Raw genomic sequence first — 140,403 nt, forward strand, 5'->3', positions numbered from 1 at the left:
TGGCGCCTTGGTTCTCAAACTTAATCCCTTCTGGAAATTCCGTTCGAAAACCAAAGCGTTCCAAAACCAAGGCGCACTGCTTTCCCCATAGAAAGTCACGCAAAACGGATTAATCCGTTCCGGGCTTTTAAAAACAACCCCTAAAACAGCAACTGAACATGAATTTTACTATCTAACCAGACCATTGATCCATAAAACGAAAGCAATAATCAATGTGCTGCGGTCGCACAATCGATCCGTCAGCAGCTGGACTGGGTTCCGCACAGTCACGAGAACAAAACGAAAAAGAGCCGCAGAAACAGAAATGCAAAATAAATAGCAAAAATAGACAGTGTAACACTCAATTCAGAAGACCTGCTCGCCTGCTCCCTAAAATATCACTGCTTTGCTCCTTTCTATATATAGGGTGCCTACATTCTGCTTTTTGTAATTATTACTAGTTTGCATCATATACTTACACCTCTTATTATTTCATGTTATAGCAAGTTTCTAGAGACCAGATGACGAGTCTTTGCAAATTGTGTTTCTAAAGGAACGTTTGTCGTTGCCAAATGCCTTTGCGTTATTCAGTTTGTTATAGGTAAAAAAAACCATTTTAAGTTAGAGCTTAATTATTTCACTATTAACATACTTCTTAATTGTATTTCACTATTAATATAAGGTAAAGGTAAAGGGACCCCTGACCATTAAGTCCAGTCATGGCCGACTCTGGGGTTGCGGCGCTCATCTCACTTTACTGGCCGAGGGAGCCGGCGTACAGCTTCTGGGTCATGTGACCAGCAGGACTAAGCCGCTTCTGGCGAAGCAGAGCAGCGCACGGAAACGCCGTTTACCTTCCCGCCAGAGCGGTACCTATTTATCTACTTGAACTTTGATGTGCTTTCAAACTGCTAGGTTGGCAGGAGCAGGGACTGAGCAACGGGAGCTCAACCTGTCGCAGGGATTCGAACCGCCGACCTTCTGATCAGCAAGTCTTAGGCTCTGTGGTTTAATCCACAGCGCCACATCTTAATTGTATTTCACTATTAATATACTTCATCTTAATTGTATTTCACTATTGATATACTTCTTGATTGTATTTCAGTTCAACAAAGACTTTGATAAACTGCATCTTTTGTGATGTGCAAATGGCTTTAGATGCCTATGAGGTCCATCAATGACCATCTCGCGTAAATTCAACACAAAACAACGACAATTTGTTGTTGGCAAAGGACAGCTGGACATAGAAAGGGCCCCATTACCTTCAGGAGCCGAGGACCGCATCAAACCTAAATCCGGCCCTGGTTGGGGAATCGCATCGCAGAATCGTAAAGGGACCGCAAAGGTTGGCTATAAATTGTAATATTTATTGTTGCTGTTGTTCATTAACAGCACACTGATTTCTTTTTCCAGGTCTCCTGCATTAACATCGACCCAATGTGCCGCCCGCGATAGAGCATGTTTGGGGACCATAGACCTCTCTGCGCATAATGGGGTTCGGCATCCAACTGGCGCTGTTGCTCTGGAAGAATTTCACCTACCGGCGCAGGCAGACGGTGAGTCGTAGCGCCACGGGCGCTTTGAGTTCCGTTTTAATATTTTGCTGGAAGCCGCCCAGAGTGGCTGGGGAAACCCAGCCAGATGGGTGGGGTATAAATAATAAATTACCGTATTTTTTGCTCCATAACACTCACTTTTTTCCTCCTAGAAAGTAAGGGGAAATGTCTGTGCGTGTTATGGAGGGAATGCCTACGGGTGGCGGGGGGGGGGGGATCTGCTGCAGTCGTGAGCAGAGGATCCATGGTTCCCCTTCCTTCCCTCCTCCGTGGCTCGCTTTGAAACAGCAAAGCGGGAGAAGAGCCGCTGAGTGGGGAAAAGAGAGGGACAGAGAGCCTGGTTACAAAGCACGACTCCACATGGATCCTCAGGATTTTTGCACGGGGTCACCCCAAATTCACCATCAGATCACATAGCATGTCCATGGCTACAGCTTGCACCAAAAAAATCATGCACCCACTGTTGCCTGGGGCCGCAGTGGTGCAAAAACATGGTTACAAAGCATGGATCCACATGGATCCTCAGGATTTTTGCATTGGGCTACCCCAAACTCACCGTCAGATCACATGTCTGTGGCCACAGCATGAACCACAAAAATCATACACCCACTGTTTTGTTTAGAATATTTTTTTTCTTGTTTTCCTCCTCTAAAAACTATGTTCGTGCTATGGTCGGGTGCGTGTTATAGAGCGAAAAATACGGTATTATTATTAGTTTGCTGGGATGGCCGTATTTGGGGTTTCTCCCCTCTCAGAGCACCCTGGGAAACGTAGTTTAAGGCCCGAGGGCACCATAGCTCTGTGGCGATTATGTTTTACAGTCCCCAGAATTTTCAGGGGGAAGCTTGCGATTTCTATGCACAACATGGAGGTGACTAGAGAAAATAATATTCGCAGCATCATTTCCCCCGAGGCTTCCTGCGAACTGTAGTTTAAGGCCGCAGGGTGCCATAGCTCTGTGATGATTGTTTTATAGTTCCTGGGATTTTCCGCGGGAAGTTTGCAATTTTATACACTGCACGGAGGCAACTAGAGAAGAAAGTCGTGTTCACACCAAAACTTTCCCTGAGAAAATCTGGGAACTGTAGTTTAAGGCCGCAGGGCGCCATAGCTCTGTGACGATTATGTTTTACATAGTCCCTGGGATTTTCTGCGGGGAGCTTGTAATTTCTGTGCACTGCATGGAGGTGACTGGGGGGGGGGCGAATCATGTTTGCTTCCCCCAAGGCATCTTGGGAACTGTAGTTTAAGGGTGCAGGGAGTCACAGCCGTTCTCAGGTTTCTCTTGGGGTGAGCAGGGGGAAAGCTGTTCTTTCCACTAGAGAAAAATGTGTAGGTCGCGTTTGCAACTTGAAGCCCACGGGAGTTGTAGTTCAAGGGTGCAGGGAATCATAGCAGCTTCCTATTTAAATTACCCAAACGGCTGACCCTGCTATAGCTTGCTTCTTTGATTAAAAACTTGGCTAATTATTTCCCCCCTATTACTTATAATTCCTTTCCAACGTTTTTTAACATACGCAATCCAAACACAATTTTGTCTTTTATTTTTGTCGATTTTCCACCCTGTTTTCCACGACTTTCTCATTTCTCTCCTCCTGCAGTCTTATCTATCTATCCTATCATAATCGCAATATTATAATCTAAGCGCCTCTGTTGGTCATAGCTCAAATCCGGCTTGCGAGTTCACCATCCCGTGATATTTCCTTAAATAGTCCAGAAAGGGCATCCGTCCTTCCGTAAAACGCTCACCGCTGGATTCTCTTAATTTCGCCGTCAAATTTTGCTGTTAGCGTCACTGCCCTTGTGCTTGCTGTTGAAAAGGCCGTGGCACGAAAGGAAAGAGGATTGCGGGGGGATGAGGAAAAATAGGGACGCAATTTTTTTTTTTTTTTTGCAAAAATAAGGTCCTTATTCCTGCCCTTTTCGTCTCCCCAGTTGCAACTGGTCATCGAGGTCCTCTGGCCCCTGTTCTTGTTTTTCATCCTCATCTCCGTGAGACAATCCCATCCGCCGTTCGAACAGCATGAATGTAAGTGTGAAAGGAACGCCCCCTGCTGGACTTCTAGCCCTTTGCAGCCAGAGGTCTTTCCTTATGGAAAACCTTGGTGAAAGTAGAAGGGACCCTTTTTGCATTCCGAACGAGCCGGGGATGGCGAGAGTCGTGGTTCCGTGATAAGACACAGAAAACAGAAATCGGACACCTCTTCTAGACTGTTGCTTCGTTTTTTTAAGAAAAATTAAAACCTGTTAATTAACAGTTGCAGGCAAAAAATCGTATACTGAAGTCTGGTGTTAGCTTCTCATTGGTTCATCTACGATGCCCTAAGCCTAGAACGCAGGGTGTCGTCCCCCCCCCCAAAATTATCCCCAGTTAGGACATTTTGCTCTACTGGTTTTTAAAGTGAAAGAAATATTATATGCAATACTATGCATATAATTTGCATAGTATGTGCAGTTGCCAAATGCAATGCAGCGGTCCCTTGGTTCTCCAACTTAATTCCGTTCCAAAACCAAAGCGTTCCAAAACCGAGGGGCGCTTTCCCATAGAAAGTCGTGCAAAACGGATTAATCCGTGCCAGACTTTTAACAACTACCCCTAAAACAGCAATTGAACGTGATTTTTACTATCTGACGAGATCGTTGATCCATAAAACAACAGCAATAGACAACACACTGTGCTATAAGATAAATAAGACCGTACTGGAGATGATAAAAATTAAAATTATTATTATTTTCTTACTTGCACTGCTATAAAATAAGACCGCCTGCAAGTCCGTTGTCCCAAGGAAGCTAGGATTGTCGGGAAGGGTCACCCAGGCCCATCTAAAACCGACATGCAGCAACCGTGTTTTGTGTTGTGTAGGCTCCTATGATGTAAATAATGGTTTATTTAGCAATTAGCTCCAACCAGGCATCCTCAACCTTCGGCCCTCCAGATGTATTGGACTACAACTCCCATCATCCCTGTCCGCTGGTCCTGTTAGCTAGGGATCATAGGAGTTGTAGGCTAAAACATCTGGAGCAGGCATCCCCAAACAATTTCCGAATGACGGGGATGATGGGAATCGTGGTTTTGCAATACTCTCCGCCGTTGAAAAAGGCCACGGCACAAAAGGAAAAAGGGATGTGGGCGGATGAGGAAGAAAGAGCGAGCTCAGGGACCAGCTGGGAGGGAGAAATATTCTGAGAAAGGGGGGGGGGGGACCCTGATTTTAATAAATGAATACAGAATATTTGTCACTCAAGAGAAGTGTCGAAGCCACAAAGAGACAGAGGGAAGTCAACTCATATAGCAGGGATTCAAACCAGATTCCCGGAACAGAAAGAAAGCGACTTTAAGGAAAGAAAGAAAAGAAGGTTTGCAAATGTGATTTCTTTCTGAGAACCCGGCGTGTAGAATATTCAAATTACTCTTTGAACGGCTTTGTGTACCTGACTAATTCTTTTTCGTTTCTTTTCCCCCTTTTCTTTTTATATTTTTACCTTTTTGTGTTTCCCCCCTTTTTTCCTTTTGAATATTTGGATGTCAGGTGTTTTTTTTTTTTTTAAAAAATAATTTTTATTGAATGATTAAACAATACAGCCATACTACCACTAAATATAATTAAGAAATAAAAATTGCATACATCGATATTTAGTTTGTTATTTGTTATTTATCGTCATTGTATACAACAACACACCTATGTGCAGACACCCACACACCCACACCCGCACACAAAATGATTATAATGAAAGTAAATTATTCCCCCCCTTTATCTTCCAAAATCTTTTCTTCAACTTTGACTTCCTGTCAAGTCCCTTTGCACGTATTTTATCTTACCTTTGAATGTACAAAAACAATAAACCTTTCTATATAATTTTCCTAATACATTCTGAAAACATAATAAATCCTTAATTGTTGTCCACCTCCTTTTAGTTCCTTTATCACTCGAATGCTAGCGCGGAGTCAAAACTATTATTGTATTTTTGAACATATCTTCGGATGTCAGGTTTGGATGTCATGTTTGGATGTCAGGTTTAATTCATGCTTTCTCTCTCATTTTGTAAAAAATGTAATAAAGCAGGCATTGACAAACTCCGGCCCTCCAGCTGTTTTGGGACTACAACTCCCATCATCCCTAGCTAACAGGACCAGCGGTCAGGGATGATGGGAACTGTAGTCCCCAAACAGCTAGAGGGTCAAGTCTGGTCACCACTGCTCTAGATTAGGAAGAGCTAAACTCGGCCTTCCAGATGTTTTGGGCTACAACTCCCATCATCCCTAGCTAAGAGGACCAGCGGTCAGGAATGATGGGAATTGTAGTCCCGAAGCACCTGGAGGGCCGGAGTTTATACATATAAAATTTTCTGAGAAGGAGAGGAGCCCAGAGTTGGCGCCAACAGAGAGGCTATGACGGAAGCATAGAATTGTTGCGAAGGGACAGCCAGAGGAATCTAGTCCACCCCCTGCAATGTAGGGAAAGATGGCTCTGAGGCTTGGGTTCGAGACACGCTCGGTTTCTGTGTCTCTTTCCACGCAGGTCATTTTCCAAACAAGGCACTGCCGTCCGCCGGGACTTTGCCCTGGCTTCAGGGCATCGTCTGCAACATCAACAACCCCTGTTTCCGAAATCTGACGACCGGCGAGACTCCCGGCTTGGTGGATAACTTCAACCGTTCCATGTGAGTTTGTGACAGGGTGGATTTAAAAATCGATTACTTTTTAAACGAAAAATGAAAAAAAAAATCGGATTTTAAAATATTTAAATGGGATTTTTTTTCATTTAAATAGGATTTCCCCCCATTTAAATAGGATTTTTTTTTCATTTAAATAGGATTTTTTCCCCATTTAAATAGGGTTTTTTTTTTCCATTTCAATCGGATTTTTTTAAAATAAAATGCTTTTGGAGAAAAAATCTTCCTAAAGGTTTTCTATTTAAGTTACATTTATAGTCCAAATAATAAGGGTTTGTTTTAAGTTTGTCATGTGTTCCAAAACTCAGTCTAAGTTGTTGTTTCCCCCCATTGTTTAACTACATCAGTTAACAAACATGGATACATATACCACAATGCTATTGTTTTAGTTAAATCAATTGTTTAAATTGTTGCAAAGGAAACGATTATTTTTCTCCTTCCGATAAAGCGCGGCAGAAAAGTTGAGCCGATATAAACAGCCAACTTATTAAGCCTCACGATAATTCCACAATTACCTGTCTAATAGGGTAATCAAATCAGTAATTTTGGAGATAGCTGTAAAGAAATACTCTGGAAATTTATTATTCCGAAAAGGAATCCTTCGTCTGGTTGTAAATATTAAGGTGATACCAGCGAGAATGAGTCTTTCTGTAAAAAGAAAGATTTAAATCAAGTCTTACGTACTAGTGACTTCAATCAAATACACCCTGGTTTATGGTCCCTGTAAGAGTTGTAAGGTTGGAAAAAGGGACCTCCAAAGGTTCTCTAGTCTAACCCCCTGCAATTTTCAGCATGTGTTTTTAATCTAGGTTTTACACGCATTATCATGTAACAGATTGAAGTTGAATCCTGACAAGACAGTTACAGATGGGTAGCCGTGTTGGTCTGCCATAGTCAAAACAAAACAAATTCCTTCCAGTAGCACCTTAAAGACCAACTAAGTTAGTTCTTGGTATGAGCTTTCGTGTGCATGCACACTTCTTCAGATACTGTTCTTCTGTTATCTGAAGTGTGCATGCACACGAAAGCTCCTGACAAGACAGAAGGACTGTTTTTGGGGGACAGGGGGCGGGCAGGTGTGGGGGACTCCCTGGTCCTGAATGGGGTCACTGTGCCCCAGAAGGACTAGGTGCACAGCCTGGGAGTCATTTTGGACTCACAGCTGTCCATGGAGGCGCAGGTCAATTCTGTGTCCAGGGCAGCTCCATCTGGTACGCAGGATGAGACCCTCCCTGCCCATGGACTGTCTGGCCAGAGTGGTGAATGCTCTGGTTATCTCCTGCTTGGACTACTGCAATGCACTCTCCGTGGGGCTGCCTTTGAAGGTGACCCGGAAACTGCAATTAATCCAGAATGCGGCAGCCAGACTGGGGACTGGGAGCGGCCACCGAGACCATATAACACCGGTCTTGAAAGACCTACATTGGCTCCCAGGATGTTTCCGAGCACAATTCAAAGTGTTGGTGCTGACCTTGAAAGCTCTAAATAGCCCAGTATTCCTGAAGGAGCGTCTCCACCTCCATCGTCCAGCCCAGACACCGGGGTCCATCTCCTGAGGGCCTTCTGGCGGTTCCCTCATTGCGAGAAGCGAGGTTACAGGGAACCAGGCAGAGGGCCTTCTCGGTGTTGGCGCCCTCCCATCAGATGTCAAGGAAATAAACCACTATCTGACTTTTAGAAGACATCTGAAGGCAGCCCTGTTTAGGGGAGCTTTTAATGTTTAACAGGTTATTGTATTTTAGTGTTTTGTTGGAAGTGGCTGGGGGAACCCAGCCAGATGGGCGGGGTATAAAGAATAAATTATTATTATATCAAAGGAAAGGAAGGAAACCTTCACCGGAATAAAAATAAAGCCTGCTTCCGTCTTCTCCCTCGCCTCCCCAAACAGTATTTCTCGCCTCTTCGCTGATGTCCAGAAAGTCGTCCATCGAATGAACAACCCAGAAGCGCAAAGCGGTTTTTCCCAGCTCCTGTCCGCCTTGCGTCAGATAAGCAGAAATGTTAGCTCGCGAACGGGTAAGGGCTTGTGAGAGCTTGCGATGATTTTGGATGGATACACACCCGTATTTTTCGCTCTATAAGAAGCACCAGACCACGAGACGCGCCTAGTTTTTGGAGGAGGAAAACGAGAGAAAAAATATTCTGAATCTCAGAAGCCAGAACAGCAAGAGGGATCGCTGCACAGCGAAAGCAGCAATTCCTCTTGCTGTTCTGGCTTCTGGGATAGCTGCGCAGCCTGCATTCGCTCCATAAAACGCACACACATTTCCCCTTACAGTGGTACCTCGCAAGACGAAAAACCCGCAAGACGAAAGGGTTTTTTGTTTTTTGAGCTGCTTCGCAAGACGATTTTCCCTATGGGCTTGCTTCGCAAGACGGAAACGTCTTGCAAGTTTGTTTCCTTTTTCTTAACACTGTTAATACAGTTGCGACTTGACTTCGAGGAGCAACTCATAGCACGCGGTGTGGTAGCCTTTTTTGAGGTTTTTGAAGACTTTGGTGATTTTTGAAGCTTTTCCAAAACTTTCCCGACACCGTGCTTCGCAAGACGAAAAAAATCGCAAGGCGACAAAACTCGCGGAACGAATTAATTTCGTCTTGCGAGGCACCACTGTACTTTTTAGGAGGGGAAAAGTGAGTCTTTTAGAGAAAAAAATACGGTAGATAGTGTGATGGCCTGGGACTCGGACTCGGAACCAGAGGAGTCTCAGTCTGCACTGGATCCTTTGCCTCAGACATTATCTGAACTATCCTGAAGAGTCCCAGACTGTACAGGTTCCCCTGCAACAAGCCCCAGCTGGGCTGAGTCAGGGGCCTGATCCTGCCCTAGCTCCAGATTCGGGGATGACCTCGTTGCCGTCAGCTGGGCCATCGTTACAGCTGCTCCACTTCCGGTTGGGTCAGGGGAAACTGAGGCAGCCCCTTGGTCTAGTAACCCACCGACGTCTCCCGAGCTGCAGAGACTCAGGTCTGAGAGAAGGAGAGACCTGAGTACTCGCAGGATGAGTGCTCGCCTCCGGGCGAAACTGGGAGGCGAGTCGCCCGGGGATCAGGACCGGCCATTACCCCGACAAAGTTAAAAGGGTGTCGGACCCCGCCCCAGGTTGCGGGAGCAACATTGCTGTATGCTAGATCCTACCTGAGATCCTGTACCTGTCCTTCCCTGTTTCCTGCCTTGGCCCTGTCCGATTCTGGACCGGACCTGGACCGCGTTTCATGGGTTACCCCCGGACCCAGCACAGATAGATAGATGGATGGATCATCTATCAATCAGTTTTTAAAAGCAAGGCAGTCGTCGTCCCCCAACCAGGTTGCAATATGGGGAAACGGCGACAGCATACGAGGTGAGAGGGATGGGCAGGGCAGAGGAAAAAGGCAAGCTCGGCCACCGATTCTTAAGGAGTGATTTGGGAGCGCTTTCCAGGATACGAAAAAAAGGCTCCTGTTTAAAAAGCGAGATTTGTCCCTGCCTGCACGACACGCGAGGTGAAAGGGACCAGGAGGGCAGAGGAAAAACACAAGTTCTTCAATAGGACGACCGGGTCCGGGTTCAAGATTTCCCCCTTGCAGCTATTTACACGTGTCTTCCTGGTTTCAGCTGCTTCCTATTTCGGTTTTGTCAGCGTTCAGGCACCCTGTTTCTCTGGAAGTAATCCGAACTCGCTCCCCTTTACCAGATTTGCAGGTGAGGACCTACCTGAAAGAAAACGAGACCTTTTCCCATTTCCTCCGGACCGACGCCTCCCTGCCACCCGCCGCCGTGGAGGAACTGCTTGGGTCCAGGCTTGACCCACGGGTGGTAAGTAAAAAAGAGAGAGAGAGAGAAATGAGCCCGCCTCCTTTTTGAGGACTAGCGCCTTGATGCGTTTAACCTGGGCTTGAAAGTGGGGAGAGTCTCAGGTTCCAGCTATAGGGGAATGGCTGTGGCAATGTCTTGGAAATGGGCCAATGAAATCGAGGAACTGGTATGGCTTATAACAAATAATTTGTGTTTCTGTTTTTAAAATTATTGGGGTGCGGATTTTGGAAGCGTTAGGCCTGAAAGTCATGTATTTACGCAAAGGCGTGAGTTGCGTGCATGCCTTGAAGCTGGAACAAATAGCATTATTATTATTATTTACTTAAAAGAAGAGAAGCCTCCTTCTGGGGGACTAGAAACTTGAGGCCGACAAAACATTGGGATGCGGATTTTGGAACCGTTGCGGGGGTTATTGTGTGGTTGTTTTTATTTTTATTATAGAAATTCCTGTTTTGATTTATTCTTTATTTTTTCCCGATAAACCATCTAATTCGGCATATTCTGTCAGCTTTTTATTATTATTTTAAGAAAAGGAGAGCAGCCTCCTTCTGGAGGACTGGAAACTTGAGGCTGAAAAAACAGCCGGAGGAAGGATGAGGCGGGAACGTGGGCGGCAGCTTTCGGCCACAAAAGTGGCAGAAATTTTCCATTGTCTGTTTTTAAAAAAATAATATTTTTTATTAATTTTTAGCATACAAATTTTTTTAAGACATACCACAGAAATTATTATACATATGTCCTTGTTTGGACTTTCTTCAGCATCTCTGATAGTCTTCCGTCTTGATTATTTCTCCTGCAATTCTTAACTTCATATTGCCTCTACCATTTCTAACAAATCAGTTCTCCCTTTCCGTTTTTACAATATTTCTTAAATTCCTCCTCGCAGAACTTCTTGTAGTCCTACAAACGTCATCTGACCATCACAAATACTTTTCAAATACTCAGTAAATTTAGTCCAGTCTTCGGTAAACCTCTGGTCTTGCCGGTCTCGGATCCTTCCTCTTTTTGTTGTTGTTGTTTAGTCATTTAGTGGTGTCCGCCTCTTCGTGACCCCCTGGACCAGAGCACGCCAGGCCCTCCTGTCTTCCACTGCCTCCCGCAGTTTGGTCAAACTCATCTTGGCCTCTTCGAGAACACTGTCCCACCATCTCGTCCTCCGTCGTCCCCTTCTCCTTGCGCCCTCCATCTTTCCCAACATCAGGGTCTTTTCCAGGGAGTCTTCTCTTCTCCTGAGGTGGCCAAAGTCTTGGAGCCTCAGCTTCAGGATCTGTCCTTCCAGGGAGCACTCAGGGCTGATTTCCTTCAGAAAGGAGAGGTTTGATCTTCTTGCAGTCCATGGGACTCTCAAGAGTCTTATCCAGCACCAGAATCCAAAAGCATCCATTCTTCGGCCATCAGCCTTCTTGATGGTCCAGCTCTCACTTCCATACATCACTACTGGGAAAACCATGGCTTTAACTATACGGACCTTTGTTGGCAAGGTGATGTCTCTACTTCTCAAGATGCTGTCTAGGCCTGTCATTGCCCTTCTCCCAAGAAGCAGGCATTAAGATTGCCGGAAGAAATATCAACAACCTCAGATATGCAGATGACACAACCTTGATGGCAGAAAGTGAGGAGGAATTAAAGAACCTTTTAATGAGGGTGAAAGAGGAGAGCGCAAAATATGGGCTGAAGGTGAACATCAAAAAAACGAAGATCATGGCCACTGGTCCCATCACCTCCTGGCAAATGGAAGGGGAAGAAATGGAGGCAGTGAGAGATTTGACTTTCTTGGGCTCCATGATCACTGCAGATGGTGACAGCAGCCACGAAATTAAAAGACGCCTGCTTCTTGGGTGAAGGGCAATGACAGGCCTAGTCAAGCATATTAGCTTGTCCAATTCTGCGTAGTCCATCAATTTCATCTTCCATTCTTCTAATGTTGGTAATTCTTCTTGCTTCCATTTTTGGGCCAAGAAGTCGGCTGTTCTCATGGCGCCAATTCCTTTCTCTCATTTTTCCAGTTCTCCCTCGCCAGGACGCCTTTGAAACAGATAGTTTGCAATGCTTCCATCTTCTCCAAATTTTTGGTTTCCGAAGACGCGGAGGCGGCCGAGGGGCTTCGGGAAAACCTTTGCGCTTTGCCAGACGGCATCCTCCGATCCCTGGAACGCAGCTTCCTCTCCCAAGTGGACTGGGCCAAAATTTTCGCGGTAGGTGTGGAGTGGTAATTCCGTTCTGAAACCAAAGCGTTCCAAAACTAATGCGTTCTTTCTCACAGAACGTAATGCAAAACGGGTTAATCCATTCCAGGCTTTTAAAAACAACCCCTAAAACAGCAATTTAACATGAATTTTGCTACCTAACGAGACCATTGATCAATGAAATGAAAGCAATCATCCATGTACTGTACTATAAAATAAATAAGACAGTATTGGAGATGATAAAAATTAAAATTATTATAATTTTGTTACTTGCACTGATGATAGTTCATGGTTTGGATGGGGGGCTTTTATCCATTTCCGCAGTCGCACAACCAGTCAATCAGTAGCTGAACCGGGTTCCGCACAGTCACCAAAACAAATGAACCGAAAAAGCCTCAAAAACAAAAATGCAAAATAAATGGCAAAAACAAAAGCGCTAAACTTAATCCCTTCCGGAAGTCCGTTTGACTTCCGAAATGTTCGGAAACCAAGGCACGGCTTCTGATTGGCACAGGCGCCACGGAAACAATAGCCGACAGCCACGTTGGACGTTCGGCTTCCGAAAAACGTTCGAAAACCGGAACACTTCTGGAGTTTTCGGAGTTTGGGAACCAAGGAGTTTGAGAACCAAGGTAGCACTGTAATGATTTTGGTTACCATTAGGAGGAATCTGTGTCAGGGCAGAGAGGGAGAGCGAGAGAGATTTGACGAAGCTCACTTTAAAATGTGGATCTACCACGTCTGCCCTTTCGGAAACCTCCGAAACAACGGGAGATGGTTGCGAGCGAAGGCTGCCTGCCCCCAAACAAGGAATAAACCTGTCTTCTTCCCAACAGGAGCGCATGAGTGCTGCGTCGGCCGAGGTTGCAAACACGGTGGATTCCCTCCGTACCGTTCTTCAAGGGACCTCGTCTTTAGCCGAGGAGGTAATTCGTGGCATGGAGTTGAGCTTCTCCCTTTATATATACAGTGGTACCTCTGGTTAAGAACTTAATTCGTTCCGGAGGTCCGTTCTTAACCTGAAACTGTTCTTAACCTGAAGCACCACTTTAGCTAATGGCGCCTCCGGCTATTGCCGCATGATTTCTGTTCTCATCCTGAAGCAAAGTGCTTAACCTGAAGCACTATTTCTGGGTTAGCGGAGTCTGTAACCTGAAGCTGTAGCCTTATTAGACTTTTCCGATGGTAGGGTGAGTGTTGCTCCCAGAACAGGGAGGAAGGAGTCAAATGACACCGAGGTTGATTCAGAGAAAGAGTTTATTCTGCTCTCCGGATAGCAGAAGGCACGTGCGTGGTCAGTCCACAGCAAGTCCAAAGAAATGAGAAAATTCATGCAGTATATATATCCTCCAGGCACCCTCTCCCCCCTTCCCCAGGAATCCAACCACGTCAGCTTATACACGTAAGTTGACATCCATGCCCATAAACAGATATTCCTGTTCCGGTACTCTTGGCCATAAAAGGTTGTTCCTGTTCCTATACTCTTATCTTGGGGCAGGATGTCACCAACTCTGAGAACACTCCTGGCGCCGTTCCCGGTTCTCTTGTCAGACCTGACAAGGTCTGTGCGTCTTTTGTGGCCAGGAAGTAAGATAAGACCCAGACGTGCCATCCCTGCTCCACTCGGAACTGGCAAGGCCATCCATTGCCGTCACGGACTGATAAAGGAGAGGGCTTTGAGCACTTGTTTATACAGCTGGGTTTCTGTTTATACATTGGCTCAAGAGCTCAAGTTAACACATTTTAGAGATGTTCCCTTGGAGAAGGGAAAATGTGGATTTTGGGTCCCGTTTCAGACTGACTGCACAGAAACCCATTCCTTCCCCCTTCAAAGCGTCTGTAACCCGAGGTACCACTCTGTGTGTGTGTGTGTGTGTGTGTGTGTGTAATTTATTTTTCCATAATACATTATACATTCACATCGTTATTACCCATTCCACCTCCCTGCGACCCAGATCTCCGCCGCGACCAGCTTTGTGGAGTTCCGCGAGGCTCTCCGCGTTCTCTCCGGCCAGGACCCTGCGTCTTCCGCCCGACAAACCTTCGAAGTCTTCTCCCGCCTAGTCTGCGGCCACCCCGAAGGGGGAGGCCTCAAGGTGCCCTCCTTGAACTGGTACGAAGACCACGACGTCAAGTCCTTCCTCGGCCGCAACGAATCGGAGCAAAAGATCACTTTGGACAACGGCACAAGTGAGAGAGAGTGTGTGTGTGTGTGTGTGTGAGAGAGAGAGAGAGAGAGAGAGAAACTTGTCTTTTCATTTGGTTTATAATGCACAGCAAGAATTGTGGCGGGGAAGCGGATCTTCGCAGAATTGCCGAGTTGAAGGTAAAGGTAAAGGTACCCCTGCCCGTACGGGCCAGTCTTGACAGACTCTAGGGTTGTGCGCTCATCTCACTCTAGAGGCCGGGAGCCAGCGCTGTCCGGAGACACTTCCGGGTCACGTGGCCAGTGTGACAAGCTGCATCTGGCGAGCCAGCGCAGCACACGGAAACGCCGTTTACCTTCCCGCTGGTAAGCGGTCCCTATTTATCTACTTGCACCCGGGGGTGCTTTCGAACTGCTAGGTTGGCAGGCGCTGGGACCGAGCAACGGGAGCGCACCCCGCCGCGGGGATTCAAACCGCCGACCATGCGATCGGCAAGTCCTAGGCGCTGAGGTTTTACCCACAGCGCCACCCGCGTCCCCGCCGAGTTGAAAGGGACCCCCAAAGTCATCTAGTCTGACCCCCGCAATGAAGATGTCTCGGCTGAAGGGAATGCAAAGAGAATGAAGGTTCCTTTTATCCAATGTGGTGGTCTTGTAGTAAGGTCAAAGCTCACTGGGAGATGATAGATAATGAATTGGAAAGGATGTTCAAAATAACCTTTGTAAACAAAAACCCAGAAGTTTTTCTTTGGGGAATTATAGGGACAGAACTACCTAAATTGTATAGAAATTGATACAGTGGTACCTCGGGTTAAGTACTTAATTCGTTCCGGAGGTCCGTTCTTAACCTGAAACTGTTCTTAACCTGAAGCACCACTTTAGCTAATGGGGCCTCCTGCTGCTGCCGCGCCGCCGGAGCACGATTTCTGTTCTCATCCTGAAGCAAAGTTCCTAAGCCGAGGTAATATTTCTGGGTTAGCGGAGTCTGTAACCTGAAGCGTATGTAACCCGAGGTACCACTGTATATGTATGCTACTACAGCAGCAAGAATGTTACTCGCCTGAAAATGGAATGAAGCTTATGGCAAATTCAATGTTCTTTAAAAAAAGCGATTACATATTGCGTTTTCCGCAGGCCCCTACTGCAAAGATTTGATCCGGACTTTGGAGAGCAACCCGTTCTCTCGCATCTTGTGGAGGGGGATCAAGCCCCTTTTCGTCGGGAAGATCTTGTACGCCCCTCCAACGCCAGCCACGCAGAAGGTCATGGCGGAGGTAGGATAATATCCAACTCTTAGCTCTCTTTCAAATCGGAACCAGTGAAGGCGGTGAAGGTCCTTTGTGAGTGTCTGGAGGCGGTTGGAGGATGGATGGGGGCTAACGGATTGAGGTTGAATCCTGACAAGACAAAAGGACTGTTTTGGGGGACAGGGGGTGGGCAGGTGTGGGGGACTCCCTGGTCCTGAATGGGGTCACTGTGCCCCCAAAGGACCAGGTGCGCAGCTTGGCTCATAGGGCTGTTGTGAAAATAACATTGGGGGGGGGGTGTTAGCCGTTCTAATTCAAGGGAACCTTCTTTCCAGGTGAACCGGACTTTCCAGAACTTGGCCGTCTTGCGAGAAGTGAGGGGTGCGTGGGACGATTTGGGACCTCAACTCTACACGTTCATGAACTCGAGTCCGGAAGTGAGAGCTGTTCAGGTTTGTCCCTTGAACTTTCAAGCGGGGATGGAGGAAGGGTCTGTGCCGGGAAGAAGTATTTATCAATTGAAATATTTACAGTGGTACCTTGGGTTAAGAACTAAGAAGGTTAAAATGTGTTAAGATAATTACAGGACAGAAAACAGGGGAAGATGGAAAGGAATTGCTGAAATAATTAATAGATGTGGAATACAAAAAGGGAGGTGTGAGGAGGTCGTGGAAATATGTGAATGAAAGATAAGATATTGAAATTTCTTTTTCTTCTTCTTTCTTTTTTGATGTGTTTTTAAATTGTTTTTGTTTTGTCTTGTTAGTTTAATGTTTTTAGTGTTATGTAGTGTCTTTGTATTGTAATGTATTGTTTTTTCTTTGTTTTTTTTTGTAAGTGTTTAAATTGTTGTAAAAGTAATAAATATTATTTAAAAAAAAAAAGAACTTAATTCGTTCCGGAGGTCCGTTCTTAACCTGAAACTGTCCTTAACCTGAAGCACCACTTTAGCTAATGGGGCCTCCCACTGCCACGATTTCTGTTCTCATCCTGAAGCAAAGTTCTTAACCCGAGGTACTATTTCTGGGTTAGCGGAGTCTGTAACCTGAAGCGTCTGTAACCTGAGGTACCACTGTATGTGCCATTATATCATACAGAACATACAGTCGTACCTTGTATCTCAAATGCCTTGTGACTCAAATGTTTGGCTCTCAAACGCTGCAGCCCCGGAAGTGAGTGTTCCGGTTTGCGAATGATTTTTGGAAGACGAACGTCCGACGTGGCTGCCGATTGAGTGCAGGAACCTCCTGCAGCCAATCGGAAGCCGCACCTTGGTTTCCGAACGTTTCCCGAAGTCTAATGGTCAGCTGGGATATAAGGGTCGGGGAGAGAAATGGGATTTATCCATTCTGTGTCTGGAGAGGTGTTTTCTCAGGCCCCCGCAAAATCCCGTTTGCCATCTCTCCCCACGATTGGTAAAAATGTAAAGGACCCCATGACGGTTAAGTCCAGTCAAAGGCGACTATGGGGTTGCGGCGCTCATCTCGCTTTCAGGCCGAGGGAGCCAGCATTTGTCCGCAGACAGCTTTCCGGGTCATGTGGCCAGCAGGACTAAACCGCTTCTGGCGCATGACGCAAACCAAAACGCACAGAAACGCCATTTACCTTCCCGCCGCAGCGGTACCTATTTATCTACTTGCGCCGGCGTGCTTTTGAACTGCTAGGTTGGCAGGAGCAGGGACCGAGCAACGGGAGCTCACCCCGTCATTGCGGGATTTCAAACCACCGACCTTCCGATCGGCAAGCCCAAGAGGCTCTGTGGTTTAGACCACAGCGCCACCCACGTCCCTTTCCCTCACGATGGATGCCTTTGTTTAGGGAAGCTTTTAATGTTGAATAGATTATTTTGTTGGAAGCCGCCCAGAGTGGCTGGGGAAACCCAGCCAGGTGGGCAGGGTATAAATAATAAATTATTATTATTATTTATTATGATCCCTTGCAGAACCTGCTGGAGACCCCTGGTGTGGTCCAGTTCCTGGAACAGCAGCTGGAAGGAATGTTTTGGAACATGTCGGCCTTGAGAGAGTTCCTGTCGCCGGACACGGCCGGCAGTGCCTACACTTGGCGCCAGGCCTATGGCGAAGTGGACGCCGCGATCGGAACCTTCTCCCAGTTTATCGAGGTGCGTTGCCACTCGCAGGAGCGGGAGAGGCCGCCTGCGCACCGAGCTCAGCACTGCCCGCCCGGACTGGTAGCAACTCTGCACGGTTTTGGGCAGGGGGTTCTTACCCGGAGGGATCGGGCCCGGGATTAACTACCGTATTTTTCGCTCTAAAAGACGCACCAGACCACGAGACGCACCTAGTTTTTGGCGGAGGAAAACAAGAAAAAAAATATTCTGAATCTCAGAAGCCAGAACAGCAAGAGGGATCGCTGCGCAGCGAAAGCAGCAATCCCTCTTGCTGTTCTGGCTCCTGGGATAGCTGCACAGCCTGCATTCGCTCCATAAGACGCACACACATTTCCCCTTACTTTTTAGGAGGGGAAAAGTGAGTCTTATAGAGCAAAAAATGCGGTAAATACAAACCTGAAGGTGTCAGGAATTGAACCTGCAACCTTCTGCCTAAGGTGCAACTGCCCTCCTCTCTGATCCACCCCATGACGATGGGACTGTTTCTTTCCTAGTGCATTTCCCTGAACAAAATCGAGGCGGTGGACTCGGAGGACCAGCTGGTTTTGCGGGCCATGAAGCTGCTGGAGGACCGCCAGTTTTGGGCCGGGGTGGTGTTCCTCCCCCCGGACAACCAGAGCGGTTTCGGCGAGGTCCTCCCTCCGCACGTCCGCTTCAAAATCCGAATGGACATCGACGACGTCACCCGCACCAACAAGATCAAAGACAGGTGAGTCGTCGCCGTCCGGCCCGGTTTGAGAAAGATTCGTAGAAAGGGACCCAAGGGTCATCTAGTCCAACCCCCCTTCTGGGCGTAAATATCGCGCATGCACTTTCCTTCCTCTTGTTCAGAAGGGAACAGAGGATCCCGCCCCGTAGGGTTGCAGCCTGAAAAGGCACGGCACGAAAGGAAAGCGGATTGCGGGGGGAGGAGGAAAGAGAGAAACCTCAGACGGGCGTGCGTTTGAAGCGCGTGGCGTTATAAGCTGTGGGTTAATGAAAGAGCCCACGATTCTGGGGTTTAGATGGCGAAACAGCTAATAAAATGGAGCAAAGAAACATCGGGAAATGGTAAGTCAAGAATAGGGTTGCCATATCTCATAAGGTGAAAATCCGGACACAAAAGTTCTTGAGCTTTTCTTGGCAAAGCTGTTGAGCTTTCCTTTTTTTTGACCAAAGTTGAGCTCTTTTTTTCCTTTTTTTGTAAAATCCACCCCCCCACCCAACCCAGAAGTTGTTGAGCTATTAAGGAAATTCACACAAAAAAATCAACGCTTCCAACATGGGTTGCCAAATGTTTTCCCAGACATTTTTACCAATTTCGGGAAATTCTGCCAATTCTAAGCCCTAGTCAATAAGAAAGTTTAGGGTTTGGGGTTTGTTTAATTATATAACATTCTGGAGTATTTTTGGAGATTTAATAGAAACGATTGTGTGTTTTTTGGGGGGAAGAGAATCTTTTGAAGAGCAGCTAAGAAATATAATAAAAAGTTCTCCTGACCGCAAAACAAACAAAAACAGATTGTGCACTCAAAGATTTGCCCAAAGGGACTCTCAACCCCTGTCCCTCCTCCTCCTGCGAATGTTGCCCAGGTTTTGGGACCCGGGGCCAGCGGCCGACCCCTTTGATGACCTGCTGTATGTCTGGGGCGGCTTTGCCTACGTGCAAGACCTCGTGGAGCAAGCCGTGGTTCGGGTCCAAGGCGAGGAGCCGTCTCCGCAGGGCCGCGTGGGGATCTACATTCAACAGATGCCTTATCCCTGCTACGTCGACGACATGTAAGTCAGAAATGTGCAAAAGAAGAAGCGTCCTAAAGCACCAAAATTGCAAAACACGCTCTTTCCACACAAAAGATGGTAAACGTATACCCTCAGTCCTGGAAAGTGTTCCAAGGTAGACCCCTAGAACAGTTATTCTATGGAGCTACAGAAGCTGTCCAGTCAAAGTTCTTCAGGCAAATTTCCTCTGCCCTGCCCTGTGTCCCAAACGCATCATTGTGCATAGAGGCTAATCTTCCCTTGGTAGAATGACGGATCTGGTGCAGGACAGTTAACTATTGGCTTCCCCATAACTCAAATCATAACTCACTAATAGCCCTAGTGCTGCAAGATCCCAAAGGTGCCTGGACTAAAATTGTCCATCATAAACCTTCCTCTTGTGGTTTATCACCATAACAGCTACTCACTTTGGGTTTTAGTAAAGCAAACAGTCTAATTTGTCAGCGCCTAAATGATAGCAATGGGATTATATTACTAAATGATATTGGTGGGACGCGGGTGGCGCTGTGGGTAAAACCTCAGCGCCTAGGACTTGCCGATCGTCAGGTCGGCGGTTCGAATCCCCGCGGCGGGGTGCGCTCCTGCTGCTCGGTCCCAGCGCCTGCCAACTTAGCAGTTCGAAAGCACCCCCGGGTGCAAGTAGATAAATAGGGACCGCTTACTGGCGGGAAGGTAAACGGCGTTTCCGTGTGCTGCGCTGGCTCGCCAGATGCAGCTTGTCACGCTGGCCACGTGACCCGGAAGTGTCTGCGGACAGCGCTGGCCCCCGGCCTCTTGAGTGAGATGGGCGCACAACCCTAGAGTCGGACACGACTGGCCCGTATGGGCAGGGGTACCTTTACCTTTACCTTTTAAATGATATCGAGCGTAGGAACAGCTTGGCCACAATAAGGAAATTTTGCCCGTGGCATGACTCTTTTCCACCTTCCCATTTTGACTCTCCGGCACCCTATCTACATAAAGCAGCAATGCCAAAATACAGATGCGTTTTTACTTTCGTAAGATTGAATGCCTTGCCCTCGGCTGGACTTGAGGGATGATTCCAACAGTTTCCACATGAAAAACAGCCTGGACAATGGGGGTGGAGACGCTCCTTCAGGTCTACTGGGCTGTTTAGGCTTTCAAGGTCAGCACCAACATTTTGAATTGTGCTTGGAAACATCCTGGGAGCCAATGTAGGTCTTTCAGGACCGGTGTTATGTGGTCTTGGCAGCTGCTCCCAGTCCCCAGTCTGGCTGCCGCACTCTGGATTAGTTGCAGTTTCTGGGTCACCTTCCAAGGCAGCCCCACAAAGAGCGCAATGCAGTAGTCCAAGCAGGAGATAACCAGAGCATGCACCACTCTGGCCAGACAGTCCGCAGGCAGGGAGGGTCTCATCCTGTGTACCAGATGGAGCTGCCCTGGACACAGAATTGACCTGCGCCTCCATGGACAGCGCTGAGTCCAAAATGATTCCCAGGCTGCACACCTGGTCCTTCGGGGGCACAGTCACCCCATTCAGGACCAGGGAGTCCTGAGAGAGAAGATAACATTTCTCACCCTATAAGAGGAGAGAACCTATTGCGATCCTTATTTCTTTGAGGTCCCCCCCCCCATTTTTTAAAATTAATTTTCCGTAAAAAAAATTTAAACAGACAAACAAACGAACATATATCTCAACCGTAATTAAACCAAACTTCATAACATTCTTAAGTGACTTCCTCATATCCCCGGGTTGAATTTCAGTGTAGAGTGGTACCTCGGGTTAAGTACTTAATTCGTTCCGGAGGTCTGTTCTTAACCTGAAACTGTTCTTAACCTGAAGCACCACTTTAGCTAATGGGGCCACCTGCTGCTGCACAATTTCTGTTCTCATCCTGAAGCAAAGTTCTTAACCCGAGGTACTATTTCTGGGTTAGCGGAGTCTGTAACCTGAAGCATATGTAACCTGAAGCGTATGTCATCCGAGGTACCACTGTATATCATTTTAACGGTTTTCCAAAACCTAAATTCCTAAAAAATTTAACTTAATCACTTAACATCTTTCTTTCTTTACAATTCAACTTCGAACGTGTTAGTTCATCGCATTACGTATTTAAATCCTAAGCTTTCCAGTTAAGTTAATTTAACACATTTAAATAAATAGCCTTTAAATCTTTTTTCTTTGAGTTTAAAGGGGATCGCGGGGAAAATATTACAGGTAGGTACTGGTCCGTTTCTGTCGCTCCACCAATTGACGCGGATTCCCCATCTTTTTTCCAGATTCCTGCGCGTCCTCAACCGCTCCCTGCCGCTGTTCATGACGTTGGCGTGGATCTACTCAGTCGCGATGATCATAAAAGGGGTGGTCCACGAGAAAGAAGCCCGTTTGAAGGAGACGATGAAGATAATGGGGCTCAGCAGCGGTACCCTGTGGTTCAGCTGGTTCCTGAGTAGTTTCATCCCTTTTCTGGCCAGCGCCGCCTTGCTGGTCCTCATCCTCAAAGTAAGCTCCTTCCTGTGGGAATGTCCAGGGATGCAGGACAGGATATATTGTCTGATTATATCCTTATCCAACTTGTGCTAACAAGTCCCCCAATTTCAGCAGAGTAATGCACTCCCCTTTATTTTAAGTTTGCAACGGCAGCGTTTGCTCAGGCTCGCTAAAGCCTCTATAATAACTATTCTGGTAATTTCCCCTTATTCCCTCATAAAACAGGAGACGACACAGTCTTTTACAAAAGTATAAAAAGAGTTTGCTCACATTCTGTTCACAATCAGATCCCAGAAGGCAGACTTAAGCTTAATGAAGTAACGTACATTTGGAGTCTGTCTTATAGGAATCATAGTTCTTTATAACACCTGTATTGAAGCTGCTAGGGACGCGGGTGGCGCTGTGGGTTAAACCACAGAGCCTAGGACTTGCCGATCAGAAGGTCGGCGGTTCGAATCCCTCGACGGGGTGAGCTCCGTTGCTCGGTCCCTGTTCCTGCCAACCTAGCAGTTCGAAAGCACAAAGTACAAGTAGATAAATAGGTACCGCTCCGGCGGGAAGGTAAACGGCGTTTCCGTGCGCTGCTCTTGTTCGCCAGAAGCGGCTTAGTCCTGCTGGCCACATGACCCGGAAGCTGTACGCCGGCTCCCTCGGCCAATAAAGCGAGATGTGCGCCGCAACCCCAGAGTCAGCCACCACTGGACCGAATGGTCAGGGGTCCCTTTATTGAAGCTGCTGCATGGAACTGTACTAAAAGCTGGTAGTCTTTTTAAATTAATAAAAATTGTGCTCTAATGGGGAAAAAAAACACAACAACAGCACAACAACAACGAAAAGTGATTTCCTGTATCGTAAAGTGAGGAGCTTTTGCTACTGACACGACTGTGGGGCGATTTCTGGGCGCCGGGTTGGCGGCTGAGGTTTCCCATCGAGCCAGCTGAATCGCTGCAGTCCTCCTCGTTGTTAAAGGGATTGTTTTATTTCCTAGAGTTGAGAGGGTCCCCCAGGGGTCATCCAGCCCAACCCCGCTGCCATTTAGGAATCCCCGCTAAATCATCAGCATTCGAGCAAACGTTAGCCATTTTTGACAGGTTTCCCTTTCTGCTTTCTCTTTCTCCCTCTGTTCCAGGTGGGGGACATCCTTCCCTACAGCGACCCCGCCGTGGTCTTCCTCTTCCTCGCCACTTTCGCCGTGGCGACCATTTCCCAGTGTTTCCTCATCAGCACCTTGTTCTCCAGAGCCAACCTGGCCTCGGCTTGCGGAGGGATCATCTACTTTTCGTTTTACCTGCCCTACGTCCTCTGCGTGGCTTGGCGAGAGCGGATCACCTTCCCGTTGCGGATCTTTGTGGTGAGAGGATCTCTTCCCCGTCTGCTCACCTAAGAGCTGTTTCCGCTCCACCCCTCCAAAAAACCTCCTCACTTTCCTTCACTTCAAAACCACCCCTGATGTTGTTTAGTCGTTAGTCGTGTCCGCCTCTTGGTGACCCCCTGGACCAGAGCACGCCAGGTACGCCTGTCTTCCACTGCCTCCCCCAGTTTGGTCAGACTCATGTTTGTAGCTTCGAGATCTCGTCCTCCGTCGTCCCCTTCTCCTTGCGCCCTCCATCTTTCCCAACATCAGGGTCTTTTCCAGGGAGTCTTCTCTTCTCATGAGGTGGCCAAAGTCTTGGAGCCTCAGCTTCACGATCTGTCCTTCCAGTGAGCACTCAGGGCTGATTTCCTTCCGAATGGAGAGGTTTGATCTTCTTGCAGTCCATGGGACTCTCAAGAGTCTCCTCCAGCACCAGAATTCAAAAGCATCCATTCTTCGGCCATCAGCCTTCTTGACGGTCCAGCTCTCACTTCCGTACATCCCTACTGGGAAAAACAGAGCTTGAACTATATGGACCTTTGTTGGCAAGGTGATGTCTCTGCTTTTTAAGATGCCCTCTTGTTGTTTAAAGGATGTGGCGTCTCTCTATTTTTTTAAATTTCATTATCCTAAACAACATTGGATACAACCATATGTTCAAGCCTTGCTTCTCTGACATCCTAAAACCCAGGGTTAGACCCTGTCCCTGGAAATTAACAGACATGTGTTAGTCAAATTACTGTATTTTAATATTTTGCTGGAAGCTGCCCAGGGTGGCTGGGGAAACCCAGCCAGATGGGCAGGGTATAAAAAATGAATTACTACAGTGGTACCTCGGGTTAAGTACTTAATTCGTTGCGGAGGTCCGTACTTAACCTGAAACTGTTCTTAACCTGAAGCACCACTTTAGCTAATGGGGCCTCCTGCTGCTGCTGTGCAATTTCTGTTCTCATCCTGAAGCAAAGTTCTTAACCTGAAGCACTATTTCTGGGTTAGCGGAGTCTGTAAACTGAAGCGTATGTAACCCGTGGTACCACTGTATTATTATTATTGTTATTATTATTCATTCCAGTAGATCAGCGTGATTCGCACTGGGTACCAGTCCAGCTCTTTAAGCATCCTCTCCCCGCCCCATCTCTCCCTCACTACAGAGCCTCTTGTCCCCCGTCGCCTTTGGTTTCGGCTGCGAATATTTCTCCCTCTACGAGGAACAGGGCTTGGGCATCCAGTGGTATAACTTGAACGCGAGCCCCGTGGAAGGCGACCGGTACACCTTTGCCACGTCGGGCGGGTTGCTGCTCCTGGACGCCGTCCTCTACGGACTGGCCACGTGGTACATCGAAGGCGTATTCCCAGGTAAGCGACGCACCTCCGTTCTCGCAAGGCAGCGAGAATTTCAACCCAGTCAGGGCTATATCTGCGACCTCCGTGGTGTAGTTTTGCAGGCAGATCACGTAGATCAAGGGAAGTAATAGTGCCCCTGTATTCTGCTCTGGTCAGACCTCACCTGGAGTACTGTGTCCAGTTCTGGGCACCACAGTTCAAGAAGGACACTGACAAACTGGAACGTGTCCAGAGGAGGGCAACCAAAATGGTCAAAGGCCTGGAAACGATGCCTTATGAGGAACGGCTAAGGGAGCTGGGCATGTTTAGCCTGGAGAAGAGGAGGTTAAGGGGTGATATGATAGCCATGTTCAAATATATAAAAGGATGTCACATAGAGGAGGGAGAAAGGTTGTTTTCTGCTGCTCCAGAGAAGCGGACACGGAGCAATGGATCCAAACTACAAGAAAGAAGATTCCACCTAAACATTAGGAAGAACTTCCTGACAGTAAGAGCTGTTGGACAGTGGAATTTGATGCCAAGGAGTGTGGTGGAGTCTCCTTCTTTGGAGGTCTTTAAGCAGAGGCTTGACAACCATATGTCAGGAGTGCTCTGACGGTGTTTCCTGCTTGGCAGGGGGTTGGACTCGATGGCCCTTGTGGTCTATTCCAACTCTAGGATTCTATGATTCTACGTAGGGTTGCCATATGTCCTCTTTCCCCAGGAGATGCCCTCCTTTTCAGGATTAAAATTTCCGTACAAATTTGAAAAGTATAAAGTGTAGCCTTATTAGACTTTACCGATGGTAGGGTGAGCGTTGCTCCCAGAACAGGGAGAAAGGAGTCAAATGACACCGAGGTTGATTCAGAGAAAGAGTTTATTCTGCTCTCCGGATAGCAGAAGGCCCTTGCGTGGTCAGTCCACAGCAAGTCCAAAGAAATGAGAAAATTCATGCAGTATATATATCCTCCAGGCACCCTCTCCCCCCCCCCCCTTCCCCAGGAATCCAGCTACGTCAGCTTATACACGCAGGTTGACATCACAGATGTTCCTGCTCCGGTACTTTTAACCATGAAAGGGTTTCCTTTTCTTGTATTCTTGACCATGTAAGGGTATTCCTGTTCCGGCACTCTTATCTTGGGGTAAGAAGGTCACCAACTCTCCTGGCGCTGTTCCCGGACTAGGTCTGTGCGTCAGAGTGTGGTCAGGATGTAAGATAAGATCCAGACTTGCCATCCCTGCTCCACTGGAACAGTCAAGGCCACTCATTGCCGTCACGGACTGATAAAGGAGAGCGCTTTGTTTATACAGCTGGGTTCCTGTTATGCATTTACTCAACAGCTCAAGTTAATGCATTTTAGAAATGCTCCTTGGAGAACGAAAAATGCGGATTTCGGATCAGTTTCAAACTGACTGCACAGAAACCCATTCCTTAAAAAAAAAAAGAAAAAAAGAACATTGCTACTAGCAATGGCTCACGGCTTATAAAGCCTACATATAGGAAGGGTATTTAGAATGAGAGGCGATCTGTAGCTAAAAGCAGAAGTCGTGTCCTTGTTTTTCGCTCTTCAAAATATGGCAACCTTGATTTTTGTCGCCACCCCAGTTTACTGTTCCTGCTTGTGTTCCAGGCCAATATGGGATCCCCAAGCCGTGGAATTTTCCATTCCAAAAGAGTTACTGGTTCGGAGAGGCCTTGGCTGATCGCTCCCCTCGCCCCATCCCTACAAATTCTCTCAACTCGGCCGAAGGTAAAGCCTGCAGGGCCTTTTTGGAGTGGCCCCTTTGCCTATTTTCTCCTTTGGAGGGCAGCCTCCACCAGCCTGTGCGGCAACCGTATCTCTCGATGCTTTGTTGGAGCTCAGAAAACAATGGAACAAAACTTGAAAGCCCTTTTAGCCTCTTGTCTTTGTGGTCTCGGACGACAGAGAAGCAAAGGCTGTCTGGTCCCTTGAATCACAAAAACGCTGTGTCCTTTGAGACTAGTATCTATACTCTTAACATGCCACCCCAAACTTTTTTTATTGGGATTTATAAAGTGCTGTGGGTTAAACCACAGAGCCTAGGACTTGCCAATCAGAAGGTTGGCGGTTCGAATCCCCGCAATGACGGCGTGAGCTCCCGTTGCTCGGTCCCTGCTCCTGCCAACCTAGCAGTTCGAAAGCACCTCAAAGTGCAAGTAGATAAATAGGTACCGCTCCGGCGGGAAGGTAAACGGCGTTTCCGTGTGCTGCTCTGGTTCGCCAGAAGCGGCTTAGTCCTGCTGGCCACATGACCCGGAAGCTGTACGCCGGCTCCCTCGGCCAATAAAGCGAGATGAGCGCCGCAACCCCAGAGTCGGCCACGACTGGACTTAACCGTCCAGGGGTCCTTTACCTTTACCTGTGTTTTGAGGATGCGTCTCGTGAATGGAACGGAACAGAAGAAATGCACTTTTGCGCACAGCTTTCTGACCCGGCGTCTCGTTTCCCCGCAGTGATCATGGAGGACCCCCCTGCCCACCTAAGGGTAGGGGTCTCGATCCGTAACCTGGTGAAGATCTATCGCAGCGGCGGGAAGATTGCCGTCAACGGACTGAGCCTCGACTTCTACCAGGGCCAGATCACATCCTTTCTGGGGCACAATGGGGCCGGGAAGACGACCACAATGTAAGTTGAGCCGGGAATGTGTTGACCCGGAGGTTAGTTTTTGTGTATTTTCCAAGTTTGGGGAAATTTTAGTCCTCCAGATGTTGCCGAACGACATCAGTCGAGGAAGCACATTCCTGCTAAAAACGGTCTCTGCGTGAACACGTTTGTTCTCTTCTCATTATTTTTATTTACCGTATTTTTCGCTCTATAAGACGCACCAGACCACAAGACGCACCTAGTTTTTGGAGGAGGAAAACAAGAAAAAAAATATTCTGGATCTCAGAAGCCAGAACAGCAAGAGGGATCGCTGCGCAGTGAAAGCAGCAATCCCTCTTGCTGTTCTGGCTTCTGGGATAGCTGCGCAGCCTGCATTCGCTCCATAAGACGCACACACATTTCCCTTACTTTTTAGGAGGGGGAAAGTGAGTCTTATAAAGCAAAAAATACGGTATCTCATAACGATTATACACTGCTTTTTTAACAAACAAACATACCCGAAGCAGTTAACAAAAGAGAAAGCATTAACTTGTTCTGCAATTATTTCATTTCTTTATTTTCTTACATAATTTTTATATATTTTCTGTTTTGCAATTTGGAATAGTCATTTAAACATCCTTAAAGTATCAGGTGACTTCCCTTCTCTTTCCACCCTTCATTTTGTGTGTCATAAATCCCTACATATTTTACAAAAACGAAACCATTCGACATTCCCTTATTGCATCCATCAAAACTTACTTACACTGTTGAATTTATCTTAATGTTTTCAAGAGAAACGTTTTATTTCTTTAGCCAAATCGTTTTTTAATTGATATTCAGAATCGTAACGAATCAGCCGTAAATTAAAATGAAATCTAACGCAATCTTTCCAAAAATCGGCTTCCGTTTCTGTTCCCCTTGTCGCTGCATAGTTTTCCCGGTTATTTCTAATTCACATTCCGTTCCCTGTAATCAACCTTATTTTGCAATAATATAAAGGAAATGTTTTCAATTAAAAACGAAACATTTAGTAGATATAAACTGCTTTGAGACTTCCCTGCCCGCCCCCTTACAATCGAGCGGCATATAAATATTATGAAATAAATATGCAATAAATTCAGCAATGTACTGAACCATAATATAAAGGAAATGTTTTCAATTAAAAATGAAACATTTAGTAGATATAAACTGCTTTGAGACTTCCCTGCCCGCCCCCTTACAATCGAGCGGCATATAAATATTATGAAATAAATATGCAATAAATTCAGCAATGTACTGAACCATCTAAGTAACAGGATGGCCTTTTCTAAACAATGACGACTTTAGCAGGTGCACCTCTAACAATTCGTTTTCAAATGCACCCATTTCCTTGACCCGTGGGTAGGCAAACTAAGGCCCGGGGGCCGGATCCGGCCCAATCGCCTTCTCAATCCGGCCCGCGGACAGTCCGGGAATCAGCGTGTTTTTACATGAGTAGAATGTGTCCTTTTATTTAAAATGCATCTCTGGGTTATTTGTGGGGCATAGGAATTCGTTCGTATGTATTTTTTTTCCCAAAATATAGTCCGGCCCCCCACAAGGTCTGAGGGACAGGGGACCGGCCCCCTGCTGAAAAAGTTTGCTGACCTCTTAAGGACGACTTGTTGCACGGCAGCTGGGAGCTAAGCTTGGGTACCGAATCGATCCTTTCTCCTTGCCTCTTTGCGACACCCCAGGTCCATCCTGACTGGCTTGCTGCCCCCCAGTTCCGGGACGGCGTATGTGATGGGGAGGGACATCTGCTCCGACATGGACATCATCCGGAGAACGATGGGGGTCTGTCCTCAACACAACGTCCTCTTCGACATGTAACTTGCTTATTTTCTCGTCTGTTTGTCTCTTCGGGCGTAAAATCACACAAAAACAAACCCACCCAGCGGCCCCCAGTTTTAAGGATAGGGTGTTAATCTGCCTGGTTAGAGAAAAAACGTTTTCACCTGGTGCCTAAAATTGGCGATGCGGGTGGCGCTGTGGGTTAAACCACAGAGCCTAGGACTTGCCGATCAGAAGGTTGGTGGTTCGAATCCCCGCGATGGGGTGAGCTCCCGTTGCTCGGTCCCTGCTCCTGCCAACCTAGCAGTTTGAAAGCACGTCAAAGTGCAAAGTAGATAAGTAGATACCGCTCCGGTGGGAAGGTAAACGGCATTTCCGTGCGCTGCTCTGGTTCGCCAGAAGCGGCTTAGTCCTGCTGGCCACATGACCCGGAAGCTGTATGCTGGCTCCCTCGGCCAGTAAAACGAGATGAGCACCGCAACCCCAGAGTCGGCCACGACTGGACCCTAATGCTCAGGGGTCCCTTTACCTTTACCTTTAAAAGTTTGGTAGTTATTTTTCTCTTTGACAAATAATAATTTATTATTCAGAGGCATCCCTACGTAGAATGCATTGCCATAATCCAACACATTGCCATTTATCCTGGCAAATAGACAGGATACAGAAAAGCTGAAGCACTTCTCTCGTAAGGTCTTCTGTGCAGATCTCTTTTCCAGCGCAGAGGTTTGATCTAATGGCGTTTTTGCCTCAAAGTACTTAGCATCCTTGTGGTTTTGACGTCTTCTCTCTCTCTTTACCGCAACCTTCCCAAAAAACTCCCCGTCCCCCTCCAGCCTGACCGTGGAAGAGCATATCTGGTTCTACGGCCGCCTCAAGGGCCTCTCCGGAGAGCAAGTCCGGGAGGAGATGGAACAGATCATCCAGGATGTGGGTCTGCCCCACAAGAGGCGAGATCAGACCAAGAACCTGTCAGGTGAGTTATGGGGTCATAGGATATGGGGGAGAAAATAGGGACTATTCCATCCCCTCCAACGTTTCTCCCCTGAAAATAGGGACGTCCTATTCCATCCCCTCCAACGATTCTCCCCTGAAAGGAGGGACGTCCTATTCCATCCCCTCCAACGTTTCTCCCTTGAAAACAGGGACGTCCTATTCCATCCCCTCCAACGTTTCTCCCCTGAAAATAGGGACGTCCTATTCCATCCCCTCCAACGATTCTCCCCTGAAAGGAGGGACGTCCTATTCCATCCCCTCCAACGTTTCTCCCTTGAAAACAGGGACTTCCTATTCCATCCCCTCCAACGTTTCTCCCCTGAAAATAGGGACGTCCTATTCCATCCCCTCCAACGATTCTCCCCTGAAAGGAGGGACGTCCTATTCCATCCCCTCCAACGTTTCTCCCTTGAAAACAGGGACGTCCTATTCCATCCCCTCCAAACGTTTCTCCCCTGAAAATAGGGACGTCCTATTCCATCCCCTCCAACGATTCTCCCCTGAAAGGAGGGACGTCCTATTCCATCCCCTCCAACGTTTCTCCCCTGAAAATAGGGACGTCCTATTCCATCCCCTCCAACGATTCTCCCCTGAAAGGAGGGACGTCCTATTCCATCCCGTCCAACGTTTCTCTCCTGAAAATAGGGACGTCCTATTCCATCCCGTCTAACGTTTCTCTCCTGAAAATAGGGACGTCCTATTCCATCCCCTCCAACGTTTCTCCTCTGAAAATAGGGATGTCCTATTCCATCCCCTCCAACGTTTCTCCTCTGAAAATAGGGACATCCTATTCCATCCCCTCCAACGTTTCTCCTCTGAAAATTGGGACGTCCTATTCCATCCCCTCCAACGTTTTATCTTTCCAGGAGGCATGCAACGCAAACTGTCTGTGGCCATCGCTTTCGTGGGGGGCTCCAAGGTGGTGATTTTGGACGAGCCGACGGCCGGTGTCGACCCCTACTCTCGCCGTGGCATATGGGACCTCCTGCTCAAATACCGTACAGGTCTGAGTTGTGCGGGTTTTATTTGAAGGACCGGGGGGGGGGGGGCGGTTTTCTTTGTGCATTTCAACACCACTCTTAGATAATAATAATAATAATAATAATAATAATAATAATAATAAATTTATTATTTGTACCCCGCCCATCTGGCTGGGTTTCCCCAGCCACTCTGGGCGGCTTCCAACTAAAGCGACAAATCACACAACTACAGAACGAAAGACGTCACATGCAACAAAGACAAATCTACGTCGTCCAGATTGATTTATTTTTTAATCCACATTATTTCTCTCAATTTTAATTACTAAATTTTCTGTTTTACAGTTGAAAGCACTCATTTTTACACCCTTCAGATATCAACGACTTCCCTTCTTCTCTTCTTCTTACAATATCATAAATCCCTGCGTAAATTTTGCAAAAGCTATGCCATTCGGGATTCCATTATTGCATCTATCAAAACTGCTTTACCGTGTTGAATTTTTCTTAATGCCGCCAGCGTTTTCAGCTGTACACGGTTATTTCCCATACATTCGATAAACATTTTCCAATCTTTTGTAAACGTTTTTTTCTTCTTGTTCTCTTATTCTGTATGTTAACATATAGAATAAAATGCACTTGCATTATCCAAAACGTTAGTCTTCTTGCCGCTAGTGCATTTATTTAACTGATGCATTTGTCAACATCTGCCAGCAGCCATTTATGCTTAAAAAAAAAAAATCTAGTTGACTTTTCTAAGGCCGTCTGAAAAGAGGAGATGAATTTGGCTCTGGGTGAATCATATACAATGGGCAGTAGAGAATATAATCTGCAGCGGAGGCCACCTAAATGATATAATTTGGTGTTTGAATAATTGGTGATTGTATTACAATTTGGCGTTGTTATAATGGGGGTATTATTGGACTGCAATTGAAAATTAATAAAAGATATTATTTAAAATAGAGAATAGGCCCTGATCCACAGAAACAGAGGCACTCTGTTGCAGGTCCGCTGGTATAAAATGCTAAGCTGCATTTCAATGGTTTTAACGTTGTATTTTAATCTTGTTTTTACGTTGTATTCATTCAACTCCTTTTTATTATTGGTTGTTAGCCGCCCTGAGCCTGGCCTTGGCTGGGGAGGGCGGGGTATAAATACAAATTATTATTATTATTATTATTATTATTATTATTATTATTATTATTATTATTAATATTTCCTAGCCCAGGTGTTTTAGTGGGCAGCAGGCTCATCGAAACAGAACTGCTTTTTAGCCAGTGCAGAAAGGAGCAAGGAGATGGGAGCCTGCCTGGGGTCCAGTGGCAGGGAGTTCCGTAGGTTAGGTGCCTCCGAGTTAAACTGGGAAAGGTGCGCTTCTGCGAATCCGACCCGCCTCCCTCCTCTTTCCCCGCCGACTCCAGGCCGGACGGTCATCCTGTCGACTCATTACATGGACGAAGCCGACCTCCTGGGCGACCGGGTGGCCATCATCTCCCAGGGACGCCTCTGCTGCTGCGGGTCCTCGCTCTTCCTCAAGACCAAGTTGGGCACGGGTTACTACCTGACGCTGGTGAAGAGGGAGGCGGGCAGGGGGCGACACTCGGCGGGCGCCAACGGGGTGGCGGCCCCCGCTGGCAAAAAGGTAAACTTGTGCAAAAAAGGGCGTGGTTTTCTCTGAAAGGAGAGCTTTCAGTTTATTGGGGATATGTGGGGTGATCGGGGAGGGGGGGTCACTGGTGTGGGGGCACACGCCACGCTCCTTAATTGGGCTTTCTTTCTTTTTCTTTCTTTGAAATACAGTGGTGCCTCGCAAGACGAAATTAATTCGTTCCGCGAGTTTTGTCGCCTTGCGGTTTTTTTCGTCTTGCGAAGCACGGTGTCGGGAAAGTTTTGGGAAAGCTTCAAAAATCACCAAAGTCTTTAAAAACCTCAAAAAAGGCTACCACACCGCGTGCTATGAGTTGCTCCTCGAAGTCAAGTCGCAACTGTATTAACGGTGTTAAGAAAAAGGAAGCAAACTTGCAAGACGTTTCCGTGTTGCGAAGCAAGCCCATAGGGAAAATCGTCTTGCGAAGCAGCTCAAAAAACAAAAAAACCCCTTTCGTCTAGCGAGTTTTTTGTCTTGCGAGGCATTCGTCTTGCGAGGTACCACTGTACAATTTATTAATTTTATAATGACAACAAATTATTATTATTATTATTATTATTATTATTATTATTACTATTAATTTAGTTATACAAGCACAAAGTTGGAAAGGTACCGTGCTTACGTCTGACCCCTGCTCAAGGCAAGGATCCTGTCAAGGTGGCCGTCCATCCATAATAATAATAATAATAATAATAATAATAATAATAATAATAATATTTATACCCTGCCCATCTGGCTGGGTTTCCCCAGCCACTCCGCGCGGCTTCCCAAAAAAATATTAAAATGCAATAGTCTGTTAAACATTAAAAGCTTCCCTAAACAGGGCTGCCTTCGGATGTCTTCTAAATATTCTAAATATTTTAATATTCTGTTGGACGCTACCCAGAGTGGCTGGGGAAACCCAGCCAGATGCACGGGGTATAAATTATTATTATATTATTATAACCATCGCAAACAAAAATTCAAATAATAAATCTTAACTCAATTGGCTTCCTTCCACTCCCCCTCTTGGCTCCGTTTTTCTTTAATCATTCACGCCCATCCGTAAAGCCCCTTATATTCTTAACAATCCAAATTTAAAACCTTTTTATCCCTCTTAACACAAGGGGCTTTTAAACGTTCTACGGGCGTCAAAGTCAAACTCACCAAAGGCTGTTCCTTTCGACTCCTCCTCTCCAGGCGGACAGCGACTCGGAAAGAAGTTGCGACACCGGTCTGGGCAGCGAGCAGAACAGCGAGGGCACAGGTGCGAATCCTGACAAAGCGCCGTATTCGAATCCTGACAAAGCGCCGTATGCCGGCGACAGGCGCGGACGGGGGATCTGCCGGGCTCGGGGGGAATTGACTGCTGCGAAACCTTTCCACGTTGTGCGTTTTCCCTTTTTTGTGTGCAGATGTGCCCCAGCTGACGGCCGTCATCCAAAATTTGGTCCCTGGGTCTCGGCTGGTGGAGGACATCTGCCAGGAAGTCCTCTACGTCCTCCCATACAGCGGGGCGAAAGATGGCGCCTTCGTGGAGCTGTTCCGGGAGCTGGACGCCCGCCTTGCGGAACTGGGGATCTCGGGGTACGGGATTTCGGACACCAGCCTGGAAGAGGTTTGTAAACGAGAAAAAGGAAAACAGAACAATCAGAACGGCGGGCTAATAATGTAAAAAGGTAAAGGGACCCCTGACCATTAGGTCCAGTCGTGGACGACTCTGGGGTTGCGGCGCTCATCTCGCTTTACTGGCCGAGGGAGCCGGCGTACAGCTTCCGGGTCATGTGGCCAGCAGGACTAAGCCGCTTCTGGTGAACCAGAGCAGCGCACGGAAACGCCGTTTACCTTCCCACCGGAGTGGTACCTATTTATCTACTTGCACTTTGTGCTTTCGAACTGCTAGGTTGGCAGGAGCAGGGACCGAGCAACGGGAGCTCACCCCGTCATTGCGGGGATTCGAACCGCCGACCTTCTGATCGGCAAGTCCTAGGCTCTGTGGTTTAACCCACAGCGCCACCCGCGTCCTGCTAATAATATAATTTAATAATAATATAATAAACAGAACGGCAGGCTAATAATATAATTACAATACAGTGGAACCTCGGATTGCGGATGTAATCCGTGACGGAGGCACATCTGCAAACACCTGGGTATTTCTGTCTGGCTTATTCCCAGTAAAAAAGGACTCTGGTCTTTTTGGGAAGGTAAATTTCAAACCTTCCTTTTTCTTTAACTCATTGTAAATCATTTCCCAATATTCTTCTTCTTCTTCTTCTTTTTACATGTCCACCACATATGAAAAAAAACACGGTTCTCTGCATTTCTTTACATTTCCCACACATATCTTAGCAAAACTACCGTAATCAGATACCCTCTAGGAATCGTTTTCAGATAATTCTCCTTCTGTAAGTGGCATGCGGTCAGTTTTAAATCTCCCAAAGGTTTAAATCTGTATTGTTATCCAGTCCTCTTTTAAAGACATCATCGGTTTTCCTGTCTGTGATAATGGGTATTTTGTGGTGCCTGCAATAGCTCCTGTGATCCCATCGCAACTTTGCTTTTCCTTCCAGATCTTCTTGAAAGTGGCAGAAGACACCAATGTTGATGTCGCAGGTAAGGTGAAGGCCAGCTGTCTTGTCTATCTGTCAGTGCAACATCAACAACAAAAATCACAACTTTGCCCGAATTTTCAATTTGGAGAATATTCAGTTTTTCCAATTTTTCCCCAACTGGGTTATATTTTCTTTTTTCCCCGGGCAGGAGACATGGAGGCGGCCCCTGCCGACCTCAGGACGTCCACGCCGGCCTCTGGTTACACCCTGCGGACGCTAAGCGAGGATTCGGAAGTGGCGGATGCCGAGCCTGGTAAGTTCCAGAAGGTTCCGGAAAAAGTCGGAAAAGTGCCGGAAGGTTCTGGAGAAAGTCGGTTTTGTTCTGCCCTTGGCTTGGGCACTGGAGGATATCAGCCACGGTTCAGGTCCGCACCGCGACGGGATCGCTGCCCTCCGGTCAGGGTGGAAACTTGTCCGCAGCGCCAATGGATTTGTGTTTCTGGAACCGGTGCGCCGCTATGGCTTGGCCAACCGTTTTTGTGTCCGGAGCTTGTCCTACTCCCGAGTAGGACCCTGGCGGAGACACATGCCCGACTGGCATGTTCTCTCCCTCCTGGTTGAGCGTTCGGCAGCTTCGAAACCACTGGTTCCGCTCCTTCCTCCTGGACCGTGTCCAGAAAGTGGTGGTGGGGAATGAGTGTTCAGACCCCTGGGCTCTCGCTTGTGGGGTGCCTCAGGGTTCTGTCCTCTCCCCCATGCTTTTAATATCTACATTAAGCCACTGGGAGAGATCATCAGGGGGTTTGGGCTGGGTGTTCACCGGTATGCGGATGATACCCAGCTCTACCTCTCTTTTAAATTGGAACCAGTGAAGGTCCTTTGTGAGTGCCTGGAGGCGGCTGGAGGATGGATGGCGGCTAACAGATTGAGGTTGAATCCTGACAAGACAGAAGGACTGTTTTGGGGGGTCAGGAGGCGGGCAGGTGTGGAGGACTCTCTGATCCTGAATGGGGTCACTGTGCCCCTGAAGGACCAGGTGTGCAGCCTGGGAGTCATTTTGGATCCACAGCTGTCCATGGAGGCGCAGGTCAGTTCTGTGTCCAGGGCAGCTCCATCTGGGATGCAGGATGAGACCCTCCCTGCCTGCAGACTGTCTGGCCAGAGTGGTGCATGCTCTGGTCATCTCCTGCTTAGACTACTGCAATGCGCTCTCTGTGGGGCTACCTTTGAAGGCGACCTGGAAACTGCAACTAATCCAGAATGCGGCAGCTAGACTGGGGACTGGGAGCGGCCACCGGGACCACATAACACTGGTCTTGAAAGACCTACATTGGCTCCCAATACGTTTCCGAGCACAATTCAAAGTGTTGGTGCCGACATTGAAATCCCTAACTGGCCCAGTAGACCTGAAGCAGCGTCTCCACCCCCATCATTCAGCCCGGACAGTGAGGTCCATCTCCTGAGGGCCTTCTGGCGGTTCCCTCCCTGCGAGAAGCCAAGTTACAGGGAACCAGGCAGAGGGCCTTCTCGGTGGTGGCGCCCGCCCTGTGGAACACCCTCCCACCAGATGTCAAAGAGAAAAATAACTACTAGACTTTTAGAAGACACCTGAAGGCAGCCCTGTTTAGGGAAGCTTTTAATGTTTAACAGGTTATTTTATTTTAGTGATCTGTTGGAAGCTGCCCAGAGTGGCTGGGGAAACCCAGCCAGATGGGCAGGGTATAAATAATAAATTATTATTATTATTATTATTATTATTATTATTATTATTCTGCCCAAACATCGCAGCGACCGATGCCGACAGACATCAGCACACTTAGGGATCTGCAGAGTCTGTGCAGTTTGCGTGACAGACCTCAGCATTTTGGCTAATCTACTTTATTTGCATATAAACAGAAGCGGAGCCCTGCAACATGGCTCCCTCTCTCTCTAGCATCAGACAGCAAAGAGTAAAAAAGAACAAAGTACAATAGTTCCACTTCACAGAACACAAAAATCCTGTCTCCGTCACTTTCCACTCTGTGGAGTCAAAACATACACCGTCATGCGATAGTCAGAAATCCCATGACTGCAATCGCGGAGCAGGAATTCTAACAATTCCCCAACAGCGGGCACAGTTTGCTTTTTGAGAGAGTCACAAAAGGGCCAGCCTAGAGGAGGAGTGGCGTCGTAGAAAATGGCTGCCATGGAAAGGGAGTGGCATCACACACAATTGCTGCCATAGAGCAGGTGTGGTGTCATGCAAAATGGCTGCCATAGAGCAGGTGTGGTGTCATGCAAAATTGCTGCCATGGAGGTAACCTGGCATCACATAAAATGGCTGCCATGGAGTTGGAGTGGCGTCATACAAAATGGCTGCCATAGAGCAGGTGTGGCGTCATGCAAAATGGCTGCCATAGAGCAGGTGTGGCGTCATGCAAAATTGCTGCCATGGAGGTAACCTGGCATCACATAAAATGGCTGCCATGGAAGGGGAGTGGCGTCATACAAAATGGCTGCCATAGAATAAGTGTGGTGTTGTTCAAAATGGCTGCCATTGAGGTAGCCTGGCATTGCACCAGATGGCTGCCATAGAGCGGGTGTGGAATCACACAAAATGGCTGCCATACAGCAGTTGTGGCGTCATGCAAGATGGCTGCCATGGAAGGGGAATTGGCATCACACAAAATGGCACCATAGAGCAGGTGTGGCGTCATGCAAAATAGCTGCCATGGAGGTAGCCTGGCATCACACAAAATGGCTGCCACTGAGGTAGCCTGGCATTGCACCAGATGGCTGCCATAGAGCGGGTGTGGAATCACACAAAATGGCTGCCATGGAGGGGGTAGCGTCACGTAAAATGGCTGCCATAGAGCAGGTGTGGCGTCACTCAAAATAGCTGCCATGGAGGCAACCTGGTATCACACAAAATGGCACCGTAGAGCAGGTGTGGCTTCATGTAAAATAGCTGCCGTGAAGGTACCCTGTCATCACACAAAATGGTTGCCACTGAAGTAGCCTGGCATTGCACCAAATGGCTGCCATAGAGCGGGTGTGGAATCACACAAAATGGCTGCCATGGAGGGGGTAGCATCACGTAAAATGGCTGCCATAGAGCAGGTGTGGCGTCATGCAAAATTGCTGCCATGGAGGTAACCTGGCATCACATAAAATGGCTGCCATGGAGGGGGAGTGGCATCATACAAAATAGCTGCCATGGAGGCAACCTGGTATCGCACAAAATGGGTGCCACTGAAGTAGCCTGGCATTGCACCAAATGGCTGCCATAGAGCAGGTGTCAAATCGCACAAAATGGCTGCCATGGAAGGGGGGTGGCACCACACAAAATGGTGCCATAGAGCAGGTGTGGCATCACGCAAGATGGCTGCCATGGAGGGGGAATTGGCATCACGCAAGATGGCGCCATAGAGCAGGTGTGGCGTCATGCAAAATAGCTGCCATGGAGGTAGCCTGGCATCACACAAAATGGCGGCCACTGAGGTAGCCTGGCATTGCACCAAATGGCTGCCATAGAGCAGGTGTCGAATCGCACAAAATGGCTGCCATGGAAGGGGGGGTGGCATCACACAAAATGGCGCCATAGAGCAGGTGTGGCGTCGCACAGAATAGATTGGGGAGTTGAAACGAGAACGGCTTTTCTGTTTCCCCCTTGCTTCTCAACGTACAGGAAGTCCTGGGTGCGAATCCTGGAGGGAGGGCTTGAGATGCATCTAACTTCTTCCTTCTGTTCTTTCTCTCTCTCTCTCCCTTTCTCTCCTTCCTTCCTCCACCTTTACGCTTAAGTCAAAGGACTCAAGAAAGGTAAAAAAAAGAAGCTTTGGGGCAGGATTATTATTATGAACAATATTATTAATCCTGTCCTTCGCCCCAAGGTCGTGGGTTCAGGTTACAGCAGTCAGAACGCCATGCTAAATGCAGTTAAATGCGCTGGTGGTTGCAATACATCCATTAATCGCTTATCGATTAATCACAGTTGCAATCAAAATTATTCCACTACCCCCATTGCAAATTGGGCGATATTCGGCCGAAAATGCAAGTTATCAAACGGCTGAAAAGTCTGCAAAATTTTGATAACGAACCTGATTTGTAATGAGGGGGTTTGGATAACCTCGATTGCAACCGAGAACATTTTTCCAGCGTAATTTTTTGAAATTTGGAATGTTGGAAATGCAAACGAGCGGATGGTGCTTTTATTAACGTGTGGTGGCTTTGCAAAAAAAGCTCAATGGGAAATGATAAATGACGAACTAATTAAGAAGTTTTAAATGACAATAGGGGGAAACCAGGAGCCTCTTTTTGCTAGGTCTGACTGGGCCAGAGTTGCCGAAAATAAAATTGTGTATGCATGCAAAAACTGCAACAAGGAAGCGAAAATTGAATTGCAAGAAAGAACAGGCTTTGGAAATCAAAAACAAGGTCAAATACGTGGGGGTTTGGATTTCAACTAAAACCATAAATCTGTATGAAGACAATTACATTAAAACATGGAAAGATATTTTTAAAATATATGGAAAATTGGACCAGGCTCCATCTCTCCCTTTGGGGAAGAATCTCGCTAGTAAAAATGAAGATCTTGCCCAAAACGGTTTTCTTGTTTCAAACAATACCAATTTTAGGAGAATTGAAATGTTTCAAGGAATGGGAAAAGGGAAATAGCTAGATTTGTCTGGAACGGAAATAAACCGAGAATGAAGCGTCAGGTGTTGAGAGACAAATGGGAGAGAGGAAGATTTGCGCTCCCAGATTTGGAATTATATTATGAGGCCTCAGGATTGGTATGGCTAAAGGAATGGATTGCATTAAAAGACACTGATGTGTTAGATCTTGAGGACATAACTGGTACGGATGGCACTCTTATTTAATATACGGAAAGATGAATGTCCACAAGGGGTTTTTGAGCCATGTGATAAGGAAATCACTGATTTGCAATGGTGTTGAATAGTTTTGATCACAGCTTGTCAATAAAGAAGGTTGCATTATCTTAGACAGTGGGTTTTTTCGGATTTTCGGCTTCACGGCTTCCCTCTCTCCCTTTTTTCCAGCAGCGGAAGAAGCCAAGGAGACGGACCTCTTGAGGGGCATGGGGGTCCAGCCCTCCCGCCAGCTGACGGACTGGGCGCTGGTGCGCCAACAACTTCGCGCCCTCTTCACCAAGCGCCTTCTGTACGCCCGCAGGAGCACTAGGGGATTTCTTGCGCAAGTATAACGCCCGACTCCTCTTCCGTCTGGGTTTGGAAGGGGGTGGAGGGTGGGCCAGGGAGGGAGGGTGGGTGGGGGGCTGGGGGGTCTCTCTCGGGGGTTGGCTGCAGAATCATAGAGTTGGAACGGGGAACCCTGAAGGTCACCCATCCCAACCCCCTTGCAAAGGCTAAAGCATCCCGGACAGAGGGCCTGTCGGCGCTTCCGTGCGACCGAGCTGTAATGGCTCTCCTCCCCGTGACGGGAGGGCGTTCCACAGGGCGGGCGCCACCACCAAGAAGGCCCTCTGCCTGGTTCCCTGTAATCTCATGTTTCGCAGGGAGGGAACCGCCAGAAGGCCCTTGGGAGATGGACCCCGGTGTCCGGGCTGGACGATGGGGGTGGAGACACTCCTTCAGGTATACTGGGCCATTTAGGGCTTTGAAGGTCAGCTCTGAATTGTGCTCGGAAACGTCCTGGGAGCCAATGTAAGTCCTTCAGGACCAGTGTTATATTCTACCATTTGCCTGCCACTGATCTGCCCGCTCCCTCCTTTTGCAGATTGTGCTTCCGGCGGTCTTCGTCTGCATCGCCCTTCTCTTCAGCCTCATCGTACCCCCTTTCGGCAAGTACCCCCCTCTGCGCCTCGAACCCTGGATGTACGGACCTCAATATACCTTCGTCAGGTGCGTCTCAGAACCAGGGCCAGATTTAGGTTTGGTGAGGCCCTAAGCTCCTGAAGGTAACGGGGCCCTTTATATGTCCAGCTGTCCTTTGCCAGCAACAAATTGTCGCTGGTTTTTTGGGTTGAATATATGCTATATGGTCATTGATGGACCTCATGGGCATGTAAAGCCGTTTGCACATTCAGAATGTAGGTAGAACAGCGCACGGAACAAGAGCAGCGCACGGAAACGCCGTTTACCTTCCCGCCGGAGTGGTACCTATTTATCTACTTGCGCTGGTGTGCTTTCGAACTGCTAGGTGGGCAGGAGCAGGGACCGAGCAACGGGAGCTCACTCCGTTGCAAGGATTCGAACCGCTGACCTTCTGTGGTTTAACCCACAGCGCCACCGGCGTCCCAGTATATTAATAGTGAAATACAGTTAAGAAACATATTAATAGTGAGATAATTAATAAGCTCTAACTTAAAATGGGACGCAGGTGGGGCTGTGGGTACCACAGAGCCTAGGGCTTGCCGATCAGAAGGTCGGCAGTTCGAATCCCTGCGATGGACGGGGTGAGCTCCCGTTGCTCGGTCCCTGCTCCTGCCAACCTAGCAGTTCGAAAGCATGTCAAAGTGCAAGTAGATAAATAGGTACCGCTCCGGCGGGAAGGGAAACGGCGTTTCCGTGTGCTGCTCTGGTTCGCCAGAAGCAGCTCAGTCCTGCTGGCCACATGACCCGGAAGCTGGACGCCGGCTCCCTCGGCCAGTAAAGCGAGATGAGCGCCGCAACCCCAGAGTCGGCCACGACTGGACCAATGGTCAGGGGTCCCTTTACCTATATTAATAGTGAAATACAATTAAGAAGCATATTAATAGTGAAATACAATTAAGAAGCATATTAATAGTGAAATACAATTAAGAAGCATATTAATAGTGAAGTAATTATTAAGCTCTAACTTTATCCATTACAAAATATTGCAAACACCTTGGCATTGGCCAATAACAAAAGCTCCTTTAGAAACACAATTTGCAAAGACTCATCATCTAATCCAAAGACTTGAGGGACGATTCCAACAGATCCCAAATGAAAAACGTCCCTGTGGAGACGGCAGTCCCGAATCGGCGGCACATGCCCTTCTGGCTTGCCCTCTTTGTAAAGACTTGAGGAATGAGATTATCACCCCTCTTTTATCGTCCATTCCGGATCGCCCAGCCACTGCCCCAGGGTCCTTTCTCTTGGCAGATCAAGACGAGCAGGTGACAGCAAAGGTGGCAAGGTTTTTCGCTGGGGCAGTCAGAATAAGGTCCACCATTTGACCATTGATTCAAAACCCCAAAATGTATTTTATATAATTGACTTTTTATTTCTATTCTTTGTATATCGTATTGTTGTTTTATCGCTTTGGCCGACGGCTGACACAAACAAAGATTCATTCATTCTTCTCCCCGCCGCTCAGTGACGATTCCAGGGGCGATCTTGTCTCCTCCCGGCTCCTCGAATCTCTTCTCCGTGAACCTGGCTTTGGGACCAAGTGCGTGAGGGATCGTCCGGATCTGTGAGTACCTCGCAGAGCAGCCTTTAAACCAGGCATAGATTTAATCTGTTTCCTGGATTTTGAACCTCCATAATCACCTTGGCCTGTAGGTTTGTTATTTTATAATAATGTTTATTGGTTTTTCTCAATATTTTCCATCGTAACATCAATCTTACTTTAATACGTTTCCCTCGATGATAATAAGAGGAAGATATTTCGCTCTCCCAGAATCAGAGCATCTCTGCAAATGTAGTAAACAGGAACTTGATCCTTCGTAGCACATTTTCTTTTCTTGTGATTTTGGCATTTACGCCAGAAGACAATTATTAGAGGCCTTACAACTCAATAGGCTAAATTCTACGCTGCCAACTGCTCTCGGACAGGAATGATCAAATTAATTGAATAGTGGCTGAATTTTTGAGTGCTGTCCATGTAGAAAGACTGGGCCATTATAAAGAGATTTTAGCGGTTCTTAATTGATCGGTGATGCGGTAGTGTTGTAATGTAGTATTTAGGCAATTTGATTTTCTCTGGAGTTAAAGATCTGACCTTGTTATGTTGAGCTCGTATTTTGTACAATTCGCATACGGTGCCTGTTTGATAATGCGTGGTTTGCTATGCCTAATAAAGGATATTTATTTATTAAACCTGGGATTCGGCTGGCGATGTGGGTTAAACCACTGAGCCTAGGACTTGCCGATCAGAAGGTTGGCGGTTCGAATCCCCGCAATGACGGGGTGAGCTCCCGTTGCTCGGTCCCTGCTCCTGCCAACCTTGCAGTTCGAAAGCACATCCAAGTACAAAGTAGATAAATAGGTACCACTCCGGCAGGAAGGTAAACGGCGTTTCCGTGCGCTGCTCTGGTTTGCCAGAAGCGGCTTAGTCCTGCTGGCCACATGACCCGGAAGCTGTACACCGGCTCCCTTGGCCAGTAAAGCACGATGAGCGCCGCAACCCCAGAGTCAGCCACAACTGGACCTAATAGTCTGGGGTCCCTTTACAATTACCTTTATTTATTAACCAGGCATAGGCAAACTTGGCCCGCAAGATGTTTTGGGACTACAATTCCCATCATCCCTGACCACTGGTCCTGTTAGCTAGGGATGATTTGAGGGGGTCCCCAAAGTTGATGGGCATTGCCATTCAAATAGTGTGTGTGCGTGCTCTGCCCTGTGATTGATTATGTGGGGTGTGGCTTACCTGACCCCCCACCTCAATATTTTATTCAAATGGGCACCCCTGGGTCCACTAACCTGGGGCCACATCCCCCCATAACCTGCTGCTTGCCTTGAGGGCTCTAGGAAGACTCCTTGCCCATCGGTAGGGCCCCACGAACGAGGCTTCGTGACCCCGGAAGTGTCGCCGGCCCTGGCTTCGTTTTTCGAGAACGGCAACTGGACTTCGGCCAACCCATCCCCGGACTGCGTGTGCAGCTCCCGGAAGTCCCGGAAGATGCTCCCGGATTGCCCCGAAGCGGCCGGGGGGCTGCCCCCTCCTCAGGTAAAGCTTGACACCCCTACCCCACTTTGATGAAAAGCTGGCGTTAAGTATAATTGGTTTAATTCACACTGAAATGGGAAATGAAATACGAGACACTGCAGCTGTCTCCCAGCTCCATCTGGTACGCAGGATGAGACCCTCCCTGCTTGCAGTCTGTCTGGCCAGAGTGGTGCATGCTCTGGTTATCTCCCGCTTGGACTACTGCCATGCGCTGTCCGTGGGGCTACCTTTGAAGGTGACCCAGAAACTGCAACTAATCCAGAATGTAGCAGCTAGACTGGGGATTGGGAGCGGCCGCCAAGACCATATAACACCGGTCTTGAAAGACCTAAATTGGCTCCCAGTCCGTTTCCGGGCACAATTCAAAGTGTTGGTGCTGACATTGAAATCCCTAACTGGCCCAGTAGACCTGAAGGAGCGTCTCCACCCCCATCGTCCACCCCAGACACCGGCGTCCATCTCCCGAGGGCCTTCTGGCGGTTCCCTCCCTGCGAGAAGTGAGGTTACAGGGAACCAGGCAGAGGGCCTTCTTGGTGGTGGTGCCCTCCCTGTGGAACGCCCTCCCATCAAATGTCAAGGAAATAAACAACTATCTGACTTTCAGAAGACATCTGAAGGCAGCCCTGTTTAGGGAAGTTTTTAATGCGTGGTGTTTTATTCCATTTTTCATCTGTTGTGAGCTGGCCAGAGTGGCTTGGGAAACCCAGCCAGATGGGTGGGGTATAAATAATAAATTATTATTCTTATTTATAACTGCTGTTTTCTAAGGGACTCTGAGCTCTAAGTTGAGTTGATAATTCACCATTGTTTTCTGCTACTATACATGTGAGTGTTTAACTTTAGATCACATGAGAGGTATTGAATTGCAAATCCGCCCTCTTGGAAGGGTGGCGGCTGGAGGTCTTTGCTCCTCGGCTCTGTGAGATGTAAATGAAACTCTCTAGGTATGAACAGCCTCCGACTGACTTTCTACGTCAGCTGCAATAGGCTGCAACGACGCAGGTTTGGTGACCTATCCGACCTCCCCGTTCTAGATGCAGAGAAACACGGGTGACATTCTCCAGAACCTCACCGGCAGGAACATCTCCGATTACCTAGTGAAGACATACCCAAAAGTCATCCGTCAAGGGTACGTGGGCGACACATCGCTCTTCTCACACACACTCATCAAAATTGCTTCGGGATCTGCAGCATGCAAACTGGGCCACAGCGTGTTGAGCCGATAACCCGTGGTTCGGTTTAAAAACTCTGTTGGCTCGTGTTAAGCTCACCACAAACTCGCTTTCTTTTTTTAAAATAACCTTTTATTCAAAATTAAAACAAACCATATTATCCAGAAACATATCATCCTTATTCCCCCCCCCCCATTTTTCCTCCCTCTCCCCACAGAACCCACCCCCCGACTTCCCTCAGTTCCAGTCTTTGATTTCTCTAGAAATGCTGTTTTCTGCATGTTACACAGTTGTATAGATCCTCAAACTATTTAGTTGATTATTATCAACAAAAAGTTTGTGAATGTTTATTCAATGCCAGCCAAGGAGTCCAGTTCGCTTTGTTGCATCTTCAAATACTTTGTAAAGGGTTCCTATTCATCTTAAAAGTCACAGTTATCCTTGTCCCGTAGCTTGTATGTCAGTTTTGCCAGTTCTGCATAATCCATCAATTTTTCTTGCCATGATTCTTTAGTTGGGGTTTCTTCAGTCTTCCATCCTTGTGCTATTAGAACTCTTGCGGCCGTTGTCGCATACACGAAGATGTTTTTCAGCTTTTTTTGGCAGATCTTTCCCTACAATCCCTCATAAAAATGCTTCAGGTTTTTTAACAAATGTTAAATGGAACATTTTCTTCAATGCGTTGTATATCATTTCCCAGATTTTTAAAATTACCTTACAATCCCACCACATGTGATAAAATGTCCCCTCCTTTTCCTTCCTTCTTCCTTCTCCACAAACTCACTTTTGATATTGTTTCCTTCTTTTTGTAGGTTGCGAACTAAAAAATGGGTCAACGAGCAACGGTAAGCGGCGTTCATTCATTCGAACCTTTCCTGGCTTGGTAACTGGAAGTTTCCAGGGCGTCTCGAAAGACGCCCACCTGAGATTGAGCAAAGACCGTGGTCGTCTTGATGTTATATGAGCCTAGGGTCTCGATCACACGCAGTCTGTAGTCCGCTGGCAGTAGGAGTACAATATGGGCATGTCTTTAAGTTAACACCTTACATTAAAAACCTGACAGTACCAAACTATCGAAGGCTTTTCACCAAAGCCAGACTAAACGTCTTTCCTTCTGCAGTGTTGAGAGGAGTTCCCTAAGAGGACAGACTCGGCTCGTGCGCTCAAGACATCGACTCCATAAAACACAATTACCGTATTTTTTGCTCTATAAGGCTCACTTTCCCCCTCCTAAAAAGTAAGGGGAAATGTGTGTGCGTCTTATGGAGCGAATGCAGGCTGCGCAGCTATCCCAGAAGCCGGAACAGCAAGAGGGATTGCTGCTTTCACTGCGCAGAGATCCCTCTTGCTGTTCTGGCTTCGGAGATTCAGAATATTTTTTTTTCTTGTTTTCCACCGCCAAAAACTAGGCGCGTTTTGTTGTCTGGTGCGTCTTATAGAGCGAAAAAATACGGTAGTTGCACTGTGCAAAATATGAGCAAGCCAGGGCTGAACTGATACTACCCTTGCTGGTCCCTTTCCCGGGAAAATCAGAGGCTCGCTATGTCAGGTTCCTATTGGAAGACCGGACAACCTCTAGAACATTAGCAGTGGCGAAGTTTTTATCGGTGGTTGCAAGAACCAATGATCCCTATATTCTGGACAAAATGCTTGTTTAACCTGGAGGTGGGCTGTATGAATTGTGCATTGCTTTGTAATGATTTGTTGGGTCTCTGGACCGTAATAAAGATGGTTGTTGTTGTACGAGCCTAGGAGCCAGTGGCCATCTCAGCCCAGATATCTCATCTCCTGGGGGGGATACCCCACTGCCCTCCCCCTGCAAGGCTAACACCTCTCCTCCCTCTTCCCTCGCAAGGTATGGCGGATTCTCTTTGGGCGCACGCAGTTTCCAGGCCCTGCCGTCGCCGTCGGAGGTGGCCGCCGTCGCAGGAGTGATCCGCGACCGGCTCGTCGTCGCTGAGGTGAGGTTCGGCCAGCGGTTGGGAAGGAAGGAAGACCTGCTGGCGTGATCCTAAATCTCTTTTTTAATATACAGTCATACCTCGGGTTACAGACGCTTCAGGCTGCGCGTTTTCAGGTTGCGCACCGCGCAGAACCTGGCAGTACCGGAACGGGTTACTTCCGGGTTTTCGGCACTCGTGCATGCGCAACACTAAATTGCCCTTTCGCATGCACAGAATCATGCCCTGTGCGTGCGCAGACGTGGCGCTGCGTGTTGCGAGCATGCCTCCCACACGGATCACATTCGTAACCCAAGTGTCCACTGTATACAATTTATTAACTTTATGATAACAAAAAAACAAAAACAAAGCCCCATTACAATCAAATAATTAAACCAGAAATCTTAATTGACTTCCCTCCACTCCCCCTCCTGGCTCCCTTATTTTATACTTATTCACGCACGTCCGTATAGTCTTATATTCTCAACAGTCTAATTTTAAACCTTATTCATCTTGTTACAATAATAATAATGATTTATTATTTATACCCCGCCCATCTGCCTGGGTTTCCTCAGCCACTCTGGGCGGCTTCCAACAGAATATTAAAATACAATAGTCTATTAAAAACAAAAGTTACAAGTCACTTTTAGAAGTTCAGCTCATGTAGAAAGCTGTACACAAAGCTTGCATGGTATGCGTTAAACATGTCTCCTTTTTTGTATATAAAAAAATGAATGTCCTTTTTCTTTCTTGGATTTCAAATTATCTACTATGACCTGCATAGTTCGGTATTTTGTTTTTTGTTTTCCCAATCTTCTTTGTCGGTGGCTTCTTCCTTCTTTATTGTTTGATGATTAGGAGCTGATTTGGGGGTCATGTATTGAACAAATGAATAGCGAAAGTTGTTACGGTGATCTATTTAAGCCCTACGGTGATCTTTTTCCCCCTCCCGTCACAGGGGGGCGCTCTCGACAGACTTCTGAATAACCTCAGTGGCTTCGTTGAGGGGCTGAGAACGCGTCAGAATGTGAAGGTGTGCTTCCGCATGTTTTCTTCTTCTTCTTCGGCGATCCCTCGTAGCCGAGTAAGATTGTCTTCCATAAACACGGTTTTCACAGTGAGTCCGGAAGCGACTGTGGAGGCCAATTCTGGATCCCCACGTCCTTCCACAGTGGGGACATTGGTTTCCGGGTGGGAATTGATCCCGGTGTGGATTTGCCAAGCGTGCCTTCCTCTTAGCACGTTTCTCCCTTGTGTCCTGAGTTCGAGTGTCTTCAAAGCCCACGACACCTTTGGTAAAGGCTGTTCTCCAACTGGAGTGCTCCCAGGCCAGTGTTTCCCAGTTGTCAGTGTTCATACTACATTTTTAAAGATTTGCCTTGAGAATCTTTGAATCTCTTTTGCTGACCACCAGCATTACGCTTTCCATTTTTAAGTTCGGAATAGAGGAGTTGCTTTGGAAGACGGTCATCGGGCGTCCGAACAACATGGCCAGTCCAATGACGTTGATGTTGGCGAAACACAGTGTTAAACACTAACAAATAATAATAATGTGGTATCCTGCCCGTTGGGTGGCGCTGTGCGTTAAACCACAGAGCCTAGGACTTGCTGATCAGAAGGTCGGCTGTTCGAATCCCCGCAATGACGGGGTGAGCTCCCGTTGCTCGGTCCCTGCTCCTGCCAACCTAGCAGTTCGAAAGCACGTCAAAGCGCAAGTAGATCAATAGGTACCGCTCCGGCGGGAAGGTAAACGGCGTTTCCGTGCGCTGCTCTGGTTCGCCTGAAGCGGCTTAGTCCTGCTGGCCACATTACCCGGAAGCTGTATGCCGGCTCCCTTGGCCAGTAAAGGGAGAGGAGCGCCGCAACCCCAGAGTCGGCCACGACTGGACCTAACGGTCAGGGGTCCCTTTACCTTATCCTGCCCACAGGTGTGGTTCAACAACAAGGGTTGGCACGCCATGGTGTCCTTCGTCAACGTGGCGAACAACGGTCTCCTGCGGGCGAGCCTACCTGCCGGGGCCGACCCCTCGCGTTACGGCATCACGGCCATCAACCACCCGCTCAACTTGACCAAAGAGCAGCTCTCGGAGGCGGCCCTGTGAGTAGATGGCGCAGAAGCGTTGGGGAGGTCTCTGGGCGCCGTGATTGGCTGCCCTGCTGTGACATCATGGAAGCTCGGCGGGTGCTCCCATTGCTCTCGGAGTTGGGGGACGGGATCCCGTTCGTGGAAACCGGGAATTGGGGTGGTTTTTGCCTCTGAATTCTGGTTCCTGGGGATGACACAGACGGGGAGGGTTTTTGTCGAGTTCCTGTTATCTTTGTAGACTTTCCATAGTTATCTGGCTAGCACCATTTACATGAAGAAGCAGTGAGTGGTCTCTGCCCCACCCAGCTTCCAATCCAAACGCCGGCTATCGCCAAATGCTATGAGCTTATTAGCAGCAAAAATATTTTAAATACATTTTTACTTACACTTTTCTGATAATCTACATTTCATTGATTTTACAGTCATTTGGACATTTTTAAAACTCCCTTCCCCCTCTTTTCTGCATCCAACTTAACTTACTCATTTTTTAATCTTTAAATATATACTCTTATGTAAATAATAACACATTCAAATTCAAATTAACCAAATGTACACTTCTATATATACTCTTATGTAACTGCAGGTTGTTACAATAATACCACCAGGGTTTTTATCTGTTTACAATTTGTCTGTAAATGGTCAATAAACCGTTTCCGTTCTTTTATATATAAAAAAGTTTATCTTGATTTCTTACTCTTCCAATAAGGTTTCGCTAGAGAGGGGAAGACCTGGGGAAAACCCGGGGAAATTGGAAAAGCCTTTTCCCCCATAGAAATTGAAAAAAACCAGTTTGATATAGTTTGAATATTCCACAACCCCCCCCCCAATTGTTCCTGGAAAAAACAGCTTTGGAAAAAACCAGGGGGGACCTGATTCCCCAATTTTCCCAGTTCTTCTCCCCAGACCTTCCAATCTCTAGGTTTTGCCATTTCTGCACATTCTGTAAGTTTTTATATCCGTTCTTCCTTTGCTGGGACTTATTAACAGCAAAGATCAGAGACGGAAAAACTCACTGAGGACTGGACACTTTTTACTGGGTATTCAAAGAACTGCTATGAATTCGAGCAGGGCTTGAAAGATGAGCAACGGAGTGAATTATCAAAACAAATAGATTAAAATGACGGATTTATCGAATAGTATTGGCGAGGAATACGCAACATTCAAGGGTAAATACGGAAATTGCGAAAGGGTTGGATGGATACTTACTGTCTGTGTTAAAATTTGTTTTTTGTGTGCATGAAAAATAAATAAGATTACCGCATTTTTCGCTCTATAAGACGCACCAGACCACAAGACGCACCTCATTTTTGGAGGAGGAAAACAAGAAAAAAAATATTCTGAATCTCAGAAGCCAGAACAGCAAGAGGGATCGCTGCGCAGCGAAAGCAGCAATCCCTCTTGCTGTTCTGGCTTCTGGGATAACTGCGCAGCCTGCATTCGCTCCGTAAGATGCACACACATTTCCCCTTACTTTTTAGGAGGGGAAAAGTGAGTCTTATAGAGCAAAAAATACGGTATTTTTTTTTTAAGATATGAGCTCGTTTGGTCCCTGTTTCCTTCTCTCCCTCCTTCATCACGGAGGGTCAGAGTAGATGGGATGAGGTCCCTCTTCCCCAACTCTACTGCTTTCCTCCGATTCTCCTTCCGGCAGGATGGCCACGTCGGTGGACGTGCTGGTCTCCATATGCGTGATGTTCGCCATGTCCTTCGTCCCGGCCAGCTTCGTCCTCTTCCTCATCGAGGAGCGCGTCAGCAAAGCCAAACACCTCCAGATTGTCAGTGGGATGAAGCCTGGCGTCTACTGGCTGGGCAACTTCGCCTGGGATATGGTAAGAAAGAGAGAGAAGCAAGGGTTGACATACGTCCTGGAAAACCGGACACATCCTCTTTCGTTTAGGGAAGCTTTTAATGTTTAATAGGGACACGGGTGGCGCTGTGGGTTAAGCCACAGAGCCTAGGGCTTGCCGATCAGAAGGTCGGCGGTTCGAATCCCCGCAATGACAGGGTGAGCTCCCGTTGCTCTCTCCCAGCTCCTGCCAACCTAGCAGTTCAAAAGCACGTCAAAGTGCAAGTAGACAAATAGGTACCGCTCCGGCGGGAAGGTAAACAGCGTTTCCGTGCGCTGCTCTGGTTCGCCAGAAGCGGCTTAGTCCTGCTGGCCACATGACCCGGAAGCTGTACGCCGGCTCCCTCGGCCAGTAAAGCGAGATGAACGCCGCAACCCCAGAGTCGGCCACGACTGGACCTAATGGTCAGGGGTCCCTTTACCTTTAATGTTTAATAGACTATTGTATTTTAATATTTTGTTGGAAGCCGCCCAGAGTGGCTGGGGAAACCCAGCCAGATGGGCGGGGTATAAATTCAGTGGACGCTCGGGTTGCGGACGTGATCCGTGCAGGAGGCACGTCCGCAAACCGCAGCGCCATGTCTGCACACACGCGGGTTGCGATCCGGCGCTTCTGCGCACGTGATCAGGAGAGCCCCAAAGTAGAAGCGCCACAGCGGAGCGTGGCCGACGCTGCGAACATGCCAGGGCCGGATTTAGGTTTGATGCGGCCCTAAGCTCCTGAAGGTCATGGGGCCCTTTATATGTCCAGCTGTCCTTTGTCCACAACAAATGGTTGCTGTTTTTTGTGTTGCAGCCGGCCAAGCCCTACTCAGAGTAGACCCACTGAAAGCAATGTCCCCAAGTCAGCTGGGTCTGTTGTTAGATTGGAAAACCAATTCAGAGTTCCAAAATCCAGGGGGAGATATTCAGAATCTGAGCCTTCCCTTGTCAACATCTTGCCAAACTCACCTTTGCGCCTTCTCCTTCTTCTTCCAGTGCAACTACCTCGTTCCAGCTCTCCTGGTGGTGCTAATTTTCCTCTGTTTCCAGCAAAAATCGTACGTCTCCTTGGACAACTTGCCAGCTCTGATCCTACTGCTCCTCCTCTACGGGTAAGGCAGTGCGGGGTGTCAGGGTAAGAGCTCCGATTCAGTCCACGCTTCCCAAAAGAATACGTAGAACAAAACACAGCCGGGTTTGAGTTTTTCCAGATTTTGCAGTACAGTTCTCTGGGACGCGGGTGGCGCTGTGGGTTAAACCACAGAGCCTAGGACTTTCCAATCAGAAGGTCGGCTTGCAGATAAAATACAAAAACACGGATAAAACAGAACAAGCTGCTTTATCCTTGTTGGGAACGTGGGCAGGGCCTTATCGGTGGTGGCAATTTGACATGAATTTTACTATCTAACGAGACCGTTGGTCCATAAAACGAAAGCAATAAACAACGTACTGCAGTCACACACTCCAGTCATCAGTAGCGGAACTGGGTTCCACACTGTCACGAAAACAAAAGGAGCCGCTAAAACAAAAACACAAAATAAATAGCAAAAACAGACCTCATCAAAACACTCAAATCGGAAGCGTAACACTCAAAACGGAGCACGTTCGGATTTCGAAAAAGGTTCGCAAACCGGAACACTTCCTTCTGGCTTTGCAGTGTTTGGGTTCTAAGTTGTTTGAGTGTTGTTGTTTAGTCGTTTAGTCGCGTCCGCCTCTTGGTGACCCCCTGGACCAGAGCACGCCAGGCCCTCCTGTCTTCCACTGCCTCCCGCAGTTTGGTCAAACTCATGCTGGTAGCTTAGAGAACACTGTCCCACCATCTCGTCCTCCGTCGTCCCCTTCTCCTTGTGCCCTCCATCTTTCCCAGCATCAGGGTCTTTTCCAGGGAGTCTTCTCTTCTCCTGAGGTGGCCAAAGTCTTGGAGACTCAGCTTCAGGATCTGTCCTTCCAGGGAGCACTCAGGGCTGATTTCCTTCCGAATGGAGAGGTTGGATCTTCTTGCAGTCCATGGGACTCTCAAGGACCAGAACTCAAAAGCATCCATTCTTCATTAAGAGTTTGAGTACCAAGGCGTTTGAGAACCAAGGTACTCCTGTATTTAGGATATTCTTCAAATATTCAATGGTTCTGCACTGGAAGACACAAGATTTACCCACACTGGAGGAATGGCAGACGCAGTTGATGGACTATATGGAATTAGCTGAAATGACTGGCAGAATCCGAGATTTGGACGAGGAAACAATAGAAGAGGACTGGAAAAAAATTAAAGACTATTTGCAAAAACATTATAAGCTGTATGAATGTTAAGACTGTGCATGATTAGGAAACTTTATGCTTTAGCAATTTGATTAAGTAAATGGTAAATTAAGTGATAAGAAAGAAGAGGAAGCAATATGAAATAACCATATTATGTTTATTTAAAAGGTACAAAAATTGAGTTACAACATCTTGAATTTAGAAACATAATAACTGAAAGTTACAGTAAGGTATGAAATAAGGTAACAAATTGCTGATATTGTTATTATAAGGAACGCAGGTCTGGAAGATGTGGGGAGGTCCAATTGGTATTGTTAAATTATGGAAAATTGGTTTGTTATACATCTATTTCTTTTTCTTTATTCCTATTTTTGTTTCTTGTTTCTTTATTCTGTACTGTTTCGAATTTATGAACTTATGAAAAGAAACTTAATAAAAATATTATTAAAAAAAACAAAAACAAATATTCAATGGTTCTTTTTCATTTCCTCCTCCTCTCTTTGCCCGTTTCCAGCTGGTCCATCACCCCTCTGATGTACCCAGCCTCGTTCCTCTTCAGCGTCCCTAGCACTGCCTACGTGGTCCTGACATGCGTCAATCTCTTCATTGGCATCAACGGGAGTGTGGCCACCTTCGTTCTTGAGCTCTTCACCGACAAGGTAGGCTACGGGGACGACTGGGTCCTTGCGGGGTGAACGTCCTGTGTGAGCGCCTGGAGGTGGTTGGAGGATGGATGGCGGCTAACAGATTGAGGTTGAATCCTGACAAGACAGAAGGACTGTTTTGGGGGACAGGAGGCGGGCGGGTGTGGAGGACTCCTTGGTCCTGAATGGGGCAACTGTGCCCCCGAAGGACCAGGTGCGCAGCCTGGGGGTCATTTTGGACTCAGAGCTGCCCATGGAGGCGCAGGTCAGTTCTGTGTCCAGGGGAGCTCCATCTGGTACGCAGGATGAGACCCTTCCTGTCCGCAGGCTGTCTGGCCAAAGTGGCACATGCCCTGGTTATCTCCCGCTTGGACTACTGCCATGCGCTCTCTGTGGGGCTCCCTTTGAAGGTGACCTGGAAACTGCAACTAATCCAGAATGCGGCAGCTAGACTGGGGACTGGGAGCGGCCACTGAGACTGTATAACACCAGTCCTGAAAGACCTCCATTGGCTCCCAGGATGTTTCCGAGCACAATTCAAAGTGTTGGTGTTGTTCATTTATTTACGTACGGCGTGGTTTGTGTGCATGCCTTGAAGCTTAAACAAACACCAATATTAGTATTATTATTTAAAAAGAAGAGCAGCCTCCTTCAGGAGGACTGGAAACTTGAGGCCTGCAAAACATTGGGATGCAGAATTTGGGAATGTTAGACCTTCGGGTATTGGGCGATATATAAAAACAATAAATAAAGTAATCATAGTAATGATGATGATGATGATGATCTCTGGGTATTGGGCGATATATAATTTCAATAAATAAAGTAATAATAATAATAATAATAATAATAATAATAATAATAATAATGTAGGAATTGGTTGTTATAGTAATAATAATAATAATAATAATAATAATAATAATAATAATAATAATGTAGGAATTGGTTGTTATAATAATAATGTAGGAATTGGTTGTATAATAATAATAATAATAATAATAATAATAATAATAATAATAATAATAATGTAGGAATTGGTTGTTACGCTGTACTAGGGACGCCAACTTGGAACTCCTGTGACGGAGAAGCCGGCTTATCCATGGGAATCTTTTTAAAAAGTAAATAAATATGTCTGCATGTGTTTGCTCCCCTCTCGTGAGCAGAAATTGAACGCCGTCAACGTCATCCTTAAAAAAGTCTTCCTCGTCTTTCCGCACTTCTGTCTTGGCCGTGGTTTGATCGATATGGTGAAGAACCAGGCGATGGCGGACGCCTTTGAGCGCTTCGGTGAGTGGCGCTTGGCGGCTGCCAAACAAAACGAGACAGCGGTTGCGCCTTGGGGTCCCTCCCATACGTACAATTCTTTAATTCTATTATTCCACGACCGGAAAGCATTTAACTTTCAAACGCTTCCCTCGCCGCCGACCTGGAAGCTGGGCACTAGCAAAAACAGGTTGGATGGCGGATAACAGATTGAGGTTGAATCCTGACAAGACAGAAGGGCTGTTTTGGGGGGAAAGGAGGCAGGCAGGTGTGGAAGACTCCTTGGTCCTGAATGGGACAACTGGGCCCAGGAAGGACCAGGTGCGCAGCCTGGGGGTCATTTTGGACCCACAGCTGTCCATGGAGGTGCAGGTCAGTTCTGTGTCCATCTGGTACGCAGGATGGACCCTCCCTGCCCACAGACTGTCTGGCCAGAGTGGTGCATGCTCTGGTTATCTCCCGCTTGGACTACTGCCATGCGCTCTAGGTGGGGCTACCTTTTGAAGGTGACCTGGAAACTACAACTAATCCAGAATGCGCCAGCCAGACTGGTGACTGGGGGCGGCCGCCGAAACCATATAACACCGGTCTTGACAAACCTACATTGGCTCCCAGTGCGTTTCCAAGCACAATTCGTTGGTGCTGACCTTGAAAGCCCTAAACGGCCTCAAAGGCCCAGTATCCCCGAGGGAGCGTCTCCATCCCGGACACCGGGGTCCATCTCTCGAGGGCCTTCTGGCATTTCCCTCATTGCGAGAAGCGAGGTTTCAGGGAACCAGGCAGAGGGCCTTCTTGGTGGTGGTGCTCGCCCTGTGGAACGCCTTCCCATCAGATGTCAAGGAGAGAAAGAACTACCTGACTTTTAGAAGACACCTGAAGGCAGCCCTGTTTAGGGAAGTATTTAATGTTTGAAGTTTAATTGTGTTTTTAATCTTCTGTTGGAAGCTGCCCAGAGTGGCTGGGGAAACCCAGACAGATGGATCGTGTATAAGTAATAAATTATTACTATTAATATTATTAGATTGTCTTTACGAATATTCTGCACAGACAGGCAGCTATCCCTCTACAACTGGAGAAAACCCAAAACCCATTAAGCCTGCCTCTCCATTTTTCTCTCTCCAGCAGAGGCTGCTCTCTGTTCATGTTTACATCTCTTCCCCTGTGTAGGTGACCGAAAATTCATTTCTCCTCTAAGCTGGGACTTAGCAGGGAAGAACATCTTCGCCATGGCTGTGGAAGGAGCCCTTTTCTTTGCCTTCACTCTCCTGGTGCAGTACAAATTCTTCTTCTCTTTCCGGTGAGGGGGCTGTGTGTCTCAGTGGTTAGAGCCAACGGCCTCGCATGTAGAAAGGCAGGGCTTCGAGGTCAGCGTGGCTTTTGGTGCACCGAACCGTCTCCGGATAAAAGGCAACTTTGCACGCTCCCGTTAAGGCAATCCTTTATTGACCTCCATGAGGACTAGAATCTTAACTTTATTTTTAGGTTTGGGGGGCAGCCGCTGTTTGAAAACATACCCTGTTTGAACCAGCTCTTTGTGCAGAATCATGGGGACTAGAATCCTGATTTTTTTAGCGCTCGGTGGCAGAGCTATCATGAAGGAAAGTATCAAGTCCATTCCTTGCCGTCTCCTTTTAGAGCTCCCTGAAGATCGCCGGCTTCCGCAGAACGCGGGGCCCTTGATCTCAGGGTTCTGGATTCGAGCCCTGCGTCGGGCAATAGTTTCCCGCATTGGAAGCAGGGTGGATTTGATTGAAATCAAATTGATTTAAACCTCTGCCTCTTCCCTGGCGCCCCACTCCACTTGCCTCTATGGGCAAGACGCCCTTGCCCATCAGAGGACACTTTTTGGAGAGAGGTAAAAGGAGGACTGGGACACGGGTGGCGCTGTGGGTTAAACCACAGAGCCTAGGGCTTGCCGATAGGAAGGTCAGCGGTTCAAATCCTCGCCACGGGGTGAGCTCCCGTTGCTCGGCCCCTGCTCATGCCAACCTAGCAGTTCGAAAGCACACCAGCACAAGTAGATAAATAGGTACCACTGCGGCGGGAAGGACAACGGCATTTCCGTGCGCTGCTCTGGTTCGCCAGAAGTGGCTCAGTCCTGTTGGCCGCATGACCTGGAAGCTGCACACCGGCTCCCTCAGCCAATAAAGCGAGATGAGCGCTGCAACCCCAGAGTCGGCCATGACTGGACCTAATGGTCAGCGGTCCCTTTACCTTTTAAAAGGAGGACTGGTGGGGCCAGCCGGCCGCGGCAGAGCCGATGGAGGGGTCTTGACGTTGCCTTCCCCTTCCAGGCCGTCCCCGGTCAAGGACTCGCCGCTGGGAGAAGAGGACGAGGATGTTGCCAAGGAACGGAAGAGGGTCACCAGCGGGGTACCAGCCGCAGACATCCTCGTACTGCAGCAGCTGACGAAGGTGTGGGGCAGGGGGGGCGAGCAGGGAGGGGCAAACGCACAGCACGTTTTGACAGATTTCTTTAAGGCGTTTGTGTCTCGCTAGGGAAAGGTCCGTCCAGTTCCCCTTCTCGTTTCCCCCCAACTTTAAATTGGGCTCCCCACATTTTGCAGCCATTTGCAATTGATTGCTAGTACCGTCGTCCCTAGGGACCCAGGCGGCGCTGCGGGGTAAACCACAGAGCCTAGGAGTTGCCGATCAGAAGGTCGGCGGTTCGAATCCCCTGTCTGGAGGGTGGAGCAGGAAGGTGCCATGTGCAGTGTGCTGGGCCTGGGGGTAACCCGTGAAACACGGTCCAGCGCCGGTCCAGAATCCGTAGGTTCCGTTAGGAGTCAGTCCGACAGGGCCAAGGCAGGACATGAGGCAGGAAACCAGGCAAGGATCTCAGGCAGGATCTAGTATACAGCAATGTTGTTCCCGCAACCAGGGTAGCGTCCGGTCCTGATCCCTCTGTTTCGTCCAAAGGCAAGCACTCATCCTGCGAGTCCTCAGTCTCTGCAGCTCAGGAGACGTCGGTGGGTGACTAGACCCAGGGGCCGCCTCAGCCTCCCCTGACCCAACCGGTAGTGGAGCAGCTGTAAGTGATGGCCCAGCTGACGGCAACGAGGTCATCCCCGCATCTGGAGCCAGGGCAGGATCAGGCCCCTGACTCGGCCCAGCTGGGGCTTGTTGCAGGGGAACCTGTTCAGACTGGGACTCTTCAGGATCAGGCCCCAGACTTGGTTCAGATGATGCTTGAGGCAAAGGATCTGGTGCGGACTGAGTCCCCTCTGGTTCCGAGTCCGAACCCGAGTCCCAAGCCATCGCATGCAGGAAATGTGTCAATCTGGCAGCGCTCCCTAGTGGGTGGGGAGAGGAATTCACATGTGACCGCCAGCCTGCAATTCTTCCCCCAGATCTACCGGAGGACCAAGAAGCCAGCGGTGGATCGCCTGTGCGTGGGGATCCCTCCGGGGGAAGTAAGTTACCTCGCAGGGGAAGGAATCAGGCGTTCTTGAGGAGAAGCATATTTAGGGGAACTGAATTTAATTCTAAATTACATTCCGGAAAGGTGGGAGATTTCAAGGGGTCAAAAAAATAAATAAATGGATGTACTGTGCTATATTATAGGGGCGCGGGTGGCGCTGTGGGTTAAACCACAGAGCCTAGGACTTGCCGATCAGAAGGTCAGTGATTCGAATCCCCGCAACGACGGGGTGAGCTCCCGGTGCTCGGTCCCTGCTCCTGCCAACCTAGCAGTTCAAAAGCACGTCAGAGTGCAAGTAGATAAATAGGTACCGCTCCGGCAGGAAAGTAAACGGCGTTTCCATGCGCTGCTCTGGTTCGCCAGAGGCGGCTTAGTCCTGCTGGCCACATGACCCGGAAGCTGTACGCCGGCTCCCTCGGCCAGTAAAGCGAGATGAGCGCCGCAGCCCCAGAGTCGGCCACGACTGGACCTAATGGTCAGGAGTCCCTTTACCTTTACTGTGCTATATTAGAAGCAAAAAAACCTTGTTTTGATGAATTGGAAGAGCCGCAAAAAGATTCCGTTGAGCACATGGATTGATAATATGGCGAGATTAGCTACAGACGAGCGAATTGCATGTCAACCCAAAACAAGAATAGATAAATATGAAGAAATCCAGGGACGGAATTTGTCCGGGGACAGATCTGCAAATCCAGGGACTGTCTCCAGGAATCGGGGACGTCTGGTAACCCTAACGTACCTAGCTGCAAACCTGTGGTCTCTTGACTTTTTGCCAAATTGGAAAGGGGAGTGGGTACTTTCTGCACCGGGTGAAGGAAGGGATGTGAGAGGACAATTGATTATTTGAAACTGTATTTAAGCTGATCAAATGTTTTGTAAGCTTCTGCTGGGGGCTTGCGAGGAGGACTGATGGATTGTTAATGTTCGACTGCTATGTTTTTTAAAAAATAAAACTAAGCAAAGATATTGCGGGCGGCCTTTTAGTTCTGCGCCCACAGTCGCTGTGCGCACACTGTGTTGGCGCAAAAGTCCAACCCAAATTTTTCCCGCAGTGCTTTGGTCTCTTGGGAGTCAACGGTGCTGGGAAAACGTCAACTTTCAAAATGCTAACAGGAGATTCCGAGGTGACGTCCGGGAAGGCCTTTCTGAAAGGCTACAGGTCAGTGCTGATTGGAAAAAACACCACATAAATCTAAATCAAGTTAAGTCTTGGAAATCTATAGAGAAAGAAGGTTCTGTTTATCATACGCGGTGGTCTTGTAGTAAGGTTAAAGCTTTACTGGGAGATGATATATAATGCAATGAAAGGGATGTTTAAAATAACATTTGTAAACAAACAAACAAACCCAGAAGCTTTTCTTTTGGGGAATTATAAGGACAGAACTGGGAGCCAATGCAGATCTCTCAGGACCAGTGTTATGGGGTCCCGGTGGCCGCTCCCAGTCCCCAGTCTGGCTGCCGCATTCTGGATTAATTGCAGTTTCCGGGTCACCTTCAAAGGCAGCCCCACGGAGCGCGCATGGCAGTAGTCCAAGCGGGAGATAACTAGAGCATGTATCACTCTGGCCAGACAGTCCGCGGACAGGGAGGGTCTCATCCTGCGTCCCAGATGGAGCTGCCCTGGACACAGAATTGACCTGCGCCTCCATGGACAGCTGTGAGTCCAAAATGACTCCCAGGCTGCGCACCTGGTCCTTCAGGGGCACAGTGACCCCGTTCAGGACCAGGGAGTCCTCCGAACCTGCCCGCCTCCTGTCCCCCCAAAACAGTCCTTCTGTCTTGTCAGGATTCATCCTCAATCTGTTAGCCGCCATCCATCCTCCAACCGCCTCCAGGCACTCACACAGGACCTTCACTGGTCCAGATTTGAAAGAGAGGTAGAGCTGGGTATCATCTGCATGAACACCCAGCCCAAACCCCCTGATGATCTCTCCCAGCGGCTTCATATAGATATTAAAAAGCATGGGGGAGAGGACGGAACCCTGAGGCACCCCACAAGTGAGAGCCCAGGGGTCTGAACACTCACCCCTCAACACCACAAATTTAAGAAGGGGGGGAGGAGAGACCTGTGTTAACCTGCCACGATCTTTGCTTCTTGCTTCAAAGCCGCCTCTCTCTCTAATCCCCACCTTCCTAACTCTCACCCCCCCACCTACAGCGTAATCACTGACCTGCAAGCCGTCCACCAGAACATGGGCTATTGCCCCCAGTTTGACGCCATCAACGACCTGCTAACCGGACGCGAACATCTCGTCTTCTACTCTCGCCTGCGCGGGGTCCCGGAGACCGAAATTCCCGGGGTGAGAGTTGCAAAAAAAGGGCCGGCTCTCTGGCGGCACAGCAGCCGGAAAAGCACTCTGCGCATGCTCAGACGGTGCCTTGGTTCTTTCTTACAGTCGTACCTCGGATCTTGAACGCCTTGGCTCCCGAACAATCCAAACCCAGAAGTGTCTGTTTGATAACGTGTGGTTTGCTATGCCTAATAAAGGATAACTATATTTACCAAGGGACGTGGGTGGCGCTGTGGGTTAAACCACAGAGCCTAGGACTTGCCAATCAGAAGGTCGGCGGTTCGAATCCCCGCAATGTCGGGGTGAGCTCCCGTTGCTCGGTCCCTGCTCCTGCCAACCTAGCAGTTCGAAAGCACGTCAAAGTGCAAGTAGATAAATAGGTAGCACTCCGGCGGGAAGGTAAACGGCGTTTCCGTGCACTGCTCTGGTTCGCCAGAAGCGGCTTAGTCCTGCTGGCCACATGAACCGGAAGCTGTACGCCGGCTCCCTCGGCCAGTAAAGCGAGATGAGCGCCGCAACCCCAGAGTCGGCCACGACTGGACTTAACGGTCAGGGGTCCCTTTACCTTTATATTTACCAAACCCAGAAGTGAGCGTTCTAGTTTCCAAACGGTTTTTGGAAGGTGAACGTCCGACGGGGCTTCTGGTTGGCTGCAGGTGCTTCCAATCAGAAGCTGCGATTTGGTTTCCGAACAAAAACCAATCAGAAGCTGCGCTTTGGTTTCCAAACATTTGGGAAGTCGAACAGACTTCTGGAACGGATTCCATTCGACTTCCAAGGCACGCCTGTATTATTATGGTGATGGGGACAAATCTAGGCTCCATTGGCTCTGCCCTCTGTTCTCTCTGGCGCCCTCTGCTGCCTGGCTCCCCACCTCTTGCCCAACCGATACCTCTCTCCCCACCAGGTGGTCAAATGGGGACTGTCGACGCTTGGTCTGTCGGCCTACGCAGACAGGCCCGCCGGACGCTACAGCGGCGGCAACAAACGCAAGCTCTCCACGGCCATCACGCTCATCGGAGCACCGCCGGTCATTTTCCTGGTCAGTGATGGGGAACGGCGCCGCCGTTTGTGTCGCCGGCCGTTTTTTGAGCCGGAAGGGGTGTGAGTGTTACCGGGGTGGGCAAGAACTTGGCGAGGCTTGAAATTTCGTTTGTTTGCGGGTTCCAGGACGAGCCGACGACGGGGATGGACCCAAGGGCCAAACGCTTCCTTTGGAACTGCATCCTTGGCGTGATAAGGGACGGCCGGTCGGTGGTCCTCACGTCCCACAGGTAAACTAATAATAATAATAATAATAATAATAATAATAATAATAATAATAATAATAATAATAATATATTATTTATACCCCGCCCATCTGGCTGGGCTTCCCCAGCCACTCTGGGCGGCTTACAACAAAACACGAAAATACAATAACCTGTTAAACATTAAAAGCTTCCCTAAACAGGGCTGCCTTCAGATGTCTTCTAAAAGTTTGGTAGTTATTTTTCTCTTGGACATCTGGTGGGAGGGTGTTCCACAGGGCGGGCGCCACCACCGAGAAGGCCCTCTGCCTGGTTCCCTGTAATTTGGCTTCTCATAGCAAGGGAACCGCCAGAAGGCCCTCGGGAGATGGACCCTGGTGTCCGGGCTGAACGATGGGGGTGGAGACGCTCCTTCAGGGATACTGGGCCATTTAGGGCTTTTAAGGTCAGCCCCAACACTTTGAATTGTGGTCGGAAACGTCCTGGGAGCCAATGTAGGTCTTTTAGGACTGGTGTTATGTGGTCTCGGCAGCTGCTCCCAGTCCCCAGTCTAGCTGCCGCATTCTGGATTAATTGCAGTTTCCGGGTCACCTTCAAAGGTAGCCCCACGGAGAGCGCATGGCAGTAGTCCAAGCGGGAGATAACCAGAGCATGCACCACTCTGGCCAGACAGTCTGCAGGCAGGGAGGGTCTCATCCTGTGTACCAGACGGAGCAGCCCTGGACACAGAATTGACCTGCGCCTCCATGGATAGCTGTGAGTCCAAAATGACTCCCAGGCTGCGCACCTGGTCCTTTGGGGGCACAGTTACCTCATTCAGGACCAGGGAATCCTCCACTCCTGCCCGCCCCCTTTCCCCCCAAAACAGTCCTTCTGTCTTGTCAGGATTCAACCTCAATCTGTTAGCCGCCATCCCTCCTCCAACCACCAAAACCAAAATCTCTCTCTCTCGCCTTCCCGTTATTTTTGCTATTGAATTATTATTATTATTATTATTATTATTATTATTATTATTATTATTATTATTATTATTATTTATTTATTTGCCAGGCAGATCTGCAAAAGGCCCCATGCTCCCTCCCAGCAACTGGGGTAAATATCCAGCCAGAAATTCCACAGGTGTAGATTCCCCTGCCGTTTACCGGAGAGGCACCTTCTTACAGAACCGGGGTGAGGCCGAAAGGAGCTAACCGCCTTTCCTCCTTCTTTCTCCCCTCTGCTAGCATGGAGGAGTGCGAGGCTCTGTGTACCAGGATGGCGATCATGGTGAACGGCCGTTTCCGATGTCTGGGGAGTGTGCAGCACCTGAAGAACAAGTAAGCCTCTGGCGGCGAGGGGGAAGGGTGTGTTGTATTGATAATGTGCTGTTTGGGGGTGGGATTTCAGTCCTAAAGGCCACACCCCTCACATAGACCACACCCCCTTTCTCCAGGCCACGCCCCTCACATCAACCACACCTCTTCACTCTAGGCCACACCCCTCACATAAGCCACACACCTCCTCTCTTCAGGCCACACCCATCGCATAAGCCACATCCCATTTCTCTAGGCCACACCCCTCACATAAACCACACCCCTCCTCTCCATTCCACACCCCTCACATAAAACACACCTCCTCTCTGCAGGCCACACCCCTCGCAAAAGCCACCCCCTCGCATAAGCCACACCCCATCTCTCTAGGCCACACCCCTCACATATACCACACCCCTCCTCTCCATTCCACACCCCTCACATAAAACACACCTCCCCTTGCAGGCCACACCCCTCGCATAAGCCACACCCTCGCTTATGCCACACCCCTCGCATAAGCCACACCCCCTCTCTAGGCCACACCCCTCACATAAAACACACCTCCCCCTGCAGGCCACACCCCTCGCATAAGCCACACCCCTCGCATAAGCCACACCCCTCTCTCTAGGCACCACCATTCTTGTCAGACATAGAGAATTGGGCAGTAGAGGGGAAATGGCATAAATGTGAACGCTTGTGGGATTTGATCAGAAATTATTGTCAATGAATCAAACCCAGTCAACCCGGGTCCATCTCCCGAGGGCCTTCTGGCGGTTCCCTCCCTGCGAGAAGCCAAGTTAAAGGGAACCAGGCAGAGGGCCTTCTCGGTGGTGGCACCCGCTCTGTGGAACGCCCTCCCACTAGATGTCAAAGAGAAAAACAACTAACAAACTTTTAGAAGACATCTGAAGCCAGCCCTGTTTAGGGAAGCTTTATAATGTTTAATAGGTTATTGTATTTTCGTGTTCTGTTGGAAGCCACCCAGATAATAAATTAGTAGTAGTAGTAGTACTGTTCCGACCCGGTTTCTCTTCCTAGGTTCGGAGACGGCTACACCATCGTCCTCCGGGTCTCCAGCGCTGACCTGGGCCCTGTGGAGAAATTCATCCGGGATTCTTTCCCCGGAATCATCTTGAAGGAGAAACATCATTGCACCCTCCAGTACCAGTTGCCTTCTCGCAGCTGCTCCCTGGCCAACATCTTCGGCATCCTCTCGGCTCACCGGACCACCTACCACATCGAAGATTACTCCGTCTCTCAAACGACCCTCGACCAGGTGAGGCCGGCGGCGTGAGTGGGGACCCCCTAAAGGTAAAGGTAAAGGGACCCCTGACCATTAGGTCCAGTTGTGCCCGACTCTGGGGTTGCGGCACTCATCTCGCTTTACTGGCCGAGGGAGCCGGCGTACAGCTTCCGGGTCATGTGGCCAGCAGGACTAAGCCACTTCTGGCGAACCAGAGCAGCACACGGAAACGCCGTTTACCTTCCTGCTGGAGTGGTACCTATTTATCTACTTGCACTTTGAAGTGCTTTCAAACTGCTAGGTGGGCAGGAGCAGGGACCGAGCAACGGGAGCTCACCCCATCATTGCGGGGATTCGAACCACCGACCTCCTGATTGGCAAGTCCTAGGCTCTGTGGTTTAACCCACAGCGCCACCCATGTCCCTTGGGGACCCCCTCCCCCCCCAAACCTTACCAAACAAAGCTTCTGCCTGTCTTGTTTCCCTTCTCGCTTCTGAGAATCCTCCCAGTTTCCTTCCGATTTCTGCAGTCAAAAAGACTTGTAACTTAACTTTAGAGGCTGGGCCCTTGAAGGTAACTTGGAAACTTTGGCCGGTCCGAAACGGAGCGGTTTTGAAAAGAATAATGCTATTAAAAAATGTAATGGAGGATGGATGGCGGCTAACGGATTGAGGTTGAATCCTGACAAGACAGAAGGACCGTTTTGGGGGACAGGGGGCAGGCAGGTGTGGGGGACTCCCTGGTCCTGAATGGGGTAACTGGGCCCCCGAAGGACCAGGTCCGCAGCCTGGGAGTCATTTTGGACTCACAGCTGTCCATGGAGGTGCAGGTCAGTTCTGTGTCCAGGGCAGCTCCATCTGGTACGCAGGATGAGACCCTCCCTGCCCGCAGACTGTCTGGCCAGAGTGGCGCATGCTCTGGTTATCTCCCGCTTGGACTACTGCCATGCACTCTCCGTGGGGCTCCCTTTGAAGGTGACCCGGAAACTACAACTAATCCAGAATGCGGCAGCTAGACTGGGGACTGGGAGCAGCTGCCGAGACCACATAACACCAGTCCTAAAAGACCTATATTGGCTCCCAGGACGTTTCCGAGCACAATTCAAAGTGTTGGGGCTGACCTTAAAAGCCCTAAATGGCCCAGTATACCTGAAGGAGTGTCTCCATCCCTATCGTCCAGCCTGGACACTGACATCCAGCACCGAGGGTCTTCTGGCGGTACCCTCCTTGCGAGAAGTGAGGTTACAGGGAACCAGGCAGAGGGCCTTCTCGGTGGTGGCGCCCGCCCTGTGGAACACCCTGAAATAAGCAGCTATCTTATCTTTAAAAGACATCTGAAGGCAGCCCTGTTCAGGGAAGTCTTTAATATTGTTTTTAACACTCAATCGGAAGCCGCCCCGAGTGGCTGGGGAAGCTCAGCCAGATGGGCGGGGTATAATAATAAATTATTATTATACTATTATAATAATAATATCCTCTTTTGCCTTTCTCTCACCGCCCCGTTCCCTTTCGCCGCAAGGTGTTCGTTCACTTCGCCAAAGACCAAAGCGACGACGATTGCTGCCCCGTGGACCACCCCACGGCCCCCAGCCGCTGGAGAAGAATCCTTGGTTTCTTGGAGGACAAGAACGTAGAAGAAACCCGGGTCTGAGAGACGCGATCCGGACTCGAACCTCGTTTTGAGGGTGGGCGTTGGGGGGTTCTCCACGCCCCTGAAGGTGGACTTGGACCCACAACAGCGAAACCCGATTTCCTTGCGTCTCAGAGGCTCTGCCTTCTCAAAGGAGCGAATGTAAAGATAGGGTCTCTTGGGGGCCAACGCTGAACAGCCAGCGCCCCCCATCCTTCGATCCCTCCGGTAAGGGGGTCCGAAAAGCAGAGAAGAGGGTTCTCTGTAGGTCTGGAGCCGTGGGGGACGGGAAATGAATATGGAGATCCGAAACTACCTCGTTTGCCCTTCCCAAACCAATACACGGACGTAAAATGGGGCTGTTTTTCCGGGATTCGCGTTCTGCCGAATTTTCTCCACGTGCAAAAATTGTGTATTTGCATACACACACACGCGTGCGAAGTATGTACTAGGTGCGGATCACATGCGGAAAATCGAGCATGGCTGTGAAAACATCCCGGAAGGTCTCGTTTACAAGACGGGAGCGGTTTGTCTGGTCCTCGTTTCCTCTCCTGCCCCCAACAAGGCGAGGGGGGGGCGGCGGATTTATTTATGCAACTTTTAAAAGCTTTGTGCAAGCTGGTTTTAAAGTGCTGGGCCAGGCAGGAGCGGCGCTAGAGAAACCAACGATTTAAAAGGTTTCTTTTGGGGGGGGGTTGCAGATAGATAAAGGGGCGGAACGGGAGGTGTTTAGAGAACAAGGGCGTACGGCTGCTGTGCATCGATAAAATAACTTATTCTCGCTTTTGCTGCTAGCCCGTTCTGAGCAGAGTCTGCCCCCCCACTTTGCTTTGCAGTTGTTGATATTTTGCGGGTGAATTTCCTTCTGCACCAGTTGAATGTGTCGAACGCACTGGGATATCAGGCGTCTTTGCAATTGCTCTGCGATTCCCCACTACTGCCGATTGGGGGCGCTAATGTCATAGGCGGCCTGTTCTCTGGGGTGAACCCTACAGCTTGTATTTGGGACCCCCCCCCCCCGTCTTTCGGCGACCTTTGCTTTCTTTCTGGGGTGCCCCCTTTTAAAGGACGGAGGAGGAGGTTTCGCTCCTGAGCTATGTTTCCCACAGGAAGATTTTAAATCGGAGAGCCTGAGACTTCGCTGCCCCATAACCTCCAAACCCCCAGGGCGTTCGACATGAGGACCCACAGAAATTGCAGGGACCGCTGGTCAGGAAGGATGGGGGTTTGGAGACGAGCAAAATCTCTCATCCCTGCATTTTGATGTAGAAGGAAGCTCTGCATAGCGCTGACTGGCCGGTGCCCAGGACGTCACCCACCCCCTTCGTTTTTCACACTTTAAAAAAAAGTCCTTTCTTTCTTTCTTCTTTTTCTAAAAAAAGTTAGAGGCTCACACGACCTGTGAATGTACACTCTGCACTTTCAGGGCGGGGGTGTTAAGGGGGGGGGGTTTCGGGGCAGCTGGCGTAGAAAGCAGGGAAGGAACTGGAGGCCGGTGGTTGTGGGGCAGCGGCCTCTTAGATATCGTTGGGACTGCCGCCCCCCAGCATCCAAGACGGCCGATAGGGGTGATGGGGAGACAGAGTCCAGCAATATTTGAAGGGCCACAGGTTTTCCTCAAAATTGCATTCCTGTAGGAGATGGAATCATGGAATTGTAAAGTTGCCATGCTAAAGCATGTGGAAAAAATCCTCTTTTTAGAAGACTCGAGGTCTAGGGAAGCCTGTATCCCTCCAGCAGTTGCTGCCTCTATTTATTTTATTTTATTGATTATACATAAAATGTAACACAGCCTATGCAAAAAATAAAATAAACGCTTCAATCTGCAAGAGGCAGCAGGGAACGCCTCATCTCCCATCAGGGATGGCCGTGTCTGTGTCCCTGGACTCCAGCTTCCCATCAGTCCCAGTATTCGGTACAGCCACGGGTGATGGGTTATGTAGTCCAGCAACCGTGGATGATGGGTTATGTAGTCCAGCAACCACGGATCAACGGTGTTTCCGTGCGCTGCTCTGGTTCGCCAGAAGCGGCTTAGTCCTGCTGGCCACATGACCCGGAAGCTGTACGCCGGCTCCCTCGGCCAGTAAAGCGAGATGAGCGCTGCAACCCCAGAGTCGGGCACGACTGGTCCTAATGGTCAGGGGTCCCTTTACCTTTATGCATAGTTTTGGGGAATGAGTGGTCGCTGCAATTTTCCAGGGGGAAAAAACGCCTTTGGGATTCAAAGCACTTGGCAGTGCCCACTTCTTACAATCTGGGGGTTCTGGGAATTTGCAGCTGGCAGTGGTTAGCTCACGTGGCAGGATTCGAACTCGGCTCCTGGCATACCCCCGAGCTACTTTGCTGTCCTTTCTGCGGACGGGGGCTGCTCACCCCCATCGCATCTTCTGCCTTCAGCTCCTTATGCTTATATGCTGGAAACAAACAAATATAGATATATTTACTGAATAAAAATGCTATGTTCTGTTAAGAACGCCTCTTGCCACTTTCTGCGTCTGTCCGTAGAATCATAGAGTCGGAGGGGCAGAGCGTCGGGATGGTCTCATTAGCGCCCCTGCTGGTTGGTGGAGGAATGAATGAATCTTTATTTGCGCTGGCCACAGCAATAAAACAATACGATATACAGTCATACCTCGGGTTACAGACGCTTCAGGTTGCGTGTTTTTGGGTTACGGATGCGCCGAAAAAATCCATATTCAGATACATCACCTGATCCGAAAGCATCTTTTATCATTACCCGAAAGCTTTCTATACGCTGCTTAATAGCAAAATAATTTTAAGATCTGTTTACGGAGATGGACGGATTTGCCCCTCACAAGCCCCCGCAGACAATTGCGTTGCCTCTAGCCATCTTGGGGAGCTCTCAATAATAATAATAATAATAATAATAATAATAATAATAATAATAAATTATTATTTATACCCCACCCATCTGGCTGGGTTTCCCCAGCCACTCTGGGCAGCTTCCAACAAAACACGAAAATACAATAACCTGTTAAACATTAAAAGCTTCCCTAAACAGGGCTGCCTTCAGATGTCTTCTAAAAGTTTGGTAGTTATTTTTCTCTTGGACATCTGGTGGGAGGGCGTTCCACAGGGCGGGCACCACCACCGAGAAGGCCCTCTGCCTGGTTCCCTGTAACCTCGCTTCTCGCAGTGAGGGAACCGCCAGAAGTCCCTCGGGTGGAGGACCCAGGTGTAAGGGCTGAACGATGGGGGTGGAGACTCTCCTTCAGGTCTACTGGGCCATTTAGGGCTTTCAAGGTTGGCACCAACACTCTGAATTGTGCCCGGAAACATACTGGGAGCCAGTGTAGGTCTTTCAAGACTGGTGTTATGCGGTCTCGGCGGCCGCTCCCAGTCACCAGTCTAGCTGCCGCGTTCTGGATTAGTTGCAGTTTCCGGGTCACCTTCAAAGGTAGCCCCACATAGAGCGCATGGCAGTAGTCCAAGCAGGAGATAACCAGAGCATGCACCCCTCTGGCCAGACAGTCTGTGGGCAGGGAGGGTCTCATCCTGCGTACCAGATGGAGCTGCCCTGGACACAGAATTAACCTGCACCTCCATTGACAGCTGTGAGTCCAGAATGACTCCCAGGCTGCGCACCTGGTCCTTCGGGGGGCACAGTCACCCCATTCAGGACCAGGGAATCCCCACACCTGCCCGCCTCCTGTCCCCCCAAAACAGTCCTTCTGTCTTGTCAGGATTCAACCTCAATCTGTTAACCGCCATCCATCCTCCAGCCGCCTCCAGACACTCACACAGGGTTAACCACCAGCCTTCTCTCTCTCTCCCCCCCCCTCGTTTTTCTATTGGGGGAATTTTTCTTTTATTCCTCCAGGAAGAAACAGCCAATCGATTGCCGCGGTGCCCACGCTAGTGCCTCTTCCCATTCTGCTATCTTTTATAAACCGCAAGAAGAAAAAAGAGGCGGAAAGGGGGGGTTAAAAAAATACAAGGAAAGGTGTCGCTGTTTTTCTTCCTTCCTGGGGTTGCAAAGGGGGGGCAGGAAGGAGAGAAAATCCTCTTTCCACCCAGACGATGGAGAAGTCCATTTGCAACTCGTCCCACAGCAAAGAAGAGATCCAGCCCCTCCGGTATTTAAGGTAAGTTGGCTGCCTTGCGGGGGGGGAAAACCCCCCTACCTTTCTCGCCAACCCCCCCCCCCCGGCGAAGCTCTTTGCGCACCTGTCCGGAGACTGCACCTGTTGAGATTCAGGCTGCGCCGGAAACCAGGCAACGTTAAGGCGCTGTCCTCGGTAGTTGCGGGCTGGGGAATGGGTTTGTGGGCCAAAGCAAGGAGGCGTATGTTTTCTCAAATTAAGGGGGGGGGGACAGGCAGGGGTATGTGATGGAGCCAGGCGTACCCCAATGCCAACGGACCCAGAGGGTGGGGAGATGATGATGGAGACGTGGCAAAAAATGACCCAGCGGGGAGCTCAATTCGGGGACCGACTTTGGGGCAGGCTGGGTACTTGGGTGCAGCCGTCCGACGACTAGAGGGCACCACCTTGGCGAAGGCTTATTTAAGGACTGGGTAGCTCTGCTGGTTAGAACATGCCAGTAACGGCAAGGTCGTGGGTTCGATTCCCGCATTTTTCTGGCGGGACGCATACCCCTAAACATTTTGTGGATCTTAAATTGAGGGACGCGGGTGGCGCTGTGGGTTAAACCACAGAGCCTAGGGCTTGCCGATCAGAAGGTCGGCGGTTCGAATCCCCGCCATGGCATGAACTCCCGTTGCTCGGTCCCTGCTCCTGCCAACCTAGCAGTTCGAAAGCACGTCAAGTGCAAGTAGATAAATAGGTACCGCTCCGGCGGGAAGGTCAACGGCGTTTCCGTGCGCTGCTCTGGTTTGCCAGAAGCGGCTTAGTCCTGCTGGCCACATGACCCGGAAGCTGTACGCCGGCTCCCTCGGCCAGTAAAGCGAGATGAGCGCCGCAGTCCCAGAGTCGGCCACGACTGGACCTAATGTTCAGGGGTCCCTTTACCTTTATTAATTCAGTATGAGTAGGGAAATGAGAGTATACCCCTAAACATATTTTTTAAAGGGGAAAGCAGCACGGGCCTGTATGGGACATTTTGCATTGCACCAGGGGGTCAGACTAGATGAGCGCCGGGGTCCCTTCCAACTCTACTGTTCTGCGACTCTGGTACTATGAACGAACCCTGTACAGGCGATGTGTGCGAAGCCAAAGGCGACATCGCTGCTGCCCAGAAAACTCTACTTTCGTAGGTCCAGCCCAGAACTGCAGGTTGCTAAACTGCGGAACTCCCCTCCACTGGATTCAACCCAACTACATGGCTTTAGGTGAGAATTAGGTGAATTCACCGGCGACACGGCTGCCGAGGCAGTGATGCTTCTGAATTTCAGTCGCTGGGGGGGGGGGGTCCCAAAGTGGGGGGAGCCGCTCTTGTGATCTGTTTCTCCTTGGGGGGTACGTTGTCGGATGGGCCCAATCCTGCAGCCTCCCCTTACACTTTTCCCACGCACAGTCCCATAAACTGGATTTTTTGCTTCGCCGTCGCCCTGACCTTCCTCTTTTAAAAACCAATTTCCATTTAAAATTTGACTTTCGTGCATTGCAAAAGAATGTGTGCCGTCTCGCTCTCTCTCTCTTCAGTTTATACTCTCCCCCCCCCCACAGACAATATGGTATCCAGGGGTAGGAGAAGGAGGAAATTAGAGGGAGGGGTTGATTATTATTATTATTATTATTATTATTATTATTTATTGAATTAATATCCTGCCCCTGTGCCTCCAGGTCCCAGAATAAAACCAGAATACAAAACCACGAAATGCATAATCAGAATTAAAACAATTCCCCCCCAAAAACCCCCACATCTTGAAAGAGTAATGAACATTATTTGCGGGGGGAGCATTTTCAAAACATGGTATACCTGTGAGGTTTTTACATTTGTGTTCTTCGGTTCAGTCCTCTTTCTACCGTATTGTTCCGTGTACAACAAACCCCCGTGTATAAGATGCCCCCGATTTTGGGGGCGCTCAAAATTAAGAAAACAGGGAGAGAGATTGCCCACAACAGTTGAGCTTTTAATGCACGATCCGTGTATAAGACGCGCCCTTCCCAATTTTCTAACATGCTTTTTTAATAATAATTTAAAAACCCCTAGTCTTATGCATGGAAAATTACAGTATATGCATTTGTTCGTTTATATGGGCAGCGAAGATCGGGGGCCACCGATCTGCGTGGCTGGAACACCGAAAAGGATAATTTTTTTCCTCTTTGCAAACGCGTGTTTTGCAAAGAGCAACTCGCTCGCCTCTGATCTCCATGGCAACCATAAAACAAGCTTCGCTCTTGAGTGTGATGTGGGTGTTGGGAGCAGAGAGATATATATATTTTCCTCTCCAACGATGCTATTAAATTTGTCTCCTTTTCAGGGCTGGGGGGCGCGCGAGAGAGAACGAGCGTGGATTTCTGCCGCCCGTTAAATCTCTTTTTCGTCTTGCACATTTTTTGGGTTTGCACTTCCACTCTTGCAAGTGTCAAAGAAGCGTTTCATTTATGTATATATTTCCCCAATTTTTTTTTATTCATTTTATAACACAAACAGAAAAACAAACAACAGAAACAGATTCGTGTCTTATCCTTATTTTTTCTAAACACTGTTAGGTGGGCTTCCCCAAGTCCCCCCTATCTGATTTTCATTTTAACTCATCTTTAGCAGTTTATATAGATCAAAATTTCTAACCATCTTTTTTTTTTTTAATCACACTTAAAATAACTTCACATTTTATCACTTGCAAATAATACTGTTTTAAAATACGCTATCTTCTACTTCTAACCCTACAGCCTATACCCACTTCCAAAGCTATTCTAAGATTTAAATATTAACATATTTTCCCCCAAATATTCCTTAAACTTCTTCCAATCTTCTTCCACCATCTCTTCTCTCTGGTCTCCCGGTCAGTTTGGCAAGTTCCATATAGTCCATCATCTTCATCCGCCATTCTTCTATGTTCCTTTTTTTCTGTATGCCACAACAGCTGCAAGAATATTGCTAGCGAAGAATTGGGAGAAACAAGATCTATAGTAGATTTTCATTTAAATGCGTCAGAGACTTTGCACAAAACGTGGGGCTCACAGAAAACCCTCTGGTTTGGGTACCAGAAAAGTTGAAAATTAGATGATGGGGAAATTGGGGTCTCAAATAAGACCCTCTGGTTTGGGTACCAGAAAAGTTGAAAATTAGATGATGGAGAAATTGGGGTCTCATAGAAGACCCTCTGGTTTGGGTACCAGAAAAGCTGAAAATTAGATGATGGGGAAATTGGGGTCTCATAGAGGACCCTCTGGTTTGGGTACCAGGAAAGTTGAAAGGCAAATGATGGGGAAATTGGGGTCTCAAAGAAAACCCTCTGGTTTGGGTACCAGAAATGTTGAAAAGCTAATGATGCGGGAATTGTGGTCTCATAGAAGACCCTTTGCTTTGGGTACCAAAAAAGTTGAAAAGCAGATGATGGAGAAATTGGGGTCCCATGGAAGACCCTCTGGTTTGGGTACCAGAAAAGTTTAAAAGGAGATGATGGGGAAATTGGGGTCTCACAGAAGACCCTCTGGTTTGGGTACCAGAAAGGTTGAAAATTAGATGATGGAGAAATTGGGGTCTCACAGAAGACCCTCTGGTTTGGGTACCAGAAAAGTTGAAAATTAGATGATGGGGAAATTGGGGTCTCACAGAAGACTCTCTGGTTTGGGTAGCAGAAAAGTTGAAAAGGAGGTGATGGGGAAATTGGGGTCTCATAGAAGACCCTCTGGTTTGGGTACCAGAAGATGGGCAATGGAGCTTCGAGCGATGGACTGGGATGAGCAGGGAGAGGATGGAGGGGAGAAGGGAGCAAACTCTTCCCGGAATTGCAGTGCTGCTGCCCCCCTTAACTCGCCCCACACCCTCCGCCCCCCCTGCTCTGCCCAGCCATTGAAGCATTGTGGGAAGATTCTCTTTCCAAAGGCCTCTTATTGAGCGGTTGCCGTGGCGACGGGACCAAACGCTGCGGGAAGCTGAAAAGCCTTAGATTTCTTTTTTCTTTTTTGGGGGGGGTCTCAATCCAGCGAGAAGGAGAGACCGGCTGCTTTCCAGCGCAGCGTGAAAAGGGGGCTTATATCGGACAGTGCAAAACCGTGCCTGGCAGGGGGTGGGCCGGATGGCCTTTGGGGGGCCCCTTGTTGTTGAGTCGTTTAGTCGTGCCCGCCTCTTCGTGACCCCCTGGACCAGAGCACGCCAGGCCCTCCTGTCTCCCACTGCCTCCTGCAGTTTGGTCACTGTCCCACCATCTCATCCTCCGTCGTCCCCTTCTCCTTGCGCCCTCCATCTTTCCCAGCATCATGGTCTTTTCCAGGGAGTCTTCTCTTCTCATGAGATGGCCAAAGTATTGGAGTCTCAGCTTCAGGATCTGTCCTTCCAGTGAGCACTCAGGGCTGATTTCCTTCCGAATGGAGAGGTTGGATCTTCTTGCAGTCCATGGGACTCTCAAGAGTCTCCTCCAGCACCAGAATTCGAAAGCATCCATTCTTTGGCGATCAGCCTTCTTGATGGTCCAGCTCTCACTTCCATACATCACGACTGGGAAAACCAGAGCTTGAACTATACGGACCTTTGTTGGCAAGGTGATGTCTCTGCTGAGATACCTATTAGGTCCATAAACTACCATATAGCATATATTCAACACAAAAAACCAGCGACAATTTGTTGTTGGCAAAAGACAGCTGGACATATAAAGGGCCCCATTACCTTCAGGAGCTTAGGGCCTCATCGAACCTAAATACGGCCCTTCTACGGCCTCTGGAGAACAGGACTTCGGAGTATGAGGCCTCAAGCGCTGTGTTTCGCGGTTGTAGAGCCACTACTTGATTACTGAATATGTACCTTTTCCTGAAGGTCCGTATAGTTCAAGCTTTGGTTTTCCCAGTAGTGATGTATGGAAGTGAGAGCTGGACCATCAAGAAGGCTGATGGCCAAAGAATGGATGCTTTTGAATTCTGGTGCTGGAGGAGACTCTTGAGAGTCCCATGGACTGCAAGAAGATCAAACCTCTCCATTCAGAAGGAAATCAGCCCTGAGTGCTCACTGGAAGGACAGATCGTGAAGCGGAGGCTCCAAGACTTTGGCCATCTCAGGAGAAGACTCCCTGGAAAAGACCCTGATGTTGGGAAAGATGGAGGGCACAAGGAGAAGGGGATGACAGAGGACGAGATGGTGGGACAGTGTTCTCGAAGCTATGAACATGAGTCTGACCAAACTGCGGGAGGCAGTGGAAGACAGGAGGGCCTGGCGTGCTCTGGTCCAGGGGGTCACAAAGAGTCGGACACAACTAAACGACTAAACAACAACAACAACAACAAACAAACTTTTTTCTGTGTCTTGCAGCAGAGCAGAAGCCTTGGCAATCGATAAAGAACTCCTGGAGGAGTTTAGGTTCGGACAGCAGCAGCTGATTGAGATCTGGGGTCACGCATGTGCCATGGCAGTCACCAAGGTAAGCGCAAGGTTACCGGCTGGGATGGAAACAGCTGAAAGGGAGAAGGAATGGAAATTTCTGGTCTGGAGGGCGCCAGGTTGGCAACACTCGTGGTCTCGGAGCTCTCCTTTAAATCAGAACCAGTGAAGGCAGTGAAGGTCCTGTGTGAGTGCCTGGAGGCGGTTGGAGGATGGATGGCGGATAACAGATTGAGGTTGAATCCTGACAAGACAGAAGGACTGTTTTGGGGGGGACAGGGGGCGGGCGGGTGTGGAGGACTCCCTGGTCCTGGATGGGGTCACTGTGCCCCTAAAGGACCAGGTGCGCAGCCTGGGAATCATTCTGGACTCGCAGCTGTCCATGGAGGCGCAGGTCAATTCTGTATCCAGGGCAGCTCCACCTGGTACGCAGGATGAGACCCTCCCTGTCCGCAGACTGCCTCACCAGAGTGGTACATGCTCTGGTTATCTCCCGCTTGGACTACTGCCATGCGCTCTCCGTGGGGCTGCCTTTGAAGGTGACCCAGAAACTGCAACTAATCCAGAATGTGGCAGCCAGGCCGGGGACTGGGAGCGGCCGCCAAGACCACATAACACTGGTCCTGAAAGACCTACGTTGACTCCCAGTACATTTCCGAGCACAATTCAAAGTGTTGGTGCTGACCTTTAAAGCCCTAAACGGCCCAGTATCCCTGAAGGAGCGTCTCCACCCCCATCATCCAGCCCGGACACTGAGGTCCAGCTCCGAGGGCCTTCTGGTGGTTCCCTCCCTGCGAGAAGTGAGGTTACAGGGAACCAGGCAGAGGGCCTTCTCGGTGGTGGCGCCCTCCCTGTGGAACACCCTCCCTCCAGATGTCAAAGAGATAAACAACTACCTGACATTCAGAAGACATCTGAAGGCAGCCCTGTTCAGGGAAGTTTTTAAAATTTAATGCTGTATTGTTTTTAACACTTGATTGGGAGCCGCCCCGAGTGGCTGGGGAAACTCAGCCAGGTGGGCGGGGTATAAATAATAAATTATTATATATATTATTATGTTTCCGAGAGTCCTGAGGTGGCAGCCTGTTGTTTTTCGGTCCAGCACTTCAGGTACCACCGAAATCGCCTCCTATTAACTTTGCCCAGAGCATCTCTGCCTCCTTCATTTTTGTCCTGTTTGTTTTGGATGCAGAGCGGCCGCATCTGGATTTCCAATCACTCGCAGCCTCTCCCGACCCTCCGCCGCCGAGGAAATGCCGAGCGGTTTTCGGAGTCTGGCTCTGGCCGCGGTGAGGGGGGAATGGGGACCCTTCCCTCTCCCCCCCCCCCCACAGCGGGAGTTGAGTTGCTATTTGGGCAATTTTTAAAATATTTCCCCCCCCACAATAATATTTATTATTTTCCATGCATAAACATAACAGGAGAAAAAGGTAACAATAATAAAGGGAAAAGAATGAAAATGAAAAAAGAATATAAAGCATAAAAATACAACAAATCACCACATAAACTAAAACTTAATTCGTTAATTAAAATCCATCTTCCTAATTATTTGACTTCCTCAAATCTCTTCTGTCTGAGTTTCTTAGTAATTATATAGATAGCAGTTTCCAAGATCATTATTTCATAAAACCATATTGCAGTCATAATAATATTTCCTAACTTTTCTTAATTTATTTAATCCCAATTTAACCCTAGGCCTAATTGATTCTTTCAAGTGATTACATATCTTTATTACTGCAATTTTTTAAATTTCATTTTTCCCCCTTCCGGATTTTTGCCTCTGGTTTGGAACCGGCTATTTGCACTGCATTGCAATGGGGCAGCCAATATTGTTTGCTCTGACTGGCAGCAGCTTCCGGGCAGGCAGGGGACATTCTCAGCCCCTGAGGGTTGAATCGGGACCCTCTGCTAGGGAGCTATCCAGAAGGCGTTAGCTCAGGCTTCCTCAACCTCAGCCCTCCAGATGTTTTGGGACTACAACTCCCATCATCCCTAGCTAACGGGACCAGTGGTCAGGGATGATGGGAATTGTAGTCTCAAAACATCTGGAGGGCAGAGATTGAGGAAACCTGGGTTAGCTGGTTAGCTAAGCCCTTCTGGTTAGTTCCAAAACCGAAGTAAGACGCCAGTCCTCAGGACTCTGGAAAAACCCGTTGTTTATTTGAAATCATGAGGTCTAGAAACTTACTTTACGTTGGGACAGGGAAGGGCCGTAGGTCGCTGGCATAGGATCTGCCTGCCATGCAGAAGGTCACTGCGTGGATGGAAGAAGACGAAGAAGAAATCTATTATTTATACCCCACACATTTGGCTGGGTTTCCCCAGCCACTCTGGGTGGCTTCCAACAGGGTATTAAAAACACAATAAAGCACCAAACATTAAAAGCTTCCCTAAAGAGGGCTGCCTTCAGATGTCTTCTGAAAGTCAGATAGTTGTTTATTTCCTTGACATCTGCTGGGAGGGAATTCCACAGGGCGGGTGCCACCACTGAGAAGGCCCTTTGCCTGGTTCCCTGCAACCCGCCAGAAGGCCCTCGGGAGATGGACCCCGGTGTCCGGGCTGAATGATGGGAGTGGAGACGCTCCTTCAGGGATACTGGGTCGTTTAGGGCTTTCAAGGTCAGCACCAACACTTTGAATTGTGCTCGGAAACGTACTGGGAGCCAATGTAGGTCTTTCAGGTCTGGTGTTATGTGGTCTCAGCGGCCACTCCCAGTCCCCAGTCTGGCTGCCACATTCTGGATTAATTGTAGTTTCCGGGTCACCTTCAAAGGGAGCCCCATGTAGAGCGCATTGCAGTAGTCCAAGCGGGAGATAACCAGAGCATGCACCACTCTGGCCAGACAGTCTGCGGTCAGGGAGGGTCTCATCCTGCATACTAGATAGTGCTGGTAGACACAGAACTGACCTGCGCCTCCATGGACAGCTGTGAGTCCAAAATGACTATTGGAGAGGCTTGTGAGTTTGAAATCCTGGAGATTCGCTGTTGTTCAGTGTTGACAGAGCTGAGCGACCAATGGTCTGACGGTTTGGCAAGCTCCCTAGGTCCTTATTTAAAACCAGACCGCGAAGGCTAGATCAGGGGTCAGCAACCTTTTTTCAGCAGGGGGCCGGTCCACTGTCCCTCAGACCTTGTGGGGGGCCGGACTATACCCTGGAAAAAAATATGAATGAATTCCTATGCCCCACAAATAACCCAGAGATGCGTTTTAAATAAAAGGACACATTCTACTCATGTAAAAACACGCTGATTCCCGGACCGTCTGAGGGCCGGATTGAGAAGGCAATTGGGCCAGATCCGGCCCCCGGGCCTTAGGTTGCCTACCCCTGGGCTAGAACCTCGATTTATCCTTAAGGGAAGGAGCAGGGAAGAGAGTCCCGGGTTAGATTGCAAAACATCTCAGGTTAGGGCTAAGGGGAGATTCGCTGCCCGAAAGACCTCCTTATATTCCTAGAATCATAGAATCATAGAGTTGGAAGAGACCACAAGGGCCATCGAGTCCAACCCCCTGCCAAGCAGGAAACACCATCAGAGCACTCCTGACATATGGTTGTCAAGCCTCTGCTTAAAGACCTCCAAAGACGGAGACTCCACCACACTCCTTGGCAGCAAATTCCACTGTCGAACAGCTCTTACTGTCAGGAAGTTCTTCCGAATGTTGAGGTGGAATCTTCTTCCTTGTAGTTTGGATCCATTGCTCCGTGTCCGCTTCTCTGGAGCAGCAGAAAACAACCTTTCTCCCTCCTCTATGTGACATCCTTTTATATATTTGAACATGGCTATCATATCACCCCTTAACCTCATCTTCTCCAGGCTAAACATGCCCAGCTCCTTTAGCCATTCCTCATAAGGCATCGTTTCCAGGCCTTTGACCATTTTGGTTGCCCTCCACTGATGGAAGCCACTGAGGTTCTGGTCCTGGGGTCTCTCCCATTGAGTGCCTCTGTTTTTATCCTGAACCCCCACCCCGTCGCCCTGCACCCTAATTTTCCTGGGGTTCTCATTCCAGGTTTTCCCTCGGAGGTCTCTGCCGAGGAAGCAGCCGACGTTGCTGGTGGTCTGTGGCTGCGAGCAGAACGGGGCGGTCGGCCTGGCGTGCGCCCGTCACCTCCGTATCTTTGTAGGTACCTTTCCCCCCCCCCCCCGTTCCTCCCCCCCAGAGGTTGTCTTTGTTTCCAACTTCCACCTTCTCTCTTCCTTGTTCGAATCCATTTCTGCCCCCCTCCCCGGTAAAAGAGGGTTGGACAAATTCATAGAGGTATTGATGGCTACCGGCTGCAAGGGCTATGTTGTCTGGAGGGAACGTTGTTTGGGAATTCCGTCTCAGGATGTCTGAAAACACACACACACACACACACACACACACACAGAGAGAGAGAGAGAGAGAGAGAGAGAGAGAGAGAGAGAGAGATGTTTGTCCCAGCGGTATTGAAAGGTGCTAAATCAGGTCTCTCTCCAGTGGTAATATTTTACCATTTACCTTATTTTTTGCTCTATAAGACTCACTTTTCCCCTCCTAAAAAGTAAGGGGAAATGTGTGTGCGTCTTATGGAGCGAATGCAGGCTGCGCAGCTATCCCAGAAGCCAGAACAGCAAGAGGGATTGCTGCTTTCGCTGCGCACCGATCCCTCTTGCTGTTCTGGCTTCTGGGATTCAGAATATTTTTTTTTCTTCTTGTTTTCCTCCTCCAAAAACTAGGTGCGTCTTGTGGTCTGGTGCGCCTTAGAGAGCGAAAAATGCTTGTTTGCAAAGCTATTGCACTACCAACCTTACTGTATGCTTGTGAAACGCGGACCACTTATAAACGCCATCTCCAACTCCTCAAAAGATTCCATCAACGGTGTCTCTGAAAAATATTACACATCACTTGGGAAGACAGGCGAACTAATATCAGCATACTGGAAGAAGCAAAGATCACCAGTGTCGAAGCAATGATTCTTCAACATCAACTTTGTTGGACTGGTCATGTTTTGCGGATGCCTGATGATCGTCTTCCAAAGCAACTACGGTGGTAGCTCGGGTTACAGACGCTTCAGGTTACAGATGCTTCAGGTTACAGACTCTGCTAACCCAGAAATAGTACCTTGGGTTAAGAACTTTGCTTCAGGATGAGAACAGAAATCGTGGCAGTGGGAGGCCCCATTAGCTAAAGTGGTGCTTCAGGTTAAGAACACTTTCAGGTTAAGAACAGACCTCCGGAACGAATTAAGTTCTTAACCCGAGGTACCACTGTACTCGATTCCGAACTTTAAAATGGAAAGTGTAATGCTGGTGGTCAAGAAAAGAGGTTTAAAGACTCTCTCAAGGCATATTTTTTAAAATGTAGTATAGGTAAAGGTAAAGGGACCCCTGGCCGTTAGGTCCAGTCGTGGCCGACTCTGGGGTTGCGGTGTTCATCTCGCTTTACTGGCCGAGGGAGCCGGCATACAGCTTCCGGGTCATGTGGCCAGCAGGACTAAGCCGCTTCTGGCGAACCAGAGCAGTGCACAGAAATACCGTTTACCTTCCCGCCGGAGTGGTACCTATTTATCTACTTGCACTTTGACGTGCTTTCGAACTGCTAGGTTGGCAGGAAAATGTAGTATAAACACTGACAACTGGGAAACACTGGCCTGTGAGCGCTCCAGTTGGAGAACAGCTTTTACCAAAAGTGTCCTGGGTTTTGAAGACACTCAAACTCAGGACGCGAGGGAGAAATGTGCTAAGAGGAAGGCACGCTTGGCAAACCCTCACCGGGATCAACTCCCGCCCGGAAACCTATGTCCCCACTGTGGAAGGACGTGGGGATCCAGAATTGGCCTCCACAGTCACTTACGGACTCACTGTTAAGACCGTGTTTATGGGAGACAATCTTACTTGGCTACGAGGGATTGCTAAAGAAGAAGAAGAAGAAATTTGTTTCCCAAACCCTCGCAGAATCGCTGGGGTGAGGTTGAAGGAGAGAAAAATATTGGCACCGTTGGCCGGGGGGTTTTCTGAGCTTTGCAAACTGCAAAGAGAGCTCAGAGAGAGATGCTTTTAATGCAAACTGCGCTTTAGCTTTTGAAACCCACAAAGCAACAGTCCAGGCTGGTTTGGCAAGCTTTTAATACACCGCGTTTGCAGCGTACAAAGCACCCTGGAGTCTCTTTCTCGCCCTGAATTCGTCTCGCTAAGAAATAGCTCCAGGTCGCCCGGGGGAACGAGGCGGAGAAGAGAAAACAAGGTTTTGAGTCCCCTTCCTTTTCTGAAATTTATTTCTCAGGGATGAACTGGTTTCCTTCCCCTTCCTGTGTCAGCCACCCCGCTTCTGACATTTATTTCTTAACTTTCATTCAGAGTTTAGAACCTTGCCTGTTATCATTTAGATATCTGGTTCCCCATTTCAGGAAGGCTGGAGCAGAGCTGTCATCTTTTCCCTTTTCTTGCGAGGAATCCTATTCCAAATAAGGGAATTTCCCTTAAAAAAAGGGAAACGTTGACAGCTATGGGCTGGAGTGTAGAGCAATGAGGGAAATGTCGCTTCAGCAAGACTTATACTTTAATAATAATAATAATAATAATAATAATAATAATAATAATAATTTTTATTTATGCCCCGTCCAACATTTCGGAGGTCCCAAGTCGCAAGGTGGTTAGATTGGTCTCAACCAGGGCCAGGGCCTTTTCAGCACTGGCCCCGACTTGGTGGAACGCTCTGTCCCAAGAGACCAGGGCCCTGCGGGACTTGACATCTTTCCGCAGGGCCTGCAAGACAGAGCTGTTCCGCCTGGCCTTTGGTTTGGACTCAGTCTGACCCTTATGTTTCCCTCCCCTTATGGTCTTGATTTATCGGCTACTTTTAAAACGAGGCTGCATTTTAAATTGCATTTTAACCTGTATTTTAAATTGCCCCCCCTATTATGTTTTTACTGTAATTTTACTGGTGTTAGCCGCCCTGAGCCCGGCTCTTGCCGGGGAGGGTGGGGTATAAATTATTATTATTATTATTATTATTATTATTATTATTATTATTATCCCTTCCTCTCATAGCTGTCAATGTACAGATTTGAAAATAAGGGACCTGCAGCCTCCCCTGTTCCAGGCACTCCTGTCTTCCTGTCCTCCTGCAGTCTGGTCAAACTCATGCTGGGTAGCTTCGAGAACACTGTCCTACCAACTTTGTAACCAGAGGTTCAACTGAATAGAATATGAATCACATGCACCACAAGGCCTATGCAGCCTCAACTTAAGATGGCTCCCCGGCCTGGCTTTGCACTGCAAAGTTTGCAGCAGCACATGCAACAAAATGGCGTCCAGCATTCAAAAACCCCCTCCGCTTGCATTAACTAGCCACACACAAGGCCTGCAAGCTCCGCGCCCCCAGTCGTTCATAGACTTCTTATTGGGTGAGCAACACAGCCAAGAAACACAGTTGGAGCCTCCCTCCTCCCTGGCCGGTAGGGAGGGAGGGAGAGGAGCTGCTTCCTTTGAAATTTAAGGGACATCATTTAAGGGACATCCATCAATAAGGGACAGCAGCGGGACATGGCGCTGGAATAAGGGACTGTCCCTTCAAATAATTATGCTTCCTCTTTTGTCTCCCCTTCATGTTTCTCCTTGCAGGAATACGAGCCCACCATTTTCTACCCGAAGAGATCTTCAAATCCTCTTTTCCGGGATTTCACCACCCAGTGCGAAAAGATGGACATTCCATTTCTTTCCTATCTGCCAGCGGAGGTGAGCAAAGTCTTTCTGGTCCCTCACTTGCAACGGAGCATCTTAGTTCAACAACAAAAACAACAACAACAATAATAATAATTTATTATTTATACCCCGCCCATCTGGCTGGGTTTCCCCAGCCACTCTGGGCGGCTTCCAACAAAACACTAAAATACAATAACCTATTAAACATTAAAAGCTTCCCTAAACAGGGCTGCCTTCAGATGTCTTCTAAAAGTTTGGTGGTTATTTTTCTCTTGTGCTCTTCATCAAGCCCTCTTGATGGCAGACGTCAACAAGAGATTGTACAGCGGCGCCTTGGTTCTCAAACTTAATCCGTTCTGGAAATTCCGTTCCAAAACCAAAGCGTTCCGAAACCAAGGCGCGCTGCTTTCCCATAGAAAGCAGTACAAAATTGATTAATCCGTTCCAGGCTTTTAAAAACACAAACCCTAAAACAGCAATTGAACATGGATTTTACTATCTAACGAGACCATGGATCCATAAAATGAAAGTGATAAACAATGTACTGCAGTCGCACAATCGATCCATCAGTAGCCGGACTGGGTTCCGCACAGTGGCAAAAACAAAACGAAAAAGAGCCGCGAAAACAGAAACACAAAATAAATAGCGAAAACAGACAGACTTCAGCGTAACACTCAAAACGGAAGTGTGGCGCTCAAAAATCGGAAGCATAACTCTCTAAACGGAGCACGTTCGGCTTCCGAAAAAAGTTCGCAAACCGGAACGCTTACTTCCGGGTTTGCAGTGTTCAGGTTCCGAGTTCTTTGAGTACCAAGGCGTTTGAAAACCAAGGTACCACTGTATTTCGGTTTGCTGTTCTCTCAGGAAGTGTGAATGAGGTAAAAAAGGTAAAGGGACCCCTGACCGTTAGGTCCAGTCGTGGCCAACTCGGGCTGTGGGCGCTCATCTCGCTTTACTGGCCGAGGGAGCCGGCGTACAGCTTCCGGGTCATGTGGCCAGCAGGACTAAGCCGCTTCTGGCGAACCAGAGCAGCGCACGGAAATGCCGTTTACCTTCCCGCTGGAGCGGTACCTATTTATCTACTTGCGCTGGTGTGCTTTCAAATTGCTAGTTTGGCAGGAGCAGGGACCGAGCAACGGGAGCTCACCCCGTCATTGCGGGGATTCGAACCGCCAACCTTCCGATCGGCAAGTCCTAGGCTCATTGGTTTAACCCACAGCGCCACCCGCGTCCCTTGAATGAGGTCGATCGGCCTTTAAATATGAATTTAATCGAATCCCACCCTTTCCCCCACCATCCTCAGGGCCCTCACTTTAGATATTGGGGGATTGGCATCAGAGGGTTGTGGCCTCGCAAATCGCATCCTGTTCTATTAAAAGAGACGTCAATCTCCAAGCCTCTTTTAATGACATTTTTGCGTTCTGACGTCCCAAAAAGAAATTACAGAGGAAGGTTTTGAGCATGTGTGTGGCTTTCTGGTCATATCCCAGTTACTCGCTGGTTCCTGAGATGGGCGCCCTAACCTCACAGCGTCATAGACCCTCGCCCTCATTATTTCGAAAACCTTTGGTCTTGCAATTTTTGCTAAATCGCAACAGAAGCCGGATGTGTTTGCTATAATCTTGCGGTGTTTGTGCTCAGGGAGAAGCCAGCTGCGAGAGAAGTAAAAACAAAATGCAAGCGTCCTTCTGGAGAGCTAAAATTAGGGTTCATACCAAATGTTACTGCATGAAACCACAGGGAGCGTGCCAGAAATACGCTGGAAGTTTGCTTGCAGACATTTTTTTGGTGTCAAAAACATTTGCAAAAATAATAGAGAGGAGGAGCATCTGTGCCATGTTTTTCATGCTCATTTCATGCCGATTTGTGGCCAGTTGGGTCCTGTTTCTCCCTAATGTGCAGGGACGGCACATTGCGATGTTGCTGGTCAGATCTCGCCTTGGGACAGCATCTCTGAGGACCAAGTGAAGCTGATTTTATGTTATGTACTGAGTTTGGATCCTAGAATATGCCTGAATGTCTAATGTAGATTTTCAGTTTCGTTGTTCTGTATGGGACAATGACAATAAAGATTACCGTGTCGTAATGCATATCTAAGGGACGCGCGTGGCGCTGTGGGTTGAACCACAGAGCCTAGGACTTGCCGATCAGAAGGTCGGCGGTTTGAATCCCCGCAATGTCGGGGTGAGCTCCCATTGCTCGGTCCCTGCTCCTGCCCACCTAGCAGTTCGAAAGCACGTCAAAGTGCAAGTTGATAAATAGGTACCGCTCCAGTGGGAAGGTAAACGGCGTTTCCGTGCGCTGCTCTGGTTTGCCAGAAGCGGCTTAGTCCTACTGGCCACATGACCCGGAAGCTGTACGCCGGCTCCCTCGGCCAATAAAGCGAGATGAGTTTCCAACTCTACGTACTTTTCAGAACCCCGACCTAGTAGCAGAACAGCTAAGTCTACAGCCTTTCTCTACCTGTGGGTCCCCAGGTGTTGATGGACTACAACTCCCATCACCCCCAACTAGCAAGGCCAGAGCTCAGGGATGATGGGAGTTGTAGTCCAACAACATCTGGGGACCCGCAGGTGGAGAACCACTGAGCTAAGAGGACAGAGGGGAAGCTCTTCCATAGAGTCTGCATAGGCCAGACTTCCTCAACCTCTACCCTCCAGATGTTTTGAGACTACAATTCCCATCATCCCTGACCACTGGTCCTGCTAGCTAGGGATCATGGGAGTTGTAGGCCAAAAACATCTGGAGGGCCAAGTTTGAGGAAGCCTGGTGTAAGCCTTTCTCAACCTGTGGGTCCCCAGATATTGTTGGACTACAACTCCCATCCCCCCTAGCTAGCAAGGCCAGAGCTCAGGGATGATGGGAGTTGTAGTCCAACAACATCTGGGGACTCACAGGTTGAGAACCACTGGCTTAAGTCCAAGATAGGTTCAGGACCTTGGGCAGGGACTGCAGAACTAGTTCAGCACCACGGACAGCAGTCCTTAAGTGGAGACAGGAGATTCATGTTGTCTCAGCAAGGTATTGGGCGCAGGTTTGTAGTTGGAGGCAGAGATTGTGAGATGACCAGGGGGGCAACCCAGTCAGTTGGGTGGGTACAAATATAATAATAATAATAATAATAGTAATACAGTGGTACCTTGGTTCTCAAATACCTTGGTTCTCAAACTCTGAAAACCTGGAAGTGTGTGTTCCGGTTCTCAAATGTTTTTCGGAAGCCAAACGTCCAGCGCGGCTGTCAGCTATTGTTTCCAGGGCACCTGCACCGATCAGAACCTGCGCCTTGGTTTTCAAACGTTTTGGAAGTCAAACGGACTTCCGGAATGGATTAAATCTGGCGCTTTTGCTATTTATTTTGCATTTTTGTTTTTGAGGCTTTTTCAGTTTGTTTGTTTTTGTGGCTGTGTGGAACCCAGTTCAGCTACTGATTGATTGATTGATAGTGTGACTGTGGAAATGGATAAAAGCCCCCCATCTAGACAATGACTGTCATCAGTGAAGGTAAGAAAAAAAGGTAATTTTAATTTTAATTTTTATCATCTACAATACTGTCTTATTTATTTTATAGTACAGTACATTGATTATCACTTTCATTTTATGGATCAATGGTCTGGTTAGATAGTGAAATTCATGTTAAACTGCTGTTTTAGAGGTTGTTTTTAAAAGTCTGGAACGGATTAATCTGTTTCGCATTGCTTTCTATGGGAAAGCGCGCCTTGGTTTTGGAACGGACTTCCGGAACGGATTAAGTTTGAGAACCAAGGTACAGTCATACCTCTTCTTGTGAATGCTTCATGTTGCGTTTTTTTCGGGTTAAGAACCCGGCAAACACGGAAGCGTTTACCTCCGGGTTTCGCTGCGCATACCAGAAGCGTTCTGCACGGTTCGCACATGCGCAGAAGCGCTGCTCTGGTTACGGACTTTTTGGGCTGTGAACGGCACCCCAGAACGGATCGTGTCCACAACCAGAGGAACCACTGTACCACTCTTATAGTAATAATAATAAGGGCTGCAACGAGATTCTTTTTGCACTGTGTTTTACATGCACCTCGGCCGGTAGACAACAACGTGTTTGTGTAGCTATAAGAATTGGAGAACCCACAACTGCATGGTTGTGATGTGACTCCCCTCTCTCATCTTCTCCCCCGGTGGCAGACTCAGCTGATCAGCGACGCTTACAACCTCGTGATCGACGCCTTGCTCGGAGTGGAGGCCACGCCCGGCGAGTTGCCGGAGCCGTTTGGTACGATTCTGGCCACCCTCAAGCAAATCCGGGTCCCTCTCGTCAGCCTGGACGTCCCCTCTGGTACGCTTCCCCTGTTGAACAGCAGCCTGCTGGGGCCCCCCCTCCCGCAAATCCCTGTCGAATTCCTATGATCCACGCGACGGTCACCTCCAGACTGGATTATTGTAACTCGCTCTACGTGGGGCTGCCCTTGGGACTGACCCAGAAACTCCAGCGGGTGCAGAATGCCGCGGCGAGACTCCTCATGGGGTCTTCGCTGTGAGATCACATTCACCCGGTGCTATACCAGCTGCACTGGCTCCCAGTGGAGTACAGGATCAGGTTCAAGGTGCTGGTTTTAACCTTTAAAGCCCTATACGGCTTAGGACCCTCGTACCTACGGGACCGCCTCTCCTGGGATGTCCCACGGAGGAACTTACGGTCTTCAAATATAAACATCTTGGAGATCCCAGGCCACAGAGAGGTTAGGCTGGCCTCAACCAGAGCCAGGGCTTTTTCGGTCGTGGCCCCGATCTGGTGGAACGCTCTGTCCCAAGAGACTGGGGCCCTGCGGGACTTGACATCTTTCCGCAGGGCCTGCAAGACGGAGCTGTTCCACCAGGCCTTTGGCCAGAGCACAGCCTGACCCCCTCCTTTGGCAATCCTCACAGAACTCTAGCCTAATGGTTGCCATCAATTTGATTTGAATTAATTTTATAATGAATGATTTTAGAATGTTGTACTATTTTATGGTTGCTAGCCGCCCTGAACCCGGCTTTGGCTGGGGAGGGCGGGATATAAATAAAATTTATTATTATTATTATTATCTTATTTTAAATAAAAGGACACATTCTACTCGTGTAAAAACACGCTGATTCCCAGACCATCTGCGGGCCGGATTGAGAAGGCGATTGGGCCAGATCCGGCCCCCGGGCCTTAAGTTGCCTACCCATGCCCCACGGGCTTAGCCCGACCCATTGCCTCTCACGGTGGTCCAAGGAATTATGCCCTCTCCCTTCTGCCACCCTGCCCAGTTTCACCCCAGTGGCCTGGCACAAACAGTAGCTGTCTCCAGAAGCTCTTGAAAGCTCCGTCCAACAAAAAAGGGGGAGGCGTCAGCTTCCCCAAACCGAGACATGAAGTCATAACCCAAATAACCCCCCTTTTTTTTCTGTGTCTGGCTGGACAGCGGCAACCGGGTCTCTGCTTTCGCCATCAGGAAGAGCAAACGAGGAGAGGTGAATCTGAGAAATCTCTCCCTACGTTCCCTCCTTCCTTTTTCAGCGGCACCGTGACGGAGCAGAAAGGTTTTTTGGGAAATGGCATTTCCATCCCAGCTTTTCTTCTCCATCGGCTCAAAGAGGCTGGTTCTCTCCCGCTTCCTCAATTAATCCCCGTAATAATAATTCAGCCATAATTCATGCTCTCTGATTCAACTGCTGTTGTTTGGAATATGCTTTCCCCTGGGTTGTGTGAGGTTGTGTAAGCCTTCTCATGGCTAATAATAATAATAATAATAATAATAATAATACAGTGGTACCTCGGGTTAGGGACGCGGGTGGTGCTGTGGGTTAAACCACAGAGCCTAGGACTTGCCGATCAGAAGTTCGGCGGTTCGAATCCCCGCAATGACGGGGTGAGCTCCCGTTGCTCGGTCCCTGCTCCTGCCCACCTAGCAGTTCAAAAGCATGTCAAAGTGCAAGTAGATAAATAGGTACCGCTCCGGCGGGAAGGTAAATGCCGTTTCCGTGCGCTGCTCTGGTTCGCCAGAAGTGGCTCAGTCCTGCTGGCCACATGACCCGGAAGCTGTACGCCGGCTCCCTCGGTCAATAAAGTGAGATGAGCGCCGCAACCCCAGAGTCGTCCGCGACGGGACCTAATGGTCAGGGGTCCCTTTACCTTCCGTTTACCTTCCCGCTGGAGCGGTACCTATTTATCTACTTGCACTTTGACGTGCTTTCGAACTGCTAGGTGGGCAGGAGCAGGGACTGAGCAATGGGAGCTCACCCCGTCATTGCGGGGATTCGAACCGCCGACCTTCTGATCGGCAAGCCCTAGGCTCTGTGGTTTAACCCACAGAATATTAAAAACATGATAAAACATCAAACATTAAAAACTTCCCTAAACAGGGCTGCTTTCAGATGTCTTCTAAAAGTCAGATAGTTGTTTCTTTCCTTGATATCTGATGGGAGGGCGTTCCACAGGGCGGGTGCCACCACCGAGAAGGCCCTCTGCCTGGTTCCCTATAACCTCACTTCTCGCAGGGAGGGAACTGCCAGAAGGCCCTCGGCGCTGGATCTCAGTGTCCGGAGGCTGGACGATGGAGTTGGAGACGCTCCTTCGGGTATACAGGACCGAGGCCGTTTGAATTTTTTTTTATAAACATTCCCACATTCAGTATCCTCAGCTTAATAGAACCTCCATGCCCAAGAGCAGTCTACCCCATAATGCCATGGGCAGAGAACAGGGGAGGTGGAGAGAGAGAGGGTGACTTCGATCCAGGAAGACGATTCTGACTCTCTTTGTCCTCTCTCTTCCCTGTCCAAACCCCCTTTCTTTTCAGGCTGGGATGTGGAGACGGGCACCTCCGACGGCATCAGCCCCGACGTCCTCGTCTCCCTGGCCGCCCCCAAACAGTGCGCCACCCGTTTTGTGGGCAAGCACCACCTGGTGGCCGGCCGCTTCCTCCCTTACGACATGCAGAAAAAGTTCGAACTGAATTTCCCCGAATACCCCGGCACAGACGATGTGGTTTCTCTTTAAAGAAAGTGCCGGAGGGGCCTTGGAGTTCCTTTCCCGCATCGCGCCCCGCCAAAAAAGAGCCCCATTTGCTTCTCCCCAACGGCGAGAGGTTGGGCGAAGAACCCGAAGACGAATTCTGCACCTAGGCTTCTGGAAATGTACAGACCGTAGCTTGTGGGGCAGGCGAGACGTGGGGGTTATAGGGTGCCGTTTCCACCCAATCTGAGAGGCCACCGATTTTGCCTGCTCCCGATCTGAAAAGAAGCCTTCCCCATTCCTCTTTAGGTCAAAGGATGGGGAATACAGTGGTACCTTGCTTCTCAAACTTAATTCGCTCTGGATATTCCATTCCAAAACCAAAGCGTTCCAAAACCAAGGTGCGCTGCTTTCCCATAGAAAGTAATACAGAACGGATTAATCCATTCCGATATATATATATATATATATATATATATATATATATATATACATACACACACACACATATACATACACACACACACACACACACACACACACACACACACACACACACACACAGTGGTACCTCGGGTTACATATGCTTCAGGTTACAGACTCCTCTAACCAGAAATAGTACCTCGGGTTAAGAACTTTGCTTCAGGATAAGAACAGAAATTGTGCTCCGGCGACGCAGCAGCACCAGGAGGCCCCATTAGCTAAAGTGGTGCTTCAGGTTAAGAACAGTTTCAGGTTAAGGACGGACCTTCGGAACGAATTAAGTGCTTAACCCATCGGACGATTGGCTCCCGAAAAACGTCCGCAAACCGGAACGCTCACGTCCGGGTTTGCGGCGTTTGGGAGCCGATTTGTTTGACAACGTTTGAGAACCAAGGTACCACTTTATCTGCAACTCTGAATATCATTGAATGAGCTGCCTCTAGCTAGAAGATGAATTTCCTCCTGGGAGTGTGGAAATGCCTCTTCCAAAAACTGGGCGGCAGCTTCCACTGGCCCCGGAAACCAGCACGACCAACGGGCAGGGACGATGGGAGTTGTAGTTTTGCAGAATCCCCAGCGACACAGATGCTCTCGACCCCTAATCGAAGAAGCAGCATTCACTGCTGTGTGGAAGAGAATGCCTCTTCCCGGGTCAGCGATAGGTAACAAAACACCGTATTTTTTGCTCTATAAGATTCACTTTTCCCCTCCTAAAAAGTAAGGGGAAATGTGTGTGCGTCTTATGGAGCGAATGCAGGCTGCGCAGCTATCCCAGAAGCCAGATCAGCAAGAGGGATTGCTGCTTTCGCTGCGCAGCGATCCCTCTTGCTGTTCTGGCTTCTGAGATTCAGAATATTTTTTTCCTTGTTTTCCTCCTCCAAAAACTAGGTGCGTCTCGTGGTCTGGTGCGTCTTATGGAGCGAAAAATACGGTAGGTCCCCTGTGTTGCAAGCAAAGGCAAACTTAAACAATAACAGGCAACCTGTGGCTAATTGTGTTCCAACAACACATACATATCCTGTATTATTTCACAGTTCTTGAATAGAGGGCATATGGTGGAGATACAACTAATAAAATAAATCAATACCGTGTGAACAAAATTAGGGAAGGTAGTCAATTCAATATCACCGAGGCAAACAAGCCTTTCAATCGTCCCGCACCTGCAATCATGCGATAACAGAAGCTCAAATTGTAGTAATTCTGAAGCAGAGAATATGTAATAGAATAGGGACGCGGGTGGCGCTGTGGGTTAAACCACAGAGCCTAGGACTTGCCGATCAGAAGGTCGGCGGTTCGAATCCCCGCAATGACGGGGTGAGCTCCCATTGCTCGGTCCCTGCTCCTGCCAACCTAGCAGTTCGAAAGCACGTCAAAGTGCAAGTAGATAAATAGGTACCGCTCCAGCGGGAAGGTAAACGCCGTTTCCGTGCGCTGCTCTGGTTCGCCAGAAGCGGCTTAGTCCTGCTGGCCACATGACCCGGAAGATGTACGCCGGCTCCCTCGGCCAATAAAGCGAGGTGAGCACCGCAACCCCAGAGTCAAACCGCTGACCTTCTGATCGGCAAGTCCTAGGCTCTGTGGTTTAACCCACAGCGCCACCCTCGTCCCTATATATATATGTTAGCAGAACATTATTAGCCACGTAATGCCTGTTATTGTTTAAGTCCTCCCGGGTCATGCCCTCTATTTAAAATAAATATTCCCTCTTCAGAGCGGGAGCCGCCTCTTTGCCGATCAGGGATGACAGAACCCCTGGCCCTCCAGACGTCGTTGGGAGTTGTAGTTTAGCAGCACCCAGTGGGCGCCGCTTGGGTATCTCTGCCTTAGCTGAAGTCTTTCTTCTCCTTTTTAGCTCCGCTTAATATGTTGTATGACCTTAGAAAAAAGTCACTTGGGACTGGAGGGGGGTCTCAACCTGCCCAGACCCCCTTCGGAGAACCGCCGGTAATGTAAATTCTGATTCGCGCGCAAAATGCTTTCTAAAACATTAAAGAAATGCCAACCGACGTTTTGTACTAGGCCCAAAGCGGACTTTTGTGCTGCGTCTGTTTTCATTTTTATCAGTCCTTTCCAAATATTTTCCCTCCGCCACAACTAGAAGTTCTTTTCCTCCCCTTCATTGCTAGATTGGACTACAGTTCGATGGCCCAAAGAATAACATGTGTGTTTTTGTGTTTATAAAAGATACGCAGCGATTTGCTGATAATCGGTTCATGATTTGGGGGGGAGTACGGACAGAGGTTTCTTTTATATGCTGTTTAAGTTGTGTTTGTCTTAACTGCCCCGGGACCTTTGGGTAAGAAATAATAAAATAATAATGGGCTGTATTCAATTCAGTTCTAACTCAGAGTAGGCCCACTGAAATGAGGGCATCGAAGTCAGTCAACGGGTCTCCGACGGGGCAGGGAATCGATGAACGGCAAATCTGCCCCGGGCGAGGATTTCCGAAACGATTCGCGAAGGTTTGCTTATGCAATTTTGCAAGGCTGTTCTCTGTGGTTGTGGCGCAGAGCAGCGCACGGAAACACCGTTTACCTTCCCGCCGGAGCCGTACCTATTTATCTACTTGCACTTTGATGTGCTTTCGAACTGCTAGGTTGGCAGGAGCAGGGACTAAGCAATGGGAGCTCACCCCGTTGCAGGGATTCGAACCGCCAACCTTCTGATCGACAAGCCCTAGGCTCTGTGGTTTAACCCGCAGCGCCACCCGCGTCCCGATGTAGCTTTTATTCAACACCAAAAAACAGCGGCCATTTGTTGTGGACAAAGGACAGCTGGACATATAAAGGGCCCCATGACCTTCAGGAGCTGAGGGCCTCGTCAAACCGAAATCCGGCCCTGACCTGGGGTGGTTGGTTTGGGGGAGGTTCGGGATTTGACTCGGACCGGCCTCTGCCCACCACAGTTAAAGAAAATACTAGACGACCGACCCCTTTGTTGTTCAAAAATGGTTTGTGTTGACCTAATCCCCTTTGCTGCCGAATCTGTGAATAAAACCGGCCGCCGGCGGATGACCGGGGCAGCGGAAAGGGGGCGATTTGGCGGCTGCGGAGCTCGTGGATGTGTGTGTGCCGCAGAATGTAGGTAAGAAAAGTGCCCCGGGTTCCTCTGCAAGCGTCCGGAAATTGCCCTCACACACACACACACACAAACACGGCGAGCTTTTTAGCTTTCTGTTTCCTTGGGCAGAGGGGGACGAATACCTTTTGTTTGTTTTTCAAGTTCAAGCTTTATCGGTTTAAAATCAACCTATACACACACACAAAGAAAACTTAGGTGAAGAAAAAGAGAAAGAGGATGGGAAGGGAAAACAGAACAAAAGGAAAACAGCACATCTCTTGCGAACAAAAAGAAAACAGGATAGCACATCACAAATACACAAAAATATCATAGCCATCAACTTCTGATTTCCTGGATATGGGTTTTTTGTTTCCTTAATTGCTTGCCTCTGTTTTTCAGAGGGAGAGAAATGTCTCAGGTGGCGGGTGCTTGGGGGGGCAAGCCCCACCACACCCCAGTTTTGTAGGGCAGAGTCCCTGGTCAGGACCACAGTTCCCAGAATTCCCTGGGAAAGAGGGGCTGGCTGTTAAACCAAGCTGGGGATCGGGGGATAACTTCAAACTCCAGTTCCCAGGAATGTCTACGGGAAACCGTGACTGTTTAAGGCATGGGTAGGCAAACCGAAAGGGACGCGGATGGCGCTGTGGGTTAAACCACAGAGCCTAGGGCTGGCCGATCAGAAGGTCGGCGGTTCGAATCCCCGCAATGACGGGGTGAGCTCCCGTTGCTCGGTCCCTGCTCCTGCCAACCTAGCAGTTCGAAAGCACGCCAAAGCGCAAGTAGATAAATAGGTACCGCTCTGGCGGGAAGGTAAACGGCGTTTCCGTGCGCTGCTCTGGTTCGCCAGAAGCAGCTTAGTCCTGCTGGCCACATGACCCAGAAGCTGTACACCGGCTCCCTCGGCCAATAAAGCGAGATGAGCGCCGCAACCCCAGAGTCGTCTGCGACTGGACCTAATGGTCAGGGGTCCCTTTACCTGGTTTAACTGCCCTCACCTGGTTTAGCTGGCCAGTCGAAGCCATTCCCAGGTGTTGCCGCTCTCTCACGCTGGCGGCTTCTAGGAGCCGCAGGTGAGAGCTGAGTGCAGGTTGGGGGCCAAAGGTGGAGAAATTGACCCCAGAAGGAGCACGGCGTGTCCCCTGCCAGAGGTACTGCCCCTCTCCTAACACCCTATATAAATGTGTGGGGCTGCCTTTGAAGGTGACTACAACTAATCCAGAATGCGGCAGCCAGACTGGGGACTGGGAGAGTTCGCTGAGACCGTATGGGACTCACAGTCATATTGGACTCACAGCTGTCCATGGAGGCGCAGGTCAGTTCTGTGTCCAGGGCAGCTCCATCTGGTATGCAGGATGAGACCCTCCCTGCCCAAAGACTGTCTGGCCAGAGTGGTGCATGCTCTGGTTATCTCCCGCTTGGACTACTGACATGCGCTCTACGTGGGGCTGCCTTTGACCCAGAAACTGCAATTAATCCAGAATGTGGCAGCTAGACTGGGGACTGGGAGTGGCCACCGAGACGACATAACACTGATCCTGAAAGACCTACATTGGCTCCCAGGACTTTTCTGAGCACAATTCAAAGTGTTGGTGCTGACCTTGAAAGCCCTAAATGGCCCAGTACCCCTGAAGGAGCGTCTCCACCCCAATCGTCCAGCCCAGACACCTGGGTCCATCTCCCGAGGGCCTTCTGGCGGTTCCCTCCCTGCAAGAAGCGGTTACAGGGAACCAGGCAGAGGGCCTTCTCGGTGGTGGCGCCCTCCCATCAGATGTCAAGGAAATAAACAACTACCTGACTTTTAGAAGACATCTGAAGGCAGCCCTGTTTAGGGAAGCTTTTAACGTCTGACGTTTTATCGTGCTTTTAATATTCTGTTGGGAGCTGCCCAGAGTGGCCAGGAAACCCAGCCGGATCTGTGGGGTATAAATAGTAAATCATTATAATATTATTATTATTGTGATAAATAATCACAGAGCATTTCTGACGAGGCCCCTTTGCAGATTTCTTAGGAAGGCGTTCCACAGCCTGGCTTCAAAGAATCGTAATAAAAACTCGACCCATGTCAAAAACAGTGGTCTGTAATAAACAGCGACGAACCGCTGGCTTCAAAAGAACACAACTATAATGAAACCTCTGGAACGAGGACCACATGAGCTCATTTCTGGTTTTACTGCCTCTTCTCATTCTTCCCGAACCCCGTCCAATTTTAGCAGCCTAAACTAGCAAAGGCTACCGTGGAAAGCTTCCCAAAACCAACAACAATAAAATAAAATATTTTTGTATTTTTTTGAAAGAAAGAAAGCTCTCCTGATAATCTTCCAGCTGTGCCCGACTGGACGAGATTCCCCCGTTTCTCTTATTTCCCTCGGTCAAGACTTCGCTGTCCAAAAAGGACCCTGAGCCAACAGGAGAGAGAGAAACGGGCTCCTATAAAGACCTGCTTTTTCCAACGCAGCTCCAGTTTCAAAGAGACCTGCGAGAAGGGATGACACCGGACCCCTGAGTCTCCTGTGTGTCCGAACCTGGGAGGAGGAGAAAAAAGAAGAAGAAAGAAAGCGTGCGAGGAATTCGAACCCGGGGCCAGAGAGATGGAGGGCCGGAAGGCGGAGATTTTCCTCTGCTTGGTGCTTTTCGGCTGCGTGGCGGCTCAAGGTAAACGCCTTTTTCCCCCTTCCAGTTTCCGGTCGTCGAATTGCAGGGCCACCCCGGAGGACATCTAGCCTGACCCCCCCGCTTCGGAGCAGGAATGATGTGACGAGGGGGGCAGAAAATAGGGGCTTAGATGCGTCCGGTTCACAGAGCCGCAAAGACGAAAAGCCCCTCCAAATCTGCCCCACTTTGAATCCTGGGGTGATTCCTATAATTGGGAAAATGGGATGGTTTGACAAATGGAGATTTATTAAAATTTATATGGCAGGGTAAGAGGTCCCATATTAAATATAATTTGACCGCCGACCTTTTGATCGGCAAGTCCGAGGCTCGGTGGTTTAACCCACAGCGCCACCCGCGTCCCCTATATAAATATATAAATGCATATAAATATAAATATGTTACTTCCTGATAAAAGAGAAAGGGGGGGATTTAGTCTCCAGGATCTAAAATTATATTATGAGGCACCCCCCCCCCAAAAAAAAATAGAAATGCGATCTAGGAAATTCCCTCTTTTATTTTATTTTTTTGGGGGGTGCACTCCTGCGGGGAGGGAGAAGAGTATATTTTTTGCGGAAACGGCTGTACATTTGGGTTACAGCCCATTCAATCCTACCTGTTGAAATCCACAGGCTGTGTCTGTTCTTTCCAATGGGTCTACTCTGAGTAGGGCCAGCGCTCGATTTGGCTCCTTATAATGGGGGGGGGGGGAATTCCTTGCGGAAATTTTATTTCCCCGTTGTGCAAAATTGCTTGCAGAAATTGTGTGTGTCTTTTTTGGGGGGTGTTGTGTGTGAATTTTGTGCGATTCGAGAGGGTGGGAGTCACACCTTCGTGGGGAGACAGAGCAAACTGAAGCTTAAGACCTGACTAGGGAGAGAAATAATAATAATAATAATAATAATAATAATAATAATAATAATAATAATATTCTGCTCCCAACAGAATATTAAAAGCTCGATAGAACATTAAAAACGTTAAAAACTTCCTGAAACAAATCCAGAAAAGACTGGATTTGAAGCAGACTTTGAGGAGGAAAATTTCCATACAAAGGGGGGCAGATAATTTTCGTGCCCTCCCCTCCGAACCCCAACAGCTACACCCAAAAATTCACCCAAAAAGCAGGGACCAAAATACTAAGGGAAGTGTGTGAATGTTGCGTCTGAGATGTGAAATCACGGTCTCTCCCTGAAATTCACGCGAAGCGAAGACTTTTTCTTTTTCTTTTAGAACTCACCTTATTTCTGCGGTCGTAAGCTGTGCTGAACTTTTTACATCCTATGCCCTTTTAAAATGTGTCTCTTTGTGTGTGTGGGGGCTATTGGGTTGTTGTTTAATTCTTATTATGTATTTTGTGGGGGGGGGTTATATCTTGATTTTGTTCTGTGAAGCTCCCTGAGGACCCCCCCCCCCCCAGGTATAGGGCGGTATATAAATTTAATAAGTAATAATCTATATATCTATATCTCTCTATCTCTATCTATCCATCTCTATCTATCATCTATCATCTATCTATCTATCTATCTATCTATCTATCTATCTGTCTATCATCTATCTATCATCTCTATCTATCATCTATCTATCTATCTATCTATCTATCTATCTATCTATCTATCATCACCTATCTATCTATCACCTATCTATCTATCATCTATCTATCTATCATCTATCTATCTCTATCTCTATCTATCATCTATCTCTATCTTTCTCTATCATCTATCTATCTATCTATCTATCTATCTATCTATCATCTATCATCTATCTATCTATCATCTATCTCTATCTCTCTATCAATCATCTATCATCTATCTATCTATCTATCTATCTATCTATCTATCTATCTATCTATCTATCATCTATCTATATCTATCTCTATCTATCTATCTATCATCTATCTATCTATGTAATTACACACACACACACGTATTGTGTTTAATTGCTGTATAACCTGCCCTGGGACCTTAGGGCGAAGGGCAGGGAATTATCACAGAACTTCATCATACCATCGTCGAGTTTCGTCGCATTCAGGATTCGAACCTGCAACCTTGGCATTCACCGTGCCTTAACCCAGTGTTTCTCGGCCTTTTCGTGGCTCCCCTTCCTATCTCATTTCCTCCCCGCCCCCCCGGTCCTACCAGCGGAAAGCTAGCTGTTTTGCTTGTAAATAGAAGCTTTACTGATAATTTTTAAAGTTATATAATTTCGCCTGTGGCCCCTGTGGGATATCTGGGTGTCTGCGGGGGGCCGTATGGCTGAAAAACCCTGCTCTAACCAACTCAGACTAGACCCGAGTGCTAAAAGAGACCCAAAATGTCATTTATTCTAACCCCCTGCAGAATAATAATAATAATAATAATAATAATAATAATAATAATAATTGAATAAATAGCGGGGGGGGGGGGGAGTTTTCTGCCTCCCCATAATACTGGGGTCATGTGATGAAATCCTCGGCTAATAGATTCATCCCAGACTGATGGAAGGACTTTGTGGATCGGCGGAACTCCTTGCCACTGGAAGTGACGATGAGAGCCTTCAAGGCAGCCGGCTCTTTTTAAAAAAAGGGTTTAAATCATAGAATAGAATAGTTGGAAGGGAGCGCGAGGGTCATTTAAACCAATCCCCTGCAAAGCAGGGATCTCTTGCCCAAAGTGGGGCTGATTCGAATCCGCAACCCTGAGATTAAGAGTCTCACGGCCTCTACTTTGCAGGGAGGGGAAATGGGTCTGTTTGTGTGTTTGCTCCCGGCGCAAATCTCAGTCACGAAGAGAGCTTCAGATGGTGGGGTTTGCCTTCAAAGTTTAAATCGGTATTTCCGTTCCAATATCAGTGCAATTTCTGAGTCTGGTCAATGCCCAGTGCAGGAATTATTCTGAATTATTCCCTCTGTCTCCTCTGGGAATAGAGAAGAGAAGAATCTTGATTTGCATCAGCCACTAGCCATAGCAATAAAACGTACTGAAGATGGAGGTAAAAAACTATAGAAAACACATTTTTGGGGAGGCGTGTTTTGCATCTATAACCAAATAATAGATCTTCTTCTAATCGCCCCTGCTAAAAACCTAGCAGTTTTTGCTGTCGCCTGATCATGTTGATCTGCTAAAAGGAAAGACCCAGTGCAGGATATATATTCCACCTTTTTCCCCTCTTTTTTCTAGCTTTCCAAAAACATGCAGTCGAAAACATCCTGGGGCGAAACAGAAAAAATGGGAGGAATTTAATATATACTACTGTTCTTTACTGCCGTCCCAGACCATCCCAGTGTCCTGATTTTCCAGGGACAATCCCACATTTATAGAAGTTTCTGATTTGATCCCAGTCAGATGGGTGGGGTAATAATAATAATAATAATTAATAATAATAATAATAATAATAATAATAATAATAATAATAATATTTCCCCACATAGAGCTTCAATAGATGTCCACTAACTCAGATGTTAGGAGGGAGGGAGAAAACATTTTCTCTGACCATTAATAATAATAATAATTATTCCCCACATACAGCTTCAATAAATGTATACGAACTCAGATGTTAGGAGGGAGGGAGAAAACATTTTCTCTGACCATTAATAATAATAATAATTTATACCCCACCCATCTGGCTGGGTTTCCCATATGAAAATTCGGCAAAACTTCTGGGATTTCAGCGTTTGACAACCAAGGCGTTTCAGAACCAAGGTATCACTGTACTCTTAAACAGGAACGGCGAAAACATACATAATCGTGGGTGCAAGCCTTGCAGTTCCACAGGTCTCTTTGAACGGGCTGTTGCACATTTTCCAACAGATCCGCCGGCGAAGAACCAATCGCGCCCAGCCAAGGAACAGAAGAAGAGAGAGAGCGCCCGTTCCAGCTTCGACGCCGGCATGGTTGGTAGGTCATTTTGTCCTGGAAATACAGATTTATCTCTGAGGGTTTGGAGGGGAAGACCGGAGAAGATTTGGCAAGAAACAAACAGAACGTTCTGTCTCGCAGTTGCACCCGATTCCTCCTTAAGAGAGCCAGTGTGGTGTAGTGGTTAAGAGCGGTAGACTCCTAATCTGGGGAACCGGGTTCGCGTCTCCGCTCCTCCACCTGCAGCTGCTGGGTGACCTTGGGCCAGTCACACTTCTCCGAAGTCTCTCAGCCCCACTCACCTCACAGAGTGTTTGTTGTGTGGGAGGAAGGGAAAGGAGAATGTTAGCCGCTTTGAGACTCCTTAAAGGGAGTGAAAGGCGGGATATCAAATCCAAACTCTTCTTCTTCTTCTTCTTCTTAAATGGGTAAAGGGACCCCTGACCATTAGGTCCAGTCGTGACCGACTCTGGGGTTGCAGCGCTCATCTCGCTTTATTGGCCGAGGGAGCCGGCGTACAGCTTCCGGGTCATGTGGCCAGCAGGACTAAGCTCCTGTCTTCCACTGCCTCCCACAGTTTGGTCAAACTCAAGCTGGCACCTTTGAGAACACTGTCCCACCATCTCGTCCTCCGCCGTCCCCTTCTCCTTGTGCCCTCCATCTTTCCCAACATCAGGGTCTTTTCCAGGAGTCTTCTCTTCTCCTAAGGTGGCCAAAGTCCACCTCAGCTTCAGGATCTGTCCTTCCCGTGAGCACTCAGGCACTTCCGAATGGAGAGGTTGGATCCTCTTGCAGTCCATGGGACTCTCCAGAGTCTCCTCCAGCACCAGAATTCAAAAGCATCAATTCTTCGGCCATCAGCCTTCTTGATGGTCCAGCTCTCACTTCCATACATCACTACTGGGAAAACTAGAGCTTTAGCTATACGGACCTTTGTTGGCAAGGTGATGTCTCTGCTTTTTAAGATGCTGTCTAGGCCTGTCATTGCTTTTCTCCCAAGAAGCAGGCGTCTCTTAATTTCGTGACTGCTGTCTCCATCTGCAGTGATCAAGGAGCCCAAGAAAGTAAAATCTCTCACTGCCTCCATTTCTTCCCCTTCTATTTGCCAGGAGGTGATGGGCCCAGTGGCCATGATCTTCGTTTTTTTGATGTTGAGCTTCGGGCCATATTTTGCGCTCTCCTCTTTCACCCTCATTAAAAGGTTCTTTAATTCCTCCTCACCAGTGTCCCTAAATCCGGCACCGGGGGGGGGGGGGAGAGAGATGGAGGAGGCCCCCCAGGTCAGAAGTGGGGGCACCGGCCTCTGCTAAACCCCAGCTCTCCTTTGCAGGCGAGTGGACCTCGTGGTTCAACGTGGACCACCCGGGAGGCGAAGGCGATTTTGAGACCCTGGAAGCCATCCGCTTCTACTATCCGGATCGCGTCTGCGCCCAGCCCTCCGCCATCCAAGCCCGGACCACCGAATGGGAGCTGCCGGAGGAAGTTGGGGAGGTGGTTCACTCCAGCCCCCAAGAAGGCTTCTGGTGCCTCAACCAGGAGCAGCCCGGGGGCAAGACCTGCTCCAACTACCACGTCCGGTTCCTCTGCCCCCCAGGTGAGAACGCTAAGGTGGCCAGCCCTTGTAGGCAGGACTGCTCGCCTGTCAATCATGGTGACATCGCAGGCGACATATTGCGATGGTTGCCAGGGCTTCAAGGCAGAAGGAATGTGTCGTGCTTAATGGCATCACCAGACTCCTCTTCAGACCAGACTAGGTCTTGTTCTCCCGCCTTCCACTGAGCCCTGGAGACAGAGGTTAATTGGGAGAGGGAGGAGGGCAGACCAGACACCATCCCCTCCAACGTTTCTCCACTGAAAATAGGGACGTCCTATTCCATCCCCTCCAACGTTTCTCCCCTGAAAATAGGGACGTCCTATTCCATCCCCTCCAACGTTTCTCCCCTGAAAATAGGGACGTCCTATTCCATCCCCTCCAACGTTTCTCCCCTGAAAATAGGGACGTCCTATTCCATCCCCTCCAACGTTTCTCCCCTGAAAATAGGGACGTCCTATTCCATCCCCTCCAACGTTTCTCCTGAGAATAGGGATGTCCCAAGGAAAAGTGGGGTCAAAATTCTGGGATCGCATCAGAAACTGGGACGGCTTCTGTAAATCCTGGAAAATAGGGACACTCAGAGATTGTGAGACATCTCCAGAGAATGCATGCCATAATTTGCTGCTGGGTCCCGCAGGGCTGACGCTTGCAGACTTCGTGCTCAGTTTCTTCATAATAAAAATTTAACACACTACCTGGGGAATCAAACCCTCCAACTTGAGACTCCAGGAAGGGTTTTTTTGCCTGGGGATTGTTCTGACAGCCAGTTAGAGAGACCTGGGTTGTATTAAGCATTCCCAACTCCCTATTAAAAAAAGCAATTGCATTTTAAAGATGTTTTCCCCACGCTAAATATCCTTTCCGCCTTCTTCTCTTCCCTCCTGGCCTCACGTCGCTTCGAAAGATCCCACAGATTGGTTGGGGTGGTCAGCGTGGTCTTCCTGGAGCTCCTGTTCACGGACGGCCTGCGGAACGAACGGCGTCCAGTCCAGGCACCGGACTTGCTTGAACAGCTCTGCTCCGACCCTTGGTAGGCTGACCAAGTGCCCGGGAAAATCTGCCGAGCGTCGGGCGTGCAGCAACGAACCTTGCCGAGGTAACGAGTGCGAATCCTGAGGTTGGGTACCGCTTGGCGGGGCTGCGTTTGTTGTGGGCGTTCTGCACCCAAAGCAGCTGCTCTGTTCCTGAGCTAGGCTCCTACCCTATGTTTCATTCTCTTAACTCCTCGCCTTCGGCCCTTGCCTTTCCACCACACCCTCCAACGTTTCTCCCATGAAAATAGGGACGTCCTATTCCATCCCCTCCAACGTTTCTCCCCTGAAAATAGGGACGTCCTATTCCATCCCCTCCAACGTTTCTCCCATGAAAATAGGGACGTCCTATTCCATCCCCTCCAACGTTTCTCCCCTGAAAAGAGGGATGTCCTATTCCATCCCCTCCAACATTTCTCTGGTGAAAATAGGGACGTCCTATTCCATCCCCTCCAACGTTTCTCCCCTGAAAATAGGGACGTCCTATTCCATCCCCTCCAACGTTTCTCCTGAGAATAGGGATGTCCCAAGGAAAAGTGGGGTCAAAATTCTGGGATCGCATCAGAAACTGGGACGGCTTCTGTAAATCCTGGAAAATAGGGACACTCAGAGATTGTGAGACATCTCCAGAGAATGCATGCCATAATTTGCTGCTGGGTCCCGCAGGGCTGACGCTTGCAGACTTCGTGCTCAGTTTCTTCATAATAAAAATTTAACACACTACCTGGGGAATCAAACCCTCCAACTTGAGACTCCAGGAAGGGTTTTTTTGCCTGGGGATTGTTCTGACAGCCAGTTAGAGAGACCTGGGTTGTATTAAGCATTCCCAACTCCCTATTAAAAAAAGCAATTGCATTTTAAAGATGTTTTCCCCACGCTAAATATCCTTTCCGCCTTCTTCTCTTCCCTCCTGGCCTCACGTCGCTTCGAAAGATCCCACAGATTGGTTGGGGTGGTCAGCGTGGTCTTCCTGGAGCTCCTGTTCACGGACGGCCTGCGGAACGAACGGCGTCCAGTCCAGGCACCGGACTTGCTTGAACAGCTCTGCTCCGACCCTTGGTAGGCTGACCAAGTGCCCGGGAAAATCTGCCGAGCGTCGGGCGTGCAGCAACGAACCTTGCCGAGGTAACGAGTGCGAATCCTGAGGTTGGGTACCGCTTGGCGGGGCTGCGTTTGTTGTGGGCGTTCTGCACCCAAAGCAGCTGCTCTGTTCCTGAGCTAGGCTCCTACCCTATGTTTCATTCTCTTAACTCCTCGCCTTCGGCCCTTGCCTTTCCACCACACCCTCCAACGTTTCTCCCATGAAAATAGGGACGTCCTATTCCATCCCCTCCAACGTTTCTCCCCTGAAAATAGGGACGTCCTATTCCATCCCCTCCAACGTTTCTCCCATGAAAATAGGGACGTCCTATTCCATCCCCTCCAACGTTTCTCCCCTGAAAAGAGGGATGTCCTATTCCATCCCCTCCAACATTTCTCTGGTGAAAATAGGGACGTCCTATTCCATCCCCTCCAATGTTTCTCCCCTGAAAATAGGGACCTCCTATTCCATCCCCTCCAACATTTCTCCTCTGAAAATGGGGACGTCCTATTCCATCCTCTCCAACGTTTCTCCCATGAAAATAGGGACGTCCTATTCCATCCCCTCCAACATTTCTCCCATGAAAAGAGGGACGTCCTATTCCATCCCCTCCAACATTTCTCTGGTGAAAATAGGGACGTCCTATTCCATCCCCTCCAATGTTTCTCCTGTGAAAATAGGGACATCCTATTCCATCCCCTCCAATGTTTCTCCCCTGAAAATAGGGACCTCCTATTCCATCCCCTCCAACGTTTCTCCCCTGAAAATAGGGACGTCCTATTCCATCCCCTCCGACGTTTCTCCCCTGAAAATACGGGACGTCCTATTCCATCCCCTCCAACGTTTCTCCTGTGGAAATAGGGACGTCCTAAGGAAAATTGGGACCAAGTCAGAAACCGGGACGGCTTCTGTCAATCCGGGAAAATAGGGACACTCAGATGTTCTGCGCCACCTCCTTTTGGAATTTGCAAAAGTCGACGGAACAGGCAAGGCAATTGTTTGGGAAATGGAGACATAGGTCTGTCCGTCCCCCTCTTCCCAATGGGGTCAGCCCATCACCGAAGAAAAATTTCAGGAATGCTGTAGCTGGTCTCCAAAAGGGCCTCTAAAGGCCTGTTGTTGTTTTTTTATAGACAGGAGTTATTTTTTTAATGAACCTCACTCCCGCCGACCTGAGATGCTGGCCAAGTACTTTCTCAGTCATGCTTTGAACATTCTTGCTGAGACGGGAGAGTCATCCGATCTCCTTTTGCCTGGAAAAAGGAGGGCACCTCTACAAATACTCTTTTTCTCTCGGTTTCTCACCGAGGGCTGGCAAACCCTCTGCAATTCTTCCCTCTCAAGCTCTTCCAAAACGGCAGCCGAGTGTTTTCCCCCGAGGTTTCGCGATGGAAATAGCAGAGGCGCGAGACGGGTCTGTGCCATGCGCCGTGGCAGGAGAGCAGGAATTTAGAAGCTTGAAGGGGGTCCTCCGTCCTGGGGGGTCATCCAGTCTGACCCACTGCAATATCAGCTAAATAATCCCCAGCAGAACCAGCTGATGTCTTGGGCAATTGGCGGAGACCTGGACCAAAGGCTTTGGGCCTGATTCTGACCGCAGGCCAGAGATTTCCACCCCCCTCTTCTCTGCATACATAATACTCCCCCCCCCCCCCGTGGGGTAGTTTGGCCAGTTCCAGATTTACATATAAGCTAAACAAGCATCTTAAAAAGCAGATACATCACCTTGCCAACAAAGGTCCGTATAGTTCAAGCTCTGGTTTTCCCAGTAGTGATGTATGGAAGTGAGAGCTGGACCATCAAGAAGGCTGATCGCCGAAGAATGGATGCTTTTGAATTCTGGTGCTGGAGGAGACTCTTGAGAGTCCCATGGACTGCAAGAAGATCCAACCTCTCCATTCGGAAGGAAATCAGCCCTGAGTGCTCACTGGAAGGACAGATCCTGAAGCTGAGGCTCCAAGACTTTGGCCACCTCAGGAGAAGAGAAGACTCCCTGGAAATGACCCTGATGTTGAGAAAGATGGAGGGCACAAGGAGAAGGGGACGGCAGAGGACGAGATGGTGGGACAGTGTTCTCCAAGTGACCAGCATGAGTTTGACCAAACTGCGGGAGGCAGTGGAACTATACGGACCTTTGTTGGCAAGGTGATGTCTCTGCTTTTTAGCGTACCTCTTTTTTTGTGCGGAAGTGAGTTCTAATCCTGCGTCTTCCGCCCCCACAGAGCCCCATTGGAGCAGTTGGGGGGCCTGGAGCCCCTGCTCAAAGACCTGCGGCGGCGGAGGGAAGAGGGTCCGTCGGCGGAGCTGTCCAAAGTCCAAGCTCATCCGCTGCCCCGGCCGTCCCTCGGAGGTGCAGAAATGTTCGCTGTCACCCTGTCCAGGTACCAAACCTCTCTCTCTGCTCCTCTGGCAAAGTTTCTCTTCACCTGGTCAGGTATCCCCATCCTAGCACCTGCCCTTATCCTCTCCCTCTGCTTTTCCCTCCCTCCCTCCCTCCCTCCCTTCCACCCACCCATCATCCCCCCTCCGTTTCTTTTACCATCACTTACCTACCTACCTAATTACATTACATACACCATCGCTACCTTCAGATCCTTCCATCCACCATCGCTTACTTACTTCTGCCATCACTGGCCTCCTTCCGTCCATCACTTATTTTCTCTTTCTTTCTTTCTTTCTTTCTTTCTTTCTTTCTTCTGCCATCACTTCCCTCCCTCCTTCCTTCCATCCATCGCTTATTTACTTACATTTGCCATCACTTGCCTCCTTCCATCACTTATTTTCTTTCTTTCTTTCTTTCTTTCTTTCTTTCTTTCTTTCTTCTTTCTTTCTCTTTCTTTCATTCTTCTGCCATAACTTCCCTCCCTCCTTCTATCCTTCACTTATTTACTTACTTTTGCCATCACTTGCCTCCTTCCATTACTTTTTTCTTTTTCTTTTTCTTTTTCTTTTTCTTTTTCTTTCTTTCTTCCTTCCTTCTTTTTTTCTTTCTTTCTTTCTTTCTTTCTTTCTTTCTTTTTCTTTCTTTCTTCTGCCATCACTTCCCTCCTTCACTTCCCTCCTTCCATCCATTAGTTATTTACTTACTTTTGCCATCACTTACCTCCTTCCATTATTTATTTTCTTTCTTTCTTTCTTCTGCCATCACTTGCCTCCTTCCATCCATCACTTATTTACTTACTTTTGCCATCACTTGCCTCCTTCCATTACTTTTTTCTTTTTCTTTTTCTTTTTCTTTTTCTTTTTCTTTTTCTTCCTTCCTTCCTTCTTTCTTTCTTTCTTTCTTTCTTTCTTTCTTTCTTTCTTTCTTTGTTTTTCTTTCTTTCTTCTGCCATCACTTCCCTCCTTCCATCCATTAGTTATTTACTTACTTTTGCCATCACTTACCTCCTTCCATTATTTATTTTCTTTCTTTCTTTCTTTCTTCTGCCATCACTTGCCTCCTTCCATCCATCACTTATTTACTTACTTTTGCCATCACTTACCTCCTTCCATTACTTATTTTCTATCTTTATTTCTTCTGCCATCACTTACTCTCACCGGTGGCCAAATCTGATGTCCCCAAAGCACGACATTGCCCTCCCGCTGCAAGCGAATGAGGCGATGACAAGGCTTTCAAGTTTCCTCCTAACTCTACAATTCTCTGGCCCTGTGTTTCCAGCTTGCCAGCTCAGCTGTGATGTGGGCATCCCCAGCAAGGACTGTACCAGCTGCACCTGCCCCAATCACACCGTCCTGGGCACCGTACGGAGCGCAAAGGGAGTGGCCCTCGCCGGCGCCCAGATCTTTCTCCAGGACCGGCCCCTCGCCCTGCTGGCCAAGAGCAACCGGCGCGGCCAATTCACCGTCCGAGGCATCTGCGCCGGGAGTGGGGTCAACATCAGCGCAAAGCTCGAGAGGTTTGCCCAAGGCAGCAGCCCGGCAATCGCCAACAGCTCTCGGACATCTGTGGTGGACCTAGTGCTCCATCGACTAGGTAACAGGGCAGACTCCAATTCTTTAGCTGCATTGAGATAATCTTCATCATCATCATCATTCTTTCTTACGGTCCAGAGACCCAACAAATCGTTGCAAAGCAATGCACAATTCAGACAGCCTCCCTCCAGGTCAGGGACGCGGGTGGCGCTGCGGGTTAAACCACAGAGCCTAGGACTTGCCGATCAGAAGGTCGGCGGTTCGAATCCCCGCAATGACGGGGTGAGCTCCCGTTGCTCGGTCCCTGCTCCTGCCAACCTAGCAGTTCGAAAGCACGTCAAAGTGCAAGTAGATCAATAGGTACCGATCTGGCAGGAAGGTAAACAGCGTTTCCATGCGCTGCTCTGGTTCGCCAGAAGCGGATTAGTCCTGCTGGCCACATGACCCGGAAGCTGAATGCCGGCTCCCTCGGCCAGTAAAGCGAGATGAGTGCCGCAACCCCAGAGTCGGTCACGACTGGACCTAATGGTCAGGGGTCCCTTTACCTCCATATATAACCATATAACCTTACCTCTAGGTTAAACAAGCATTTTGTTCAAAAGATAGGGATCATTGGTTCTTGCAACCACCAATAAAAACTTCGCCACTGCTAATGTTCTGGCGTTTGTCCGGTCTTCCAATAGGAGCCTGACATAGTGATCCTCTGATTTTCCCGGGACAGGTATCAGCAAGGGTAGCATCAGTTCAGCCCTGGCTTGCTCGTATTTTGCACAGTGCAACAAAATATGTTTTACGGAATCGATGTCTTGAGCACACGAGCAAAGTCTGTCCTGGTAGGGAACTCCTCTCAACACTGCAGAAGGAAAGACGTTTAGTCTGGCTTTGGTGAAAATCCTTCGATAGTTTGGTACTGTCAGGTTTTTAATGTAAGGTGTTAACTTCAAGACATGCCCATATTGTACTCCTACTGCCAGTGGACTACAGACTGCGTGTGATCGAGATCGCAAGTCACTTTGTGCATTATCCCATAATCTTTGCTCTAACGTCTTTAGGGAGCCTTCATAACCCATGTAATACAGTTGGTAATAATAATAATTTATTTATACCTCGCCTATCTGGTTTCCCCAGCTACTCTAGGCGGCTCCCAACAGAATATTAAAAACACGATAAAACATCAAACAGTAAAAGCTTCCTAAGAAATCTGCAATGGGGCCTCGTTGGAAATACTGTGTGATTATTATCATAATAATATTATAATAATTTATTATTTATAGCCCGCCAATCCAGCCGGGTTTCCCCAGCCGCTCTGGGCGGCTCCCAACAGAATACTAAAAACACGATAAAACACCAAACGTTAAAAGCTTCCCTAAACAGGGCTGCCTTCAGGTGTCTTCCAAAAGTCAGATAGTTGCTTATTTCCTTGACATCTGACGGGACGGCATTCCTCAGGGCGGACGCCACCACCAAGAAGGCCCTCTGCCTGGTTCCCTGTAACCTCGCTTCTCTCAGGGAGGGAACCGCCAGAAGGCCCTCGGAGCTGGACCTCAGTGTCCGGGCAGAGTGATGGGGGTGGAGACGCTCCTTCAGGGATACTGGGCCATTTACGGCTTTCAATGTCAGCACCAACACTTTGAATTGTGCTCGGAAACGTCCTGGGAGCCAATGTAGGTCTTTCAGGACCGGTGTTATGTGGTCTCGGTGGCCGCTCCCAGTCATCAGTCTGGCTGCCGCATTCTGGATTAGTTGCAGTTTCCGGGTCACCTTCAAAGGAGCACCTTTTTAAAAAGACAGGTCATTTATTTATTTATTTATCCTGATTTTTATCATACTCCTCTCTCTCCCCCCCGCACCCCCCCCCCCGGTCCATTCCTGGCAGAAAAACCTTACATGGTGTCCCATCCGGAAGAGAAAGTGAGGACAGTTGGACAAAGCGTACGATTTTGCTGCAGAGCACAGGGTATTCCGGAGCCAATGAAGTATTACTGGTGAGTGGCTGGGATCGGGGCCCGTTGCTGGAGGAAGAGGAGGAGGAGGGGCTCCTTTCAAAAAAACACACACTCTCTCTCTAATATCAAACAATTTATACGCCGCTTAGCTCCAATAGCCTCTGCGCTGCTTACAAAAGTTGTTGTTGTTTAGTCGTGTCCACCTCTTGGTGACCCCCTGGACCAGAGCACGCCAGGCCCTCCTGTCTTCCACTGCCTCCCGCAGTTTGGTCAGACTCATGCTGGCAGCTTCTATAACACTGTCCCACCATCTCGTCCTCCGTCGTCCCCTTCTCCTTGTGCCCTCCATCTTTCCCAGCATCAGGGTCTTTTCCAGGGAGTCTTCTCTTCTCCTGAGGTGGCCAAAGTCTTGGAGCCTCAGCTTCAGGATCTGTCCTTCCAGTGAGCACTCAGGGCTGATTTCATTGCACAAAAATAGATGAATCGAGTCAAAACGATGAAATCAAGCATCACTTAAAATTCCTGCTGGAATAAAGAAAAAAGTCTTCGGGCAGAAGTTCAACAGGGAGAGGGGGCCTGTTCTGATTGGGCAGCTCTAGTGAATGATAATATAATAATAATTTATTATTTATACCCTGCCCATCTGACTGGGTTTCCCCAGCCGCTCTAGGATGCTGCTGCAGAAATAGTAATGCCCAGACCACGAGATTAGACCCCAAAATATTAGCCAAAGCCTGCCGGTGAGGTACATAATTCAGGTTAACTCCAGAAGCCGGAAGAATGCCCCACAGAAGGCTTGCTGATACTTCCCCTCCACCCATTTTCACCCTTATTACGTCTGTCTTCATTGCATCTGTCTTCATTGCATCTGTCATTGCATCTGTCTTCATTGCATCTGTTTTCGTTGCGTCTGTCTTCACTCATCAGGGAGCGTCAGAGAGCTTCCAAGCTCACAAGAGCTGACAGCCAGCCAGAGGGAAAGGAGTTTACTCTCGGCTTGCAGCCCTGATCGCTCAGTCGGCCTCTGACTTCCCCCTTCCCTGTTTCTTCTCTTCCTCCAGGTACCACAACGGGAGCCTCCTGGACCGCAAGGTGCACAGATACGACAGCAGCTTAGTGCTGAGGGACCTGCGGCCAAATCAGGCCGGCTCGTACCACTGCAAAGCCAGCAATGACCTTGGCTCCGTCAAGTCCTCCGTGGCCCAGCTGGCTGTGATAGGTGAGCTCAGATTCCTGCTCTGAGGCAAAACTCGGGCTGGGTGAGGTTCAGGCTTGATTCTTTGGAACCCGAACGTCCGACGGGCTTCCTGCAGCCAATCAGAAGCCACGCTTTGGTTTCTGAACGTTTTGGAAGTCGAACGGCCTTCTGCAACGGATTACATTCGATTTCCGAGGTATCACTGTATATCGGTATATCACGATGTTTAGGTAAAGGTAAAGGGACCCCTGCCCATTAGGTCCAGTTGTGGCCGACTCTGGGGTTGCGGCGCTCATCTCGCTTTACTGCCTGAGGGAGCAGGCGTACAGCTTCTGGGTTATGTGGCCAGCAGGACTAAGCCGCTTCTGGCGAACCAGAGCAGCGCACGGAAACGCCGTTTACCTTCCCGCCGAAGCGGTACCTATTGATCTACTTGCACTCGTGCTTTCGAATTGATAGGTTGGCAGGAGCAGGGACCGAGCAACGGGAGCTCACCCCGTCATTGCGGGGATTCGAACCGCCGACCTTCTGATCGGCAAGTCCTAGGCTCTGTGGTTTAACCCACAGCGCCACCCGTGTCCCTCGCGATGTTTAGCTGGTGATATATCACAAGCTTGAAAACCTGGCATCGCCTGGCCCTGGTCTTGAGCCACAGACCAGCTCTACCAGCTGCTAACAGATCTCTTGTTTTGGTCTTCTATCGTTTCAGACCCAGGCGTCCCAGCCTGCACTGCCGAGCCAGAAGAATACCTCATCAAACTCCCCGACGAGTGTTTCCAAGAGGAGACAGGCTCCCAGTTCTACAACGTTGGGCAGTGCCCCAATGCCCGCTGTGCCGGCAGCCTTGCCGACGGACTGCAGTGCCAGGACGCCACACAGCACTGCTGCGGCACGCGCCGCATGGAAGTGCGGGAGATTCGCTGCATCGGGTACGTCCTCCCCATCAAGGTGGTTGCGGAGTGTGGCTGCAGCTCCTGCACCCAGCCCAAGGTGCTGGTCCGTGGCAAGGCTTCGGCGGCGGACGATGGCGAACCTCTGCGCTTCGGTGAGATCTACTTGGGGGCCGAGAAGATCGGCTTCACCGGTTACAAGGGCACCTTCACCATCGAGGTTCCACCGGACACGGAGAGGCTGGTGGTGAAGTTTGTGGACCGGACACAGAAATTCGTTGAGGCCGTCAAGGTCTTCCCATTTGACCAGCGCGGTGGAGCCGTCTACCAGGACGTCAAGCTGTTAAGGAGGAAGGAGCCGGTTGACTTGCAAGCCTTGGAGACCAACGTCATCCAGCTCGGAGAAGTGGCTGGAGAGGACCCCATTGGGGAGATTGTCATCCCCTCAGGATCTTTCTTCAGGCCCGACGGGCTACCCTACAATGGGACCGTACGGGCCAGCGTCACCTTCGTGGATCCACGGGACTTTGCCACGGTGAACGCTGCCTCCAGCGACTTGAATTTCATCAACGCCGAAGGCGACCTCTTCCCTCTCCGGACTTATGGCATGTTTTCCATGGACTTCTGGGAAGAGGGCAGTAACCAGGGATTAGAGGCCAGGAGCGTGGAGGTCAAGATGGACGCCGAGCTCATTAAGATGCCGGGGCACGTCCAGAAAATGAAGCTCTGGTCCCTCAACCCCGTGACAGGCCTGTGGGAAGAGGAGGCCTCCTTTAAGCGGGCCGCGGCAGGGCGCCGCAAACGCGAGGAGAGGGCCTTCCTGATTGGCAACCTGGAAATCCGTGAAAGGCGGCTGTTCAACCTGGATGTACCAGAGAATCGCCGCTGCTTCGTCAAGGTCCGAGCCTACATCAACGAAAAGCTCAACCCCAACGAACAGCTGGAGGGAGTGGTAGTTACCCTGGTGAACCTCGAGCCCCGGCCTGGCTTTCCGTCCAACCCTCAGGCCTGGGGCCGCTTTGACAGCGTGGTGACAGGTCGCAATGGTGCGTGCCTTCCTGCCTTCTGCGACGGCCAGCAGGCCGATGCCTACACAGCCTACGTCACTGCCACGATGGGTGGGGAGGAGCTGGAGGCCGTGGCGTCCAACCCGAAGCTTGACCCTCGCGCCGTGGGCGTTTCTCAGCCGTACCTCAACAAGCTGGGCTACCGGCGATCTGACCACGACGACCCAGCCCTCAAGAAGACGGCCTTCAAGATCAACCTCGCCAAGCCCAACCAGAACAACATCGACGAGACCAACGGTCCCATCTACCCGTACCGGAGCCTGAGGGATTGCGACCAGGCGCCCGTCACAGCCAACCACTTCCGCTTCTACCGGGTGGAAGTGGACAAGTATGAGTACAACGTCGTGCCCTTCAAGGAGAGCGACTTGACATCGTGGACCGGGGATTACCTCTCCTGGTGGCCCAACCCTCAGGAGTTCCGGGCTTGCTACATCAAGGTGAAGATCAACGGGCCTCAACAATACATGATCCGGTCTCGAAACGTGGGGGGCAGCCACCCCAGGACTCGGGGGCAACTTTACGGCCTGCGGGACTCTCAGAGCGTCCGGGACCTCGAGACGTATAACACATCAGCGGCGTGCGTCGAGTTCAAGTGCAGCGGAATGCTGTTTGACCAGGAACTTGTCGACAGGACTTTGGTGTCCGTCATCCCGCAGGGGAGCTGCCGTCGTACGGCGGTCAACAGCTACCTGAGGGAGTACCTCGGCCGCCACCCGCCTGTCATGGAGAACAACGACACCTCGGCCTTCACCATGCTGGCTCCTGTGGACCCTCTGGGGCACAACTATGGCATCTACACCGTGACCGACCAGAACCCGCGCCTGGCCAAGGAAATTGCCATCGGCCGCTGCTTTGACGGCACCTCGGACGGGTTCTCGCGGGAGATGAAATCTGAGCGGGGTACGGCGGTCACCTTCTTTTGCCAGGAACGGCCAGTGGGGCGTAAGAGTTTCTTCCAGCGTCTGCTTGAAGCCCCCGCCCAGACGCTGACGGAGATCCGGCGTGAGATGGGGGAAAACGAACAGCTGCGAGGAGCTTCTCAGGTGGTGGCGTACCCAGCGGGGTTGCGGACCATGTTTGCGGCGCAGGCCCGTCGGACCCCCAGCCGCAGGAGGAGGGTGGGTGCTTCACAGACCGGACAGTGAGCAAGGAAGAGAACTGATGGGTCGTCTTCACATGAAACTGGCATGTTCCTCATCTCTCTCGCACTGAGTGAGGAGGTGTATCCACGAGGAAAGCTTTGTCCCGCCTCCCTCCAGAGCGATGCCTCGAAACCAAGAAAGATAAACACAATCTCCTAGCCTCACGCCTGCCGTTAATCCCCAGTGTTGATTCCTGAACCCATGTCCTGCCTGTGGTCCTCCCCAAGGGTGTAGTGGTAAATTGTGAAGGGCAGGGGCTCATCCTGATTGGCCCACGTATCCCTGGTCCCAAGGAGAGTGCCATAGTCGTGGCTGCCCCCCAGGAATAGCCACACCCCCAAGGAGAGCCTCTAATCGCACACACGAGGATAGCCACACCCCCAATGATAGACACCGCATAGACAGAAAGCCACGTCCCCAAAATATCGGCAGCAGGGTCAATTCATTATTCACACACAGTGTGTATCTATAGCACGATAACCGGATTAAGATTGGCATAACTGCCGCCCAATTCGTGGTTTCCTTCGACTAAATCGCCCCAGGCCTAATGGCATTGACTCCTGGCTGCCGTGGTTCAGCTTTAGCCAGCTGAATACAAGCAAAGAATCACCCCTATGCATGAAGCGGGAACCCCGTCAAAGAAAAGGGGAGACGTGCCCAGCCTCTCCTCAGTTGCTTTCCTCCTCCTCCGACTTCCCTCGCTGTTAACGTGTCACAAACAAACTTGAAAGCCTTGTTGTCACCTCATTCGCTTGCAGTGGGAGGGCAATGTTGTGCTTGGGGACATCAGATTTGGCCACCGGCGAGAGTCAAGGAATTGAATCCTGAGCAAGCCTCTCACCCCCCCCCCCCAGAATTCATTCTGAAAAACCTGGATGTTATATAGACATATGTATACATATAAATAGGTACGTGGGTGGTGCTGTGGGTTAAACCACAGAGCCTAGGACTTGCCGATTGGAAGGTCGGCGGTTCGAATCCCCGCGATGGACGGGGTGAGCTCCCGTTGCTCGGTCCCTGCTCCTGCCCACCTAGCAGTTCAAAAGCACGTCAAAGTGCAAGTAGATAAATAGGTACCGCTCCGGCGGGAAGGTAAACGGCGTTTCCGTGCGCTGCTCTGGTTCGCCAGAAGTGGCTTAGTCCTGCTGGCCACATGACCCGGAAGCTGTACGCCGGCTCCCTTGGCCAGTAAAGCGAGATGAGCGCCCCAACCTTAGAGTCGTCTCGACTGGTTCTAATGGTCAGGGGTCCCTTTACCTTTACCTTTACACATATAAATATCTAATAAGTCAATGACTAGAAAAAAAGGGGGGTCCTTTTGGAGTCTTGTTTCCGTGTTGCCAGAGGACGTGCTTCTCTTCAAATGACGATTCCCTGAGTCCCAACCCCCTGGGAACTGGGATCCCAGCAATATTTAAAAACGAATGTCTCTTCTAGATACAGGGGTACCTCGGTTTTCGGACGCCGGCGAACGTTTCAGAACCCGGACACCGAAAACCTTCCGTTTTCGGACGCGCCTCGGAAGTCGGAACGGCGTATTTTTCCATTTCCTCAATTGATTTTGCAGACCACCCTTTGCGCCTCGGGTTTCCAGACTTTTCAGAACTCGAATGGTCTTCTGGAACGGACGACGTTCGAGAACCGAGGTACTGCTGTATAGGCATTCCAGGGCCTATGGACCTATGGGCCAAACTTGCCCCAGCACAAGCCCCCGTTTGACCGTCTTCCCTCGCACCCGACGCCATCTGAGAGCTCTCTTGAGCTCCACACCTCCAAAGGCAAAACACACAGGGTTAGGCAATCATTCACAAACTGCCCCACCTGTGGATTGTTGGATATCCTTATTTTTTTTAAAAAAATAACTTTTATTAGAGTATTAAAAAAAAAGAATACAGAGCTTTATTACCAAATATATCCCCCCCCAAAAAAAAAACCAACAATATTAAATATTTTATCGAAAGAAGAAGAAGAGGAGAGAAAGAGTATGGAAGAGAAAAGGAATTACCGTATTTTTTGCTCTATAAGACTCACTTTTCCCCTCCTAAAAAGTAAGGGGAAATGTGTGTGTGCGTCTTATGGAGCGAATGCAGGCTGCGCAGCTATCCCAGAAGCCAGAACAGCAAGAGGGATTGCTGCTTTCACTGCGCAATGATCCCTCTTGCTGTTCTGGCTTCTGAGATTCAGAATATTTGTTTTCTTGTTTTCCTCTTCCAAAAACTAGGTGCGTCTTGTGGTCTGGTGCATCTTATAGAGCGAAAAATACGGTAAGTTAAAGAGTAAATATGTTTTAATTTAAGGTTATCTGTACAGTGGTACCTCCGGTTGCGAAGGGGATCCATTCCGGAGGCCCATTTGCAACATGAGCAGAACGCAACCCGCGATTCGCCGCTTCTGCGTATGCGCGTGATGTCATTTTCACGTCTGCGCATGCGCGAGTGGCGAAACCCGGAAGTAACCCTTTCCGGTACTTCCAGGTCGCCACGGGACGTATCCTGAAAGAACGTAACATAATCGTTGAGGGTTGCGGGAAGAATGGGAGAAGTAGAGGGGTCAGAGCTGTTGACCCGATATCCGCCAGGACTCCCCTTCGGTTCTTAAGAGAAGCTATTCCCATTACGAGTGTTCCCCCCCCACGAGACGCCCCTCTTTCGCCGTGGGTCACATAAACAGCAACTTTATATATATACAGTATATGTAAAGGAGATGCGTTATTTATTGCCAAAATATATGACTGTGTTTTCACCAGCGACATGGCCTTGCGTCTGATTTCACTTCCTCACACCCCACCAGGGCCGGATTTTGGTTTGATGAGGCCCTCAGCTCCTGAAGGTCATGGGGCCCTTTCTATGTCCAGCTGTCCTTTGTCAACAACAAATGGCCGCTGTTTTTGGTGTTGAATATATGCTATATGGTAACATACGGACCTAATAGGTTTCTAAAGCCATTTAGGGGCACTGTGGTCTAAACCACGGAGCCTCTTGGGCTTGCCGATCAGAAGGTCAGCGGTTCAAATTCTCGCAACGGGGTGAGCTCCTGTTGCTCTGTCCCAGCTCCTGCCAACCTAGCAGTTCAAAAGTACACCAGTGCAAGTAGATAAATAGGTACCACTGCGGCAGGAAGGTAAACGGCGTTTCCACGTGCTCTGGCTTCCGTCATGCGCCAGAAGCAGTTCAGTCCTGCTGGCCACATGACCCGGAAAGCTGTCTGCGGACAAACGCCAGCTCCCTCGGCCTGAAAGCGAGATGAGCACCGCAACCCCATAGTTGCCTTTGACTGGACTTAACTGTCCAGGGGTCCTTTACTTTACTTACTAAATCTAGATCAGGGTGAGGGTTTGCCAAGCGTGCCTTCCTCTTAGCAGATTTCTCCCTTGCGTCCTGAGTTCGAAGCACCATCCCTTCCATTGATCTGGACGCCGAGTAAGATTGTCTTCCATGAACACGGTTTTAACCATGAGTCCGTAAGTGACTGTGGAGGCCAGTTCTGGACCCACACGTCCTTCCACATTGGGGACAGAGGTTTCCAGGCAGGAGTTGATCCCGGTGAGGGTTTGCCAAGCGTGCCTTCCTCTTAGCACGTTTCTCCCTTGCGTCCTGAGTTCGAGTGTCTTCAAAGCCCAGGACACCTTTGGTCTAGGTTGTTCTCCAACTGGAGCGCTCGCAGGCCAGTGTTCCTCAACTGTCGGTGTTTATACTACATTTTTTTAGCATCTCCCCCATCTCTCAGGGGTCTGGGAGAGAAAGATACTTTAGAGCGAGTCCGCCTGCATCCAGATGTTTCAGGTATGTGCGTTGGCCCAGGGCTCCCGTTCACTCCTACGCCGGGTCTTTATGTACGGAGATTTGTGTTCTCAGCAAAAACGAGACATTAAAGTATACGAGCGGCAAAGCCTTGCCAAAGGGAAGGGGTGGAAATTATTGATGTCCGCCTGTCTCCCGGCCAGAGGACCACAAACCTCCTGAGCCTCGCGAGACGCAACAGAGCAGCCAGCAGCTCGTGCCAAGCGTTGAAACGTTATAAATGACGGGTGAAGGGACGGAGCCTTTTTTGCAAAGCCCAGCACGTCCCCGGCGAGCCAGGATCCGTTCCCAAACATTCTTGGAACGCACGACGGCAACATCAAACGCTCCGGGAGAAGCAGACCTGGTTTTCAAAACGTCCAGTTGGCGAGTTTGCCGGAGAGGCAATCAGAGGATGAGGAAAACATTTCGCGCCCCGGTTTTAAGGACACGGCTCAGAGGGGTCCTCGTTCAGGAAGGCCGTAGCTTAGCGGGCGAGCGCCTGAATGTCCGTGGTTCGATCCTGAATGCCATTTCCAGGTAGGGATGGGAATATTCCGCTGACTGAAACCCTCCGTCAGTCAGGGTGGACGACACTCTGAACTAGATATACCAATATTCGTAGAAATCAGCTTGCTATTTCAATCACCTCTCTATTCACACCCTAGAAACTTGCTTTTGTTTTCGGAGGAAAGGAATATTGCTTTTCCTGCTGGAAGTTCCAGGTTCTTGTTGTCATTATAAAAATGAGGCATTTGTGTGCGGACGTCCAACGAGGGAGCGATAGACCAAAAGGTAGCAGATCAAGAAGCAAATACTCAAATATTCGGGTGCCAAAAGCAGTGTAGACAGTACGCAAATGAATACAAGAGGGACAATGCAGATATAAATAAAAATTCAAACATTCTGCATTCACCAAACATAGAGCCGTTACTGGCATACCAGAAGCCAGACTAGAATCAGCAAGGCTTTTCTTTTTGCCCTGCAGTAATACAGTGGTAGGGACTGGCGCTGTGGGTTAAACCACAGAGCCTAGGGCTTGCCGATCAGAAGGTCGGCTGTTCAAATCCCCGCAACAGGGTGAGGTCCCGTTGCTCGGTCCCTGCTCCTGCCCACCTAGCAGTTCGAAAGCACCTCAAATTGCAAGTAGATAAATAGGTACCGCTCCAGCGGGAAGGTAAATGGCATTTCCGTGCGCTGCTCTGGTTCGCCAGAAGCGGCTTAGTCCTGCTGGCCACATGACCCGGAAGCTGAACGCCGGCTCCCTTGGCCAGTAAAGCGAGATGAGCGCCGCAACCCCAGAGTCGGGGACCTAATGGTCAGGGGTCTCTTTACCTTTAATACAGTGGTACCTTGGTTCCCGAATGGCTTAGCTGTCGAACAAAACGGTCCAGAATGCCGCAAACCCGGAAGTAAGTGTTCTGGGTTGCAAACGTTTTTCAGAAGCTGAACGTCCGAGGCGGCTTCCGATTGAGCGCAGGCAGTTGATCGGAAGCCGCGCCTTGGTTTTCGAACGGTTTCGGGCGTCGAACGGACTCCTGGAAATTAAGTCCGAGAACCAAGGTGTGTGCAAAAACGCACACATTATAAGGCGATGCTTGTGCAAATAGTGCTCAGGCGTGCAAAAGTAATACATCAAGGTGCATTATACGACGGGGAAGGGCTTGCGGAAAATGTTGGGTAGGAACGCCTAGCGAAACGTGCGCAGGAGGGGAGAAATTTGCAGCAAACCGCCGGCGATCTTCAGTGGGGACGTTTCGTCTCTGCGGCACAACGGATTGAGGCAAAAAAGCGAGGGAGTGTATCACGAAACTGGGGAAATGAGGAACCCCAAAACGGACCGATTCTCTCGTTCCCGGTTTGGAGGGGAATAGGCCTAGAGGCATCATTCCCTGTGAGGTAAAACACTTTCCCGGTGGCAAGGATAACCCAGGAACCTTCCCCGTTCCCGGAGACGTTTTCCGTAGCCAAGGCTGACTTAGCGACGGAGGAACGTGCCGGAATGCCCTCGCCTGTCTCGGAGTCCGGTCTGGTTTTACGAGCGTCCTGAGTCTCTGGGGCGGCCTGTGGTTTACTCTCTCTTTGTTTCCTTGCCCTGCTTTTCGGCTCCAGGAGCGACTGATGACAAATGCAGGTTTGGGAGAGCAAAGAGGAGGGCTGGAGGTATCTGGGCCTTTTTTGGGGTGGCCCCAATTTCTCGCCGTGACCCCCAGAAGATTGCGGGGATGAGCGTACACCCGAAATTAGATGGCGCACTAAGATCAGCACCCTCCCATCCTGTTCCTTTCCGCCGTCTCCATCCACACAGGGTAGGATGGGGGAGCCATGACTGGCATTAGCGGTGGATGGGGGCCAACACAAACAAGGCCCCGGCTATCTTCGCTTTGCCTTCCCTCCACATCCTCAAGCACCATGGAGAGAGCTGCTGGTGACCCCAAGCTCTGTGAATTTGTGCCGGGGAATTGGCCCATAAAATCCACAATAGGGAACACAGGGATGTAGGAAATGGACCTTTGGTCTGGCAACACTGGCTGGCAGCCGCTCCCCGGGGTCTCAGCTTTGGGTGCCTTCCTGGTTTCCGGCCTGGAGATGCCAAATCGAACCCAGGGTATCTTATGTGCAAAGCCAGTGTTCTGCCTTTCCCCTGAAAAGCAAGGTTCTAGTCTTCATGGCTGTGAACGGAGAGCTGGCTTGGATAGGAAGCTGTGTCCGGGAAATCTGGGAATTTTAGCACCACGAGGGGAATGGGGTGGGGTTTCCAAACAACTTTCAGTACCCAGAACTAAAGCTCCCAGGATTTATTTATGGAGGGAAGCCGCGGCTGTGGCCCGGCCCTGCTTTCAACGCATAGCGGACAATTTCAGGGTTAGCTGCCGATTTGGATTTCCGTAGAGTCGGAAGGGACCTTCAGCGGTCATCTATCCCAACCCGCTAGATGCAATTTCGAAACAACACGTTTCTGCGGAAGAATTGCACCACGTCTCACAGGATTATGCCTGAGAGATGGGAGCCTCGCGTTCCCGTCTTAATGTGGGTTTCGGGGTGTGTTCCCGTTAAAATAGCACCGCTGTAACTTCCTCCCTCGAATCACGCCAGCGGATTCCATTTCTGCCCGTCTGTCTGGCCAAAGCCTGTCAGCTGAGCTCCCCTCTGGACAAGCCATCAAATTCCCCGAGACAAAGAACTCCTTGAGGAGGAAACGAGCTGTGAACAGCACAACCCAATCCTTCTCCCCTCGTGTCTAGGAAGAAGCGGTGAGAGAAAGGTTTTTTAACAGCTCACATCCTGGCTCCCCTCTGCCAGAACACGAAGGCCCTGTTCTAAGAGGCGTTTTTTGTTTCCCAAAATTCCCGGTCGGTTTCAGAAATTCCACAGGAGTTTTTTTGAGGGGGTGTACATGAAAGAGGGGACGCGGGTGGCGCTGTGGGTTAAACCACTGAGCCTAGGGCTTGCTGATCAGAAGGTTGGCGGTTCGAATCCCCGCAATGACGGGGCGAGCTCCTGTTCCTCGGTCCCAGCTCCTGCCAACCTAGCAGTTCGAAAGCATGTCAAAGTGCAAGTAGATAAATAGGTACCACTCCAGCGGGAAGGTAAATGGCGTTTCCGTGCGCTGCTCTGGTTTGCCAGAAGCGGCTCAGTCCTGCTGGCCACGTGACCCGGAAGCTGTACGCCGGCTCCCTCGGCCAATAAAGCAAGATGAGCGCCGCAACCCCAGAGTCGGTCATGACTGGACCTAATGGTCAGGGGTCCCTTTACCTTTAGGCAACTTAAGGGATGCGGTTGGCGCTGTGGGTTCAACCACAGAGCCTAGGACTTGCCGATCAGAAGGTTGGCGGTTTGAATCCCCGCAATGACGGGGTGAGCTCCCGTTGCTCGGTCCCAGCTCCTGCCAACCTAGCAATTAGAAAGCACGTCCAAATGCAAGTAGATAAATAGGGTCATGTGGCCAGCAAAACTAAGCCGCTTCTGGCGAACCAGAGCAGCGCATGGAAACGCCATTTACCTTCCCGCCGGAGCAGTACCTGTTTATCTACTTGCACATTTATCTACTTGCAAGGCCTCTGTTATTCTCTCCTTCCAATAGGGAACCTATGTAAGGACTCTATATGGGCTCTTGGATACCCCGTAAGGGAAAAGGGCAATTTTTGTTTACAACACTTCCTCAATTCCGCCGTTTGGGGTTCCAGGAAACCGTGGCTTCCAATAACAAACCGTTCCGTGCCCCCAAGGTTTTCTGCCTTGGCGGATCGATGTCCTGAGTTCGAACCGAGCCGTGGAAGGGCCCGAGACGCAAATTCCCACCTGCAGTTGCTTTTTAGATGTTCTTTTTTCCAAGGACGTGGATAAAAAAATCAGACCGCCGGCTCCGTAACCCTCTCTGGGGGCAGATCGTTCCCAACCGCAAGTCTGGCACGGGGCAAAACCAGCAGCGAGTTGTTTTCAAGAACCGGCGGGCTCTTAAATCATCCCAATATTTGTATAATAAATATGAATAATGACACATCTTGAGGCGCTTGCGGATGACAAGCCAAACCTTTCGGACGGGGGCGTTTTGTTTTCAGAAGCTCTCCAGATGTCGAAGAACGGGGCTTGAAAGAAAATTGCTCAAATTCCATCTTCTTTTTTAGGGCAGCGAAGCATATATTTTTTTCTAATTAATTGTAATAGTGACTTTTGCAGTTATGTCCAGTGCCGGATTTACGTAAAAGCTAAACACGCTACAGCTTAGGGGGCCCCACTCTCTTGGGGGCCCCCGAAAAAATTAAAGGAAAAAAGTTCTAGTTACAGGTAGGTAGCTGTGCTGGTGTGCCATAGTCGACCAACTATGTGCATGTACACAAAAGCTCATACCAATAACAAACTTAGTTGGTCTCTATGGTGCTACTGGAAGGATTTTTTAAAAATTATTTTCTTATGTCTATATGAATTTTTGAAGTTTTCCCAGTGAGCCAGTAAAGGTAAAGGGACCCCTGACCATTAGGTCCAGTCGTGGCCGACTCTGGGGTTGCGGCGCTCATCTCGCTTTATTGGCCGAGGGAGCCGGCGTACAGCTTCCGGGTCATGTGCCCAGCAGGACTAAGCCGCTTCTGGCGAACCAGAGCAGCGCACGGAAACGCCGTTTACCTTCCCGCCGGAGTGGTACCTATTTATCTACTTGCACTTTGACATGCTTTTGAACTGCTAGGTTGGCAGGAGCAGGGACCGAGCAACGGGAGCTCAGCCCATCATTGCGTTCGCTTCAGGATACGAACAGGGCTCTGGAAAGGATCGCGTTCGCATCCAGAGGTATCACTGTACATTTATCAGTGAATTCTGACATTTGGTATCGTGCAGCAGAGGCCCTTTGAATAGATAGGAAGAAACTGTGATGAAGTGTTTTGTGGGGACAAGTCACAAAAGTCACAAAAGCGATTGTGCTGATTTTGGTAGTGGGCTGCATGTGCAGGATATCTGGACACCCCCCCTTCCAACCTGTGCATCAATTCCTGCAACACCATTCCTGGCAAAAAATTGAAATGAAATAGCCATGGTGGTTCCCCTCCATGTCTAGGAGCAATTTACCTCTGAATGCTTCGAAAACTCTTCTCCCCTCCCTTTGCCCCCATGAGTTTCCCCGGTTTCCTCTGACCGGCTGCCACCAGACCCGGGAATACTGGATCCAAAGGGATCCTGGCACGATCCGGGATTTGAGGTTCTCAAGGTTTGGGGTCCTCAGCCAAGCGGTATCGGTTTCGCCCTGGCAGAAAGGGGCGCCTGGGTAACGCAGAACCCAGAAGATTCCTGCGGTTCTGCTTGGCTCTCCAAAGAAAACATCGGCTGCCCAGGAGAGAAGGAGAGAACGTCAGCGGCAGAAATAGCAGCCCAAACCACCTTTTGTCCGACGGCTCGGAATTATGATTGCAAACTCAGAAGCTGCTGGCACGGAGCGAATTTTCATGCCTGCCCAGTTTTGGGGAGGCAAGGAATCCAGGCAAAATACGCGGGAACGTGCAATTTGCACAGAACACTCCCCGATGGGAATTACAAGCGAGATTGAAAATCCTGCTAATGTTTTCATTTGCTTGCAGCTAAATAAATTTTCCCAATTCTTTTTAAAAGTTTTGTTGTTATACTGTATATAGGGACGCGGGTGGCGCTGTGGGTAAAAGCCTCAGCGCCTAGGGCTTGCCGATCGAAAGGTCGGCGGTTCGAATCCCCGCGGCGGGGGGCGCGCCCGTTGCTCGGTCCCAGCGCCTGCCAACCTAGCAGTTCGAAAGCACCCCTGGGTGCAAGTAGATAAATAGGGACCGCTTTATAGCGGGAAGGTAAACGGCGTTTCCGTGTGCGGCTCTGGCTCGCCAGATGCAGCTTTGTCACGCTGGCCACGTGACCCGGAAGTGTCTGCGGACAGCGCTGGCCCCTGGCCTCTTGAGTGAGATGAGCGCACAACCCTAGAGTCTGGCAAGACTGGCCCGTACGGGCAGCGGTACCTTTACCTTTACCTATGTGTGTGTTTAGATGTTTTTATATATATGCCCCAGAATAGCTGGGGGAACCCAGTCAGATGGGTGAGCTACAAATATATTACTACTATTAATTATTAAGTTGGGCGGGGTACAAATATATTTTTAATTAATTAATGATTATTGATTGAGTATTATTATACAGTGCTGGCTTGAGGCAGGGAAGGGATCAGGGTCAAGCCACGCCCAGGAAACACCATTTATTCCAGGTTGCAGAGATAAGGAGACCCCTGCAAAAATGATGGCATTTTCGGAGAAAAGCCAACCTGACCGGAGGAGGAATTCCAGGAAGAATGGAAGAAATTTAATGACTATTTAGCTAAATATATTAAGTTAAATTAGTTGGAAAAACCTTGCAGATACCGGCTAGTATTTGCAATATGTATTATGGATTATGTGATGGATTAATATGTTTAATCCTGAAGTGGGAAGAAAGAAAGATGTCCAGAGATAAAAGTTAATTTAATAAGAACATTGATTTGGAAAAGCGTTAAAATGATATATATTGAAATCCAACCCGGGGAAACGAGGAAGTCACTAAACAATGTTAATTAGATCAAGGTTTATAAAAGCTATGATCTATGTTTGTTTGTTTATATGTGTGTATTTGTTTAATTTTTTGTGAAAAATCAATAATTAATTTTTTTAAAGGACACCCCTGCAAGGTAGGCCAACCTGCATGGAACAACGCTGGGTCTGTCTACTCTAGTGCCTGATCAATAATTAAATCTTTTTTTTCCCCTCACCCTCGCCGCACGCGACCCCTAAGCAGCCCCCACAAGGACACGTCAGGTGGTTATTTTTATTTAAGGGTGGGGTGGGCGTGAATGGTTAGGTGGGCGGGAGTTTCCGCTCCCCTGCTCAGGCGCCGCCAAGGCCAGCCCCGACGCGCGACGCCGCCGAAGAAGGACCCCAGTCCCTGCGCCCGCCCTCAAACAGGCCGGAAGCGCCCAGAGTCGCGGGGGCAGGCCTAGAGTGGCCATGGGCTCCAGGTCCCGGTCCAGGGAACGTCGCCGGAGGAGAAGCCGGTCCAGATCCGAGGAGCGGGAGAGAAGGAGGCAGAGGAGGAGGAGGAGAGAGCGGGGTGGAAGGTGAGCGGGGAAGCCCGGCGGGGCGCGGCCCTGGGGACCATAGAGTCTCCGGACCATAGAGTTCGCCCGGGGTAGAGCGGTTGTTGTTGTTTTTCTCCCCTATAGGTTTCTATAGGCGACTCTTTCCCCCTATAGCGAGGGTGTTAAGCGGGCTTAAGATGTGGGGAAGGGGCTTAAGCCCCCCAAGCTGCTTCTCCTGCTAGGCTTCGGTGTGCCTTTGGCTCTGGGGGCAAATAGTAAGGTGGCAAGAGTGCTCCTGAGCATGTCAAAAGTGCCCTGCAGCTGGTTCAGGCCAAAAGTGGGAGGGGGGGCTGGCTATCATAGTTCAGCATCCCAGGAGAACCCACAAGCAGGAACCGCCTGGTGCAACGGCAACTCTCCCCACCTGCGATTCCCGACGTTACCGTCAAATCGGAAGGGGGAACCCAAAGGTCATCCAGTCCAACCCACTGCAAAAACATTTGTCCTTTAGTCGTGTCCGCGTCTTCGTGACCCCCTGGACCAGAGCACGCCAGGCCCTCCTGTCTTCCACTGCCTCCCGCAGTTTGGTCAAACTCAGGCTGGTCGCTTCGAGAACACTGTCCCACCATCTCGTCCTCCGTCGTCCCCTTCTCCTTGTGCCCTCCATCTTTCCCAGCATCAGGGTCTTTTCCAGGGAGTCTTCTCTTCTCATGAGGTGGCCAAAGCCTTGGAGCCTCAGCTTCAGGATCTGTCCTTCCAGTGAGCACTCAGGGCTGATTTCCTTCAGAATGGAGAGGTTTGATCTTCTTGCAGTCCATGGGACTCTCCAGAGTCTCCTCCAGCACCAGAATTCAAAAGCATCCATTCTTCAGCAATCAGCCTTCTTGATGGTCCAGCTTTCACTTCCATACATCACTACGGGGAAAACCAGAGCTTTAACTTTAACCTTTGTTGGCAAGGTGATGTCTCTGCTTTTTGAGATGCCGTCTAGGTTTGTCATTGCTGCGAAAACATAGGACCAGTGGAAAGTATATTCATAGAATCTTAGAGTTGCAAGGAACCCCATGGGTCATCTAGTCCAACCCCCTTTTTCTTCTCCTTTGGCCATCCCTCGTAGCCGAGTAAGATTGTCTTCCATGAACACAGTTTTAACAATGAGACCGTAAGTGACTGTGGAGGCCAGTTCTGGATCCCCACGTCCTTCCACAGTGGGGACATTGGTTTCCGGGCGGGAGTTGATCCCGGTGAGGGTTTGCCAAGCGTGCCTTCCTCTTGGCACGTTTCTCCCTTGCGTCCTGAGTTCGAGTGTCTTCAAAGCCCATGACACCTTTTGTCAAGGCTGTTCTCCAACTGGAGCGCTCGCAGGCCAGTGTTTCCCAGTTGCCGGTGTTTATACTACATTTTTAAAGAGAGTCTTTAAACCTCTTTTGTTGACCACCAGCATTACGCTTCCCATTCTTAAGTTCGGAATAGAGCAGTTCGCAAACCGGAACACTTACTTTTGGGTTTGCAGCGTTTGGGTCCCAAGTTGTTTGAGCACCAAGACCTTTTAGAACCAAGGTACCACTGAAAAAATGCACTGGGTATGTGTAGAAACTAGCCTCTTGTAGAATTGTTAAAAGTTTTCTGCTCATTCCTCTGCCCCCTTTTGCCTCCAACCCTTGGGGGGCTACCTCTGGCTGGAGTTCTGCCCCTCTCTTTCGCTCTCAAATCAAAATTTCTCTCTCTCCTTAGCTCGGAGGAAGAGAGTCAGAAATGGCAGAAAAAGAAAGAGAAAAGCGAGGAACGACATGGGAAGAGGCACAAGAAGCGACGCTCTCGCGGCCGCTCCCCGAGCTCGGATTCGTCCCCGGAGAGGCGAGGGCGCAGCAGCGAGAGGAGGGGGAAGAGGACCCGGAAGCGGTCCGGATCCCGATCCTCCGTGTCCTCCGTGACGTCGCCTTCGCCGTCCCGCTCGCAGAGCTCTCGGGGGGGCCTGGGCGAGGAGCTGAGCCTCCAGGAGCGGCTGCAGCTGAAAGACGACAAGAAGAAACAGAAGGAGATGGTGAAGGCTCTGGAGACCCCGGAGGAGAAGAGGGCCCGGCGGCTGGCCAAGAAGGAAGCGAAGGAGCGCAAGAAGCGCGAGAAGATGGGCTGGGGGGAAGAGTATATGGGATACACCAACACTGACAACCCCTTTGGGGATAACAACCTTCTGGGAGCCTTTATCTGGAGCAAGGTGAGTTTCGGACCGCAGCTGGGATGTTGGAACGGTAGCCAAGAAGCCAATTTGGATTTGATTGACCGTATTTTTTGCTCTATAAGACTCACTTTTCCCCTCCTAAAAAGCAAGGGGAAATGTGTGTGCGTCTTACGGAGCGAATGCAGGCTGCGCAGCTATCCCAGAAGCCAGAACAGCAAGAGGGATTGCTGCTTTCGCTGCGCAGCGATCCCTCTTGCTGTTCTGGCTTCTGAGATTCAGAATATATATATTTTTTTAATACTGCAATACATCAAACATTAAAAGCTTCCCTAAACAGGGCTGCCTTCATGTGTCTTCTGAAAGTCTGGTAGTTGTTGTTCTCTTTGACATCTGAAGGGAGGGCGTTTCACAGGGCGGGCGCCACCACCGAAAAGGCCCTCTGCCTGGTTCACTGTAACTTGGCTTCTCACAGCGAGGGAACCGCCAGAAGGCCCTCAGCGCTGGACCTCAGTGTCCGTGCAGAGTGATGGGGGTGGAGACGCTCCTTCAGGTATACTGGACCGAGGGCATTTAGGGCTTTAAAGGTCAGCACCAACACTTTGAATTGTGTGCGGAAATGTACTGGGAGCCAATGTAGGTCTTTCAGGACTGGTGTTATGTGGTCCTGGCGGTTGCTCCCAGTCCCCAATCTAGCTGCCGCATTCTGGATTAGTTGCAGTTTCCGGGTCACCTTCCAAGGTAGCCCCATGTAGAGAGCATTGCAGTAGTCCAAGCGGGAGATAACCAGAGCATGCACCACTCTGGCAAGACAGTCCGCAGGCAGGTAGAGTCTCATCCTGAGTACCAGATGGAGCTGCCCTGGACACAGAATTGACCTGCGCCTCCATGGGCAGCTGTGAGTCCAGAATGACCCCCAGGCTGCGCACCTGGTCCTTCGGGGGCACAGTGACCCCATTCAGGACCAGGGAGTCCTCCATCAGTACCAAGGAGTAAAAGGCTCTTCAGGGGCTAAAAACCTTCCCTTCTGTGCTGATTGGGCAGCTGCGAGTTCGAGTCCAGCAGTTCCTGGAGGGGTCCAGGTTTCTCATTCTTGATCTAAGAAGAGGCATTCCTCTCGGGAAGAGAACGCCTCCTTTGAATATTAAAACGTTTTTCTCTCTGCCTCGATTTTATTTATCACCTCAGGCTCTGGAAAAGAAGGGGATAGGCCACTTGGAGGAGAAGGAGTTAAAAGACCGGAACAAACGGATCCAGGAAGAAAACCGACTGGAGCTTCAGAAGGTAAGAGTCAAAAGTAGCAGTGAGCTGGGGGAGGGTATCTCTGGGCATGTGCAGAGCGCCTTTGCCTTAGAAATGAAGCCCCGGTGCCGCAAAAGGAGAGGACCGCCAGGGTCTGGAAGATCTGAGTTGCAGGTTTGTTTGACCCTTGGGGAATTGACCGGTAATTCAGATTTCGATTGCCTGCTGAATCTGCCCCTCTCCTGTGAACTTGGATTTAAGTTCTTTGTGGGCAGTTAGCTCTCGTTTTTGCTTTGTACATATGTACTTAAACCTAGATTGGTTTTCTTGTTGGTCCCGAATTTATCCTTTGTCAGCCAAACTGCTGATGATTTGTTTTAAAAAAATACCCCCAAGTGTGTTTTATCAGCTGGTCTCCGACCGTAACACATCACCGTATTTTTTGCTCTATAAGACTCACTTTTCCTCTCCTAAAAAGTAAGGGGAGATGTCTGTGCGTCTTATGGAGTGAATGCAGGCTGCGCAGCTATCCCAGAAGCCAGAACAGCAAGAGGGATTGCTGCTTTCGCTGCGCTGCGATCCCTCTTGCTGTTCTGGCTTCTGAGATTCAGAATATATTTTTTCTTGTTTTCCTCCTCCAAAAACTAGGTGCGTCTTGTGGTCTGGTGCGTCTTATAGAGCGAAAAATACGGTATCTATCTATTTAGCACACACACATCATCCAAACACCCCTCATTCTCGGGTCTCTCTTTGCAGGTGAAGCAGTTGCGATTGGAGCGGGAGCGCGAGAAGGCCATGCGCGAGCAAGAGCTGGAGATGCTTCAGAGGGAAAAGGAGGCGGAGCATTTCAAGACGTGGGAGGAGCAAGAGGACAACTTCCACCTGCAGCAGGCAAAGCTGCGGTAAGAGGGGAGCGGGAAAGAATGAGGGTTTCAGGGATGCCAGAGGCTGGGAGACTAACAAGACAGAGCCAGTGTGGTGTAGTGGTTAAGAGCAGTGGACTCGTAATCTGGGGAACCGGGTTCGCTTCCCCGCTCCTCCACCTGCAGCTGCTGGGTGACCTTGGGCCAGTCACACTTCTCTGAAGTCTCTCAGCCCCACTCACCTCACAGAGTGTTTGTTGTGGGGGAGGAAGGTAAAGGAGAATGTGAGCCGCTTTGAGACTCCTTAAAAAGGTAAAGGGACCCCTAACCATTAGGTCCAGTCGTGACCGACTCTGGGGTTGCGGCGCTCATCTCGCTTTACTGGCCGAGGGAGCCGGCGTACATCTTCCGGGTCATGTGGCCAGCAGGACTAAGCCGCTTCTGGCGAACCAGAGCAGCGCACGGAAACGCCGTTTACCTTCCCGCCGGAGCAGTACTTATTTATCTACTTGCACTCTGACGTGCTTTCGAACTGCTAGGTTGGCAGGAGCAGGGACCGAGCAACAGGAGCTCACCCCGTCACGGGGATTCGAACCGCCAACCTTCTGATCTCACACTGAGAGCCAGTGTGGTGTAGTGGTTAAGAGCGGTGGACTCGTAATCTGGGGAACCGGGTTCGCTTCCCAGCTCTCCTCCACATGCAGCTGCTGGGTGACCTTGGGCCAGTCACACTTCTCTGAAGTCTCTCAGCCCCACTCACCTCACAGAGTGTTTGTTGTGGGGGAGGAAGGGAAAGGAGAATTTGAGCCGCTTTGAGACTCCTTCGGGTAGTGATAAAGCGGGATATCAAATCCAAACTCTTCTTTTTCAAAGAAACAGAAAAGACGATTGTAGCTTTAAGAACTGTTTCTGCGAGTGGTTTTCAAGGCTGATTAGGTATAGAAGGTGATGTGTACAAAAGGAGAAGTTGCGGTTTGAATTTGCCTGCAAAAGAGAAGACCCACATGCTTTTAATAATAATAAAAAATAAAATAAAATAAAATAATAATAATAATAATAATAATAATAATAATAATAATAATACAGTGGATGCAAAGTTGATCCGTGTGGGAGGGCCTCATCCTGCAGGGCTCTTTTTCTGAGCTCAGGCAATAATAATAATAATAATAATAATAATCATTATCATTATTATTTATTATTTATACCCCACCCACCTGGCTGGGTTTCCCCAGCCACTCTGGGCGGCTTCCAACAGAACACTAAAATACAATAACCTATTAAACATTAAAAGCTTCCCTAAACATTAAAAGGGACGCTGTGGCACTTTCGCAACCCCAGAGTCAGCTACGACTGGACCTAATGGTCAGGGGTCCCTTTCCCTTTCCCTTTAAACATTAAAAGCTTTGTGTTTGTACGGTTGTAAATAAAACTTTTGCTTGAGTATTCTACATCCTTCAGCCTGACCTCGTCTCCTTCGTGTTCTGCCCCCCCCCCCCCCCGCAGCTCCAAGATTCGCATCCGAGACGGGCGGGCCAAGCCCATCGACCTCCTGGCCAAATACATCAGCGCCGAAGATGATGACCTAGCGGTGGAGATGCACGAACCGTACACTTTCCTCAACGGCCTCACCGTCTCGGACATGGAAGACCTGCTGGAAGACATTCAGGTAGGGCTGGGAAAATTTATTCAAAATTAAAACAAAGCATATTATCCAGAAACATATCATCCTTATTCCCCCCCCCCATTTTTCTTTCCTCCCCCCACAGAACCCACCCACCCCCCAATTTCCCTCAGTTCCAGTCTTTGATTTCTCTGAGAATGCTGTTTTCTGCATGTTACACAGTTGTATAGATCCTCAAACTATTTAGCTGATTATTATCAATAAAAAGTTTGTGAAGGTTTATTCAAAGCCAGCCAAGGAGTCCAGTTCGCTTTGTTGCGAAACTTGTAAAGGGCTCCCATTCGTCTTTAAAGTCACGGTTATCCTTGTCCCGTAGCTTATGTGTCAGTTTTGCCAGTTCTGCATAGTCCATCAATTTTTCCTTGCCACGATTCTTTAGTTGGGGTTTCTTCAGTCTTCCATCCTTGTGCTATTAAGACTCTCGCGGCCGTTGTCGCATACATGGAGATGTTTCTCAGCCTTTTTGGCAGATCTTTCCCTACCATCCCTAACGGTCCAGCGCTCACTTCCACACATCACTACCGGGAAAACCATGTAAGCAAATGTAAACGCTGGAGAAAATACGCTCTGGATCACGAAAGGAACCGCTGGAATTAATGGATTCAAGTTAGTCATGCCCGTTCGATTTCAGTAGAAATCGGAGCCGGGTGCAACGCTGCGATCCGATGCAGCGTGGCGATTTTCGCATACACCCCCCCCGCCCTAAATGATATAAAATGGGAGTAATGTATTTGGGGGGGGGGGCAGGTGTCAAGAAAATCAATTCCCTCCCCAGGCCTGAAATGAGTGCAGAGCCTCAGCAGCTGTTTCCCCCCTCTGTTTTCCAGGTTTACATGGAGTTGGAACAAGGGAAAAACGTGGATTTCTGGAGAGACATGACCATCATCACTGAGGATGAAATCGCTAAGCTCCGCAAATTAGAGGCTTCTGGGAAAGGGCCAGGTAGGTGTGAATTGAAGCATCGGAGGGCCTGCCTTGCTTGTGGAACAAAAATGTGTGCTCTGGTTCGCCAGAAGCGGCTTAGTCCTGCCGGCCACATGACCCGGAAGCTGTACGCCGGCTCCCTCGGCCAATAAAGCGAGATGAGCGCCGCAACCCCAGAGTCGGCCACGACTGGACCTAACGGTCAGAGGTCCCTTTACCTTTTACCTAACACATGTTTTGGGAGGACACCCCCATCTTAAGATTAAACCACAGAGCCTAGGACTTGCCGATCAGAAGGTTGATGGTTCAAATCCAGGCGATGGGGTGAGCTCCCCTTGCTCGGTCCCTGCTCCTGCCAACCTAGCAGTTCGAAAGCACGTCAAAGTGCAAGTAGATAAATAGGTACCGCTCCGGCGGGAAGGTAAACGGCGTTTCTGTGCGCTGCTCCTGTTTGCAAGAAGTGGCTCAGTCCTGCTGGCCACATGACCCGGAAGCTGTATGCTGGCTCCCTCAGCCAATAAAGCGAGATGAGCGCCGCAACCCCAGAGTCTGCCATGACTGGACCTAATGGTCAGGGGTCCCCTTTACCTTTATGGAAGTATATTGTATTTAAAAATGGGGTATCAGAGTTTTTAGGGGGCTAACCAGGCTGGGATAGCAGGCTTGTTGGGCTTTGAATGTCTTACGTAAATTTTTCAATTGTGTTGTTCTGTGTGGGACAATGACAATAAAGATTATCGTATCGAGAGAAAGAGCTGTTGTGTGAATGGATAGGGAGCCCACAGTTCTTCAGATCGACTTGGGGGTTGGAACAACATCAGGTGAAATTCAGGATTCGCACCCAACTCCTCGGCCGGGGAGACGGCGAGGTTCCTGGGCCCCCTCTTCTCTGCTGACGGCATCTTCCTCCCCTCCTACATCCTGCAGGTGAGCGCCGGGAAGGGGTTAACGCTTCGGTCAGCTCCGACGTGCAGTCTGTCTTTAAGGGGAAGACCTACAACCAGTTGCAGGTGATCTACCAGGGCATTGAGGGCAAGATCCTGGCTGGAGGACCCAACCTGGACATCGGCTACTGGGAGAGTCTCCTGCAGCAGCTGAAAGCCTATATGGCCCGGGCGAGGTGAGTGGATCACCCTGATCGGACCACCTTCCCACAGCGGCGGCCTAATTTCTGACCTTGTTGTTGTTTAGTCGTTTAGTCGTGTCCGACTCTTCGTGACCCCCTGGACCAGAGCACGCCAGGCCCTCCTGTCTTCCACTGCCTCCCGCAGTTTGGTCAAACTCATGCTGGCCGCTTCGAGAACACTGTCCCACCATCTCATCCTCCGTCGTCCCCTTCTCCTTGTGCCCTCCATCTTTCCCAACATCAGGGTCTTTCCTAGGGAGTCTTCTCTTCTCCTGAGGTGGCCCAAGTCTTGGAGCCTCAGCTTCAGGATCTGTCCTTCCAGTGAGCGCTCAGGGCTGATTTCCGTCAGAATGGAGAGGTTGGATCTTCTTGCAGTCCATGGGACTCTCAAGAGTCTCCTCCAGCACCAGAATTCAAAAGCATCCATTCTCCGGCGATCAGCCTTCTTTATGGTCCAGCTCTCTCTTCCATGCATCACTACTGGGAAAACCATAGCTGACCTTAAGTTTTTAAAAATACTTTGGTCGCTTGGTTCTCAAACTCGATCCGTTCCAGAGGTCCGTTCCAAAGCCAAAGCTTTCCAAAACCAAGGTGTGCTGCTTTCCTGTAGAAAGTAAGGCGAAACGGATTAATCCGTCCCAGACTTTTAAAAACAACCCCTAAAAAAGCAATTGGGACGCGGGTGGCTCTGTGGGTTAAACCACAGAGCCTAGGGCTTGCCGATCAGAAGGTCGGCGGTTCGAATCCCCGCAATGACGGGGTGAGCTCCCGTTGCTCGGTCCCTGCTCCTGCCAACCTAGCAGTTCAAAAGCACGTCAAAGTGCAAGTAGATCAATAGGTACTGCTCCGGCGGGAAGGTAAACGGCGTTTCCGTGCGCTGCTCTGGTTCGCCAGAAGCGGCTTAGTCCTGCTGGCCACATGACCCGGAAGCTGTACACTGGCTCCCTCGGAGTCGGCCACGACTGGACCTAATGGTCAGGGGCCCCTTTACCTTTAAGTTTGAAGATTTTTGGATAAACATACCCTGTTATTTTCTACGTTTCTCAGGGATAACAAGTGTGGGTAGATCAATGTGTATCTTGAGCTTTTCTGTGCGTTTTCACCTTCTCTCCCAGGCTGAGAGAGCGCCACCAGGACGTCCTCCGCCAAAAACTCTACAAGCTGAAGCAGGAACAAGGAGTCGAGAGCGAGCCCCTCTTCCCCATCATTAAGAAGGAGTCTTCGCCCCCGGGAGGCTGCAGCAGCAGCAGCAGGTGAGCTGGATTTGGGGGGCTCTCAGGACCAACGTGGGACGCGGGTGGCGCTGTGGGTTAAACCACAGAGCCTAGGACTTGCCGATCAGAAGGTCGGCGGTTCAAATCCCCACGATGGGGTGAGCTCCCCTTGCTCGGTCCCAGCTCCTGCCCACCTAGCAGTTCGAAAGCACGTCAAAAGTGCAAGTAGATAAATAGGTACCGCTCTGGCAGGAAGGTAGACGGCATTTCCGTGCGCTGCTCTGGTTCGCCAGAAGCGGCTTAGTCCTGCTGGCCACATGACCCAGAAGCTGTACGCCGGCTCCCTCGGCCAGTAAAGCGAGATGAGCGCCGCAACCCCAGAGTCGGCCACGACTGGACCTAATGGTCAGGGGTCCCTTTACCTTTAGAGGACCAACGTAGGTCTTTCGGGACCAGCTTGGCAGCCGTGTTCTGGATTAGTTTCCATTTCTGAATCACCTTCAAAGGCAGCCCCACGGAAAGCACATGGCAGTAGTCCAAGCGGGAGATAACCAGGCATGCAGCACTCTGGCCAGACAGTCTGCGGGCAGGGAGGGTCTCATCCTGTGTACCAGATGGAGCTGGGAGATAGCTCCCTGCACACAGAATTGACCTGTGCCTCCATGGACAGCCGTGAATCCAAAATGACCCCCAGGCTGCCAGCCCATCTGGCTGGTTTTTCCCAGCCACTCTGGCCGGCTCCCAACAGAATATTAAAACACAATAAAACATCAAACATTAAACACTTCCCTAAACAGGGCTGCCTTCAGATGTCTTCTAAAAGTCAGATAGTTGTTTATTTCCTTGACATCTGACGGGAGGGCGTTCCACAGGGCGGGTGCCACCACCGAGAAGGCCCTCTGCCTGGTTCCCTGTAACCTCACTTCTCGCAGGGAGGGAACCGCCAGAAGGCTCTCGGGAGATGGATCTCAGTGTCCGGGCTGGACTATGGAGGTGGAGACGCTCCTTCAGGTCTACTGGGCCATTTAGGGCTTTCAAGGTCAGCACCAACACTTTGAATTGTGCTCGGAAACGTCCTGGGAGCCAATGTAGGTCTTTCAAGACCGGTGTTATGTGGTCTCGGCGGCCGCTCCCAGTCCCCAGTCTGGTTGCCGCACTCTGGATTAGTTGTAGTTTCCGAGTCACCTTCAAAGGTAGCCCCACGGAGAGCGCATGGCAGTAGTCCAAGCGGGAGATAACCAGAGCATGCACCACTGGCCAGACAGTGCGCAGCCATGGAGGGTCATGGGTGGAGCTATTAGACAGCTCAGAGCAGAAGGGAGCCAGTGTGGTGTAGTGGTTAAGAGCGATAGACTCGTAATCTGGTGAACCGGGTTCGCTTCCCCGCTCCTCCACCTGCAGCTGCTGGGTGACCTTGGGCTAGTCACACTTCTCTGAAGTCTCTCAGCCCCACTCACCCCACAGAGTGTTTGTTGTGGGGGAGGAAGGGAAAGGAGAATGTGAGCCGCTTTGAGACTCCTAAAGGGGAGTGATAAAGCGGGATATCAAATCCAAACTCTTCTCTTCCCTTTCTGCAGGCTGGAGCCGGAGGACAGCGCCAAGGCGCAGCCCAGCACCTCTTCGGCTGAGCCTGGGGGCGCCGAGCCCGAATCGGAGGCCAAAGCAGAGGGAGACGGGGAGGCGGTTTTGATGGAGGAGGACCTCATCCAGCAGAGCTTGGACGACTACGACGCCGGCAAGTACAGCCCCCGCCTTCTGACATCCCACGAGCTGCCCTTTGACGCCCACGTGGTGGAGGCCGACGAGGACTGCCAGCGGCTCCTGCTCTGCCGACAGCAGCTCCAGGTCACAGGTAGGAGGGGAAGGGGGCTGAGGTGGGCTCTGGGGCCGCGTCAAAGGGCTTGGCTTGGCGCCGCGGAGGGCAACTGCCCTGTGGAGCTTGCGGTTTAGAAGGAAGAACCTGCCCGGCCTCAGGTCTCCTCTCAGGCCACGCCCACTTCCCTCAAGCCACGCCCTCTCGGCAGCCAATGCCCTTTGCTCGAGACCACACCCCTTTATTTAAACCACGCCCCTCTGCGAAGGCCACATATCCCTTTGTCAGGGCCACACCCCTTTCTTTTAACCACACCCTTTTCTCGAGGTCACACCCCTTTCCTTAAACCACACCCCTCTCTGCAGGCCACACCCCCTCCTTAGTCCACAGCTGCAACCTGCAGGCCACACCCATGTTCCTTAAGCCACACCCCCTCTGCGGGCCACATGTTAGTTTCTCCAGGCCACACCCCTTTCTTTAAGCCACACCATTCTCTGCAGGCCACACTCCCTCCTTAGCCCACAGCCGCTCTCTGCAGGCCACACCCACATTCCTTAAACCACACCCCCTCTCTGCAAGCCACACATTCGTTTCTTGATGCCACACCCCTTTCTGTAAACCACACCCTTCTCCTCAAGCCACACCCCCTCCATCGCCCCCAGCCGCTCCCTGCAGGCCACACCCACATTCCTTAAACCACACCCCCTCTCTGCAAGCCACACATTCGTTTCTTGAGGCCACACCCCTTTCTTTAAACCACACCCTTATTTGCAGGCCACACCCCCTCCTTAGCCCACAGCTGCTCCCTGCAGGCCACACCCACCCTCCTTAAACCACACCCCCTCTCTGCGGGCCACACGCCCGTTTCTCGAGGTCACGCCCCTTTCCCTTAAACCACACCCTCTCCTCCCTCCACGCCCCCTCTCCGAAGGCCACGCTCCCTTTCCTCAAACCACACCCCTTTCCTTAAGCCGCACCCTCCCCTCAGGCCCCCACCCCTTTCCTACTTAACATCCATTGGCAGGGAGTTCCAAAGCGTAACTGCTGCCACGCTAGACACCCAAATACTCAAGAAATCCAGACTTCAAGGCTGCCCGTCGCTGCCTTTCCTGCTCAACATCCATTGGCAGTGAGTTCCAAAGTCTAGCCGCTGCCATGCTAGATGCCTGAATCCTCGCAAACCCGCTGCCCTCTGTCCCTCCCCAGGCGACGCCAGCGAGAGCGCGGAGGACATCTTCTTCCGCCGCGCCAAGGAGGGCATGGGGGCGGACGAGGCCCAGTTCAGCGTGGAGATGCCACTCACGGGCAAGGCCTACCTGTGGGCCGACAAGTACCGTCCCCGCAAGCCCCGGTTCTTCAACCGCGTCCACACCGGGTTCGAGTGGAACAAGTACAACCAGACGCACTACGACTTCGACAACCCGCCCCCCAAGATCGTGCAGGGCTACAAATTCAACATCTTCTACCCGGACCTCATCAACAAGCGCTCCACGCCGGAGTACTTCCTGGAGGCCTGTCCGGACAACAAGGACTTCGCCACCCTCCGCTTCCACGCCGGACCCCCTTACGAAGACATCGCCTTCAAGATCGTCAACCGGGAGTGGGAATACTCCCACCGCCACGGCTTCCGCTGCCAGTTCGCCAACGGCATCTTCCAGCTCTGGTTCCACTTCAAGCGCTACCGCTACCGGCGGTGAGGGCGGGGGGCTCACTCCGTGCCCCCCCAGGCCAGCGGAAGGGGCTCGTTCCTGTGCGGAAACCGGCTGCGTCGCCGCAAACCGCCGAGATGTCCGACTTCTGCGCTGATTGCTGGGCGGCAGGGACCCTGTTTTTCCGTTGCGCTTTTAGGGTTCGCGGGGCCACCGACACCCCTCTAGTTGTTGGGTTCCGGCCCCCGGCAATTCCTGACCGTACGGATTCCAGAGCCCCCTATTTCCCCCCGTCTCTGCTCTTAAGAGGTGCTCCCGTCTCTCCGGAGGCGACAGCGAGGGATATGGGATGTCCCCGTCCCAAGAAGAGGCACCCAAGACGGGAATTCCTCTTCCGAACAGAGTCACCCTCCCATCATTCCGTGGGAATTCTCCTTTTGCCAGCGGTCTGGAAAACATCTCAGAGATGCACCTGGTCTCCCATCTTCCCCCCAAATCGGCAGGTGTTCCCCATCCCCTTTGCAGACACAAACAATAACCCCCGACTCTTTCTCCCTCTGTTTAGATTCCTACGACACCGAACGGATCCATTTGCCAGGCATATATTACATATATTTGTTAATTTCTGAAGCAGGGCAGCGATGGCTTTGTGTACATTTCCTTAGCGGTGCCAAATCACCCTTTCGTATAGCCGTTCCCCCAGCGGCTCACTCCGGAGAGCGCTGTCCCGGCACAATAAAATTTTTTAGATGGTCCGAGCTGTCCTTTGCCGTCTTTTGCAAACTCTTGTCGATGGGGATGCACCAATTTTGAGCGGGGCAAGAGGAGCAGATCTGTCGTTAGGTAAGAGCTGCTGGACTCCCAGCTCCCGTCAGATGGTAAAGGTAAAGGGACCCCTGACCGTTAGGTCCAGTCGTGGCCGACTCTAGGGTTGCGGCGCTCATCTCGCCTTATTGGCCGAGGGAGCTGGCGTACAGCTTCTGGGTCATGTGGCCAGCAGGACTAAGCCGCTTCTGGCGAACCAGAGCAGCGCACGGAAACGCTGTTTACCTTCCCACCAGAGTGGTACCTATTTATCTACTTGTACTTTGATGTGCTTTCGAACTGCTAGGTTGGCAGGAGCAGGGACCGAGCAACGGGAGCTCACCCCATCATTGTGGGGATTCGAACTGCCGACCTTCTGATCGGCAAGCCCCAGGCTCAGTGGTTTAACCCACACCATCACCCGCATAAGATGTTAAGGGCTGTCAAACGGAAGATGGGATTATTCCCCTTTCTTGCCTTCTGAATCCTCTGGTTTGGTTCCCCGTTCTGTGGAGCAGTCATGACTGGCGCTCAAAGATGCATTTGCAGCCAGGCAAAAAGATTTGGGGTGTGATGAGGAGCAGGGCCACATTCTGAGGCCCTGGTAAAGATAATAATGATAATCTTATTACAGTGGTACCTCGGGTTAAGTACTTAATTCGTTCCGGAGGTCCGTTCTTAACATGAAACTGTGCTTAACCTGAAGCACCACTTTAGCTAATGGGGCCTCCCGCTGCCGCCGCACGATTTCTGTTCTCATCCTGAAGCAAAGTTCTTAACCCGAGGTACTATTTCTGGGTTAGCGGAGTCTGTAACCTGAAGCGTCTGTAACCCGAAGTACCACTGTAATCATATTAATATTAATTTATGATTTATACCCTGCCCATCTGGCTGGGTTTCCCCAGCCACTCTGGGCGGCTCCCAACAGAATATTAAAAACACAATAAATTTTTTTTTAAAAGCTTCCCTAAACAGGGTTGCCTTCAGATGTCTTCTAAAAGTCAGATAGTTGTTTATTTCCTTGATATCTGATGGGAGGGCGTTCCACAGGGCGGGCGCCACCACCGAGAAGGCCCTTTGCCTGGTTCCCTGTAACCTCACTTCTCGCAGGCAGAAAACCGCCAGAAGGCCCTCGGAAGATGGACCCCGGTGTCCGGGCTGGACAATGGGGGTGGAGATGCTCCTTCAGGTATAATGGGCCATTAAGGGCTTTCAAGGTCAGCACCAACACTTTGAATTGTGCTCAGAAACATCCTGGGA

General features: G+C 49.6%; 5 protein-coding genes across 7 annotated transcripts; all 5 read left to right on the top strand.

Annotated features, from left to right (window-relative positions):
• Positions 1-1,058: 1,058 nt before the first annotated feature.
• LOC144326106 (phospholipid-transporting ATPase ABCA1-like) lies at positions 1,059-12,221 on the top strand. The gene is made up of 6 exons (XM_077922048.1): positions 1,059-1,535; positions 3,471-3,564; positions 6,056-6,197; positions 8,098-8,225; positions 9,887-10,008; positions 12,015-12,221. The coding sequence occupies exons 1-6, from the start codon at positions 1,470-1,472 to the stop codon at positions 12,219-12,221; spliced, it is 759 nt and encodes a 252-aa protein (XP_077778174.1). The 5' UTR covers positions 1,059-1,469.
• On the top strand, positions 12,075-67,798 carry LOC114588678 (phospholipid-transporting ATPase ABCA1-like). Of its 2 annotated transcripts, none has more exons than XM_077921771.1 (44): positions 12,075-12,203; positions 13,031-13,120; positions 14,150-14,384; positions 15,475-15,614; positions 15,923-16,039; positions 17,530-17,709; positions 18,213-18,427; positions 19,291-19,476; positions 21,718-21,940; positions 23,058-23,279; positions 24,434-24,638; positions 26,237-26,356; positions 27,082-27,253; positions 28,927-29,058; positions 29,857-29,996; positions 30,883-31,020; positions 32,412-32,632; positions 33,818-33,884; positions 34,033-34,235; positions 35,188-35,230; positions 35,378-35,482; positions 40,212-40,369; positions 40,909-41,033; positions 42,472-42,570; positions 43,851-44,049; positions 45,084-45,178; positions 46,034-46,066; positions 47,077-47,182; positions 48,120-48,194; positions 49,090-49,259; positions 50,899-51,076; positions 52,072-52,187; positions 53,846-53,990; positions 55,136-55,259; positions 56,403-56,532; positions 57,530-57,650; positions 58,586-58,648; positions 59,709-59,809; positions 60,809-60,956; positions 61,855-61,989; positions 62,118-62,221; positions 63,418-63,510; positions 64,522-64,759; positions 66,245-67,798. In XM_077921771.1, exons 2-44 carry the CDS (start codon positions 13,037-13,039, stop codon positions 66,374-66,376), a joined length of 6,036 nt encoding a protein of 2,011 aa, XP_077777897.1. In that variant the 5' UTR covers positions 12,075-12,203; positions 13,031-13,036; the 3' UTR covers positions 66,377-67,798. The 2 variants fall into 2 exon arrangements, with proteins under 2 accessions (XP_077777897.1, XP_077777898.1); XM_077921772.1 differs by having other exon boundaries at positions 40,215-40,369.
• Positions 67,799-70,298: 2,500 nt separating this feature from the next.
• Positions 70,299-90,918, top strand: YJEFN3 (YjeF N-terminal domain containing 3). 2 transcript variants are annotated; one of them, XM_028713547.2, is made up of 6 exons: positions 70,299-70,461; positions 75,752-75,857; positions 79,827-79,937; positions 83,402-83,515; positions 87,638-87,788; positions 90,271-90,918. In XM_028713547.2, exons 1-6 carry the CDS (start codon positions 70,397-70,399, stop codon positions 90,468-90,470), a joined length of 747 nt encoding a protein of 248 aa, XP_028569380.2. In that variant the 5' UTR covers positions 70,299-70,396; the 3' UTR covers positions 90,471-90,918. The 2 variants fall into 2 exon arrangements, with proteins under 2 accessions (XP_028569380.2, XP_028569379.2); XM_028713546.2 differs by having other exon boundaries at positions 75,749-75,857; positions 90,271-90,917.
• A 5,013-nt stretch (positions 90,919-95,931) lies between these two features.
• CILP2 (cartilage intermediate layer protein 2) lies at positions 95,932-117,061 on the top strand. Its single transcript, XM_028713975.2, has 9 exons — positions 95,932-96,620; positions 100,403-100,489; positions 101,781-102,044; positions 102,949-103,140; positions 106,379-106,537; positions 107,818-108,132; positions 109,948-110,056; positions 111,079-111,236; positions 111,925-117,061. The coding sequence occupies exons 1-9, from the start codon at positions 96,557-96,559 to the stop codon at positions 114,315-114,317; spliced, it is 3,741 nt and encodes a 1,246-aa protein (XP_028569808.2). The 5' UTR covers positions 95,932-96,556; the 3' UTR covers positions 114,318-117,061.
• An 8,406-nt stretch (positions 117,062-125,467) lies between these two features.
• CACTIN (cactin, spliceosome C complex subunit) lies at positions 125,468-138,476 on the top strand. Its single transcript, XM_028713726.2, has 10 exons — positions 125,468-125,687; positions 127,383-127,866; positions 129,016-129,111; positions 129,826-129,971; positions 131,436-131,598; positions 132,441-132,555; positions 133,465-133,657; positions 134,779-134,916; positions 136,455-136,729; positions 137,897-138,476. Exons 1-10 carry the CDS (start codon positions 125,578-125,580, stop codon positions 138,385-138,387), a joined length of 2,211 nt encoding a protein of 736 aa, XP_028569559.2. The 5' UTR covers positions 125,468-125,577; the 3' UTR covers positions 138,388-138,476.
• The last annotated feature ends 1,927 nt before the right edge of the window (positions 138,477-140,403 follow it).

The sequence above is a fragment of the Podarcis muralis genome, chromosome 18, assembly GCF_964188315.1.
Source record: "Podarcis muralis chromosome 18, rPodMur119.hap1.1, whole genome shotgun sequence".
Classification (NCBI taxonomy): Eukaryota; Metazoa; Chordata; class Lepidosauria; order Squamata; family Lacertidae; genus Podarcis; species Podarcis muralis.

Bases quoted from the DNA above. Each gene is read 5' to 3' on its own strand.
- LOC144326106 (XM_077922048.1), top strand. From the start codon at position 1,470: ATGGGGTTCGGCATCCAACTGGCGCTGTTGCTCTGGAAGAATTTCACC. The intron at 1,536-3,470 runs GTGAGTCGTAGC...TCGTCTCCCCAG, and splicing joins CCTACCGGCGCAGGCAGACG to TTGCAACTGGTCATCGAGGT. The intron at 6,198-8,097 runs GTGAGTTTGTGA...CTCCCCAAACAG, and splicing joins GATAACTTCAACCGTTCCAT to TATTTCTCGCCTCTTCGCTG.
- LOC114588678 (XM_077921771.1), top strand. From the start codon at position 13,037: ATGAGTGCTGCGTCGGCCGAGGTTGCAAACACGGTGGATTCCCTCCGT. The intron at 15,615-15,922 runs GTAGGATAATAT...CCTTCTTTCCAG, and splicing joins CGCAGAAGGTCATGGCGGAG to GTGAACCGGACTTTCCAGAA. The intron at 44,050-45,083 runs GTAAAGCTTGAC...TCCCCGTTCTAG, and splicing joins GGGGGCTGCCCCCTCCTCAG to ATGCAGAGAAACACGGGTGA.
- YJEFN3 (XM_028713546.2), top strand. From the start codon at position 70,397: ATGGAGAAGTCCATTTGCAACTCGTCCCACAGCAAAGAAGAGATCCAG. The intron at 70,462-75,748 runs GTAAGTTGGCTG...TGTGTCTTGCAG, and splicing joins CAGCCCCTCCGGTATTTAAG to CAGAGCAGAAGCCTTGGCAA. The intron at 75,858-79,826 runs GTAAGCGCAAGG...TTCTCATTCCAG, and splicing joins GTGCCATGGCAGTCACCAAG to GTTTTCCCTCGGAGGTCTCT.
- CILP2 (XM_028713975.2), top strand. From the start codon at position 96,557: ATGGAGGGCCGGAAGGCGGAGATTTTCCTCTGCTTGGTGCTTTTCGGC. The intron at 102,045-102,948 runs GTGAGAACGCTA...TCGCTTCGAAAG, and splicing joins CCGGTTCCTCTGCCCCCCAG to ATCCCACAGATTGGTTGGGG. The intron at 103,141-106,378 runs GTAACGAGTGCG...CCGCCCCCACAG, and splicing joins CAGCAACGAACCTTGCCGAG to AGCCCCATTGGAGCAGTTGG.
- CACTIN (XM_028713726.2), top strand. From the start codon at position 125,578: ATGGGCTCCAGGTCCCGGTCCAGGGAACGTCGCCGGAGGAGAAGCCGG. The intron at 129,112-129,825 runs GTAAGAGTCAAA...CTCTCTTTGCAG, and splicing joins ACCGACTGGAGCTTCAGAAG to GTGAAGCAGTTGCGATTGGA. The intron at 133,658-134,778 runs GTGAGTGGATCA...CTTCTCTCCCAG, and splicing joins GCCTATATGGCCCGGGCGAG to GCTGAGAGAGCGCCACCAGG.